Genomic DNA, 116,743 nt, shown 5'->3' with positions numbered 1-116,743 from the left:
GTACAGTAAAATGCCTTTCTTGCAAGCTCTAAACCACAAAATGCAGTAATCAATGTCAATTTAGTGTTAAAAATAACACAAGGTATACCAAAAACACGTGAAATAAGAACACAATAAGTAAGTAAGCTATTCAGTATACAGGGTCAGTTCCAATACCATATTTACAATGTGCAGGGATACTGGAATGATAGATGTAGATATGTATAGGGGTAAGGTGACTAGGCATCAGGAAATATGCTAAACAGAGTAGCAGCAAAGTATATGATGATTGTATGTCAGTGTGTGTGTGTGCAGAGTCAGTATAAATGTGTGTGTATGTTTTGGGCTCCTGAGTGGTGCAGCGGTCTAAGGCACTGCATCTCAGTCCTAGAGGTGTCACTAGAGAACCTGGTTCGATTGCATGCTGCATCACAACTGGCTGTGATTGGGAGTCCCGCAAATGGCCCAGTGTCATTTGGGTTAGGTTTTGGCTGGGGTAGGCCGTCATTGTAAAGTTAAATCTTGCCTAGTTAAATCTATATATTTTTAATGTTGTGTGTGTGAGCGAATTAATAGGGATTGGTGCTGGGGATTGATTTTGGGACTGGGTTGCAGAAGAACCTGACACCTCTGAAGACTGGCCACTGTATTTGCTGTAGGTATAGTTTACAAAGTCACGCTGTGTGAGGGAGGGCAAGGGTTAAAGTTCACGGCTGTCACACGTGTACACACACACTCACTCACTCACTCACTCACTCACTCACTCACTCACACACATGCACACACATGCCAATGAGTATTAGGAAAGCCAGTGGGTGCACAGAAGTGCTGGTGAAAGGTCAGGGTTCATGACCCCTGGGGACTGGGGTTAAAGTGGTTGAATGGGACATGGGTGCAAGATGCTGCATTAAGATGCATTTATTTTTACCTCTGTGTGTGAGGGGGACCACATGAATAGTAAACAAACATGGGGACATTTTGTTGGTCCCCACAAGGTCAAATGCTATTTCTATGGGGTTTATGGTTAAGGTTACAATTAGTGGGTAAGAGTGCGGGTTAGGTTAGGGTTGGAGAACTGGGACTGAATTTTTGGTTAGCTGTACAAGACTCTCTGTGTGTGTGTGTGTGTGTGTATGTGTGCATGCGTGTGTAACTAAGCATTTCAATGTTAGTCTACACCCGTTGTTTACGAAGAATGTGATGAATAACATTTGATTTGGGTGTTTGTGGGTCTAAGTATGTGCAACAAGTGTGTGTGTTGGGGACAGGTGCACGGCTGGCAGGTGCCCAAAGCCAAATGGTGGATGTATCGGCTCACGGTCACATCACACACACACAGTCACCCAGACCTCTATTTATACTGGGCCACACAACAGAGTGACTGACCACACACACACACACCACACACGGCTCTTGTCTTCCGACCCTTTTTCTCCTTACCTATCTTTAACATTGAATGCATGTGAATAACGTCTCTGTCTGAAGGCTGAAGCCTTAGTACCTCAGTGTGAATAACTGAAAGTGACTGACTGTACAATATTAACAACCCAGACAGCAAACTGAAGGTCAAACCACAGCCTTTTCACTTTGTTTTAGGCAGTAGGTTGATCTTAGATCTGTGCATAAGGGCACAATGATTTAACCCAGGGACGGGAAGTGATTTGTTTAGGGGTCAGAGTTCAGACTGTCGAACATGGCTCTGAGTGATAAACCTGAGTTTACTGTAGCCTCAGTGTGTATCAGGGATACAGCTATTTTCAACCTAGCTTCCTTTTCCGCTGAAAATCTGGATGTGGGAACTCCGTTCAGGCGTTTCTCTTACGCCTGCTACGTTCGGTTAACTTTATTGTGACTCCTGCCGGTCTGTCATCAAACTGGTTCCCAAACGTTTACTCGCTGTCAGTGACCCAGCCAAAGTCTTTCAGGAACATATTCAGATTTCTGTCAACTAACTCGTTTAAATGTAATTCAAAGGAAAACGTTAATGGCCCACAAGTATGTCCCTGGCCCACCCACTTCCACTATTACTGTTGAATAGTCATGCGAGCAGATTAAATGAACATGGAAGCAAAGCGCCATCTAGGGTTTATATAGTGAACAGGCGTGTGATGGAGAGGTTTTTTCAAGTAACATTTTATTGGTCACATACACATGCTTGCAGATGTTAATGCGAGAGTAGCGAAATGCTTGTAAAAAAAAATGGGTGCAAAAACCTGTGTTAAGTCATGTGCAGTTCAGCAAACACAAATGCGCGCACACACACACACAGCATCATATCCCTCCCACACACACAGGAAAAGGAGGTAAGATGTGTGGAAGCGAGGGCTTCAGATAAGTGTTGCTTTCAGCATCTTTGCTCCCTGCATGCTATTCGTTGGTGCCGTGCCAAAACCACCACCAAGAGGCCTCAGCGATGTAACAGGAAAACAATTGATTACATGAGAGCTTTACTCAGAGATGTGAATACAGAGAATGACTCAAATGCACAATAATGTGAATGGAAACATTTTCAGAACTATTATTATGCAATTGTTAGCTATCAGACCTAGGTTCGAATACATATGCGTTTTAATTATTTGTATTTTAAATACTTATTTCCTGTGTATTTGAGTATTTTCAAATAATGTTGCCCATCAATGACTATGTGCCTGTAGTTATTTAGTTTTTATTGACAACCACACAGACATCAAGTTAAGGTCACTACTTCAAGAGGAGGTGGATAGATAGGTAGGCTACAACTCAACATAAAAACAATGAAACAGAATTTTGAAAAGGCATTGGAAGAAAAGAACACTGTGTGGGTATTTTTCCCTTCCTTTTCTATTCTATTCTTTAGATAACAACATTTTCAACATCTACAACATGTAGACTGCTGGAACTCCTTTCCTTGGATCAGAGAGTATATAGGCGAAACCTGTTTCCAGACTCATTGCCTGGCGGGGTGAGAGCCTTTCTTCCTAGGCTGGGGTAGTGGTGGGGGCTGCTCCTCATCATCATCCATTGGTGTCTGTGGAGGCTTCCCTCGAGCCTGGGTTCTGGGTTGGGGCGCAGCCTGGCTGGAGGCTCTGGCCGTGGGCCTGGGGCCCGTGGAACCAGGTGGGGCCCCACCGGGGGGTCTCTGCCTTTGCTTCTGGCCTTCTGGGTGAGAAGGATGCTTTGTCTGGACCTCTGAGTGGTAAGGATGCTGGGTCTTGGTCAGGGGGGCTAGTCTCAACTCTCTTTCCTCTGTGAAGGAGAATGAACAGTTGAAATGAGGGAGGGAACAAAATAAAGATACTGTAGATACCATAAATGTTTCTGTGCACAGAACACCAACACAATAGCCATAGACATTTGAGCTTTGGTCTGAAGCAATTACCTTCAAAGCGCATCTGGCTCTTGCGTCGGCTGAGGCAACAGCACACCAAGGTGATGATGATGAGGAGTACCAAGCCCCCTCCCCCGGCTAGGATGCCCACCATGGTCCAGAAATCCAAACCAAACAGTGAACGCAGATCACCCGATTTTGAGACATCTGAGAAGAGGGTGGGAGATGAGGGGTGGAGCAGAGAGACAAATGAGATGTTTTACTTTCTTTGTCTTTTTTATTTGTTGCGCCACCAATCTTAAACATTAGTCACTTTTTTCCTGAAAACAGAAGAAAACAGAGAGAAAAAGAAAGACAGAGATTCGCAGAGAATTGCAATTGAGCCCTTCAAAACATACTGTACCCTTGCATGTTGGTTTGATGATGTCACTTGTCTCCGTGCTGACCTCATTGACTGCAGAGCAGGTGAATGTGTCCGGCTCTTTCAGTTGTTTCAGACCGATGATCAAGGTTGTTTTTTCCCCCTCATTTAAAGGCTCTCCGTTCTTTCTCCACTTGAAAGTCACTCCCTCAGTGTTGGTCAAGAAACAGGTAAAGGTGACGTCCTTATCAGAACAGGTGAATTTCACTGAGGGCTTGGAGACTTTTTCTGGAGAGAAACAAAATGGCCGCCATCAGTGTCTCTAAAGGAGAGGATACGGTACTTGTATGGTTGGAAAGAAAGAGAGAAAGAGACTTACCCTTCATACACAGTCTGAAGGACTGATCTTTGATGCTTTTCCCTTCGCTGTTGAACACTTCTGCTTTATAAGTACCTTCGTTTGCCGACACCAGGCCTTTCAGTTGGAGAGACCCATCCTCTAAGATGTCCTCAGTCTTGCCTGGTTTGAACCTTCCATTCTTTCTTCTAAATATAACGTTGCCATTGTGTTTCCAGGTTATTTCTTTCGAACTCAAGTCAGTGTATTTCAGAGGGATGGAGAAGAAAGATCCATGTTGGAAATAATAATTGCATGAATCTGTGATAGAAGAGAAGAGAAGAAAAGAGATCAGAATAATGATCTGTTGTTGCTGACGGTAACATACTTTTATTACGTTTTGGGGTCAATAAAGAGTTAGAAAATGTGATCTAATTCAAATCTTATTATTGACATTTTTGGTCAAGCATGTATTTACAGTATAAATGACCAATTATGCATGCTACATTTCAAAGTAAAATAAGTTCATTTCAAGTACAATTGTCCATTGTTAGTTTCTCATCATTTGTCAGTTAGGACAACTACTAGGCAAATATGCTCTAAAACAGCTTCTACCAAGTGTTTTTAACTTGGATCAAATTCAAATAATGCTACTGTATGAAAATATGTGTTCAACTGGCTGGGTTAGCCACAGTAACCCAGATCATTCTATTAAATCTTCCTGTTTTTGTGTACTGGGTGTTTGAAACAGAACATGTCTAAAACCACAACTGTCTGAAAGGCCACAGATACTACAACAGGACCTCTTTAAAACAAATGGCCAATCTGGGGACAATCTCATAGACACAGATGGTCAGATTAAGCCTTCCCCTTGAGTAAATAGGATGTTAATCTTGGTCAAATGACCGATATCTTATACATTTATATATCAATGGTAATTGACATCAAATAAATTACATTGACATGGAAAAAACACTTAAGTAAAGAAATAAGTATTGTCCCACATAATGATCTTAAAATATCTAAATAGCATTTACAATATCCATACAAATCATTCTAATAATGAGATAAAATTGCAATATCAAATCATGCAAAGGAAGTTGTTAAAAAAATAGATGACATTGTTACATTTACAAGATAGCACCACAGAAGAGACATTTTCAGTCATTTTTCATGCCCATGTCATTGTTCATTTTCTCCCTAACATTGCTCAAATCAATTGTGATCAAATGTACAGATTCAATAGCAATCCATGAATGTGACCATCAATGGGTAAGAAATGTTTATTTACCAGATTGACCCTATTTGATGATAATTTAAATGAAAAGTATGCTTTTTAAAATCAATAGACATCCTCTTCTCAAATAACTGATCCAACAATTACTCATCTTTTTTTACTGTAAAAACAAACAAACAGACTAAACAAAACATCCTCAACCAATCCACAGGCTTGTGGGGGATAGATGGAGAGAGTCTTACCTGCTGAAAGAGAGAGAAATCCATGAAGGACAAGGAATGCCAGTGGTAATGTACAGGCCATTGTGTTGTTACTACATGTACTGTGAGAAAAATGTATAGGTTTCAGTTTAGTTGTCAGACTCTTTCTTGTGTCTCACTGTGTGTGTCTCAGAAGACGAAATGATCCAACCAGCAGGCCCTGTATGGATCTACTCCCTCAGCAGTGCAGAGATGCCATATCTTAAAATAGGCTTCAAACAAACTCTTCATCTTCTCATCAGTATCAACACAGGCATTTTCTCAGGCACGTCCTAAACGTAACAAAACGTTCTTATAAAATTCCTGCCAAAATATACATCTAGGCTACATTCATTGTGTGGCATTAAATGCCACAAAACTCAATTTTAGGACATTCTCATAAATTATGATGATGTAAGAAAAATAAGTACATTAGTCATATAAATTGACTTATGATACTGGTTTCAGATCAGCTTTTCCTAGCTCAACCTATACGCTAGGTCACCGTACAAAACGGACCCTGGGTCTGTGCTTAAGGGTGGCGAGCTCATACACTGTAGTCACTTACCAATTCAAAACTGAGCCCTATATACCTGCTCAGAGTAGATCTGAAAGGATTGGACAAATGAAAGCAATATGGCAGAACGTGTTGATATCTTTCCTTTCCTCTGTCTACCAGAAGTACCCAGGTGTAGGTGACTGGGCTTGAATTGGAATAGGCCAAGCCAGTGAACAGTTTTCATGGATTGTAGAACTATGCTGACATCTAGTGTAACTTGCATCACGTGCACTTTGGGAATTCCAATTGCCTTTTGTCAACTTGAAACAGTCAGTTTACCGGTAGTTTTAGTCAGCCTATGCTACGAGAGAATTTACACCTTGCGGGTGTGATGAGATAACTCGATCCGGTGGAATACGACCATACGAACGCTTATTTCAGCGAGCGCTTCGTAAACCACGCCATAGTGGGCAGAGCCAGGCATGTTGGACCGGGACGACTTTTAATACAAAAAGCCTATAATGTTACAGTCGGTCCGCCATGGTTCTGTGTAGCTAATATATTTTAGACCAGTGTATTTTAGTTCATTTCGTTTGACTTAATACTTTAAAATATATTTGAGTAGTAAACAGGGAAACAACAACGAGTCCCAGACAGTTCGCAATAGAGCATGCCATCGTTTACTACCTTAACTATTGGAGTAATCTAGTTACCTGGTTATACGATGAGCTCGTTGACAAAACAGACCATGGTGGGCCTTTTTACACGAAGATGTATTTGTCAAAGGCCCGCGGTGGGTCTGTAAACTACGCGATTGTATTGGAGAAAGGTTTATAGCGTTGAATGTCACCTATTCATTTACTGTTATAGTATTTCAAAGTGACAGCCATGGAAACTTAATTGTATTCACGTTGATAGAACATGCTGTTTTTTCTGCCTCACTGTGGCGTTGTTTGCCTGAATTATTTGAATTTCCTGGTGACCACAACAAAACTACTTATTGTTTTCAAATAGATATAGAATAGAACATTGAGTTTTCTGCCTGAGCGTGGCACTGTTTACTGCAATTTTCTGTATTGTCTTTTAATCAGAACAAAACGTTTATTTTTTTACTCAACTAGAGATTGAAATAAGTGGTGTTTATTTAAAAAGATGCGCTAGGCTGACATGGACTGTTTTCTCACCTGACATGGACGGTTTCCTCATGATGGTTGTTGGTTATTTACCAGGTAACAAGTCTAAAACGAAACAAGGAATGAAGCCATAGACTCCTTATTTTACTCAACTAGATATTGTTACTTTGAAAAGATTGGCCTGGCTGACATGACAAATACATTAAGGGAAAATGATCTACAGACACAGAGGATGATTATATTTCTACACATCTCTTTATGTTATTTGTTATTGTTATTACTATTATGTTATTATGTTATCTATATATTTTTTTTCTTTTTCTTGGGCCTCTATAACTATATCTATAGTTTTTTTTGCGAATTGGATTGATCCCCTCTACCACACGGAACCCCACTAATCCTACCGACGGAAACGCACGAGGTGGCTAATAACAGACCTCCATCCTATGCTAGCTTGCTACCGATGGCCCGACTAGCTGTCTGAATCACCGTGACCCCCAACCAACCTCACTACTCACTGGACCCTTTTGATCACTCGAATAAGCATGCCTCTCCTTAATGTCAATATGCATTGTCCATTGCTGTTCTGGTTAGTGTTTATTGGCTTATTTCACTGTAGAGCCTCTAGTCCTGCTGATTATACCTTATCCAACCTATTAGTTCCACCACCCACACATGCAATGACATCACCTGGTTTCAATTATGTATCTAGAGACAATATCTCTCTCATCATCACTCAATGCCTAGGTTTACCTCCACTGTATTCACATCCTACCATACCTTTGTCTGTACATTATACCTTGAAGCTATTTTATCGCCCCCAGAATCCTCCTTTTGCTCTCTGTTCCAGACGTTCTAGACGACCAATTCTTATTGCTTTTAGCCGTACCCTTATCCTACTCCTCCTCTGTTCCTCTGGCGATGTAGAGGTGAATCCAGGCCCTGCAGTGCCTAGCTCCACTCCTATTCCCCAGGCACTCTCTTTTGATGACTTCTGTAACCGTAATAGCCTTGGTTTCATGCATGTCAAAATTAGAAGCCTCCTCCCTAAGTTTGTTTTATGAATTGCTTTAGCACACTCTGCCAACCCGGATGTTCTAGCTGTGTCTGAATCCTGGTTTAGGAAGACCACCAAAAATTCTGAAATGTTCATCCCAAACTACAACAAGATAGAACTGCCAAAGGGGGCGGTGTTGCAATCTACTGCAAAGATAGCCTGCAGAGTTCTGTCCTACTATCCAGGTCTGTAAAAACAAGTCTCTCACCGTTGTCGCCTGCTATAGACCACCCTCTGCCCCCAGCTGTGCTCTGGACACCATATGTGAACTGATTGCCCCCCATCTATCTTCAGAGCTTGCTGCTAGGCGACCTAAACTGGAACATGCTTAACACCCCAGCCATTCTACAATCTAAGCTTGATGCCCTCAATCTCACACAAATTATCAATGAACCTACCAGGTACCTCCCCAAAGCCTTAAACACGGGCACCCTCATAGATATCATCCTAACCAACTTGCCCTCTAAATACACCTCTGCTGTCTTCAACCAAGATCTCAGCGATCAATTGCCTCATTGCCTTCATCCGTAATGGGTCAGCGGTCAAACGACCTCCACTCATCACTGTCAAACGCTCCCTGAAACACTTCAGCGAGCAGGCCTTTCTAATCGTCTGGCCGGGGTATCCTGGAAGGATATTGATCTCATCCCGTCAGATGCCTTCCTAACCATCTTAAATAAGCATGCCCCATTTAAGAAATTTAGAACCAGGAACAGATATAGCCCTTGGTTCTCCCCAGACCTGACTGCCCTTAACCAACACAAAAACATCCTATGACGTTCTGCATTAGCATCGAACAGCCCCCGTGATATGCAGCTGTTCAGGGAAGCTAGAAACCATTATACACAGGCAGATAAGAAACAATACTGTGCAGCCGTATTCATTGACCTGGCCAAGGCTTTCGACTCTGTCAATCACCACATCCTCATCGGCAGACTCGATAGCCTTGGTTTCTCAAATGATTGCCTCGCCTGGCTCACCAACTACTTCTCTGATAGAGTTCGTTCAGTGTGTCAAATCGGAGGCCCATTTTATGCAAATAAGAGTCTTACAAATTCTTAGGAAATGACAGAGTGTTTAATTTTAATTGGGTATTAAAACATAGAGGAATTTGATTCCTGTAACAGTTTTACAGGAGATCCTCTGGAAACATGGTGTAAATAAGGCGGTGGAATGGGACAGTGCTGAGATATGGGAATTTCGGGATTTTAAAGGGAGGACATCCTTGAACACCACACCTGGAGAAATCACTATCAGACAGCTGACCAAGCAGCTCAGTGGGGTGTATGATTGGTGGAAAAATACAGACCTTTCAGCAGAGAGTGAAATTCGTTGTAAAGTCATTGTTTCCTAAATGGAAGGTCGGGACTTGTGATCCAATGATGGATCGCGACCTCTTTTTAGGTACTAGCTAAAGGCGGGGATGTAACACATTTTTAAAATGTAATCTTTATTTAACTAGGCAAGTCAATTAAGAACAAATTCTTATTTACAATGACCGCCTACCCCTAGCCAAACCAGGACGACGCTGGGCCAATTGTGCGCCGCCCTATGGGACTTCCAATCATGGCCGGATGTGATACAGCCTGGATTTCAACCAGGGACTGTAGTGACGGCTCTTGCACTGAGATGCAGTGCTTTACACCGCTGCGCCACTCGGGAGCAAAACATGTCAAAGGTTCAAACACAAAAAGGTTGCCAACGACTGTGTCATGTGTTAAGGTGCTGAACAAGAACCTTGGTTAGTCCACACATTTCAAAGGCATTTCTGTTTCTGGTTATCTTTTTACTTCTCTTATAAGCAAACCCTATATGCGGCTCTCTCCAAACGTCAATAAGATAAGAACGCAAGGGACTTTTTTTGTATATCAGATGGGAGAACTATGCAGGTTTGTGAGTAGAGAGAAACAAAGAGACAGTCACAGATAAATCTGACATGTGTTTTATTCCATGGATCCTCATACTAGCTGCTTTTGGTGTCCTGGCCTTAGTTTTGTTTGTTGGAGTATTTCTTATCTACAAGAAGTGTTAAAGGTAAGCCCACATCTTTAAGTAATACTATGGGGGTTTTATTTAGCTTTTGCTCCTTTTAAATTGGATTTAATCTGTCAGGATCAAATTATGATTTCAGGTCAAACACTATTCATTATGTTAAGTTTAGACTAAAGCTTCCCACTAGGCAGAAACTGGTTGAATCTGTTGTTTTTATGTCATTTCAACCAAAAATGAAATGTGATGATGTTCAATCTATGCCAAAACCGGATTGGATTTACAAGGAATTTCATGTTTTTTCACCCAACTTTGAACCTAAATCCAATGACATTGTGAAATGTTTTATTGATATCACGTTGAATTCAAGTTAGTTGACAACTCAACCAAATTAAAATCAAAACTAGATGTTGAAATGATGTCTGTGCCCTGTGGGAAATCTGTCACTTGAAGTTGCTTTTCGGTTACATAGATACAGATTGTTACACCAGATAATGGGATTTAGTCAAAGATGTTTGGTAACCATTTCTGGGAGTGACAGGCAGTAGGCAGTAGGAACCAGCCACTCCGAAGAGGACCCAGAGAAGGCAGTGGGACCAGCCACTCTGAAGAGGATCCACAGTAGGCAGTGGCAACCAGCCATTCTGAAGAGGATTCAGAGAAGGCAGTAGGAACCAGCCACTCTGAAGAGGACCCAGAGAAGGCAGTAGGAACCAGCCACTCTGAAGAGGACCCAGAGAAGGCAGTAGGACCAGCCACTCTGAAGAGGACCCACAGAAGGCAGTGGGAACCAGCCACTCTGAAGAGGATTCAGAGAAGGCAGTGGGAACCAGTCACTCTGAAGAGGACCCACAGAAGGCAATAGGAACCAGCCACTCTGAAGAGGATCCAGAGAAGGCAGTAGGACCAGCCACTTTGAAGAGGACTCACAGAAGGCAGTAGGGACCAGCCACTCTGAAGAGGACCCACAGAAGGCAGTGGGACCAGCCACTCTGAAGAGGACCCACAGAAGGCAGTGGGACCAGCCATGCAGAGAGTGGGGAGAAGGAGAAGCAGCCATTACTGGTACAATAACCTGGGGTTAAAGTAGGGGACATGGTCAACCAGATCAAGCAGACCAGGGAGGGTGTGAGAATCAGAGATAGTTAGGGAGATAAGAACACATTACTGGACTATGACAAGGCAGTATCTACTGATAACATAGGTGGGACTGTGAGTAATAACCAGTTGAAACTAAACAACCAGAATCAGGGCCAGGATTCCAACCGGCCTAAATATTAGATGAGGACACCAACTAAGGAATGTAGGAATGTGAAGACGGAGAGGGGGAGGGAGAGAGAGGAAAGTGAAGAAAGAAAGTGAACGAAGAAGAGGGACTCCTCTCACCCCTTCCAAAGACCCCACAGATGTCACGTGCCAGCGATGGATACAGCCTGAACCACAATCTAACACTCCCAACAGGTTCAGGATAAACAGTGGGGGAACCGTGCTGACCAGGAGTTACATGAGGAAAGTGACAAAGGAAATGACTGAGACAGAGGGAGAGAGAGATGGAGAGGAAAGGAGAGATATCGATGGAGTGAGGGAGGGAGAGACAGAGGGAAGATGAGATGCAGCGAGGGGGGGAAAGGAAGACGAGGAGACACAGAAGGAAGCAAAGGAAGAATAGGGATATAGAAAATAAGAAGGTGACGACCAACAACAGGAGGACATCCACTCTGAGGTGGAGCCAGGGTCAGAGGAGCAAGAGGAGGAATCCAGCAGAGCCACACACACACACAACAGCCAGACTGACGGTCAGAGGTCTCCACCAACCCCTCGGAGAATGGACTAAGATGGAGCGTCCAGAGAGAGAGTAGGTGAAAGAACCTAACTTATCCCAAACAAACACCTCCATTCTAAATTCTCATACATCAAGACCCAACTTCTCCTAAAACAACGCCCCACCACCTCTTGCCCCAAAATCATCAAGTATAAGACACTCTCATGGCTATCAGATGGGTGTAGAACAAGGAAGTGTGTTGGAAACAATGGAACCCAGAGGAGCAGTAGTCAGGTAGACAGAGAGGGAGGAACACCTGGCCTATCAGGTCTGAGGAGACCCACTAGCTCAGTGTCAGACAGTACAGACACTCATGATAGAAGCAGTCCAGAATTGTCAGCTGGTCTCAGAGCCACAGCATGTAGGTACATTATCTACTCCAGTAAACTACAGTTCAGGTGCACCTTCCGGACCAGTAGACGCCAGCTCAGATACAGCATGTACACCAATTGAGAGTAGCTCAGATACTCTGTCTACTACATAGGGAAGTATAGGTAAATCCTCTGTATCAACAGAGACCAGTACAGCTACAGTCCCTGTACCAGAAGAAACCAGTTGAAAAGCACTTGTTGAATTTATAGTTTGTTTGACAAATAGTTAGATTCTGTTCAGGGAAGGTTTGTCTTCAGTAAACTCATATATCTTCTTGGTTATCATGTATGGCCTGTCATGTTAAGCCTAGGCTACTATAATGTTCACCTATGTATACTGAACCAAAATATAAAAGCAACATGTAAAATGTTGGTCCCATGTTTCATGAGCTGAAATAGAAGATCCCAGAAAAAAAGCTTTATTTCTCACAAAATCTTTGCACCAATTAGTTTACATCTCTGTTAGTGAGCATGTCTCCTTTGCCAAAATAATCCATCCACCTGACAGGTGTAGCATATCAAGAAGCTGATTAAACAGCCTGCTCATTACACAGGTGCACCTTGTGCTGGGGATAATAAAAGTCCACTTGAAGAAGTGCAGTTTTGTCACACAACACAATCCCACAGATGTCTCAAGTTTTGAGGGAGCGTGCAGTTGGCATACTGACTGCAGGAATGTCCACCCAAGCTGTTTCCAAAGAATTTAGTGTTTAATTTTAGAGAATTTGGCAGTACATCCAACCGGCCTCACAACTGCAGACCACCCGGCTCCCACTTGGGCATGGCTCCCTTCCAGGCCCACACATGGCTGCGCCCCTGCCCAGTCATGTGAAATCCATAGATTAGGGTCTAATTTATTTATTTAAATTGACTGATTTCCTTATATGAACTGTAACTCAGTAAAATCGTTTAAATTGTAGCATGTTGCGTTTATATTTTGGTTCAATATATATTGTGAATTTTAATGAAATGTTGATCGATACAGTAAGATGGCAAACGTGTTATAAACTCAGCAAAAAAATAAACATCCGGGCCTCCCGGGTGGTGCAGTGCTAGCTGTGCTAGCTGTGCCACCCACCAGAGACTCTGGGTTCGCGCCCAGGCTCTGGTGCAGCCGACCGCGAGCGGGAGGTCCGTGGGGCGACGCACAATTGGCCTAGCGTCGTCCGGGTTAGGGAGGGTTTGGCCGGTAGGGATACCCTTGTCTCATCGCGCACTAGCGACTCCTGTGGCGGGCTGGGCGCAGTGCACGCTATCCAGGTCGCCAGGTGCACAGTGTTTCCTCCGACACATTGATGCGGCTGGCTTCCGGGTTGGATGCACACTGTGTTAAGAAGCAGTGCGGCTTGGTTGGGTTGTGTTTCGGAGGACGCATGAACTTCGACCTTCGTCTCTCCCGAGCCCGTACGGGAGATGTAGCGATGAGAGAAGATAGTAAATACTAACAATTGGATACCACGAAAAGGGTAAAATAAAGAAGAAAAAAAAGTCCCTTTTTCAGGATCCTTTCTTTCAACGATAATTTGTAAAAATCCAATTAACTTCACAGATCTTCATTGTAAAGGGTTTGAACATGCGTTTCCCATGCTTGTTCAATTAACCATAAAAAATTAATGAACATGCACATGTGGAACGGTTGTTAAGACACTAACAGCTTACAGACGGTAGGCAATTAAGGTCAAAGTTATGAAAACTTAGGACACTAAAGAGGCCTTTCTACTGACTCTGAAAAACACCAAAAGAAAGATGTCCAGGCTCCCTGCTCATCTGCATGAACGTGCCTTAGGCATGCTGCAAGGAGGCATGAGGACTGCAGATGTGGCCAGGGCAATAAATTACCATGTCTGTTCTGTGAGACGACCAAGACAGTGCTACAGGGAGACAGGTTGGACAGCTGATCGTCCTCGCAGTGGCAGACCACGTGTAACAACACCAGCACAGGATCGGTACATCCGAACATCACACCTGCGGGACAGGTACAGGATGGCAACAACAACTGCCCGAGTTACACCAGGAAAGGACAATCCCTCCATAAGTGCTCAGACTGCCCGCAATAGGCTGAGAGAGGCTGGACTGAGGGCTTGTAGGCCTGTTGTAAGGCAGGTCCTCACCAGACATCACCGGCAACAACGTCGCCTATGGGCACAAACCCACCGTTGCTGGACCAGACAGGACTGGCAACAAGTGCTCTTCACTGACGAGTCACGGTTTCGTCTCAAAAAATGATTGTCGAAGGAATGAGCATTACACCGAGGCCTGTACTCTGGAGCGGGATCGATTTGGAGGTGGAGGGTCCATCATGGTCTGGGGCGGTGTGTCACAGCATCATGGACTGAGCTTGTTGTCATTGCAGGCAATCTCAACGCTGTGCGTTACAGGGAAGACATCCTCCTCCCTCATGTGGTACCCTTCCTGCAGGCTCATCCTGAAATGACCCTCCAGCATGACAATGCCACCAGCCATACTGCTCGTTCTGTGCGTGATTTCCTGCACAACAGGAATGTCAGTGTTCTGCCATGGCCAGCGAAGAGCCGGGATCTCACTCCCATTGAGCACGTCTGAGACCTGTTGGATCGGAGGGTGAGGGCTAGGGCCATTTCCCCCATAAATGTCCAGGAACTTGGTGTAGTCCATGAGGAGGAGATACACTGCAATAGTTAATGCAGCTGGTGGCCACACCAGATACTGACTGTTACTTTTGATTTTGACCCCCCCCCCCCCCCCCCCCCTCCCTTTGTTCAGGGACACATTATTCAATTTCTGTTAGTCACATGTCTGTGGAACTTGTTCAGTTTATGTCTCAGTTGTTGATTCTTGTTATGTTCATACAAATATTTACACATGTTAAGTTTGCTGAAAATAAAATCAGTTGACAGTGAGAGGACGTTTCTTTTTTTTGCTGAGTTTATGTTTTGAGGAAAATATTTAATATTGTCAATGTTTTAGTGTGCATGCCATATAGGCCTGTGAATGAATGGCTATAGGCTGGTGAGTTAAAATCTCTCTTACACTCAGTGGACAGGAAAGCAATTAAATTAACTATAGTTATTAATTTACATTTGAATATGACAGTATTGCCAAGTTTTGTTACATTATAGCAGAGATTCTATCAATTCTAAACTAGATATATGGAATTCTGTGCGTTGCAGCCAATTATACACACTGGGAGGCGCCAAAGACCAAGACTTGAAGAAGGAATATTCCAGAACTGGTTAGAAAAAAATGCTTATTAAAGTTATTATAACATATAAACAATAATGCAATGTGTTTGTTATAAAATATTATTTAGTTGCCGCCGTCATTTACAAGTCAAATGGACCTTTATTTTATTTTCCACCAAGAGGTCATGAATAAGGAGGAACTAAACCACAGTTTACTTTCACTATCACAGCCTTAGGAAATAAAATATCAGAAGTAGGGTAGACTATGAACCACACAATGTTTTGGCATATATAATTTGAATTTACTTTTATTATCTGAACAAACAAACGAATGAGCAAATATGCCCAAACTAACGTTCATCGGATTATACTTTTGGATTTGTCTGGCGCAAAAGTTGGTTTCCGGAGGTAAGTTGATTGGCAAGGCCGAACGTAGTTTTTGCCCTACTTAATATTTGTAATGTTATTTGTGTGCTATAGTGTGCTTCCTGTATAGCCTACAATATTATCACATAATGTTTGACTATCATGAACAATAGGTATATGATATGTTACAATGTGCCTTATTAACACAATGTGCGTTGCAACTTAAAGAATACAGGAAGCCGCCCAAGTGTTATTCACATCATTGAAAAACATAGCAATCTGAAACAAGAAGCTTTATATCGACATTATGGATAATAGCCTAAACCCGCTCTTCTTAGTGATTTTCAACATGGAAAGTCAGAATGGTTTTAAACGATGAGAAATAAGGACCGCACCCTTATTATTTTTACACACACACACACTTTGGGAAGTGATTGAATATTAAGTCTTGGGCTTCCTTCCAAACACTTGCACATTTTCAAACCTTTTTACATGAGTTTTTACTTACACTTCTATGTTGATTTATCCATATTGACATTGAGGTTTTAAGTTTCGGCTGACTTTTTTTAGTGGATGTACAATCATTGCGAATTTAATTATGGGGCGTTTCAGGCCCCGACGTGAACATAATTGTACACTCACAAACTCAATCAAAAACAAGGGCTGAGGGGCTTACATTGCAAACGTCCCTTGTTTGGCTAATCATTTGGACCGATGTCCAAGATGGTGACAGGGATTCCCCCAAGGACATACGGCGAGGGTAAGTGGACGAGAGTGTGTCTTTTCTGAGTTTGAAACGCAGCCCTGGCCTAACCAAGGCGTAAACCTACAGAAGGGCCTGTGTGATCATGGCAGGGCCGGTGATATGGACAAACGTCCTCACGACAAAGTGAAGAATCTTGTAGTGTGTGACCTCCGTCTGTGCCACATCGTTTAGTGTGAGCACCACTACACTGGCAACACCAAAAAATGACAGGAAACACAGTTGTTTAATGTGAGAGGTTCGGTGTTGTTAGGATTTTGAAAGTTGTGTAGTGTCCACACAGCTTTAGTTGAATTTTAACTTTGAGATTTGTATAATTAACCATTTGCCAACGATTTTGAGAAACGAAAACGTTATTATTGAAATGAAACTGCTCCACGAAAATGCGCATATAAAAATAATCAGAACCTTCATGCAGATCGGTAGAAAAGGTAAGATACATTGTAAGCTTCCTCAAACTTCAATCTCACGAGCTGCCTATGGTCTTTACTATAACACCCATAAAAAAATGTGTGAACGCGCAAGCCGTGCTCACTGATGGATATCAAAGGCCCATTCAACTGATTAGTTCTGCACACACGCTCCCTCAACGTTATCAGGAGAGAGAAACCACACTTACTCATTGCTCACATGGAGCACTTCAAACAAAAGACAATACAAAATTCACACAATGTAACAATGAATGTGTAATAATTGGCGGGAGACTGCGGAGCACATTCTGGAGAGCTGAGTGCATGCATTCTGGAGAAAGACACCCATCACTTCCCCACACACCCCTCACTGTAACGGTCGCCGTTGCATGAAGAAGAATCGTACCAAAGCGCAGTGTGGTAAGTGTTCATGACTTTTATTGAAACTGAACACTAGAACAAAATAACAAAGAGCAAAACGAAACCGAAACAGTCCTGTCAGGTGCAGAAAGCACTAAACAGAAAGTAACTACCAGCAAAACATAGGTGGGAAAATGCTACCTAAGTATGGTTCCCAATCAGAGACAGCTGTCTATCGTTGTCTCTGATTGGGAACCATACTTAGGTAGCTTTTTCCCACATGGTTTTTGTGGGTAGTTGTTTTCTGTTTAGTGTTCTGCACCCTACAGGTTAGTTTCGGTTTCGGTTATTCACTTTGTTATTTTTGTTTAGTGTTCAGTTTAAATAAAAAGTAATGAACACTTACCACACTGTGCTTTGGTCTGATTCCTCTTCATCCGATGATGACACCCGTTACAGAACTACCCACCACAACGGATCAAGCAGTGTGGTATTGAGGAGCAGAGGGTTCAGGACTCATGGACATGGGAGGAGATCCTGGACGGAAAGGGACCCTGGAGACAGGCTGGGGAATATCGCCACCCGAAAGAGGAACTGGAGGCAGCTAAAGCTGAGAGGCGGTGGTATGAGGCAAGTCAGCGCTGCAGGCACGAGAGGCAGGGGGGGCACACGGGGAGATTGGCGGAGTCAGGCTATTGACCTGAGCCAACTCCCCGTGCTTACCGGAAGCAGCATGGTACTGGTCAGGCACCGTGTTATGCGGTAAAGCGCACAGTGTCTCCAGTGCACGCTCATAGCCCGGTGCGCTTATATGCCAGCTCTCCACAAGTGCCATGCGAGAGTGGGCATCCAGCCAGGGCAGATTGTGGCAGCTCAGCGCGCTTGGTCTCCGGTACGCCGTTTCAGCCCATGGTATCCTGCGCTGGCTCTGCGCACTGTGTCTCCGGTGCGCTGGGACTGTTCAGTTCGTCCTATGCCTGCGCTCTGCCCGTGCCGGGCTAAAGTGGGCATTCAGCCAAGTGGAGAGGTGCAAGTGGTAAGTACCAGCTCTCCAGTGCTCCCCAACAGCCCGGTTCGACCTGTGCCTGCACTCTGGAGGGGCCGGGCTAAAGTGGGCATACAGCCTGGAGGAGTGGTGCCAAGGCTGCGCACCAGAGCTCCGCAACGAGGGTGCCCAGTCCGGGGACCGCAACGATGATGCCCAGTCCGGGGCCTGCTGCGAGGGTCCCCGCACTAGAGCCGCCACCTCGTGGGCCAAGCCAGAGGTGGAGCGGGGTCTACGTCCCGCACCAGAGCCGCCACCGCGGAGAAATGCCCACCCAGACCCTCCCCTATAGGTTCAGGTTTTGCGGCTGGAGTCCGCACCTTTGGGGGGGGGACGAACTATCACGCCCTGACCTTAGAGCTTTTTATGTCTCTATTTTGGTTTGGTCAGGGTGTGATTTGGGTGGGCATTCTATGTTATTTTTTCTACGTGTTTGTATTTCTTTGTTTTCGCCGGGTATGGTTCTCAATCAGGGACAGCTGTCTATCATTGTTTCTGATTGGGAACCATACTTAAGTAGCTTTTTCCCACATGGTTTTTGTGGGTAGTTGTTTTCTGTTTAGTGTTTTGCACCTGATAGCACTGTTTTGGTTTTGGTTATTCACTTTGTTATTTTTGTTTAGTGTTCTGCACCCTACAGGTTAGTTTCGGTTTCGGTTATTCACTTTGTTATTTTTGTTTAGTGTTCTGCACCCTACAGGTTAGTTTCGGTTTCGGTTATTCACTTTGTTATTTTTGTTTAGTGTTCAGTTTAAATAAAAAGTCATGAACACTTACCACGCTGCACATTGGTCCGATTCCTTTTCATCCGACGACGACACCCGTTTCACTCACCTTATTATTTTCTCAATATTTTAAATGATTCTCAAGACACATTATCTTCACACATTTTAGATGCTTTCCACTGACCGCCACACCTCAATAATCAGCTAGACATATTGCCACACGCTGAGCAAATTGCTGGCTTCCCAAATAGGCATAGGCATGTGCATTTTGATTTGAAACAATCCACAGCTCTGTGGCTAAGTCAAGCTCTCTGGTAAAATATTTCGCATTATTTTATTTAGACAGGAGTAATTATATAATTTTGGCAAAACATCCATTTACTTAATTTTTTTATTTCACCTTTATTTAACCAGGTAGACAAGTTGAGAACAAGTTATAATTTACAACTATCTTGGCGACCTGGCCAAGATAAAGCAAAGCAGTTCAACACATAAAACAACACAGAGTTACACATGGAGTAAAACAAACATACAGTCAATAATACAGTAGAAAAATAAGTCTATATACAATGTGAGCAAATGAGGTGAGAAGGGAGGTAAAGGCAATAAATAGGCCATGGTGGTGAAGTAAATACAAATAGCATTAACACTGGAATGGTAGATTTGACAGTAGTACTTTAGGGGAAGGCTGCATCCGAACAGCGAGCTGTGTGCCCGCCAATTTTCCTTTCTAATTCGCAAGTGGCTGAAACCAGAGATTGGTATATAATGACGAGGTGTGAGTAGTTGCCCCAAAGGCGGGAATGCAGGCGACAAGTTTATGTCCCATGGAAACGTGTTGGGTTTATTCAGGACAGATTTTGGCGAGAGTGAGCCCTCTCGCTTAGCCTCTTCCTCTTTGCTCTTTTATTTAAGTTAACTGCCACCTGGTTCTCCACTCGTATAGGCAGCCTACTCTTATCTCAATGAGTCCACACACACTAGACACACTGGAACTCTCAGGCCCAACTAGAAGAGGTAGGCTACTGAAGTTGAAGCAGTGAATTCTGAGTGTCTGAATAATGCAAAAACGATGTGATTTTAATACAATAGGTAGGCTAACACATACAAAGCAGAAAAAGGACAGTTTCCAAATAATCTATGGGACAACCTAAATACAGTGTTTTCATCCCAAAGTCGTCTATCTGACCACCCGCTCCCACCTGCAGACAGAGCCGCAATGATCTCTGTCGGAACCCGCAGAGGACCCGCGTGAAAGCAGCCCTCTGGTACAGTCAGTACACAACACTATGCTCATCATGTCTTAGCAGGATCAGATGGTGACAGGGGTCCCAGCAGGTCAGACAGCCGGGGAAGACCAGACTACAGTGAATTTAGCAGTATATTAACAATATCAGTGAATGATACAAACTTCCATATTGAATTGATGGGTACACCTACAGTAGCTACAGGACAGCAGTTTAAGCTTAAAGCTACATTCTGGGATCTGGGAATAATGACAATTTCAATTAATGAACCATTGATTCTATTCTTGGATGTTATCATGTATAAATGTACACCAAGGTAATTCTTTGTCATGCCTCATCTTAGGAGATTCAGATGGTGACAGGGGTCTCAGCAGGATCAGGCAGTCAGGGAAGACCAGTCTGTGATGGATCTCAGGGGAATTTTTTACAGATACAACACTCTCTGTGCAGCAAACCCTGGACAAGCCAGATGCTATTTTAAGGCAGTCTGACAAACCTCCGAAGTTGATTTACAAACTGTATCAAGGGTTAATAGAAGCTTTTCCCGATGACACAAAACATGTAAAACAATGAGTCAGGTTCATATCATCTCAGACATAAATTACTGCAGTTTAAGACCATCTATAGAACGTTCTGTTTGCCAGGGTAACTGAATAACATGCACTCGGAAATGTCATTCCTCAATTGGAGGTGTAAAACACAAAAGGGGACATATTTGCATATATTATGGTCTTGTGAAGGCTGGCTGTATTCTGACAAAGAGTATCTTCTTTTATCTCAGCAGTCCTACAGATTCTCCCTTCTCCCTGTTTCTGTTTACTTTAAATGTTGATATTGGAGACTTATCTGAAGAAACTGCATTTAGAGAGGATAAGAAATGTATTGCCATTAATTGGAAAGTTGGTTATGTATCACTAGCTTTGATCTATTACCAGATTAAGGGTATACTGGGCAACTTTCATAAGGCCTAGATGCCTGGAATTCAGTATGACTAAAGGAGTCTGTGTTGAAAACATGCCCACGCCAGGGGAGATACCTATCCCTAGCTGCTGGGAGTCTGCAGTCCTGTGGGTGGTCACTCTGGCCTTAGCCTAACACACCCACAACTAATAATATATGTTTCACGAAGATCCTAAAGCTGAGTCAGGTGTGTTGGGTGGGGCGCTGCAGGGTGGTGGACCCCTAGGGACAGGACGGGGGGACCCAGCTATATTGTGTGCAAGGTAAAAGAGATCTGCAGTACTTTTAGTCCTATGATATTAATTATATGGAGGATTGGCTATTTCTTTGTGTTAATGTATTTTTATTTATCTGTTATTTTACCAGGTAAGTTGACTGAGAACACGTTCTCATTTGTAGCAACGACCTGGGGAATAGTTACAGGGGAGAGGAGGGGGATGAATGAGCCAATTGTAAACTGGGGATTATTAGGTGACCGTGATGGTTTGATGGCCAGATTGGGATTTTAGCCAGGACACCGGGGTTAACACCCCGACTCTTACGATAAGTGCCATGGGATCTTTAATGACCTCAGAGAGCCAGGACACCCGTTTAACGTCCCATCTGAAAGACGGCACCCTACACAGGGCAGTGTCCCCAATCACTGGCCTGGGGCATTGGGATATTTTTTTAGACCAGAGGAAAGAGTGCCTCCTACTGGCCCTCCAACACCACTTCCAGCAGCATCTGGTCTCCCATCCAGGGACTGACCAGGACCAACCCTGCATAGCTTCAGAAGCAAGCCAGCAGTGGTATGCAGGGTGGTATGCTGCTGGATATTTGAGGTGTACACTGAATTCGGAAAGTATTCAGACCTCTTGACTTTTTACACATTTGGTTACATTACATCCTTATTCTAAAATGGATTAAATAACAAAAAATCCTCATCAATCTACACACAATACCCCATAATGACAAAGCAAAAACAGGTTTTTAGAAATGTTTGTAAAGAAATTATATACTTATTTATATAAGTATTCAGACCCTTCGCTATGAGACTCTAAATTAAGCTCAGGTGCATCCTGTTTCCATTCATCATCCTTGAGATGTTTCTACAACTTGTTTGGAGTCCACCTGTGGTAATTTCAATTGATTGGACATGATTTGGAAAGGCACACACCTGTCTATATACGGTCCCACAGTTGACAGTGAATGTCAGAGCAAAAACTAAGCCACGGGGTTGAAGGAATTGTCTGTATAACTCTGAGGCAAGATTGTGTCGAGGCACAGATATGGGACAGGGTACCAAAACATTTCTGCAGCATTGAAGGTCCCCAAGAACACAGTGGCCTTCATCATTCTTAAATCTTCCTAGAGCTGTCTGCCTGGCAATCGGGGGAGAAGGGCCTTGGTCAGGGAGGTGAACAAGAACCTGATGGTCACTCTGACAGAGTTCCTCTGTGGAGATGGGAGAACCTTCCAGAATGACAACCATCTCTGCAGCACTCCACCAATCAGGCCTTTATGGTAGAGTGGCCAGACGGAAGCCACTCTTCAGTAAAAGGCACATGACAGCCCACTTGGAGTTTCCCAAAAGGCACCTAAAGGACTCTCCGATCATGAAAAACAAGATTCTCTGGTCTGATGAAACCAAGATTGAACTCTTTGACCTGAATGCCAAGCGTCACGTCTGGAGGAAACCTGACACCATCTCTACGGTGAAGCATTGTGGTGGTAGCATCATGCTGTGGGGATGTTTTTCAGCGGCAGGGACAGGGAGACTCATCAGGATCGAGGGAAAGATGAAGGGAGCAAAGTAAAGAGAGATCCTTGATGAAAACCTGCTCCAGAGTGCTCAGGACCTCAGACTGGGGTGAAGGTTCACCTTCCAACAGGACAACGACCTTAAGCACACAGCCAAGACAATGTAGGAGTCTCTGAATGTCCTTGAGTGGCCCAGCCAGAACCTGGACTTGAACCTGATTGAACATCTCAAGACCTGAAAATAGCTGTGCAGCGATGCTCCCATACCACCTGACAGAGCTTGAGAGGATATGCATAGGGGAATGGGAGAAACTCCCCAAATACAGGTGTGCCAAGCTTGTAGCGCCATACCCAAGAAGACTCGAGGCTGTAATCGCTGCCAAAGGTGCTTCAACAAAGTACTTAGTAAAGGGTCTGAATACTTATGTAAATGTTATATTTCAGTTTTTTACTTTTAATAAATTCGCAAAATATTCTAAAAACCTGTTTTTACTTTGTCATTATGGGGTTATTGTGTGTGGATTGATGAAAAAAATGTAATCCCTTTTAGAATAAGGCTGTAACACAACAAAATGGGGAAAAAGTCAAGGGGTCTGAATACTTTCCGAATGCTCCGTTATGTGAAGAATACGTAGGATAGAATAGTTTATGTACAGCAATAGTTGAATAGGATGGCCTTAACTAGAATACAGTATATAGATATGAAGTGGGTTAAACAGTATGTAAACATTAATAAAGTGACCAATGTTCCATCCATGTCTATGTTGTACCTTGGCTGCAAAGGGAACGAGAGGGCCGAACTTGACCAGGCCATGAAACTGTACAGGAAAGCACATTAAGCTATTGATGGATGGATGGATGGATAGACCGTATGTGTTATTTTGTGTGTGTTTTTTTGTTTCCAAAATGTTCCTTTGTGAACAAAGAAAATGAAAGGTAGGAACTGGGAAGGAACTTGTGTTTGGAGAGAGTTGAGTTATTTACTAGACTGGGGTGGGGGTCGGACTGGTGGCGGTCGGGCTGGTGGGGGTCAAGAGTTGTTCATTTGTTAGGCTATTGGTTAAAGGTGCAACACAATATTTATTATTGAATTACTTTTGATCAAGTTTAGTCTCACTTAAACATATTTAATATTGATTTCTTACGTAGCTTGATGATTGTGGGCATTTGTGCTTACTTTTTGTTCTAAATAGAGACGGCATAGTGGATTGTGTAAAAATGCAGGAAATTGGCTGTAGATGCCCCAACAAATGTTGAGACCCCCAGACGCCCTACTAAGTTATTTCCCACCCACTTCTAAAAACAAAGTGGTGCCCCTGGAAATAAGTTATGATGAACTTCCCAGGGTGGGGAAAGTGCACGCAATCTTAATGCTCCTTTCCAATGAATATCCAGGGTCTTATTCTGGTGACATGATTATTGATACTTGACTGCTGTAATAATGTCATCATTTAGACTAGCCTACCAGCACAGCCTATCAGCACAGCTTACCAGCAATATTTCTGAGTGTGGTTGCCTAGAACCCACGTGCCAAGACCAGAGTAGGCATTTTGTTATTTAACTCAACAGTTTTTGTTACAAAACTATCAATAGAGTTGAAAATACGCTGGAAACATGTTGAACTTTAGATTTTTATTCCCGTACATGAAAATATAAGCGAAAAAGTACATTTAGTGTGATTTTGATTAGATTTGATTAGGATCCCAATTAGCCGACGCCAATGGTGACATTACAGACAAAATACTTTACAATTTACATACATTTAAAAACATTAACATGTAGTGTGTGTGCATCTATCAGTTATACATACAGTGGGGCAAAAAAGTATTTAGTCAGCCACCAATTGTGCAAGTTATCCCACTTAAAAAGATGAGAAAGGCCTGCAATTTTCATCATAGGTACACTTCAACTATGCCAGACAAAATGAGACAAAAAAAATCCAGAAAATCATTTTGTCCTCCACTCGTTACCTGTATTAATGGCATCTGTTTGAACTTGTTATCAGTATAAAAGACACCTGTCCACAACCTCAAACAGTCACACTCCAAACTCCACTATGTCCAAGACCAAAGAGCTGTCAAAGGACACCAGAAACAAAATTGTAGACCTGCACCAGGCTCGGAAGACTGAATCTGCAACAGGTAAGCAGCTTGGTTTGAAGAAATCAACTGTGGGAGAAATTATTAGGAAATGGAAGACATACAAGACCACTGATAATCTCCCTCGATCTGGGGCTCCACGCAAGATCTCACGCCGTGGGGTCAAAATGATCACAAGATCGGTGAGCAAAAATCCCAGAACCACACGGGGGGACCTAGTGAATGACCTGCAGAGAGCTGGGACCAAAGTAACAAAGCCTACCATCAGTAACACACTACGCCGCCAGGGACTCAAATCCTGCAGTGCCAGACGTGTCCCAGTACATGTCCAGGCCCGTCTGAAGTGTGCTAGAGAGCATTTGGATGATCCAGAAGAAGATTGGGAGAATGTCATATGGTAAGATGAAACCAAAATACAACTTTTTGGTAAAAATTCAACTCGTCGTGTTTGGAGAACAAAGAATGCTGAGTTGCATCCAAAGAACACCATACCTACTGTGAAGCATGGGGGTGGAAACATCATGCTTTGGGGCTGTTTTTCTGCAAAGGGACCAGGATGACTGATTCGTGTAAAGGAAAGAATGAATGGGGCCATGTATCGTGAAATTTTAATTGAAAACCTCCTTCCATCAGCAAGGGCATTGAAGATGAAACGTGGCTGGGTCTTTCAGCATGACAATGATCCCAAACACACTGCCCGGGCAACGAAGGAGTGGCTTCGTAAGAAGCATTTCAAGGTCCTGGAGTTGCCTACCCAGTCTCCAGATCTCAACCCCATAGAAAATCTTTGGAGGGAGTTGAAAGCCGGTGTTGCCCAGCAACAGCCCCAAAACATCAATGCTCTAGAGGAGATCTGCATGGAGGAATGGGCCAAAATACCAGCAACAGTTTGTGAAAACCTTGTGAAGACTTACAGAAAACGTTTGACCTCTGTCATTGCCAACAAAGGGTATATAACAAAGTATTGAGAAACTTTTGTTATTGACCAAATACTTATTTTCCACCATAATTTGCAAATAAATAAATTAAAAATCCTACAATGTGATTTTCTGGATTTTTTTCCTCATTTTGTCTGTCATAGTTGAAGTGTACCTATGATGAAAATTACAGGCCTCTCTCATCTTTTTAAGTGGGAGAACTTGCACAATTGGTGGCTGACTAAATACTTTTTTGCCCCACTGTATGTATAACTGATAGATGCACACACACTACATGTTAATGTTTTTAAATGTATGTAAATTGTAAAGTATTTTTTTTTTGTCAGTACATACACAACAAGTAGGTCACATGGGGGAGAGGCGCTGTGCCGTGAGGTGTAGCTTTATTTGTTGTTTTTAAACCAGGTTTGCTGTTCACTTGCCCTATATAAGATGGAAGGGAGTTCCATACACTCATGTGCAGTACGTCATCACACACAGCCTTTTATTCTCAAAAAGTCAGTTTGATGGGAGCATCTCTGTGGTGGGAGAATTTTCCTATTGTTTTATGCAGATTTAGAGTAATAGCATGAAACTCTGTCGCAGATTGGATGGAAACCTTGCTAGTGATATAATAGGGGACAGGGTGTAGACAAAGACTTTAATCTGTGGTGTAGTCTAGATACATTTCTGCTCCAGTGGTGGTGAGGGGGGACATACTAGTCAAAGTGGTCAGACTACTGTCGTATCTTTGGCTATGTCGGATTAAGTGATATGACATGCTATTCTATAAAATAATTTCTCCGTAATTAATATTACCTGATTGAGCTAATCATGTAAATGTAATTAACTAGAGAGTCAGGCACCACAAAATAATATTTATAGAGCTGTTATCTTCCGAATAAACTCTTAAAGACCTAGTAATATTTTACATCCATAGCAGTCAATATTAATCGTCATCTTAATTCAGTCTCATCTGAAAGTTGTCAATTCTTGGTTATCTGCATGAACCCTGGCTAACAATTTGAATCAGCAATACAAAAATTGGGTTTAATCATTTATTTACTAAATACCTAACTAATCACACAGAATTACACATACACAAAATTAAATCATAACTTGATTATAAATGACGTCATAAAGGAAAACGTCCCTAGCGGGCGGAACAGATATGACAGCTTGTTACACAAAAGAAAAGGGGCTTGTTTGAAAAAGTTCTATAGCCCATGTCCCTTCACAGGGGCGGGCCACTGATTGAGCAGAGCCCTATCTTATGAAAACCCAAATCTCACATTTTAGAAGCTAAAATCACAATTCATCCCATCACGAATAATTTCATATTCAAACATTTAAATTGAGCAACAATTCCATGTGAATCCGATAACTCTGATGTGTAGACTTTCCATTGTAGAGTTTGTCATCTGATCATTGATGAGAATATCTCAGATGACAACCGAACAGACATCATATTCATTAAGTACCACCGCATATGTTCAATTGGTCAGATTACCAGAATATAGTTAATTTCCCCCCACCTTCTGATGTTCCCAGAATCTCTATGTTAACCAAGGGTTTTGCAAATGTAACATCAGTAGTGTAGAGAGAGAAAAAAGGGGGAAAGAGGTATTTATGACTGTCATAAACCTACCCCCAGGCCAAAGTCATGACACTACATAGACCAGTTATACCCAGCAAGACGAATTCTAGACATAAACAGTAAAGGTTGATAATAATGACAGTTCAATGCCAATTGGGTTAGGACTACATATTTATACCCTAACCCTAATGTGTTCCCCTGGATACATTGATACTCTGATACATGTATGAAATGTCTGCTTTTCCAGATCTTTATCATGAAGTGGGAGGGAAGCTCGTGTTGACGCCGGACAAGTCCACAGTGACTGACCCCATCACAAGCATCCTATGGAAGCATGGGAAGAACAAGGTGGCAGAATGGGACAAGGATTTTGGTGGTCTGGACATCTATGCTGCCTTCAAAGAGCGTACAACCCTGGACAATACTACTGGAGAGCTGAAAATCAGTGGATTGATGAAAACAGACAGTGGAGTTTATTCTGTGGAGTTCAACAGCAAACTGCTTGACAAGACATATACACTATCTGTTATCAGTAAGTGTTTCTATGTGTGTGCGCATACATGTGTGTGTGTACGTACATGTGTGTATGTATGTGTGTGTGTGTGTGTGTGTGTATGTGTGTGCATGGTTGTGTAGAAACAGCAGGTTATTGTAGTGCCTCAAGTATTTTCCCAAATGATTCCTGTTTCTTTCCTCTATTTACAGAGGCAGTCCCCAAACCCAAAATCACTTCTTCCTGTAACGCCAACCAAACCTCCTGCACTCTGACCTGTGAAGGTGACACCACTGATGCTGAACCCGTCACCTACAGATGGAAAGTGGCAGAGGGGGCGTGGGAAGTCGGAGTAAAACAGTTTAATGTCTTTAAGAGCGACACTGGCCAATCAAACAACGGTTACAAGTACATCTGCAAGCTGAATAATGCTGTTAGTGGGGAAGGGAAAGTCAGTGAGCCAGTTGGAGAGGTGTTTGGTCCAGGTGAGTGGACACTCATAAGTGTGTTACAGTCTTATGTATTGATATGTCAGTAACACTGCTAGTGTTGTAGGACATTTTGAATGCTGCACTATGTAGAATTCCTGATCAACTCCTGTCAAAGTATCAATAAAACATGTTTTCATTTCAGAGCCTTCCAATACCAGTACTATTGTTGTTGTTGTCATATTAGTGCTTGCTGCCGTCGTAACAGGTAAGAACAGCACATCTACAGTAACAGTAACAGAGCACTGCACATGTACATCTGAAGCACAGATTGACATAACAGCACCAACAACAGTGAGCTATACCCCCTGAAGGGGATACCTGTTCTACCTGTTATAGCTGTATTTACAGTAGTGTTCAGGCTACTGCTACAGTCAAGACAAGGGGTTAGATGCACCACCTGCCGTAGGGCACAGTCTTCATAATGTGTCACAGGGAGGCACCAGTTTGGACCGGCACAATATGGATTAGTCCAGTCTGAATTAATCAGCAAAAAGGATGGTAAATACTTTGTGTCAACCTAAAAATATGTTTAGTTTACTATGGCTATTCGATGTGAAATCGCTGGCTAGGATATTTTAACCTTTGTCATAGGCTACATCCATCCTATTTGTTTTTTATTGAATGGCTCAACTTTTACAGAAAACTCATGTCTGCTACGTAGGCTGAACACATAGCCACAGGCATTCCATTTGGATTAGCAGGGTAGCTCAAGAACAATCATTTAAGAAAGTAGACTAAAATCATTCCAATCCCGATTTAAAATGCAACGTCTGTTTAGAGTATTGGATGGCATGGCTTAGAGAGCAGCAGCATGTTACCTTTTCTTTCACTTTTAGAAAGCGGAGAACACAGAGTACCAGTTTGTTTTGCCGGTCAGCAATTTAGGCCGGTCGCCGATTGCTTTGAATCTTATGTCAGGATTTGAACTCGCCCTTGTAATCCTTGTTGTAATCTGATAGCCAGGGAATTGGTGGAGTCCTCCTTTTTGGTGACCATTGGAAACCAAAAGCTATTTTATTGCTATTAAAATATAGGTTGTGATAGCTGTAGCTTAATTGGCCCAGGAGGCTAGTGCCATTTTGGTTTCATGTATTGTTATAAAAATAAACACAACTGAACAACTTCCCCAAAATACATGTCCTGACACTCATTGACACGCGCAATCATTTTGGATGAAATCATTGAATGACTTGTACAGTGCATTCAGGAAGTATTAAGACCCCTTGACCTTTTCCACATTTTGTTGCGTTACAGCCTTATTCTAAAATGTATTAAATCGATTTTTTTGCCTCATCAATCCACATACAATACCCCATAATGACAAAGCAAAAACAGTTTTTTTGTATTTTTGCTAATTTATAAAATTTTTAAAACAGAAATATTAAATTTATATAAGTATTCAGACCCATTACTCAGTACTTTGTTGAAGCATCTTTGGCAGTGTTTACAGTCTTGAGTCTTCTTGGATATGACGCTACAAGCTTGACACACCTGTATTTGGGGAGTTTCTCCCATTTTTCTCTGAAGATCCTAAAGCTCTGACAGCTTGGATGGGGAGTGTCGCTGCACAGCTATTTTCAGGTCTCTCCAGAGGTGAACCTTCGCCCTAGTCTGAGGTCCTGAACGCTCTGGAAAAGGTTTTCATCAAGGGTCACACTGTACTTTACTTTTCATCTTTCCCCCGATCCTGACTAGTCTCCCTTCTGCTGAAAAACATACCCACAGCATGATGCTGCCATAACCATGCTTCACCTTAGGGATGGTGCCAGGTTTCCTCCAGACGCAACGCTTGGCATTCAGGCCAAATAGTTCAATCTTGGTTTCAACAGACCAGAGAATCTTTTTTTCTCATGGTCTGAGAGTCTCCAAGCGGGCTTCATGTGCCTTTTACTGAGGAGTGGCTTCTGTCTGTCCACTCTACCATTAAGGCCTGATTGATGGAGAGCTGATGAGATGGTTGTCCTTCTGGAAGGTTCTCCCTTCTCCACAGAGGTACTCTGTGAGTGACCATTGGGTTCTTGGTCACCTCCCTGAACAAGGCCCTTCTCCCCCGATTGCTCAGATTGGCCGGGCGGCCAGACCTAGGAAGAGTCTTGGTGGTTCCAAACTTCTTCCATTTAAGAATGATGGAGGCCACTGTGTTCTTGGGGACCGTCAATGCTGCAGAAATGTTTGGTACCCTCTGCAGATCTGTGCCTCGACACAATCCTGTCTCTGAGCTCTGGGCAATTCCTTCAACCTCATGGCTTGGTCTTTGCTCTGACGTGCACTGTCAACTGTGGGAACTTATATAGACAGGTGTGTGCCTTTCCAAATCATGTCCAATCAATTGAATTTACCACAGGTGGACACCAATCAAGTTGTAGAAACATCTCAAGGATGATCAATGGAAACAGGATGCACATGGGCTCAATTTCGAGTCTCATAGAAAAGAGTCTGAATAATTATGTAAATAAGGTATTTCTGTTTTTTATTTTATTATATATTTGCAAACATTTCTAAAAACCTGTTTTCGCTGTTTTACTACGGGGTATTGTGTGTATTCTAAAATTGATCAAATATTTTTTTTAAAGGTGTAATGTAAGAAAATATGGAACAAGGGAAAGGGTCTGAATACTTTCTGAGTGCATAGTATGTGTACGTTTATTTTGCAACAGCAGTGGGGTGTTCAGCATGTTAGCTCCCTTCAAAAAAGCATGTGTATATTTTGTGCGTCCTTGTTGATTGTAGGACTTAGTTGTATGCCTTTTATTTCAACGCACGTGTAGGATTTATCGAGCATAGTTTGCATTTGTCGTCAGCTGTTTTATGCACTGGTTACTTTCACATTGATCTTGTCATTTGAAGTCGGCCTTGTTCAGGTACTGTATGCATGTTGTTTATTGGTGCTTTCAGAAATGATGTATTTTTATTGCAGCTTAAGCATGTAAATGTGGGTGAAGTCATACTCAACAGCTGACAAAATGGTTAATGCAGACTTGTACTTTAAGAGGTATTTCTCACTCTGATTAAAACATAGATTTTTTTACTCCTCAGGACTTTTGGTGTGGAAGAAAAAGACAAGTAAGATAATTCTCTGTCTCTTCCTGTCTCAATTCTTCATACTCACTGCTTCACAAAAATGGTAGAACATTTGGATTCCAGTGAAAACAAAGAACCATTTGAATGAAAATGTTAATAATGTCTTACATTTTTGTATTTTTTCCTCTCAGGATATCCCCATAACACCTGGATTGACTTTTTGAGAAAGTTTTTTTGTGCAAGGTTTGGTAAGTGTTACCTTAACTGGTCCATATTCAACCTGCTAACGGGGTCCCCAAAGTACAGACACAGCATTATTCATGTATACAGTATATTCACAACCTTCCATGCACTGTGATAGAGAGTGTGAATTCACAGATGTAATTCAACAACCCAGAATTTTTCCAAGTTTTCTCATCATAACCTTATGGAAACTTTAAAGGGCAAATACCTCCTACATTCAAGGAACCTTTTCTACTCTATTTGCTGTAAACAATGTCGATGGATGGTGAAACTTTACAGGGGATGCAGGTAACAATCAGAATTATTTTCCCCGGATACTGTTTATCACACTATAGGGGATGATCAGGTCACCAACCGTGGAGCCTCTGGGATTCTATCTGGGGTTGCCATGGATACAGTTTATAGCACTGTAGGGGAGAAGTCTTCTAGTGATTACTCCAGGAATCAGAATAATAACAATCATCCCACTAACACAGGTAGTAACACTAACACACCTTTTACTTAGTACTTCTATGGGGATATTTTGACCATGCTGATATCTAGAGATGTTGTCAGTAATGTGTTTCTCATATTATTTGTGGTGGAATTTATTTGAAGAACATGTTTTAGTGACGTCTACATACAGTATGAGAAGGTGATTACTGAGTTTAAAGTGAGCAATGTGTGGACTAACATATATAAAATGTGTATGATGCAGTTGGAATCTGCAAGGAAAATGTGCTTTAAATGATGTACTTGTGATGAGTATTTGAAATAACCTTCTGGGTTTTGGTTTATCTTTACATCTATGCATTTTTGCACTGTCAAAATGTCACCCATAGAGGTAACACTGTGGATAAAGATTGTCACTGTCGCCCCTTGCTAGGTTGTACTGTTGAAAAGCCAATTACTTCACAATCTTCATTCAGGACATTTTCAGTTCTGAGAACTGTTTCCATGTTGTTTTGTTTTATATGATAGTTGCTGGTTCAGAGATGTGGTTTGTTTCAGAATGTCTCAAGTCCATTGCAGGTTTTGTGTCTTTAAGAGCTCATGGTTAAACCATTAATCTACTGCAGGGGTAGACAACCCTGGTCCTGGAGGGCCGTGGGAACTTCATGTTTTTGATTTAACCAACCTGGAAGACCAAGTGCGTTGAATTTAGGCAATCACTGAAGTGATCAATTAGCTCAGTTGGTCTGGTGTGGCGCCTAGTTGGAACGAAATCCTGCTGCACACTCCAGGAACAGGGTTACCTACCCCTGATCTATGTTACAAATCCAATAGTTGCATCATCATCATTCAATATTGTCACAACAAAGATGTTTGAGAATGCTAAACTGATCTATTCTCTCTTCAGTTAGATCCAGTGATGGAAACAACCAAACCACAGGCAAGTCCTCCAGCTAATTTAAGACGTCATGAAGCAGAAGTAGCATTAGAAGTTAGATGCTCATCTGCATATCTCAGAATATCACAAGAACATAGCAATCAATCTATTTTATTTGAATTCTGTAAATTACTTTAAGTAGGCAGTTGCTGTGTAAATCAATGACACTTGATGGTAAGACACAGTGGCAGTCACCATGAATTCTGTCACTTATCATCCTTTTCATTGTCATCCAGAAGTGAACACAACAAATACTAATATGGTTTGTGTATGAGAATGCGAAGCTCAACTTTTCTCTCTTCTCAGTTAAACTCAGTGATGGAGTCCAGACAGAACAAGGCAAGTAGACTTAAGACTGTATAAAGCAGAAGTAACTTCTTAAGTAGCATTTGAGGTCGTAGGAGAGAGGCTGTAGTTAATGTTTTCCTTCTGTGATTCTGCAGAGACGGTTAGGCTACTGTCCATCAAAACAGGGGATGATGACACAGACAAATTGCAGGGGAATGGAGGTGTGTATGAGACTTAAGCGGATGGTTTAACCTGTAACAGATCTGGAATCAGTGCTTTGGCAGTTACAGTACACCCAATGCATATCTGTTCCGGATGATTCACATAACTGACTGATTCTTAAAAGCTAAATACATTATACTGTGCATTACAAATATAAAGGGTTCATCTAGAACAGGGGTGGGGCTGCATTCCGAATACGTAAAAGGCACACCCCCAGCCCTCAAATTAAGTGGACACTTCTGATGACGTTTGACGAGTTGACACTTGAAGGGCAAGGGAGGAATGTATGAATGAATGAATGAATGTTAAATGGACCGCCCTTGCCAGGACATTTGTCTCTCATTTGTCCCACGGTTGTGTTTTCAGTCGTCATGGAACCACCGGTAGCTGTTGTGTGGGTGCTTTATATGCTCTACAGTCATTTATGATAGCATTTCCTATCTTGACTAGAAGACAACGCATCCGCAGACATCGAATACTTGCCATCCAACGATATTGGGTAAATCCAAACGTATTATGTGTGATGTCAGGGAAAGTTGAAAGCTAACCAAACAAAAACATCATTACTTTTATGAGATGTTTGTGCCGTCAGGTGAATTATTAACTTATTTACATTATTTTTTACTTATGTATGTTGACTTCTCCATATTGATGTTGGTTTTACGTTTAGGTTGACTTCTCTTAGCAGATGTACAATCATCACGAATTGTATTATGAGGCGTTTCAGGCCCGGGAGTGAACAGAATTATACACTCGCACACTATCACAAACGAGGTCTGAGGGGTTATGTTGCCAACTTCCTTGCTTGGCTAATTGTTTGGACCGACGGCAAAGATGGCTGCGGGGATTCCCCCAAGGGCGTAAGGCGGAGGATGGTGTGTCTTTTACGTGTTTGGAACGCAGCCTGGAAATCGTCAGACATTCGGCCCTCCGTTGAATGAGTTCGACACATGACCTAGAGGGTTACTAGAAATTATCTGATTAGAAAGTTTGTCCTTCTGTTCGCTTTTGCAGATAAACCTAGTAGATCCAACAGTCCTAACGATGAGTCAAAGTTTGATTGTAAGAAGACACAGTGGCATTCACCCAGAATTCTGTCACTTATCATCCTTTTCATTGTCATCCAGAAGTGAACATAACAAATGCTAATGTGGTCTGTGTATGAGAATGTTAAGCTTAACTTCTCTTTCTTCTCCTCATCTAAAGGCAGTGATGGAGTCCAGCCAGGACCAGGCATGTAATCAAGTTCATTTTAGGCTGTATAAAGCAGAAAAAACGTCTTTAAAGATGAACTATGCAGAAATCACTCCGCCATTTCCTGATTTCTAAAATTCTAGTAGTTAAACTAAAATTAGGCCATGTGAAGAACAAGCAGTCATTGTGTAGATAATCATTGTACCAAAAATGAAATATATTTTGCAAACCAGAAATGTAATATATTTTCCATAACCAAAAATATTGGATATTCAGCTGTTTTGAAGCTGGTGTAAAAAAGAAGAAGAAAAGAACAGGAAGCATAGAAGAGATCTATCTACTGCTTCTTAGATTAGCTTTCAATGAGAATGAAAGATCTAGAACTCACATTTCTATGAATTTGTTTGGGTCTCCCAAAAAGTTACATATTGTAGCTTTAAGCAGTGTTTTATGCAGTAGGAGAGAGGCTGTAGTTGATTTCCTTCTGTGTGTGAGAGGTTACAGTGGCCATCACCAGAAATCTGTTTACATTTAATTAGGAACTTTTACTCGTGTGTGTGTGTGTGTGTGTGTGTGTGTGTGTGTGTGTGTGTGTGTGTGTGTGTGTGTGTGTGTGTGTGTGTGTGTGTGTGTGTGTGTGTGTGTGTGTGTGTGTGTGTGTGTGTGTGTGTGTGTGTGTGTGTGTGTGTGTGAGAATGCACAGCTGTAATCCCGACACCCAGAATATTTCCAAGTTTTATCATCATAACCTTATGCAAACTTAAAAGGGCAAATACCTCCTAAATTCAAGGAACCTCTTCTACTGTTTGTTGTAAACAATCTTGATGGATGGTGTAGCTTTACACGGTACACAGGCAACAATCAAAATGATGTTGCCCCAAATATCGTTTATTGCGCTGTAGGGGATGATCAGGTCACCAAACGTGGAGCTTCAGGGATTCTATCTGGGGTTGCCATGGATACAGTTTATAGCACTGTAGGGGAGAAGTCTTCTAGTGATTACTCCAGGAATCAGAATAATAACAATCATCCCACTAACACAGGTAGTAACCCTAACACACCTTTTACATGGTACTTCTATGGGGACATTTTGACCATGCAGATATGTAGAGATGTTGCCAGAAATGAGTTTCTCATATTATTTGTGGTGGAATTTATTTGAAGAACATGTTTTAGTGACGTCTACATACAGCATGAGAAGGTGATTACTAATGTGAGTTTAAAGTGAGCAATGTGTGGACTAACATATATAAAATGTGTATGATGCAGTTGGAATCTGCAAGGAAAATGTGCTTTAAATGAAGTGCCTTGATGAGTATTTGAAATAATTTGTTTGGTTTTGGTTTATCTTTACATCTATGCATTTTTGCACTGTCAAAATGTCACCCATAGAGGTAACACTGTGGATAAAGATTGTCACTGTTACCCCTTGCTAGTTTGTATGTTCCAAAAGCCAATTATTTAATGCGCCTCAGTGTGAGTCTTATTCTTTACTTGATCTGTCAATCAGAACATTTTGAGTTATCAGAACTTCCATGTTTTGTTTGAACATCTGAAATCATCAGCAAATTTTAGACTGTATTAGATGTGTATCTGAATAACTCAGAATATCATAGGAACTTAATTCTCTGTGTGGCTAGGTATTTCTTCTGAGAGCTCCACTACCTGTAAGCTCCACTACCTGTAAGCTCCACTACCCACTACAGACAGGCTAGGAGTCATACAGCACTTAACTGGGGGAGATGATTTATAGACAAACTTTGTTATTCCGTCCTCAGGGACGGCTGGCAACAATGCCAACAGTGTTAAGCCGATTACAGAACCTGAAGAAGGTTCAAATCAAATCAAATCAAATTTTATTTGTCACATACACATGGTTAGCAGATGTTAATGCGAGTGTAGCGAAATGCTTGTGCTTCTAGTTCCGACAATGCAGTAATAACAAGTAATCTAACTAACAATTCCAAAACTACTGTCTTGTACACAGTGTAAGGGGAAAAGACACTAGCTAGGTTTCCATCCAATTGGCGACAGATTTTCATGAGAATATTCTAAAATTTGCATAAAAAACCAGAAATATGTTTCCATTAAACTGACTTGTTGCGGATAAAAGCCTGTGCGTGATGACCTGGTGCACATAAAAATAACATTTGCAGTTAATTTCCCATCTACTGAATAAAAAATACAACTTAAGTGGGTTTCCCATCCCATTTTCAACTCTACTGATGGTTTTTCACCCAAAAATGTGCCCTCTAGCCAACAGCTCTCAGATACAGTGTGGGCATAGCGTACATGATGAGATTATTATGGACAAAAGTCAGATTCTTTTTTTATTTGTCAAACAGCAGCCAACTATCTATCATCATGTCACCAGAATATGACCCTGAATATTTATTTGAAAGGAGCATCAAACTCATCACCTTGGACTTTCACCACCCTGTGAAGTTCATCATTTATTTAGTCTGTAACCTAATAAACTGCGTACTTTCCAGAGTCGTAGTGGCAGGACCACACGTCATTGCGTGACTCCAAGTTTACTTTAATATGATCATTATTAAATCAATATTTGTGCATAAAAACGTTTCCACTGTTATTTCTCACATAATTAATTTGACAGACACAAAGATCCCACCTTGTCTTGTGTGTTTTGTCGACATTTGGAAAGTTTACTGACATTAGTTGTTTCCAACAGGCTGGTCATTCAATTTGTTTTTTATTGGGCATGTACTTACATAAAAAGGTTGGATAGACACCTGGTTACAGATGGAGGTGAAAGTGGCGTTACACTGGAATTCTACCATCAAATATGTTGAGGATTGTTAGAACAAGTCGGGTTTGAAAAACATTGTGGTGGGAGGGCTAGTCCTGTCTAAACAAACACTGTCTGGGAAACACTGGTGGTTCAGTAGAGAGGCTGTAGAACATGGTTTACCCTCTCTGTTTGTTTCCTCAGTGGCCGAGTCTAAAACAGATGGCAGCGCTGCACCAGTGGGCGAGGATGAGTCTAAAACGAATGGCTGCACTGCACCAGTGGACGAGGATGAGTCTAAAACGGATGGCTGCACTGCACCAGTGGGCGAGGATGAGTCTAAACCGGATGGCTGCGCAGCACCAGTGGGCGAGGATAAGTCTAAAACGGATGGCAGCGCTGCACCAGTGGGCGAGGATGAGTCTAAAACGGATGGCAGCGCTGCACCAGTGGGCGAGGATGAGTCTAAAACGGATGGCTGCGCTGCACCAGTGGGCGAGGATGAGTCTAAAACGGGTGGCTGCGCTGCACCAGTGGGCGAGGATGAGTCTAAAACGGATGGCTGCGCTGCACCAGTGGGCGAGGATGAGTCTAAAACGGATGGCTGCGCTGCACCAGTGGGCGAGGATGAGTCTAAAACGGGTGGCTGCGCTGCACCAGTGGGCGAGGATGAGTCTAAAACGGATGGCTGCGCTGCACCAGTGGGCGAGGATGAGTCTAAAACGGATGACTGCGCTGCACCAGTGGGCGAGGATGAGTCTAAAATGGATGGCAGCACTGCACCAGGGGCTGACCTAAACGCAGCTGAAGGAGAGGCAAAAGGAGGTGTGTATGAGAAAGGGATAGTAAACCTCAAGTCCCTCTAAATGCATCAGGATAAAATAGATGGGGAAAGACTGGCATCTTAAACTGTCATAACAGAGCAGGAATTAGTGCCATTGTAATTACAGCATTCTTTAATCACATTAATTCTGAATGGTTTCATTTCTCAAGTTCAGTTCTCCTATTGTGTTTTCTTGCAGGGAAAGATGATTCGTATTGTAGGACGGTAAGTTGGAGTGTGATAACAATGTAGACTGTTTTCACTTCATTTCCCTTTATTATGCAATACTTCTTGCCACACTCTGGTCAACTCACTATAAGTAGACTATTAGTCTGTTACCAACTCTTGTTCCTACTAACTGACGTCTCTCTAGACAGGGAACTGTGGACCAGAGGTACGCAGAGGATCATGAAGACAAGAGAACCCATCGTCTCACCTGAGTTACCAGCACTGGACGACAAGGCATTCTAACGTTCAGAGAACATTTCCATAGCAATAGACTGGCTTGTGTTCGGTGAAACTGAGGTCCATTTATAACAGTCACTTGTCCTTTCTAAACAAGTGTGCTTTATAAAAACAAGGAGTGGGAAATGTGTAGCAATAGTTTGACCCCTAGAAGACCTTTTTGAAATTGAAAGTATAGAAATGCACAAGCCCAACAAAGCAAAGCACCTTTAAGGCATCATATTAAAGCTTTGATTAGAAATGAAGCAGCAACAAATCATAAACCAACTCAACATTGGATGCAATAAGGCTTTCTTGTCTCAGATATAACCAGCAATCAAATGAATAGTCAATACTGTCAGTAGTCCAAAGGTCAAAGTCAAAAAGAGATTCAGTTCAACCAAAAATGTCCTTTAAATCCAGGATTCCCAAGATTCAGTTCAGTTCTTTCCCAAAAAAGGTAAATCCACAAAAAATATAAATTATATTCCAATAGTAAGAGCAGGAGAGTCGATCAACAATTCACATTCAATCAGATACACTCATCATTCCGTGGTGTTGAATGGAAGTCCTTAAATCCAGTCATTTCCCTTTTTATGGCAAATAATCCAGTGGAACAGGTTTAAACTACACCATTACGGAGCTATTTTACTTGCAAAGTTTTCAAAAAAGCATTTCCTCTTTGTTCCTCACACCATAGCCTTTAAAAAAAAAGTTAGCTCTTCCCTTTCCTACACACACACATGACCACATACTTAAATTGACAGGTATCATTTCTGGCCAATGAACAGATTATCCACTTTGTGGTAAGGAATACATGCATGACCATTAATTCTGTTTTGTATCACATTTAATGTGGCAACGTTACAAGCGTTAGTTTATTTTAATCTTGTTTAGTAATGTCCAAAGCTGCCCTCTTCTACTCTGCATATTTCTGATCTTCTACCTGTCCTCTCCTCTATTTAAGAACACAATTATTGCTAGCAAGTGTTATGCCCATGTCAAGATATTAGGTAAACAAGCAGAGGAATTCCCATGCCCTAGGCCTACTGTATTTTAACTGAATTTGCTTGTTTGTATACTTATATTTACATGATCATTTTCCATTGTTGTACATTAATCCTAGTGTATGTGGTTTGTGTGTTGTTTGTGTGTTGTATGTAAGAAGGTTGGATAAAAGCCTTTGTATATTTTGCAAAAAACACCAAATATATTTAAATATGGAAATAACAAGGGGTGCTGCTGAGAATCTTTGTCATAGTATTTTTCGCCGCTCATATAGAAGTATTTTGTTTATATTATTAACACACACACACACACACACACACACACACATATATATATATATATATATATATATATATATATATATATATCAAAAGTTTGGAAACCTATTCATTCAAGGGGTTTTTCTTTATTTTTATAATTTTCTACATTGTAGAATCCTAGTGAAGACATTAATGAGGCTGGTAACTCTAATGAACTTCTCCTGTGCAGCAGAGGTAACTCTGGGTCTTCCTTTCCTGTGGTAGTCCTCATGAGAGCCCGTTTCATCATAGCTCTTGATGGTTTTTGCAACTGCACTTGAAGAAACTTTCAAAGTTCTTGAAATTTTCCAGAGGCAAAATAACCAGGGATGTTGTCTTGATAAGTGTGTGAATTAGACCATTTTCTTGTCCTGCTAAGCCTTCAAAATGTTACACATACTTTTGGGTGTCAGGGAAAATGTATGGAGTAAAAATTACATTATTTTCTTTAGGAATGAAGTGAAGAAGTTGTCCAAAATATAAATAGTAAAGTACAGATACCCCCCCAAAAAACAACTTAAGTAAAAATATGTTAAAGTACCACTTAAGTACTTCACACCATTGCAGCTTTGCACATTCTTAGCATTCTCTCAACCAGCTTCATGATGTAGTCACCTGGAATGCATTTCAATTAATAGGTGTGCCTTGTTAAAAGTTAATATGTGGACTTTCTTGCCTTCTTAATGTCTTTGACCCAATCAGTTGTGTTGGGACACGGTAGGGGTGGTATACAGAAGATGTCCTATTTGGTAAAAGACCAAGTCCATATTATGGCAAGAACAGCTCAAATAATCAAAGACAAATGACAGCCCATCATTACTTTAAGACATGAAGGTCAGTCAATACAGAAAAATTCAAGAACTTTGAAATTTTCTTCCAGTGCAGCCGCTAAAACCAGCAAGCTCTATGATAAAACTGGCTCTCATGAGGACCGCCACAGGAAAGGAAGACCCAGAGTTCTCTCTGCTGCAGAGGATAAGTTCATTAAAGTTACCAGCCTCAGAAATCATCAATTAACTGCACCTCAGATTGTTCAAGTAACACACATCTCAACATCAGCTGTTCAGAGGAGACTACGTGAATCAGTCCTTCATGGTCGAATTGCTGCAAAGAAACCACTGCTAAAGGACACCAATAGGAAGAAGACTTGCTTGGGCCAAGAAAGACGATCAATGGACATTAGACTGGTGGAAATGTATTTTTATCTGATGTTTCCAAATTTGAGATTTTTGGTTGCAACTGCCGTGTCTTTGTGAGAGGCAGAGTAGGTGAACGGATATCTCTGCTTGTGTGGTTCCCACCGTGAAGCATGGAGGAAGAGGTGTGATGGTGTGAGGGCGCTTTTGCTGGTGACATTGTAAGTGATTTATTTTGAATTCAAGGCACACTTAACCAGCATGGCTACCACAACATTCTGCAGCGACACGCCATCCCATCTGGTTTGCGCTTAGTGGGACTATCATTTGTTTTTCAACAGGACAATGACCCAATACACCTCCAGGCTGTGTAAGGGGTCTTTGACCAAGAAGGAGAGTGATGGAGTGCTGCATCAGATGACCTGGCCTCCACAATCACTCGACCTCAACCCAATTGAGGGTTGAAAAAGCAAGTAATCAGCATATGTGGGAACTCCTTCAAGGCTGTTGGAAAAGCTTTCCTATGTGACTACCTCATGAAGCTGTTTGTGAGATTGCAAAGCTGTCATTAAGGCAAAGGATGGCTACTTTGAGGAATCTAAAATAAAACCAAAAAATTACAGTAAAGTTTAACCTTCACTTTTACGTCATGTCTGCTAGGTAGGCAGGCGTAAGACCGCCACAGTGAGTCAACATACTACAAACAGTCGGTAGCTACAAACAAACTAGCAAAATGACTTCTAAGAAAAGGCTCACACTTCATAGCGTCACTTTGACAGAAGCGATACTCTGCGCAGTATCATCAGGTAGGTTATTCTGTTGCACAGGTTGTTGTCTGGGTGGTGCAAAACTCTTCTTTTAAAGATGCACTCGTGTTTATTACAAGTTACTGGTCTGTTGTGTGTGCTGATTACAAACAAGGATATCACAAGTCAATACAGCATAATCTTACGACACTGCTAATAAAAACACAGATACCTTAAAAAAATGGAGAGGCGTGGATCAGAATACCAGTGTGACCTGGTGTGACCTCCATTTGCCTCATGCAGCGCAACACATCTCCTTTGCATAGAGTTGATCAGACTGTGGAATGTTGTCCCACTCCTTTTCAATGGCTGTGCAAAGTTGCTGCATATTGGCGTGAACTGGAACTGGTGAACTGGAACACATCGATCCAGAACATCCCAAACATGCTCAATGGGTGACATGCCTGGTGAATATGCAGGCCATGGAAGAACTGGAACATTTTCTGCTTACTGCAATTGTGTACAGATCCTTGCGACATGGGGCTGTGTATTGTCATACTGAAACATTAGGTGATGGCGGTGGATTAATGGTACGACAATGGGCCTCAGGATCTTGTCACGGTAACTGTGCATTCAAATGGCCATAGATAAAATGCAATTGTGTTCATTGTCTTTACCTTTCGTCTGCCCATACCATAACTCCACCACCACCATGGGGCACACTATTCACAAGGTTGATGTCAGCAAACAGCTTGCCAAAATGACGCCACGTCTGTCATCTGCCTGGTACAGTTGAAACACCTGTGGCATTGTGTTGGGTGACAAAACTGCACATTCTAGAGTGGCCTTTTATTGTCCCTAGCACAAGATTCATCTGTGTAATGATCATGCTGTTTAATCAGCTTGTTGATATACAGTGGGGAGAACAAGTATTTGATACACTGCCGATTTTGCAGGTTTTCCTACTCAAAGCATGTAGAGGTCTGTAATTTTTATCATAGGTACACTTCAACTGTGAGAGACGGAATCCAAAACAAAAATCCAGAAAATTACATTGTATGATTTTTAAGTAATTAATTAGCATTTTATTGCATGACATAAGTATTTGATACATCAGAAAAGCAGAACTTAATTTTTGGTACAGAAACCTTTGTTTGCAATTACAGAGATCATACGTTTCCTGTAGTTCTTGACCAGGTTTGCATACACTGCAGCAGGGATTTTGGCCCACTCCTCCATACAGACCTTCTCCAGATCCTTCAGGTTTCGGGGCTGTTGCTGGGCAATACAGACTTTCAGCTCCCTCCAAAGATTTTCTATTGGGTTCAGGTCTGGAGACTGTCTAGGCCACTCCAGGACCTTGAATTGCTTCTTACGGAGCCACTCCTTAGTTGCCCTGGCTGTGTATTTCGGGTCATTGTCATGCTGGAAGACCCAGCCACGACCCATCTTCAATGCTCTTACTGAGGGAAGGAGGTTGTTGGCCAAGATCTCGCGATATATGGGCCCATCCATCCTCCCCTCAATACGGTGCAGTCGTCCTGTCCCCTTTGCAGAAAAGCATAGTAGAAAAGCAGAACAAATAGTTATTGTGACTACGCCCATTTTAGCTCGCTCATTAATGTCATAATCAAAATTACGGATTGCCTTCTATACACTCATCGTTCCCTTATGCCATAGTTTGTACACCTAAATTGTCAGTAGAAACCACATTTGTTTAAGCAAGTCAGCCAGATCAGCTATGTTATTTAAAAGTCAGTAAATGAGTCTGAATGAATTGTTTTGATGCCAGATAAAGCTCTGCTGATAGCCAGTAGTAGCGGTGGTAAGGATTCCCTCCATGATGCTGAAAAGAAGGGTCTGCTGTTGGACGCCGTTTGCCACTGTTATAGTGCAATTAATGTCATTGTTAGTGTTGAGTTGTGGCTTTGCTGGCATGCAGCTACCATTTTATTTACTTTTTGCCCCACCAAGATCGCCACTGTTTACAAGACATAAACTATCTGTCATCAGTACCTTGTTATATGTGTGTGTTTGTGTATATAGTGCTGTGAACAAGTATTTGCCCCCTTTCTGATTTTTTCTATTTTAGCAACATGTTTTGACACAGAATATTTTTTGATCATCAACCAAAACATAATATTAGATAAAGGAAACCTGAGTGAACAAATAAAACAACATGTGGATACTTGGGTTTTGGCGCATGAGCTGCTGGTTTCAGGTCCTTCCACAACATTTAGTGGTGGTAGCTATTCAAGTGTGTTAACTTCTGTGCAGCGTGGGGAGCCAACATGATGCAGAACAGACCCCCAATATGCAGGCTAAGTGGAGCAGGCACTGTGCGCAGTTAAGAGGGACATCTGCAGCACCGAAAGTAACACAGATTCTAGTGCCAAATCATTCTTCATGTTCTAGTATTGAAAAAGTACCTTAAGATTCCGTATACCGTGCAACACTATATCAAGCATTTTCCCAAATTATTCCTGTTTCTTTCCTCTATTTACAGAGACAGTCCCCAAACCCACCATCACTTCTTCTTGTAACCCAGACAAATCCTCCTGCACTCTGACCTGTGAAGGTGACACCACTGATGCTGAACCAGTCACCTACAGCTGGAAAGTGGGAGAGGAGCCGTGGCAGGTTGTAGGAAAACAGCTGATTATCTCTAAGAGCAACACTGGCAAATCAACCAATGGTTACAAGTACATCTGCAAGCTGAAGAACTCTGATGGAGAAGGGGAAGTCAGTGAGCCAGTTGAGAGAGGTGTTTGGTCCGGGTCAGTGGACACTCACAAGTGTGTTACAGTCTAATGTATTGATATGTTAGTAACACTGCTAGTGTTGTAGGACATTTTGAATGCTGCACTATGTAGAATTCCTGATCAACTCCTGTCAAAGTATCAATAAAACATGTTTTCATTTCAGAGCCTTCCAATATCGGTGCTGTTGTTCCTTTCATTGTCACTGCAATATTAACACTTGTCTGCCTAATTAATAGGTAAGAACAGCACATCTACAGTAACAGAGCACTGTACATGTACATAATTGTGAAGCACAGATTGACTTAACAGCAGCAACAACTGGGAGCTATACCCCCTGAAGGGGGTATCTGTTCTACCTGTATTTACAGTACTGTTCAGATGTGCAGGTGCTGTATGTAGGATGTTTATTGGTGCTCTCAGAAAATATGTATTTTAATTGCAGCTTAAACATGTAATTGTGGGTGAAGTCATACTCAATAGCTGACGGAAAATGAATGCAGACTTGTACTTTAAGAAGTGATAAAATATGAACATTTTTACTCCCTGGTTTGGTTGGTATGGAAGAAAATAAAAGGTATGATGATTGTCTGGCTCTTCCTGGTTCAACTCTTCATACTCACTGCTTCCCCAAAGTGTTGCACAATGTGAAGTCCATTTAAATGCTTTAAGTGTCTTAATAATGTCTTACATTTGTGTGTCTTTTTCATTTCAGGATATCCCCAAGACACCCGGATCAACTTTTTTTTGAATGTTTTGTGGTGGAATTTATTGTACGTTTTGCCCTAAATTGACTCAACCTGCTAACAGGGTCCCCAAAGTAATACAAACACAACATTATTCATGTATATATTCACAACCTTTCATGCACTGCACACACGCTTCCTCTCAGCACAGGACAGCAGTGTTGTTTTTGTCCCATCCCAGAAATCAAGAAACCTGTTTTAATGTAAGTGTATGTGTGCGAGAGAGAGAGAGTGCATAGCTGTAGTCCTACCACCCAGAATATTTCCATATTTTCTCATCATAACCTTACGCATGGAACGTCTTTTACTCTGTTTGCTGTAAACAATGTTGATGGATGGTGTAACTTTAGGGATCCAGTCAACAATCAGACTTCTGTTTCCCTGGATACTGTTTATCACACTGTAGGGGATGTTCAGGTTGCCAACCGTGGAGCTTCAGGGGTTCTTTCTGGTCTGCTTGTGGTAAATCATGGGGTGTTGGGTTGAGCGTGCAGAGATTAACACAGAGACAGGGAGGTTCTAGTCAGCAAACACGACTTTACTAGGCTATAAAATACAATCACGTAGGGTTGGCTCGGTCCTTCTTCTCAGCTCCTGCTCTATGTCTCGGTCTCTCTGTTCTCTCCCGCGGTGTGCCATAGTGCTCCTATTATGTGGCCTCCACAGCTGGTTTCCGCTAATTACCTCTACTTGGGGCCATGCATGTCGGGGTGCCCAGTCCGTGTACTCCCAGCAGAGGGAGCCAACGTCGCAGCACATACCTCTCCTCTATCACCAACCCCCGTGGTAGACCTCCCGGGATACCACACACTGTAGGGGAGAAGTCAAATCAAATGTATTTATATAGCCCTTCGTACATCAGCTGATATCTCAAAGTGCTGTACAGAAACCCAGCCTAAAACCCCAAACAACAAGCAATGCAGGTGTAGAAGCATAGTGGCTAGGAAAAACTCCCTATAAAGGCCAAAACCTAGGAAGAAACTTAGAGAGGAACCAGGCTATGTGGGGTGGCCAGTCCTCTTCTGGCTGTGCCGGGTGGAGATTATAACAGAACATGGCCAAGATGTTCAAATGTTCATAAATGACCAGCATAATAATCACAGGCAGAACAGTTGAAACTGGAGCAGCAGCACGGCCAGGTGGACTGGGGACAGCAAGGAGTCATCATGCCCGGTAGTCCTGAGGCATGGTCCTAGGGCTCAGGTCCTCAGAGAGAGAGAAAGAAAGAGAGAATTAGAGAGAGCATATGTGGGATGGCCAGTCCTCTTCTGGCTGTGCCGGGTGGAGATTAGAACAGAACATGGCCAAGATGTTCAAATGTTCATAAAACCCAGACAGGATGACCACATCAGTAAATCAACCCACTCAGGTGACGCACCCCCTCCAGGGACGGCATAAGAGAGCCTCAGTAAGCCAGTGACTCAGCCCCTGTAATAGGGTTAGAGGCAGAGAATCCCAGTGGAAAGAGGGGAACCGGCCAGGCAGAGACAGCAAGGGCGGTTCGTTGCTCCAGAGCCTTTCCGTTCACCTTCCCACTCCTGGGCCAGACTACACTCAATCATATGACCCACTGAAGAGATGAGTCTTCAGTAGAGACTTAAAGTTTGAGACCGAGTTTGCGTCTCTGACATGGGTAGGCAGACCGTTCCATAAAAATGGAGCTCTATAGGAGAAAGCCCTGCCTCCAGCTGTTTGCTTAGAAATTCTAGGGACAATTAGGAGGCCTGCGTCTTGTGACCGTAGCGTACGTACGGCAGGACCAAATCAGAGAGATAGGTAGGAGCAAGCCCATGTAATGCTTTGTAGGTTAGCAGTAAAACCTTGAAATCAGCCCTTGCTTTGACAGGAAGCCAGTGTAGAGAGGCTAGCACTGGAGTAATATGATAATTTTTTTTGGTTCTAGTCAGGATTCTAGCAGCCGTATTTAGCACTAACTGAAGTTTATTTAGTGCTTTATCCGGGTAGCCGGAAAGTAGAGCATTGCAGTAGTCTAACCTAGAAGTGACAAAAGCATGGATTAATTTTTCTGCATCATTTTTGGACAGAAAGTTTCTGATTTTTGCAATGTTACGTAGATGGAAAAAAGCTGTCCTTGAAATGGTCTTGATATGTTCTTCAAAAGAGAGATCAGGGTCAAGAGTAACGCCGAGGTCCTTCACAGTTTTATTTGAGACGACTGTACAACCATTAAGATTAATTGTCAGATTCAACAGAAGATCTCTTTGTTTCTTGGGACCTAGAACAAGCATCTCTGTTTTGTCTGAGTTTAAAAGTAGAAGGTTTGCAGCCATCCACTTCCTTATGTCTGAAACACATGCTTCTAGCAAGGGCAATTTTGGGGCTTCACCATGTTTCATTGAAATGTACAGCTGTGTGTCATCCGCATAGCAGTGAAAGTTAACATTATGTTTTCGAATGACATCCCCAAGAGGTAAAATATATAGTGAAAACAATAGTGGTCCTAAAACGGAACCTTGAGGAACACCGAAATTTACTGTTGATTTGTCAGAGGACAAACCATTCACAGAGACAAACTGATATCTTTCCAACAGATAAGATCTAAACCAGGCCAGAACTTGTCCGTGTAGACCAATTTGGGTTTCCAATCTCTCCAAAAGAATGTGGTGATCGATGGTATCAAAAGCAGCACTAAGGTCTAGGAGCACGAGGACAGATACAGAGCCTCGGTCTGATGCCATTAAAATGTAATTTACCACCTTCACAAGTGCCGTCTCAGTGCTATGATGGGGTCTAAAACCAGACTGAAGCATTTCGTATACATTGTTTGTCTTCAGGAAGGCAGTGAGTTGTTGCGCAACAGCCTTTTCTAAAATCTTTGAGAGGAATGGAAGATTCGATATAGGCCGATATTTTCTGGGTCAAGGTTTGGCTTTTTCAAGAGAGGCTTTATTACTGCCACTTTTAGTGAGTTTGGTACACATCCGGTGGATAGAGAGCCGTTTATTATGTTCAACATAGGAGGGCCAAGCACAGGAAGCAGCTCTTTCAGTAGTTTAGTTGGAATAGGGTCCAGTATGCAGCTTGAAGGTTTAGAGGCCATGATTATTTTCATCATTGTGTCAAGAGATATAGTACTAAAACACTTGAGCGTCTCTCTTGATCCTAGGTCCTGGCAGAGTTGTGCAGACTCAGGACAACTGAGCTTTGAAGGAATACGCAGATTTAAGGAGGAGTCCGAAATTTGCTTTCTAATAATCATAATCTTTTCCTCAAAGAAGTTAATGAATTTATCACTGCTAAAGTGAAAGTCATCCTCTCTTGGGGAATGCTGCTTTTTAGTTAGCTTTGCGACAGTATCAAAAAGGAATTTCGGATTGTTCTTATTTTCCTCAATTAAGTTAGAAAAATAGGATGATCGAGCAGCAGTAAGGGCTCTTCGGTACTGCACAGTACTGTCTTTCCAAGCTAGTCGGAAGACTTCCAGTTTGGTGTGGCGCCATTTCCGTTCCAATTTTCTGGAAGCTTGCTTCAGAGCTCGGGTATTTTCTGTGTACCAGGGAGCTAGTTTCTTATGAGAAATGTTTTTAGTTTTTAGGGGTGCAACTGCATCTAGGGTATTGCGCAAGGTTAAATTGAGTTCCTCAGTTAGGTGGTTAACTGATTTTTGTCCTCTGGCGTCCTTGGGTAGACAGAGGGAATCTGGAAGGACATCAAGGAATCTTTGTGTTGTCTGTGAATTTATAGCACGACTTTTGATGATCCTTGGTTGGGGTCTGAGCAGATTATTTGTTGCAATTGCAAATGTAATAAAATGGTGGTCCGATAGTCCAGGATTATGAGGAAAAACATTAAGATCCACAACATTTATTCCATGGGACAAAACTAGGTCCAGCGTATGACTGTGACAGTGAGTGGGTCCAGACACATGTTGGACAAAACCCACTGAGTCGATGATGGCTCCGAAAGCCTTTTGGAGTGGGTCTGTGGACTTTTCCATGTGAATATTAAAGTCACCAAAGATTAGAATATTATCTGCTATGACTACAAGGTCCGATAGGAATTCAGGGAACTCAGTGAGGAACACTGTATATGGCCCAGGAGGCCTGTAAACAGTAGCTATAAAAAGTGATTGAGTAGGCTGCATAGATTTCATGACTAGAAGCTCAAAAGATGAAAACGTCATTTTTTTTTGTAAATTGAAATTTGCTATCGTAAATGTTAGCAACACCTCCGCCTTTGGGGGATGCACGGGGGATATGGTCACTAGTGTAGCCACGAGGTGAGGCCTCATTTAACACAGTAAATTCATCAGGCTTAAGCCATGTTTCAGTCAGGCCAATCACATCAAGATTATGATCAGTGATTAGTTCATTGACTATAATTGCCTTTGAAGTAAGGGATCTAACATTAAGTAGCCCTATTTTGAGATGTGAGGTATCATGATCTCTTTCAATAATGACAGGAATGGAGGTGGTCTTTATCCTAGTGAGATTGCTAAGGTGAACACCGCCATGTTTAGTTTTGCCCAACCTAGGTCGAGGCACAGACACGGTCTCAATGGTGATAGCTGAGCTGACTACACTGACTGTGCTAGTGACAGACTCCACTATGCTGGCAGGCTGGCTAACAGCCTGCTGCCTGGCCTGCACCCTATTTCATTGTGGAGCTAGAGGAGTTAGAGCCCTGTCTATGTTGGTAGATAAAATGAGAGCACCCCTCCAGCTAGGATGGAGTCCGTCACTCCTCAGCAGGTCAGGCTTGGTCCTGTTTGTGGGTGAGTCCCAGAAAGAGGGCCAATTATCTATAAATTCTATCTTTTGGGAGGGGCAGAAAACAGTTTTCAACCAGTGATTGAGTTGTGAGACTCTGCTGTAGAGCTCATCACTCCCCCTAACTGGGAGAGGGCCAGAGACAATTACTCGATGCCGACACATCTTTCTAGCTGATTTACACGCAGAAGCTATGTTGCGCTTGATGATCTCTGACTGTTTCATCCTAACATCGTTGGTGCCGACGTGGATAACAATATCTCTATACTCTCTACACTCGCCAGTTTTAGCTTTAGCCAGCACCATCTTCAGATTAGCCTTAACGTCGGTAGCCCTGCCCCCCGGTAAACAGTGTATGATCGCTGGATGATTCGTTTTAAGTCTAATACTGCGGGTAATGGAGTCGCCAATGACTAGAGTTTTCAATTTGTCAGAGCTAATGGTGGGAAGCTTCGGCGTCTCAGACCCCGTAACGGGGGGAGTAGAGACCAGAGAAGACTCGGCCTCTGACTCCGACCCGCTGCTTAATGGGGAAAACCGGTTGAAAGTTTCTGTCGGCTGAATGAGCAACACCGGTTGAGCGTTCCTACAGCATTTCCTTCCAGAAACTGTGAGAAAGTTGTCCGGCTGCGGGGACTGTGCCAGGGGATTTATACTACTATCTGTACTTACTGGTGGCACAGACGCTGTTTCATCCTTTCCTACACTGAAATTACCCTTGCCTAGGAATTGCGTCTGAAGCTGGGCTTGTAGAAACATGATGGGCTAAATAACACAGACACTGGACAGAGGAAAATTGTAAAAAAAGTGTCATGGACTGACAAATCTAAGTTTGAGGTGTTCGGATCACAAAGAAGAACATTTGTGAGACGCAGAAAAATATGAAAATATGCTGGAGGAGGTCTTGACGCCATCTGTCAAGCATGGTGGAATCAATGTGATGATCTGGGGGTGCTTTGGTGGTGGTAAAGTGGGAGATTTGTACAGGGTAACATTTCTTTGACAACAGGACAATGACCCAAAGCACAGCTCCAAACTATGCAATAACTATTTAAGGCAGAAGCAGTCAGCTGGTTTTCTGTCTATAATGGAGTGGCCAGCACAGTCACCGGATCTCAACCCTATTGGGCTGTTGTGGGAGTAGCTTGACCGTATGGTACATAAGAAGTGCCCATCAAGCCAATCCAACTTGTGGGAGGTGCTTCAGGAAGCATGGGGTGAAATCTCTTCAGATTACCTCAACAAATTGACAACTAGAATGTCTAAGGTCTGCAAGGCTGTAATTGATGCAAATGGAGGATTCTTTGACGAAAGTTTGAAGGACAATTATCATTTCAAAATCATTATTTATAACCTTGTCAACATCTTGACTATATTTCCTATTCATTTTACAACTAATTTCATGTATGTTTTCGTGGAAAACAAGGACATTTCTAAGTGACCCCAAACTTTTGAACGGTAGTGTATGTGCTGTGTATACTCTAGTGTGTGTGTGTGTGTGTGTGTGTGTGTGTGTGTGTGTGTGTGTGTGTGTGTGTGTGATGTATTTATTTATGTAAGAAATGTTTGACCTTGAAAAATAAAAACTGTTACTGTATTTACATGTTTCTATTGTCCCCCTAATAGCTGGTGCTGTGATTGGTGTCTTGGCTTCTGTTCTATTGGCTGTTCATCCATGTGTAGAGTCTCATCTTCTGGAAGTGTTTCAAAGGTAAGTCCATGTCTTTACTGTAAATATTACCATAAATGTTTTATTATTTGAGTCTCCTCCTTGAAGTTTGATGGAAATATTTTTTTTCATATCAACAATTGTATCTCTAGCTATCTCAGGATCAAAGAATGACTCCAGGTCAACAAAATATTCAGATTTTGAAAGTAAGAAAGGGAAAGTGTGCTCCATATGCTCCAACATCCCTGGTTCTCTAGGTATGATATGTTGAATGATATCCAGAGCAGGACAAAGAACTGCACGCTGATTGGCTGAAAGCCGTGCTATATCAGACCGTATACCATGGGTATGACAAAACTTGTATTTTTACTGCTCTAATTACATTGGTAACCAGTTTATAACAGAAATAAGTCACCTTGGGGGTTTGTGGTATATTGTGAATATACCACACCCCCCCCAGGTCTTATTGTTAAGTATAACCAGATTACCCACACCAGCAAGGCTGTGATAACTAGAGAGTGTGAGGAAGAGAAGCAGCCGTTACTATATGAGGCAGGATCTATTGATAACACAGGTGATGTTGAGAGTAATAGCCTGCTCTCAGGTGAGGACACTGACTAAGGTATCTAGAAACAGAGAGGGAGAAAGAGAAAAGGAAGTGAAGGAAGAGAGCAAGAGACAGGAGAAGGACATGTCACAGACTCATCTCACCCCTTCCAAAGCCCTCTCGGATGTCACATACCAGCGATGGATACAGCCTGAACCACAATCAGGATACACTGTGGGGGACAGAGGATTATGGGAATGGATCTGACCAGGAGTCACATGAGGCAAGGGTCAGAGGTTATGATGCAGAGACAGGGGGAGATGGAGAGACAGAGTGAGAGAACAAGGGAAGATGATATGGCGAGGGTGAGGAAGAAGGTAGAAGAGATGGAGAGGAAGAGGGAAAGCAGAGGGAGAGGAGGAAGAATAGAAAACACAGGAAGAAGGGAAGGAAGAAGAGGGATATAGAAAAGAAGAAAGTTATTCCCATCAACAGGAGGACATCCACTCTGAGGAGGAGCCAGGGTCAGAGGACCAAGAGAGCCACACACGACAGCCAGACTGACGGTCAGAGGTCTCCACCAACCCCTCAGAGAAGGGATGACGATCGAGCGTCAGAGAGAAAGTAGGTGAAAGAACCTAACTTCTCAGAAACAAACACGTCCAACCCAAATTCCCATACGTCAAGCCCCAACTTTTCCTAAAACAACAACATTCTCCCACAATCCCCCAACACGTGTTTCACTAAGACCACCATCTACAAGACACTCACATTGCTATCAGATGGGCGTAGAACAAGGAAATGTAGTAAAGACAATGGAAACCCAGAGGAGCAGTGGTCAGGTAGACAGAGAGAGAGGAACACTTGACCTAAGAGTTCTGAGGAGACCCACTAGCTCTGTGTCAGACAGTACAGACACTCATGATAGAAGCAGTCCAGGATTGTCAGCTGGTCTTAGAGCCACAGCATGTAGGTTCATTATCTACTCCAGTAAACTATAGTTCAGGTGCACCCTCTGGACCAGTAGACACCAGCTCAGATACAGCATGTACACCAATAGAGAGTAGCTCAGATACTTTGTCTACTACATAGAGAAGTATAGGTAAATCCTCTGTACCAACAGAGACCAGTACAGCTACAGCCTCTGTACCAGAAGAAAGCAGTTGAAAAGCACTTGTTGAATTTATAGTTTGTTTGACAAATATTTAGATTCCATACAGGGAAGAATTGTTTCTCTTCAGTAAACGCATCTCTCTTTTGGGTTATTATGCATCATACTGTTATCCTGTATGCAATGTGCTGTCATGTTTAGCCCAGGCTACTATAATTGTTATAAACTTTGAATAATGTGAATTATAATGAAATGTTAATCCATGCAACAGAAATGTATGATGTTTTGACGAAAATATTTCATTGTGTGAATGCTTTTGTGTGCATGCCACAAACAGTAGGTCTACAGGTCAATGGTTACAGGCTGGTGAATCAAAAGCCCTCAGGCTCAGTGGACAGGAGGACAATTAAATGAACTATAGTTATTAAGTTACCTTTGAATATTACAGTATTGGCAACCTTTGTTGCAATACACAGTGATCCTATCAATTCTAAATTGTATATGTAATTCTGTGCATTGTAGCCAATTATACACACAGGGAGGCGCCAATGACCATGTATGGGCATGACTACACCAAGGAATGTGGAATAACATGTTGTTAAAGCCTCTCCTGCCGATGATAAATGAGACAACATGCACATGGCCACATTCATGTAAAGTGGCATTGTTTACATCGTTACCTAGCAACCCACTACCACTACTACTTTTAGAACTACTAGTCTTAGCACCTTAGCACCTTAATCACTATGAAGAATGATGCCAACAAGAAGAGGAGGAGGATATGAAATAAATTAAACAAGAAGAAGAGCAAGTGGACCAGCAACCTGAGCATGGCGTTAACGTTAGACATGCAGAAATCACTAGTGCTGCTATAGACGACATAGAAAAGGAGATCAATTAAAAAGCTACATCAAGACAAACCAATTGGGCAGCGAAATGCTTTCTGGAATGGCTGTCAGAAAAGTGGATAAACATCGGTCTGGCAAATGTTTTAAAACAGAAGATGGGTAATATTCTCCAGAGTTTCTACGCCACCGCATGGACTGCTGAAAGAGACCGATATGGAATCACCTGCTTCGCTGGACGGCGGCTGTCCTACACCGCTACTTAAATGAGCCTTCACTGAGCCAGTCTTGGTGCCTGATGAGAGATATTGAGTTCCTAAACGCAAACAATGTCTTTGCTGGTATCATAAAACAGCTGAGAAGGGAGGACAGGGACAGAACCAACCACCACCCAGGTATAACACAGTCACAGGAGGACCTAATAATCCTCTGTGAGTCCGAAGCCTTGAGCCCCGCCACCCCTAGACAATTACTGAATAAGGTGTGGTTTGATTTGCATTTGCACTTTGGCCGAAGAGGCAACAAAGGAAATCGCAAACTGAAGCCATTCTCATTCGTAATAAAAGAGGACAAAAATGGATTGAGATACGCAACACTGAGTTTCACTGAAGAAACGAAGAACCACAAAAATCCAATGGAAAGAGACGGAGACAATAATCGGGGCTGCACGTATAAAAAGATAGGGAAAGTGCTCTGCCCAGTGGCATTGCTAGATAAATATCTCTCTAAATGACCAGAACATGCCCAAGCCTTTTATCTACGCCCCAGACGAAAGCTCTCCGATCATGAAAACTTGTGGTATACCATGGAGCCAATGGGACTCAACACCCTTTCATTAATGCTGCCTCGTCTGTGCAAGGTATTGTAACACCCTGATCTGTTTCACCTGTACTTGTGACTGTCTCCACCCCCCTCCAGGTGTCACCCACCTTCCCCATTATCCCCTGTGTATTTATACCCGTGTTCTCTGTTTGCCTGTTGCCAGTTCATTTTGTTTCTTCAAGCCTACCAGCATGTCTTCCCTCTGTTCCTGTCTAGCAATTGTTCCTGTTTTCTAGTTTTCCTGGTGTTGACCATTTCTGCCTGTGCTGACTCTTAGCCTGCCTGCCGTCCTTTACTTTTGTCCCCCCTATCTGGATAACTGAGCCCTGCCTGCCCTTGATCTGTCTTATGCCTGCTCCTGTTGGAGTAGTAAACTGTTATTACTTTGACGTTGTCTGCATCTGGGTCTTACCTTAAAATGAACCTCTAGTGACTCCCCATCCCGCATGCGGGAGCGTAATCATCGACTGACACTAATTAGCATAATGCAACGGACATAAATATTCCTAGAAAATATTCCTATTCATGAAAATCACAAGTGAAATATATTGAGACACAGTTTAGCTTTTTGTTAATCACCCTGTCATCTCAGATTTTCAAAATATGCTTTACAGCCAAAGCTAGACAAGCATTTGTGTAAGTTTATCGATAGCCTAGCATAGCATTTTGTTCAGCTACTAGCAGGTAACTTGGTCACGGAAATCGGAAAAGCAATCAAATTAAATCGTTTACCTTTGATGAACTTCAGATGTTTTCACTCACGATGTTACGGTGCGTGAATGAGGACCCAAAAGCGAATTAACGTAAACAGAGCTTCTTTAATAACAAAACAAAACGTAGGCTCAGATGGACCGGCAGGTTCCGACAGGACAGGACAAGGTTGCAGCAAACATGACGATAGTCTGGTTCAGGCATGAACAACACAAACAAGAATCCGACAAAGACAGGAGCAGAAACAGAGAGAGATATAGAGGACTAATCAGAGGGAAAAAGGGAACAGGTGGGAAAAGGGGTGACGAGGTAGTTAGGAGGAGACAAGGCACAGCTGGGGGAAAGAGGGGGAGAAAAGGTAACCTAACAACGACCAGCAGAGGGAGACAGGGTGAAGGGAAAGGACAGAAACAAGACACAACATGACAGTACATGACAGTACCCCCCCACTCACCGAGCGCCTCCTGGCGCACTCGAGGAGGAAACCTGGCGGCAACGGAGGAAATCATCGATCAGCGCACGGTCCAGCACGTCCCGAGAGGGAACCCAACTCCTCTCCTCAGGACCGTACCCCTCCCAATCTACTAGGTACTGATGACCACGGCCCCGAGGACGCATGTCCAAAATCCTACGGACCCTGTAGATGGGTGCGCCCTCGACAAGGATGGGGGGGGGGGGGGGAAGACGAGCGGGGGCGCGAAGAACGGGCTTGACACAGGAGACATGGAAGACCGGGTGGACGCGACGAAGATATCGCGGAAGAAGAAGTCGAACTGCGACAGGATTAATGATCCGAGAAATACGGAACGGACCAATGAACCGCGGGGTCAACTTGCGAGAAGTGGTCTTAAGGGGAAGGTTCTGAGTGGAGAGCCAAACTCTCTGACCGCGACAATATCTAGGACTCTTAGTTCTACGCTTATTAGCAGCCCTCACAGTCTGCGCCCTATAACGGCAAAGTGCAGACCTGACCCTCTTCCAGGTGCGCTCGCAACGTTGGACAAAAGCCTGAGCGGAGGGGACGCTGGACTCGGCGAACTGAGATGAGAACAGCGGAGGCTGGTACCCGAGGCTACTCTGAAAAGGAGATAGCCCGGTCGCAGACGAAGGAAGCGAGTTGTGGGCGTATTCTGCCCAGGGGAGCTGTTCTGACCAAGACGCAGGGTTGCGAAAAGAAAGACTGCGTAAGATGCGACCAATAGTCTGATTGGCCCGTTCTGCTTGACCGTTAGACTGGGGGTGAAAGCCGGAAGAGAGACTGACGGAAGCCCCAATCAAACGGCAAAACTCCCTCCAAAATTGAGACGTGAATTGCGGACCTCTGTCCGAAACGACGTCTGACGGAAGGCCATGAATTCTGAAAACATTCTCGATGATGATTTGTGCCGTCTCTTTAGCAGAAGGAAGCTTAGCAAGGGGAATAAAATGAGCCGCCTTAGAGAACCTGTCGACAACCGTAAGAATAACAGTCTTCCCCGCTGACGAAGGCAGTCCGGTGACAAAATCTAAGGCAATGTGAGACCACGGTCGAGAGGGAATGGGAAGCGGCCTGAGACGGCCGGCAGGAGGAGAGTTACCGGACTTAGTCTGCGCGCAGACCGAACAAGCAGCCACGAAGCGACGCGTGTCATGCTCCCGGGTGGGCCACCAAAAGCGCTGGCGAATGGAAGCAAGCGTACCCCGAATGCCAGGGTGGCCGGCTAACTTGGCAGAGTGAGCCCACTGAAGAACGGCCAGACGAGTAGGAACGGGAACGAAAAGAAGGTTCCTGGGACAAGCGCGCGGCGACGGAGTTTGAGTGAGTGCTTGCTTTACCTGCCTCTCAATTCCCCAGACAGTCAACCCGACAACACGCTCCTCAGGGAGAATCCCCTCGGGGTCAGTGGAGGCTACTGAAGAACTGAAGAGACGAGATAAAGCATCAGGCTTGGTGTTCTTAGAGCCCGGACGATAAGAAATCACAAACTCGAAACGAGCGAAAAACAGCGCCCAGCGCGCCTGACGCGCATTAAGTCGTTTGGCAGAACGGATGTACTCAAGGTTCCTATGGTCAGTCCAAACGACAAAAGGAACGGTCGCCCCCTCCAACCACTGTCGCCATTCGCCTAGGGCTAAGCGGATGGCGAGCAGTTCGCGGTTTCCCACATCATAGTTACGTTCCGACGGCGACAGGCGATGAGAAAAATACGCGCAAGGGTGGACCTTGTCGTCAGAGAAGGAGCGCTGAGAAAGAATGGCTCCCACGCCCACCTCTGACGCGTCAACCTCGACAATGAACTGTCTAGAGACGTCAGGTGTAACAAGGATAGGTGCGGATGTAAAACGATTCTTGAGGAGATCAAAAGCTCCCTGGGCGGAAACGGACCACTTAAAGCACGTCTTGACAGAAGTAAGGGCTGTGAGAGGGGCTGCCACCTGACCGAAATTACGGATGAAACGACGATAGAAGTTCGCGAAGCCGAGAAAGCGCTGCAACTCGACGCGTGACTTAGGGACGGGCCAATCAATGACAGCTTGGACCTTAGCGGGATCCATTTTAATGCCTTCAGCGGAAATAACAGAACCGAGAAATGTGACGGAGGAGGCATGAAAAGAGCACTTCTCAGCCTTCACAAAAAGACAATTCTCTAAAAGGCGCTGGAGGACACGTCGAACGTGCTGAACATGAATCTGGAGTGACGGTGAAAAAATCAGGATATCGTCAAGGTAAACGAAAACAAAGATGTTCAGCATGTCTCTCAGGACATCATTGACTAATGCCTGAAAGACAGCTGGAGCGTTAGCGAGGCCGAAAGGAAGAACCCGGTATTCAAAGTGCCCTAACGGAGTGTTAAACGCCGTCTTCCACTCGTCCCCCTCCCTGATGCGCACGAGATGGTAAGCGTTACGAAGGTCCAACTTAGTGAAAAACCTGGCTCCCTGCAGGATCTTGAAGGCTGAAGACATAAGAGGAAGCGGATAACGATTCTTCACTGTTATGTCATTCAGCCCTCGATAATCTATGCAGGGGCGCAGGGACCCGTCCTTCTTCTTAACAAAAAAAAACCCCGCTCCGGCGGGAGAGGAGGAGGGGACTATGGTACCGGCGGCAAGAGCTACAGACAAATAATCTTCGAGAGCCTTACGTTCGGGAGCCGACAGAGAGTATAGTCTACCCCGGGGGGGAGTGGTTCCCGGAAGGAGATCAATACTACAATCATACGACCGGTGTGGAGGAAGAGAGGTGGCCCTGGACCGACTGAACACCGTGCGCAGATCGTGATATTCCTCCGGCACCCCTGTCAAATCACCAGGCTCCTCCTGTGAAGAAGAGACAGAGGAAACAGGAGGGATAGCAGACATTAAACATTTCACATGACAAGAGACGTTCCAGGAGAGGATAGAATTACTAGACCAATTAATGGAAGGATTATGACAAACTAGCCAGGGATGGCCCAAAACAACAGGTGTAAAAGGTGAACGAAAAATTACAAAAGAAATGGTTTCGCTATGATTACCAGAAACAGTGAGGGTTAAAGGTAGCGTCTCACGCTGAATCCTGGGGAGAGGACTACCATCCAGGGCGAACAAGGCCGTGGACTCCCTTAACTGTCTGAGAGGAATGTCATGTTCCCGAGCCCAGGTCTCGTCCATAAAACAGCCCTCCGCCCCAGAGTCTATTAAGGCACTGCAGGAAGCTGACGAACCGGTCCAGCGTAGATGGACCGACAAGGTAGTGCAGGATCTTGAAGGAGAGACAGGAGTAGTAGCGCTCACCAGTAGCCCTCCGCTTACTGATGAGCTCTGGCTTTTACTGGACATGAAGTGACAAAATGACCAGCAGAACCGCAATAGAGACAGAGGCGGTTGGTGATTCTCCGTTCCCTCTCCTTAGTCGAGATGCGGATACCTCCCAGCTGCATAGGCTCAGCACCCGAGCCGGCAGAGGAAGATGGTAGTGATGCGGAGAGGGGGGCAACGGAGAACGCGAGCTCCTTTCCACGAGCTCGGTGACGAAGATCAACCCGTCGCTCAATGCGAATAGCGAGTTCAATCAAGGAATCCACGCTGGAAGGAACCTCCCGGGAGAGAATCTCATCCTTTACCTCTGCGCGGAGACCCTCCAGAAAACGAGCGAGCAAAGCCGGCTCGTTCCAGCCACTGGAGGCAGCAAGAGTGCGAAACTCAATAGAGTAGTCTGTTATGGATCGATTACCCTGACATAGGGAAGACAGGGCCCTGGAAGCCTCCTCCCCAAAAACAGATCGATCAAAAACCTGTATCATCTCCTCCTTAAAGTCCTGATACTGGTTAGTACACTCAGCCCTTGCCTCCCAGATTGCCGTGCCCCACTCACGAGCCCGTCCAGTAAGGAGAGATATGACGTAGGCGACACGAGCAGTGCTCCTGGAGTAAGTGTTGGGCTGGAGAGAAAACACAATATCACACTGGGTGAGGAACGAGCGGCATTCAGTGGGCTCCCCAGAGTAACACGGCGGGTTATTGATTCTGGGCTCCGGAGATTCGAAAGCCCTGGAAGTGGCCGGTGGATCGAGGCGGAGATGGTGAACCTGTTCTGTGAGGTTGGAGACTTGGGTGGCCAGGGTCTCAACGGCATGTCGAGCAGCAGACAATTCCTGCTTGTGTCTGCCTAGCATCGCTCCCTGGATCTCGACGGCTGAGTGGAGAGGATCCGAAGTCGCTGGGTCCATTCTTGGTCGGATTCTTCTGTTACGGTGCGTGAATGAGGACCCAAAAGCGAATTAACGTAAACAGAGCTTCTTTAATAACAAAACAAAACGTAGGCTCAGATGGACCGGCAGGTTCCGACAGGACAGGACAAGGTTGCAGCAAACATGACGATAGTCTGGTTCAGGCATGAACAACACAAACAAGAATCCGACAAAGACAGGAGCAGAAACAGAGAGAGATATAGAGGACTAATCAGAGGGAAAAAGGGAACAGGTGGGAAAAGGGGTGACGAGGTAGTTAGGAGGAGACAAGGCACAGCTGGGGGAAAGAGGGGGAGAAAAGGTAACCTAACAACGACCAGCAGAGGGAGACAGGGTGAAGGGAAAGGACAGAAACAAGACACAACATGACAGTACATGACACACGAGACTCCCAGTTAGATAGCCAATGTTGAAGGCGAAATAGCTCCATTTATTCTTCACGTTTGGCTGAGAAATCGACCTGGAAATTACGGTCACGAAAACGCCGAAAAATATTCCAAATTAGCTCCATAATATCAACAGAAACATGGCAAACGTTGTTTATAATCAATCTTCAAGGTGTTTTTCAAATATCTATTCGATAATATATCCACCGGGACAATTGGTTTTTCAGTAGGACCGATTGGAATAATGGCTACCTCTGTATTTTACGGGAGAGTCACTCTGAGAGTCATCAGGAGACCACTTACACAATGTAGCCGCTTACGGGTATTCTTCAACATAAATAGGTAAAACTACGTCACAATGCTGTAGACACCTTAGGGAATACGTAGAAAAAGTAATCTGGTTGATAGCCCATTCACTGCTCAATAGGGACACATTGGAACGCAGAGCTTTCAAAACACGAGGCACTTCCGGATTGGATTTTTCTCAGGCTTTCGCCTGCAATATCAGTTCTGTTATACTCACAGACAATATTTTTTTTCTATCCTAAGCTGTCAATTATATGCATATTCTAGCATCTTGTCCTAACAAAATATCCCGTTTACTTTGGGTACGTTATTTTTCCAAAAATGAAAATACTGCCCCCTAGTCACAAAAGGATATTATTAATTAAAATGTGATAGTACAAACTGGCCATGACTGACCCAGCAGACCCGGCCAGCTGCACAATGCCATCTCCTCCCAAGGAGCCACCATCGGTAGGCACGAGGAATTGCTTGGTGGCATCATGGAGGGGTCCAAATGTTGGCTGAACGCCATGACCAGGCATTGGACATTTTGCTGGAGCAATTCCGCGAGTTGTCTGTGAGGCAGCCTACCACTGTGGTAACCCCACAGCCCCTCAGTAACTCAGCTGTTAGTAGCGCCGTCTCATTGGTCACTCCACCTCCTTGGGAGCCCAGCTTACCTACCCCGGAATGCTTTAATGGAGAGCCGAGCACCTGTTGGGGGTTTCTAGCTCAGTATGCCCTCATCTTTGAACTTCAGCCCTCTTCCTCCCCCTCGGATCGCTCCAAGATAGCCTACCTCATCACGCTTATGTCCGGGAGGTTTCTCACCTGGGCTACTGCTGTATGGGAACAACAGCCGGCCATATGCGTTAGTCTGGAGGGGTTCGTGGGAGAGGTGAAGAAGGTTTTTGATGCCCCGTTCTCCAGGAGAGAAGCGGCCCAGAAGCTAATCCAGCTTCGGCAGGACTCCCGAAATGTGGCAGACTATGCGGTGGATTTCTGCACGTTGGCAGCGGAGAATGCTTGGAACCAAGAAGCACTGTTTGATATGTTCCTGCACTGCATCTCAGAGGAGGTCAAAGATGAGCTTGCTGCTCAGGAGTTACCAACGGATCTCAATTCCCTCATTGCATTGACCATCTGTATCGATGGGCGATTACGGGAACGACGGAGGGAGAGGAAATTCGATTTCGCTCGCAAGACCAGGGATTCCACATTGCCTCCGAGTCATCCCGGAAGTCCCCGACGGTCCCTTTGCTGAGAGAACCCACGGCTTCCCGACCTCCACCGAGAGTTGCCGCTTCCCGAGCCTATGTGACTAGGCAGAGCTGGGCTGTCACTAGCAGAATGGCAATACAGGACCAACACGAAGGGTTGTCTGTATTGTGGGACTCTTGGTCATTTTGAGTCCTCTTGTCCTTTAAAAGACCAGGCTCACCAGTAGGAGCGAGAACTCTGGTGGGCCATGTGGAGAACTTTTCTGCTTCCCTTGCTCACACCCATTTTCATGCCATTCTGCTGTGGAGAAACCAGTCTAAATCTCTTTGTGTCCTCATTGACTCTGGGGCTGATGAGAGCTTTTTAGATGCGACCCTGGCTTCCGAGCTGAACATCCCCACTCAGCCCCTCTCCATTCCCATGGATGTTAGAGCACTGGACGAGCGCTCTATAGGCCGGGTCACTCATAATACCACTCCCATCAACCTACTGGTGTCAGGGAATCACAGAGAGACTATTACATTTCTGCTCATCAAGTCTCCTCAGATTCCCATGATTTTTGGATTCTCCTGGCTCCAGCAATACAATCCCTTCATCAACTAGTCTACTGGTGCCATCATGGGCTGGAGTCCATTCTGCCACGCCCATTGTCTGAAGTCAGTGCAACCTGCCCTGGAACATCATCTTGAAGGCTCGGAAGGTGCCTCGGACCCCTCTGCTATCCTCGCGGACCTCCGGGAGGTGCTCAGCAAGGCCCAGGCCACTTTGCTTCCGCCTCACCGCCCCTATGACTGCGGGATTGACCTTCTCCCTAGCATCAAGCCTCCCCGGGGATGCCTGTACTCTCTGTCGGGACCAGAGACCAAGGCGATGGAGACCTACATTGGGGACTCCCTAGCTACAGGATTTATCCGTCCCTCTTCCTCTCCCGCCAGCACAGGGTTATTCTTCATGGAGAAAAAGGACAAGACCCTGCGCCCGTGCATTGACTACCGGGAACTCAATGACATACTGTTAAGAACCACCCCTTTCTGGGTTACATCATCTCTGCTGGGAGTGTCCAGATGTATCCTGGGAAGGTGAGAGCGGTGGTGGATTGGCCTCAGCCTACGTCCAGAGTGCAGCTACAATGTTTCCTGGGGCAAACCAACTTTATTGCCGTTTAATCCGGGTTTACAGCACCCTGGCTTCCCCCCATCTGCACTCACCTCTACCAAGGTTCCGTTCACATGGTCCTCTGCCGCTGACCGGGTGTTCCGGGACCTCAAACACCACTTCACCACAGCCCCTATCTTGGTTCATTCTGACCCTTCTCGTCAGTTTGTGGTGGAGGCCGATGCTTCGGATGTTGGAGTGGGGGCTGTCCTGTCCCAATGTTCTGCCATGGACCTTAAGCTGCATCCCTGCGCCTTCTTCTCCCACCGCTTCAACGCACAGAGCGGAACTACGATGTGGGGAATTGGGAGTTTCTCACGGTGAAGAATGTATTGGAGGAATGGAGGCACTGGCTGGAAGGGGCGGAACATCCGTTCATTCTGTGGACCGACCACAAAAACATGGTGTATCTCCGCACGACCAAGTGCCTCAACTCCAGGCAAGCGAGGTGGGCCCTGCTGTATACCCGGTTCAACTTTTCCCTCTTTTACCAGCCGGGGTCCAAAAATGTCAAGCCGGATGCCCTGTCTCGCCGCTATAGCCCCATGGTTACCACCCTGGAGCCCGAGACCATCCCTCCCCCCTCGTGCATGGCACTCAGCTGGGGTATAGGGAAACATGCCTTTTTGCCACAACTTTGAAAGTATGCTTGGTGTCATTGTCCATTTGGAAGATCCATTTCCAACCAAGATTTAACTTCCTTACTGATGTCTTGAGATGTTGCTTCAATGTATCCACATAATTTTAATTCCTCATGAAGCCATCTACTTTGTGAAGTGCACCAGTCCCTCCTGCAGCAAAGCACCCCCACAACATAATGCTGCCACCCCCATGCTTCACAGAAATGTCAAGCCGGATGCCCTGTCTCGCCGCTATAGCCCCATGGTTACCACCCTGGAGCCCGAGACCATCCCTCCCCCCTCGTGCATGGCACTCAGCTGGGGTATAGGGAAACATGCCTTTTTGCCACAACTTTGAAAGTATGCTTGGTGTCATTGTCCATTTGGAAGATCCATTTCCAACCAAGATTTAACTTCCTTACTGATGTCTTGAGATGTTGCTTCAATGTATCCACATAATTTTAATTCCTCATGAAGCCATCTACTTTGTGAAGTGCACCAGTCCCTCCTGCAGCAAAGCACCCCCACAACATAATGCTGCCACCCCCATGCTTCACAGTTGGGATGGTGCTTTTCGACTTGCAAGCCTCCCCCTTTTTCCTCCAAACATAACGATGGTCATTATGGCCAAACCATTCTATTTTTGTTTCATCAGACCAGAGGACATTTCTCCAAAAAGTACTATCTTTGTCCACAGTGTTCCTATCATCTGGTTTAAACAGTTCTGCAAAAAAATCACTTACAGAATGAATTAAACATGATTTTGGCCTTGTTTTTGGAAAAGTGTTTATTTCTGTATTTCTTGGTTGTAATTTGCTGAATATTGTCCAGTGTTCCTATCATCTAGTTTAAACAGTTCTGCAAAACATTTCACTTACAGAGTGCATCAATCATGATTTAGACCTTGTTTATGGAAAAGTGTTTATTTCTGTATTTCTTGTTTGCAACTTGCTGAAAATTGTCTACAGTGTTCCTATCATCGAGTTTAAACAAACTAACAAAACAACAAAACGAACGTGACGCTATGATACACCGAGTGCTGACATGCAACTACACATAGACAATAACCCACAAAACCAAAATGGAAAATGTCAACCTGGTTATTAGCATCCCCAATCAGAGACAACGATAAACAGCTGCCTCTGATTGGGAACCAATTCAGGCCACCATAGACCTACATATACCCAGACATAGTAAAACGCCATAGATTTACAAAAGCCCTAGACAGGGAAAAACACCTTAGACAATACAAAACTTAACAACGCACCCTTGTCACACCCTGACCTAACCAAAATAATAAAGAAAACAAAGATAACTAAGGTCAGGGCGTGACAGTCATACACAACGTAGATGTCCTAACCGACTTGCCAAAACTATAGTTTGTTTACAATACATTTGTGAAGCGGTTGAAAAACGAGTTTTAATGACTCCAACCTAAGTGTATGTAAACTTCCGACCTCAACTGTAGCTGTGTGCGACAACAAGGCAGTTGTTCCTGAGAAATGGCGCCCAATCTACTTCACTAATTGCACAATGAATGGAAATGTGAAATTCAATGTGTATCACAAATAAATAGCTGTAGATGCTGTGACCATCCGAAGAAAATGTCATTGTGGTTTCTATTCTGATCTGCAGTACCAATGTCTTTGCTGCAATGTTTCAGCACTGTTTTCAGTACCATGGACAGCGCCCCTAGAAACCAAGGTTCGGGAACTATCTACCAGCACTTGGGTAGTTTTTCTTTACATGGCAGTCAATACGAAAATAACTAACGACCAGAGAACGCCTGAAATGTCACCTGACAACCAGTGTTAGTGAATGTAGCATCATGTTTTGTCAGAAAATTGATTGTTTGTGAAATAATCTTGATTTTTAATGCTGGTAACCCGTTGTATAAAGGTAAAAATACACTCGAGGCCATGTGTTATGACATTTTTATCATCATAGCCACGAAGCGAAACCTCTCAAGTATTATTGCTTAAATAGCATATATAAATAGCATATACACATAATGCAATGTGTTGGTATACAGTGTGATTGTATTGCAGCTATGAAACATTATTTACAAGTCAAATGGAACGTTGTTTTATTTCCACGAAGAGGTCTTGAATAGTGAGGAACTAAACCACATTTTACTTTCACTTTCACAGCCTCGGGAAAAGAAGATCAGAAGCAGCCTAGATTAAGCACACAGTGTTTTAGCACATCTCTTTTGAATGTACTGTTATTTATTATCCTTACAAATAACAGTCTAGCAGATATGCCCGAACTACGGCTCATCAGATTGTGTTTATGGCTTTGTCTGGCGCGAATGGTGGTCTCCGGAGGTAAGTTGAACCGACTGGCAGGGGCGAATGTAGCATTTTGGCCTACCTAATATGTGTTACACTACTTGTTTGCTATTGTGTGCTAATTGTATAGTCTAGCCTACAACATCATATCCTAATCTTTGATTATCATGAACAATAGGTATATGTAAGATAATGTCGTTTATGAACACTACGTGGGCTGCAACTTCAAGTTAGAAGCGCAGCCACCGAGAGGGATTCATATCACTGAAAAAATTATATTTGTAACGAAATTATGGATGGACAATAGTCTAAACACGGTCTTCATATTGATTTTCAACATGGAAAGTCAGAATGGTTTTAAACAACGTCTATACGGGTTTCGATTAGAAATAAGGACCGCACCCTTCTTGTTCAGTGATGACTTTTTTTTTGGGGGGGGGGGGTATGGCTGACTTGCTTAAAAAATGTGGTTTCTAATGACAATTGAGATGTACAAACTATGGCATAAGGGGACAACAAGCAGATAAGAGGCAATCCGTAATTTTGATTAAGACATTCATGAAGGAGCTAGGATGGAAGTTGTCAATATAACTATTTGTTTAGCACTTTTGAAATGTACAGTGACAGAATTCAGAACATGGGCTGTTCTTACAGTGTTTTCCCTGTACACCAAGTCAGAACCGTAGGATAAATTAAGGGGGCATATAAGCAGACAATGAAAGCTCTTACATTATTCAATGATTACTTTTCTTTAAACAGGTTATAGGCTACATGTGCACCACCAAGTCAGAACAGTCAGAACAAATAGCGACCGTGAAGCTATAAATGAGACCTGTGCTGACACAAGCCACTAACATAGACAATCACCCACAAACAAACAGTGAAACCCAGGCTACCTAAGTATGATTCTCAATCAGAGAGAACTAATGACACATGCCTCTGATTGAGAACCATACTAGGCCAAAACATAGAAATCCCAAAATCATAGAAAAACAAACATAGACTGCCCACCCCAACTCACGCCCTGACCATACTAAATAATGACAAAAACAACAGAAATAAATGTCAGAACGTGACACACAGTCTCCCACGAATTCCTGCACATTCCTTTGTACATTGTGTGAATTGTTTGCCCTTCGAATGTTTATTTGTATCAATTCCCCATTACAGATGTAACCAGTAGCCATAGTAAATGTACCGTTAATCCCCATCATTTGGTTACATTAATACCTCTTAATGGATGCATTACAGTAATTTACCGTTCTTATTCTCTGAGTGGAAACCTATGCAGAGTTCACAACTTGCTACACTTGTGAGAAATAAGCTTTAGTCTGTTTCATAACCATCAATTTAGAGTTTTGTAATTTTTTTCATTGTCTTTTGAATTGAGTGCCCCATGTGGCTCCGGAGTGGCGCAGCTGTCTAAGGCACTGCATCTCAGTGCCAGAGGTGTCACTGTAGTCCCTGATCCGAATCCAGGCTGCATCACAACCGGCGTTGCTTGGGTGTCCCATAGGTCGGCGCACAATTGGTCCAGCGTCGTCCAGGTTTGGCTGGGATAGGCCATCAACATAAATAAGAATTTGTTCTTAACTGACTTGCCTAGTTACATAAAGATTGCATTGAGCATGTGTGAGGTTTCTCTGTACCGATAATGTTGAGGGAGCATGCGCGCCTGAGCATACCAACCTCCTGAGTTGATACAATGTTGCACTTTACTAAGGATAGCTCAAGTCATGATATAAAGGGAGGCGGAGTTGAGAGATGAATGCAATTGAAAGAACCTGCATTTTCATCAGGATATTTTCCACTGTTTTAGGTCTATGTATTTTACTAAGTTGATGATGGATTGGTCTATAGGCTATTTCTGAGTTCCATGCGCGGATTTCTTTAGCCACTAGTGGATCAATGTGTCCATATGGCAAAGGCTGGTGCTCTTGCATTTATTTGAATTTTTACTTTTTGATTTTATAATTTCAATTCAGATTTTTATGATTAGCTAAGAAGGTAATAACGTTACTAAGTGTATGTTGTGTAGTAAGCTATTAGTAGCCCATGTGCATCACGCTAATAATTTGGTCCCTTTTCCCCTCTTAATTTCCTCTACTGTTCGGACTTGGTGGTGCACATGTAGCCTATAGCCTGTTTTAGAGAAATGTAATCATCAAATTTTGTAAGAGCTTTCATTGTCTGCTCATTTGCCCCCATTATTTATCCTACGTTCTGACTTGGTGTACAGGGACAATACTGTAAGAACGGCCCATGTTCTGAATTCTGTCGTTGTACATTTCAAAAGTGCTGAACAAATAGTTATATTGACAACGTTAGTCCTAACTCGCTCATTAATGTCTAAATCAAAATTACGGATTGCCTCTTATCCGCTCGTTGTTCCCTTATGCCATAGTTTGTATATCTCAATTATCATTAGAAACCATATTTGTTTAAACAAGTCAGCCATATAAGCTATGTTTTTTTAAAGAGGCAGTAAATGAGGTTGAATGAACTGTTTTGCTGCCGGACAAGGCTCCGCTGATAGCCAGGTGGTAAGATGTTGGGACTGCTTCATGTTTTTAGCCTTTTTTTAACTTGGCAAGTCAGTGTCATGTCTTTGGCTATGCCGGATTAATTGATATGACATGCTATTCTATAAAATAATTTCTCCATAATTAATGTCACCTGATTGAGCTAATCATGTAAATGTAATTAACTAGAGAGTCGGGCTCCACTAAATAATATTTATGGAGCTGTTATCTTCCGAATAAACTCTTAAAGACCTAGTAATATTTTACATCAATAGCAGTCAATATCAATCGCCATCTTACTTCATCTGAAAGTTGTAAATTCTTAGTTATCTGCACGAACCCTGGCTAACAATTTGAATCAGCAATACAAAATTGGGTTTCCACAGAATTACACAATTAATCATAACTTGATTACAAATTACGTCATAAAGGACAACGTCCTTAGCGGGCGGAACAGATATGACGGCTTGTTACACAAAGGAAAAGAGCTGGGTTTGTGTGAAAGAGCGGGAAGACTGAGGGACACAGGGAGAAGCTGTGCTATCGTAAATACAGTATCTTATGCATTCTAAATTACCGCACATTTGGAAAAGGAAAATGCAATAAATATTTACTCTGAGCTGCGCTTCAGTGGTAGATGGAAGGCCGTGTTGCCCAACCGAGTCCTTTGAAGAATGTCTCATGTTGTCAATTGGATACGTTGTAGTAACATCGTTGTGTGGTGGATGGGATACTCTGTCTGTTCCTTCCTAACCTACTTTTGCAGCTGCGGTCGCTAACTCAACGGCTAGGAGGTATCACTTCTGTCGTGAATAAGAGTTCAAAGTTCATACCATTCGCAACCAAAGCTCACGCTTCGTTCTGTAGTTATTTATTGAACCATTCTGACATAGGACCGTCGTCCTACCTCCCCGGACCAGGAAGTTATGTTGTCATCAAGGGCTCAAGGGAGAAAAGGGGTGTGTTTCATAGTTTACAACCTCTGTCTCTTGACGTGGGCGGGCCACTGAGTGAGCAGCCCTATCTTATGAAAACCCACATCTCACATTTTAGAAGCTAAAATCACATTTCATCCCCTCACAAATAATTTCATATTCAAACATTTAAATTGAACAACAATTCCATGTGAATCCGATAACTCTGTAGAGTTTATGTCATCTTATCATTGATGAGAATGTCTCAGATGACAACCGAACTGACATCATATTCATTAAGTACCACCACATTGGTTGGATTACCAGAATATAGTAATTTATATATATATAATTTCCCCCCACCTACTGATGTTCCCAGAATTTTTTATTTTATTTAACCAGGCAATTCTTATTTTCAATGACGGCCTAGGAACAGTGGGTTCAGGGGCAGAACGACAGATTTGTCAGCTCGGGGGTTTGAACTCCAGTTACTAGTCCAACGCTCTAACCACTAGGCTACCCTGCCGCCCCAAATCTCTATGTTAACCAAGGGTTTTGCAAATGTACCCTCAGTAGGGTAGAGAGAGGAAAAAGGGGGGAAGAGGTATTTATAACTGTCATAAACCTACCCCCCAGGCCAACGTCATGACATCAGTATAGAAGACATTCTTATTTACAATGACCCCAGACAACACCGGTCCAATTGTGCATCACCCTATGGGACTCTCAATCCCAGCTGAATGTGATAAACCTGGATTTGAACCAGGGACTGTAGTGACACCTCTTGTGCCTTAGACCACTGCACCACTCAGGGGACCTAACAGTTGGTGGCCCCTGTTTGTCACCGTTATTGTGCAATTAATGCAATTAATGTATTGTTTAGTCACAGTGCACCTGCCAAGATGCCTAACGTAGGCATTTTGCTATTCAACGCAGTAGAGTTGAAAATATGCTGGAAACACACAGAACTTTAGATTTTTATTCAGTAAATGAAAACTGAAACAAAAAAGTAGAATTTGTGTGCACTATGTCCTCACACACTGATTTGTATCTGCAACAAGTACATTAAGTGGAAACACCACTGGTTGGAAAATGCGCACATTTTCTTGATGTGGATTTTAGAATATTCTCATAAAAATCTGCCGCCAATTGGCTGGAAACGTAGCTACTAACTAGGTTTCCATCCAACCTTTTTTATGAGAGTAAAGTACATGTCAGATAAAAAAAATGTCATGACCGGCCTGATGGAAACAGAACATTTTTCGGGAAACTTTCCAAATGTCGACAAAACAAAATACTCTAGACAAGGTGGGATCTTTTTGTGTAAAATGAATTATGTGAGAAATGGGGTGTGAATATGCTTTTATGCGCAAATATTGATATAATAACCATCATATTGAAGTAAACATGGAGTCACGCGATAACGTGTTGTGTGGTCCTCCCACTACGACTGCAGTTTATTAGGCTACAGATTTGAAAAATTATGATTAACTTCACAGGGTGGTGAAAGTGCAAAGTGATGAATTTGATGCTCCTTTCAAATAAATATCGAGGGTCTTATTCTGGTGACATGATCATCAATGTTTTGCAGCCTTTTGACAAATACAAATAATATCGCTCTTATCCATAATAATCTCATAATGTAGATAGCCTAACCCCACTTAGTTTGATGGAAACATCTCTCTGGAGGGAAAATGTGCATATTGTTTTATGCAGATTTTACAATGTTCACATGAAACTCTGTCGCGGATTAGATGGAAACCTAGCTAGTGATATAATAGGGGACAGGGTGTAGACAAAGACTTTAATATGTGGTGTAGTCTAGATACATTTCTGCTCCAGTAGTGGTGATGGGGAAAATACTAGTCAAAGTGGTCAGACTACATAGACCAGATACACCCAGCAAGCAGAATTCTAGACATAAAAAGTAAAGGTTAATAATAATGTCTCTTTCAATGCCAATAGGGTTAGGACTACATATTTATACCCTCACCATAATGTGTTACCCTGGATACATTGATACTCTGATACATGTATGAAATGCTTTTCTAGAAGCCCTTAATCTTAAAGTGGGAGGTGAGCTCCTGTTGACGCCGGACAAGTCCACAGTGCCTGACTTCATCACAAGCATCCTATGGAAGCATGGGAAGAACAAGGTGGCAGAGTGGGACAAGGATTTTGGTGGTCTGGACGTCTATGCTGCCTTCAAAGGCCGCACAACCCTGGACCAGACTACTGGAGAGCTGAGAATCAGTGGATTGATGAAAACAGACAGTGGAGTTTATTCTGTGGAGTTCAACAGCAAACTGCTTGACAAGACATATATACTGTCTGTTATCAGTAAGTGTTTCAGTGTGTGTGTGTGTGTGTGTGTGTGTGTGTGTGTGTGTGTGTGTGTGTGTGTGTGTGTGTGTGTGTGTGTGGTCATGTAGAAACAGCAGGTTGTGCAGTGCCTCACAAGCATTTCCCCAAATTATTCCTGTTTCTTTCCTCTATTTACAGATGCAGTACCCAAACCCACAATCACTTCTTCCTGTAACGCCAACCAAACCTCCTGCACTCTGACCTGTGAAGGTGACACCACTGATGCTGAACCCGTCACCTACAGATGGAAAGTGGCAGAGGGGGCGTGGGAAGTCGGAGTAAAACAGTTTAATGTCTTTAAGAGCGACACTGGCCAATCAACCAACAGTTACAAGTACATCTGCAAGCTGAATAATGCTGTTAGTGGGGAAGGGAAAGTCAGTGAGCCAGTAGGAGAGGTGTTTGGTCCAGGTGAGTGGACACTCATAAGTGTGTTACAGTCTTATGTATTGATATGCCAGTAACACTGCTAGTGTTGTAGGACATTTTGAGTGCTGCACTATGTGGAATACCTGATCAACTCCTGTCAAAGTATCAATAAAACATGTTTTCATTTCAGAGCCTTCCAATACCAGTACTATTGTTGTTGGTGTTGTCATATTAGCGCTTGCTGCTGTCATAACAGGTAAGAACAGCACATCTATAGTAACAGAGCACTGCACATGTACATAGTTCTGAAGCACAGATTGACATAACAGCAGAAACAACAGGGAGCTATACCCCCTGAAGGGGGTATCTGTTCTACCTGTATTTACAGTAGTGTTCAGGCTACTGTTACAGTCAAGACAAGGGGTTAGATGCACCACCTGCCGTAGGTCACAGTCTTCATAATGTGTCACAAGGAGGCATCAATTTGGACCGTGCCCAGTATGGAATAACCTAATCGGATTCCTTACACTCGTTCTTCCAATGACCGATAGCCACACATCTAAAACAGGGAGCTATCCCCGGGTGCCTTAGCACAGGTTCGCTACCCTTTCCTCTCTGTTTCTTTGTCCTACCTTGGCCATTGAGACCACTGTTAGTGACTTCCACTGTGGCAGCGTTAACCACTTGTACATCTACGGAGTAAACTGAATTAGCTTCCACTCTCAATGCTGCTTGTACTATTAAATCCCAATGAGAATGCTTGTCCACTACCCCCTCTTTATTTGATTGGATTTTTCCATTCGCAGGGAAATGCTGACTAATTTTAACAATTTTGCACAATTTTTCCGATATTCGAGAATTGGTAGAATGCCTGTGCTCCTCTTTCAACACCTCTATGGCTTTATTAAACTTCTCTTCCTCTAGCCCCACTTTACAGTTAGAATTGGGGCCGTCTGTCGCCATTTCAATAGTTATTATTCTGAAATCTTTCCTGATGGTGTCCAGGGTGTGTAGATCTTCTTCACTCCCGGCTCTAATACACGCCTTTTATTAACTATTTTCCAAGGTAGCGCTAACCACTTCCCCGGAGTATAGTTATGGTATTTGTGCCTATTAATTGGTAATGGTACTTAATACCTTGTATTTGAACCAATCCAATAGCGTCTGCAAATGTATTACTGGAGAATACGGGTGACCTTATGTCTTATTCCAGTGTTACGCCTCAAATATCACTGTTGTTGATAACACACATTACCAAAATCATTCACAGTTGTCTTCCTATTGCCACATACTCTGTCACGGTTCCCCCTCCCAATAGGGCATAAACCAACCTCTTTCCTTATTGCTACTGCTAATACACACAAATCAGACAGTATTCGAATATCTTATTGCTTTTCTTTTGACCATGAATGTGGCTTTCTTTCAGAAATTATTGGAAACCTTCTTATCACCATCCACATTCCCTCCTGTTGTCCTTCTCCATGGACTACTTCTCTACAATCTGCCGTACTAGTACACAAGCGTGACAATTTATCCATACACACACACTTCGGCCACCGCGGCTGGGCTTTCACCTTCCCTTTATGGGTCTAGTAGGGAACCAACCCCACTTGGGATTTACCCCCTAGGACTTACCCTCTGCAGGTACCAGCCTGCTTGGGCTTACCTTCTGACAATTACCCTATACTTTATGGGTCTAGTAGGGAACCAACCCCACTCGGGACTTACCCCCTAGGACTTACCCTCTGCAGGTACCAGCCTGCTCGGGCTTACCTTCTGACAATTACCCTATACTTTATGGTCCTGGCAGGAACCAACCCACTTGGGATTTACCCCCTAGGACTTACCCTATGCAGGTACCAGCCTGCTCGGGCTTACCTTCTGGGACTTACCATATACCATGAATCTACAACTGGTGGTAATACAATGGGACTACTGAATAAGCTCAGGCTTTCTAGGTCCGTATCCTATAATTGGTTCAGCCTACGACTCTCATCTTCCCAACATGTCAGAATGAGTGGTAACAGGTGTAGGAACTGTGCCTACCTTATTTTTGGTGCTGGCTCCTGTTTCACTGATTCGGAATCTCTAGTTCGACTGTAATTCGTGGTGAACCCTGCTTGTAGCGCCAACTGTTAGGTTCTAAATAAACAGAGTAATAAACTCACGGATGCTTAATAAAGCTCAAACCAAGTTTATTCACCCACTGGGTCATACAGCTGCATAAGACAAAGACATGGTTCCACCAGTGGTAGTATATACAGTGGGGCAAAAAAGTATTTAGTCAGCCAAATACTTGTGCAAGTTCTCCCACTTAAAAAGATGAGAGAGGCCTGTAATTTTCATCATAGGTACACTTCAACTATGACAGACAAAATGAGAAAAAAAATCCAGAAAATCACATTGTAGGATTTTTAATGAATTTATTTGCAAATTATGGTGGAAAATAAGTATTTGGTCAATAACAAAAGTTTATCTCAATACTTTGTTATATACCCTTTGTTGGCAATGACAGAGGTCAAAGGTTTTCTGTAAGTCTTCACAAGGTTTTCACACACTGTTGCTGGTATTTTGGCCCATTCCTCTTTGCAGATCTCCTCTAGAGCAGTGATGTTTTGGGGCTGTTGCTGGGCAACACAGACTTTCAACTCCCTCCAAAGATTTTCTATGGGGGTGAGATCTGGAGACTGGCTAGGCCACTCCAGGACCTTGACATGCTTCTTACGAAGCCACTACTTCGTTGCCCGGGCGGTGTGTTTGGGATCATTGTCATGCTGAAAGACCCAGCCACGTTTCATCTTCAATGCCCTTGCTGATGGAAGGAGGTTTTCACTCAAAATCCCACGATACATGGCCCCATTCATTCTTTCCTTTACACGGATCAGTCGTCCTGGTCCCTTTGCAGAAAAAAGAGCCCCAAAGCATGATGTTTCTACCCCCATGCTTCACAGTAGGTATGGTGTTCTTTGGATGCAACTCAGCATTCTTTGTCCTCCAAACACGACGAGTTGAGTTTTTACTAAAAAGTTATATTTTGGTTTCATCTGACCATATGACATTCTCCCAATCTTCTTCTGGATCACCCAAATGCTCTCGAGCAAACTTCAGACGGGCTTAAGTATTGTCTTAAGCAGGGGGACACGTCTGGCACTGCAGGATTTGAGTCCCTGGCGGCGTAGTGTGTTACTGATTGTAGGCTTTGTTACTTTGGTCCCAGCTCTCTGCAGGTCATTCACTAGGTCCCCCTTTGTGGTTCTGGGATTTTTGCTCACCGTTCTTGTGATCATTTTGACCCCACGGGGTGAGATCTTGCGTGGGGCCCCAGATCGAGGGGGATTATCAGGGGTCTTGTATGTCTTCCATTTCCTAATAATTGCTCCCACAGTTGATTTCTTCAAACCAAGCTGCTTACCTATTGCAGATTCAGTCTTTCGTAGTGGAGTTTAGAGTGTGACTGTTTGAGGTTGTGGACAGGTGTCTTTTATACTGATAACAAGTTCAAACAGGTGCCATTAATACAGGTAACGACTGGAGGACAGAGGAGCCTCTTAAAGAAGAAGTTACAGGTCTGTGAGAGCCAGAAATCTTGCTTGTTTGTAGGTGACCAAATACTTATTTTCCACCATAATTTGCAAATAACTTCATTAAAAATCCTACAAAGTTATTTTCTGGATTTTTTTTCTCATTTTGTATGTCATAGTTGAAGTGTACCTATGATGAAAATTACAGGCCTCTCTCATCTTTTTAAGTTGGAGAACTTGCACAATTGGTGGCTGACTAAATACTTTTTTGCCCCACTGTATACCCCATTTTGGGTGACGTCCTTCTTCCCTCTAAACATTACATCTTTATTGCTAGGCAGGATAGTAAGTGATGTGGCCATAAACTGTTCTTTCTCCCTTAATGTGACCTGACATATCATCGGCCCCCTTCCTCACTAAACCACATCTCTCCATCTTTATCAGTGCCTGCCACATGTGATTGCCCTTCCTTTACTCAATACATTCCAAGCTTAATTGCCTCCACCATATACATTCCTCCTACAGATAACCATTAACTTCCTGTGTAGACCCTAGACTATGGCACTCAATATTCCAATAGGATACCTGATAATTAACAATATCTCAAGTTTAGAACTCATCAGAATTCAAGGCACACTTAACCAGCATGGGTACCACAACATTCTGAAGCGATACGCCAACACATCTGGTTTGCTCTTAGTGGTACTATCATTTTGTAATTCAACAGGACAATAATCAGACACACCTCCAGGCTGTTTATGGGCTATTTTACCTAGAAGGAGAGTGATGGACTGCTGCATCACATGACCTGGCCTCCACAATCACCCGAACTCAACCCAATTTAGATTGTTTGGGATGAGTTGGACTGCAAGGTAAAGGAAAAGCAGCCAACAAGTGCTCAGCATATGTGGGAACTCCTTCAACACTGTTGGAAAATAAATTCATGTGAAGCTGGTTGAGAGAATGCCAAGATTGTGCAATGCTGTCATCAAGGCAAAGGGTGTCTGTCAACTTGAAGAATCTCAAATATAAAACATGTGTTATTTTGTTATTTCATAGTTTTGATGTCTTCACTATTATTCTACAATGTAGAAAATAGTAAAAAATAAAGAAAAACCCTTGAATGAGTAGGTGTTCTAAAACTTTTGAGCGGTAGTGTATATTTACAAAAATATATATATATAGGGGATATGTTAATTATGTAGACAATTACATTGATTGATGCTACAATCTATCGGCAATATTAAAGCTGATCTACCCCCTAAAAAATAAAAAAGGCAGTTGTTGGGAAGTCATTACAGGCCTACACTGTATGCGCCGTTCCACAAGGGTGGCTGTAGCCTAGGGGGTCGGAAACCTTTTATCTTGTGTGCCAATTTATCTTTATCCTTCAATTTATAAAGTTCTGCATGCCAGTTATGATTTTCATATACGCATTGTAGGCTACCTAACCATGCCCTAAAATCTGCCCAAAAACTGAAGAATTATGTAGCTGTCTACTAGACAGAGGCGCTGCCCATTTCAGCACCACACCACTGAGCTCCACTATGCCTACTTGTACAGAGGAGCTGTCCATTCAGCGGTGCTGAATCACGGACACAGCCTTCCCTTTAAAAAGGCATGTGTATATTTTGTGATTTGTCATTCTTTGAGCTTTTGTCTTCATGTGTCCTTCTCGATTGTAGGCCTAAGTAAGTCTTTTGATGTGTGCCTTTTATTTCAGTGCATGTGTTAATGCATGTTTATGTATTATTTCTTACATGGTTACACCAGGATTTTTTTTGTACAAGCATTTCACTACACTCTCATTAACATCTGCTATCCAAGTGTATGCGACCAATAACATTTGATTTGATGTGTAGGATTTATCGAGCATAGTTTGCATTCATCGTCAGCTGTTTAATGCACCGGTTACTTTCACATTGATTTGAAGTCGGCCTTGTTCAGGTACTGTATGCATGTTGTTTATTGGTGCTTTCATAAATGATGTATTTTTATTGCAGCTTAAGCATGTAAATGTGGGTGAAGTCATACTCAATAGCTGACAGAATGGTTAATGCAGACTTGTACTTTAAGAAGTATTTCTCACTCTGATTTAGCGAAGACAAGCTACAGAACCATGGATCAACTTGGAAAATAAAATATGTATTTTTTTACTCCTCAGGAGTTTTGGTGTGGAAGAAAAAGACTGGTAGGATGATTATCTGTCTCTTTCTGTCTCAATTCTTCATACTCACTGGTTCACAATAAAAGCATTTACATTTGGATTCGAGTGAAAACATAGAACCATTTGAATGAAAATGTTAATAATGTCTAACATTCTTGTGTTTCTTTTTCCATTCAGGATATCCCCAAGACACCTGGATCGACTTTTTGAGAGAGTTTTGTGGTGGAATTTGTAGTAAGTTTTACCCTAACTTGACTCTGATCCATATTTAACCTGCTAACAGGGTCCCCAAAGTAATACAAACACAACGTTATTAATGTACTACAGTTTATAGTATACAGTAGTATACTACAGTATTTAGACCCATTTACTATTTCTACATTTTGTTACGTTACAGTCTTATTCTTAAATGGATAAAAAAACAAAAACATTCTGCAGCATTGAAGGTTGCCAAGAACACAGTGGCCTCCATCATTCTTTAATGGAAGAAGTTTGGAACCACCAAAACTCTTCCTATAACTGTCCGCCCGGCCAAACTGAGCAATGGGGGAGAAAGGTCAAGAAGGTGACCAAGAACCCGATAGTCACTGATAGAGCTCCAGATTTCCAATGTGGAGATGGGAAAAACTTCTAGAAGGACAACCCTCTCTGAAACGCTCCACCAATCAGGCCTTTATGGTAGAGTGGCCAGGCGGATGCCACTCCTCAGTAAAAGGCACATGACAGCGCGCTTTAAAGTTTGATGAAAGGCACCTATAGACTCCAAGACCATAAGAAACAAGGTTCTCGGGTCTGATGAAACCAAGATTGAACTCTTTGGCCTGAATGCCAAGCATCACGCCTGGAGGAAACCTGGTACCATCCCTACGGTGAAGCATGGTGGTGGCAGCATCATGCTGTGGGGATGTTTTCCAGAGGCAGGGACTGGGAGACTGGTCAGGATCGAGGGAAAGATGAATGGAGCAAAGTACAGAGAGATCCTTGATGAAACCTGCTCCAGAGTGCTCAGGACCTCAGACTGAGGCGAAAGTTCACCTTCAACAGGACAATGACCTAAGCACACAGCCAAAACAATACAGGAGTGGCTTCGGGACAAGTCTCTGAATGTCCTTGAGTGGCCCATCCAGAGCCCGGACTTGAACCCGATCAAATATCTCTGGAGAGGCCTGAAAATAGCTGTGCAGCAACACTCCCCATCCAACCTGATAGAGCATGAGAGGATCTGCAGAGAAGAATGGGAGAGACTCCCCAAATACAGGTGTGCCAAGCTTGTAGCATATCCTAGAATAATTGAGGCTGTAATCGCTGCCAAAGGTGCTTCAACAAAGTACTGAGTAAATTGTCTGAATACTTATGTAAATGTCATATCGATTTTTATTATTAATACATTTGCAAAAATGTAAAAAAACCTGTGTGTAGATTAATGAGGAAAAAAAGCTATTTAATACATGTTAGAATAAGGCTGTAACATTACAAAATGTGGAAAAAGTCAAGGGGTCTGAATACTATCCAAATTAACTATACTTCCATGCACTGCACACATACTTCCTCACAGCACAGGACAGTAGTGTTGTTTTTGTTCCATCCCAGAAATCCAGAAACCTGTTTTAATCGAATTAAGGAACTTTACTCACTAATAGGTACTGTTGAAGTCGGAAGTTTACATACACTTAGGTTGGAGTCATGAAAACTTGTTTTTCAACCATTCCACAAATTTCTTGTTAACAAACTATAGTTTTGGCAAGTCGGTTAGGACATCTACTTTGTGCATGACACAAGTAATTTTTCCAACAAAGAGTCAGACGTTTACATACCCTAAGTTGACTGTGCCTATAAACAGCTTGTAAATTCCAGAAAATGATGTCATGGCTTTAGAAGCTTCTGGTAGGCTAATTGCCATCATTTGAGTCAATTAGAGGTATACCTATGGATGTATTTCAAGGTCTACCTTCGAACTGAGTGGCCTACCTTCAAACTCTTAACTGACTTGCCTAGTTAAATTAGCTGTGGTGCCTATTTGGAACAAAATCCAGCAGTAGGTTCTGGCCTTTCTAGGGAGTTTTTGTCCATCAAAACAGGGGATGACGGTACAGGGGAATGGAAGGTTGTATGAGACTTAAGTGGATAGTTTACCCCGTAACAGATCTGGAATCAGTGCTCTGGCAGTTACAGTACACCCAAATCGTAATTGTCTCGGATGATTCCTGTAACTGACTGATTCTTGTATGCTAAATACATAACTGTGTTTTATAAGTATAGAGGGTTCATCTAGAACAGGGGTGTCAAACTCATTCCATGAAGGGCTTAGTGTTTGCGGGTTTTAGTTTTTTCCTTTCAATGAAGACCTAGACAACCAGATGAGGGGAGTTTTTTAATAATTAGTACTCCCTTGTAATCAAATACAAGGGAGGAGTGAAAATCCTCAGACACTCGGCCCTCTGTGGAATGAGTTAGACACAGGAAGAAGAAGCACTGTGTCATTCTCTTGGCTCGACTACAGTTCGGGAGAATGAGTGGGCGATGGTGAAGTAGAAAGGGCTAAAGTTAGAAATTAACAGCAGTTGATGGTTGGAGTGTGATTCACAAGCAAGGATGTTTTTTGGGGGTGAAGAATCGGTCAGTGACCAGGAGCGGTATGATGTTGTTTTCCTGTGTCAAAAGCGCAAAAGGAGAAGGCTCTGTGGCTCCACAAGATGTTGACGTATGATGTGGAAAGCTATGATTTTCAGAGTAGGGCACTAGTTAAAGGTGTCATCTCTGGTGTCTCGTTGGCCATAGAGGCTGTGTGGTTTATGGGTAACATTCCAGGAGTGGTAGACGAACGTCGCTTGAATCGAATGATGGACAAAAGAAGGAGCAAAGCGTATCGGTTTTACTGTCATTTGATGAAGTGTGAGAAATGCAGTGAGACCACACGCACAGAAGCCGCTGCAGTGTTACATCTGTAAAAAAAATTGGACATGTGGCAAGAGTTTGTCGAAGGAGTAAGTATGTAGTAGCTGAAGAGGCAGATGAAAGATGTTGTCATTGTGATCGGAATCCCGTTCCCGGAGTGCCCTGTAAGGATGTCGCTGTAGCTAGGATCAGGCCTATCCAGCAGATCTCCTATGTGGAGGCAGTGAAAATAGCTGAAGGTAGTGGATGTCTCACAGTCTGCAGTGAATGCCATGCAGGAGAAGGATCCCGACAAACCAACAGTGAAGAAGGTGGAGTTTGTTATGTTTATAGCGCACATGATAAATTGCACTAATTCAAACTAATAAAACATCTAAGAAGCTAGACATGGTGAAGGCGGCAAATAGATTTCTGGATCTCCAGGACTTTACAGTCAAAATGTTACAGGGAGTACTGAATGAAGAGGTTTCAATTCTTATAGTTTAATTTCCGTTTATGTGAAAAAAACAAGCAGTCATTGTGTAGAGCAGTGATTCCCAAACCTTTTACAGTCCCATACCCCTTCAAATGTTCAATCTCCAGCTGAGTACTCCCTCTAGCACCAGGGTCAGCGCACTCTCAAATGTTGTTTTTTGCCATCATTGTAAGCCTGCCACACACACACACTATACGATACATTTATTAAACACAAGAATGAGTGTGAGTTTGTCACAACCCAGCTCGTGGGAAGTGACAAAGATCTCTTATAGGACCCGAGTACAAATAATAATCAGTATTTTTGCTCTTTATTTAACAGTGTTACATATAAAATATTTTGTTAATCAAAAATTGTGAATATCTCCCCACAGGTTAGTGAGAAGGGTATGCTTGAAAGGATGCACATAATTCTGCAATATTGGGTTGTATTGGAGAGAGTCTCAGTCTTAAATCCTTTTCCACACACAGTCTGTGCCTGTATTTAGTTTTCATGCTAGTGAGGGACGAGAATCCACTCTCACATAGGTACCTGGTTGCAAAGGGCATCAGTGTCTTAAGAGCGATTTGCAATGGCAGGACACTCTGAGCGCAACCCAATCCAATAAATCTGTCAATGATTTCTGATTAAATTCAATTTTCACAGAACCGCTTGTTGAAATTTTGATGGGGCTCTCTTGTTCAGATATCGGTAAGTGAACTGGAGGCAGGGCATGAAAGGGATAACGAATCCAGTTGTTTGTTTCATCCGTTTCGGGAAAGTACCTGCGTAACTGTGCACCCAACTCACTCAGGTGGTACGCTATATCACATTTGACATTGTCCGTAAGCTTGAATTAATTTGCACAGAAAAAATCATACAATGATGGAAAGACCTGTGTGTTGTCCTTGTTAATGCAGACAGAGAAGATCTTGCTCCAACTTCTTAATCATCGCCTCAATTTTGTCCCGCACATTGAATATAGTTGCGGAGAGTCCCTGTAATCCAAGATTCCGATCATTCAGGTGAGAAAAAACATCACCCAAGGTAGGCCAGTCGTGTGAGAAACTCGTCATCATGCAATCAGTGAGACGTGAAAATTATGGTCAGTAAAGAACTTTAAGCTCTTCTCTCAATTTTAAAAAACGTGTCAATACTTTGCCCCTTGATAACCAGCGCACTTCTGTATGTTGTAAAAGTGTTACATGGTCGCTGCCCATATCATTGCATTGTGCAGGAAATACATGTGAGTTCAAGGTCCTTGCTTTAACAAAGTTAACTATTTTCTCTGTAGTGTCCAAAACGTCTTTCAAGCTGTCAGGCATTCCCTTGGCAGCAAGAGCCTCTCGGTGGATGCTGCAGTGTACCCAGTGGCTTCGGGAGCAACTGCTTGCACGCACGTTACCACTCTAATAATTATCCCGGATGGCTTTTGCACAATCAGTACAGATACCAACACATGTTGACCAACACATGTTGACCACCAAAGTCCATTTGATGTCACAAAGCTGTCCAGTACTTTAAAAATATCCACTTTTGTTGTCCTGGTTTGCAGAAAAAGGATATCTTCCTTAATTGACCCCCCCATAAACGTCACAGACATATACCAGGAGTTGTGCCAGGCCCGCCATGTCTGATTCATTTATAAAAAAATATATATTTCACCTTTATTTAACCAGGTAGGCCAGTTGAGAAAAAGTTCTCATTTACAACTGTGACCTGACCAAGATAAAGCAAAGCAGTGCAATAAAACAACAACACAGAGTTGCACATAAACAAATGTACAGTCAATAACACAATAGAATAATCTATGTACAGTGTGTGCAAAAGGTAAGGCAGTAAATAGGCCATAGAGGTGAAATTATTAACATTTAGCATTTATTAACACTGGAGTGATAGATGTGCAAGTAGAGATACTGGGGTGCAAAAGAATAAGAAGATAAATAACAATATGGGGATGAGGTAGTTGGGTATGCTATTTACAGTTTGGTTGTATACAGGTACAGTGATTGGTAAGCTGCTCTGACAACTGATGCTTAAAGTTAGAGAGGGAGATATAAGTGTCCAGCTTCAGTGATTTTTGCAATTCGTTCCAGTCATTGGCAGCAGAGAACTGGAAGGAAAGGTGGCCAAAGGAAGTGTTGGCTTTGGGGATGAACAGTGAAACATAAATGCTGGAGTGCATGCTAAGGGTGGGTGTTGCTATGGTGATCAGTGAACTGAGATAAGGTGGGGCTTTACCTAGCAGAGACTTATAGATGACCTGGAACCAGTGGGTTTGGCGACAAATATGTAGCGAGGAAACTCCTGTGGCTTATTTTTCAAGTGGGCATGTTTCGTTACTAAATGTCTGCGCATCCAGTTGTGAGATAGTACTTTTGCACATATAACACACTGTGGATGAGGAAAGACACTACTCCCAAAATAAGTGAACCCAAAATCAATGTAGTTCTCATCATATTTGCACCTCTTCGATGGTCCAACATCCCTGTCTGTTCCGTGCTTTCCCGGGTAAGGGGGCAGTAGCTCTTTGGCTGCATCAGATTCACAACTGTCAGTGTCCATGCTAGCTGGGCTAACAACAAATGTAGAATTACTGATGCTAGCATTGGATGTGCTCGAGGAAAAAAAACAACTTGTCGTCGACTGGTGCAGGTGTATTACTGCTGGTAGTAGCAGTACTACCAGTAGAGCTGGTATGTGTATCAATGGACTCAGGCCTTTTTTTAAAAACATTTATACATTTTAGAGCAAACGGAATGAACAGCAGCTACGTTTGGCTACATGCAGACCGTTAGTGGAATTACCACGAGAGAAAAACCTCACCCAAATGTTTAGCCCAGTTGGAAAATATAAATGGACTGTTTGAAAATGTGAATCACATTTTTATTTGGCGTACCCCCGACGACATTGTGCGTACCCCTGGGGTTTTGGGAATACCTGTTGTAGAGGATCATTGTACCATCTAAACCGTTGTGAAATATATGATCCATAACCAAAAATATACCAAAAATAAATATATTGTATATACAGCTGGTGTTGGAAGCTAGTGTACAAAACTGAAATGGGAAGCATATAAATAGCACACATAGAACAGATCTACCGCTTCTTAGACTTGCTTTCAATGGGAATGAAAGATCTATAACTCCCGTTTCTATGTGAATTTGGTTGGGTTGCCCAAAAAGTTACATATTGTAGATTTAAGCAGTGGGTTTTTGATGCAGTAGGAGAGCGGCTGTAATTGATGTTGTTCTTCTGTGTGTTTCTGCAGAGATTACGGTTCCACTAATGGAATCACCAGACATTTGTTTAAATGGAACTAGGGACCTTCACCCACACGTGTGTGTGTGTGAGAGAGAGAGCACAGCGTTAATCCCACCACCAAGAACATTTCCAGCTGGCGAAGGAGGCGACAGAGCCGGCAGAGGAGGAGACGGAAGAGGAGCAGGCGGTGGTGAAGGAGGAGCCGGCGGTGGCAAAGGAGGAGCCGACGGTGGCAAAGGAGGAAAAAACATCACCCAAGGTAGGCCAGTCGTGTGAGAAACTCGTCATCATGCAATCGGTGAGACATGTGAAAATTATGGTCAGTAAAGAACTTTAAGCTCTTCTCTCAATTTTAAAAAACGTGTCAATACTTTGCCCCTTGATAACCAGCGCACTTCTGTATGTTGTAAAAGTGTTACATGGTCGCTGCCCATATCATTGCATTGTGCAGGAAATACATGTGAGTTCAAGGTCCTTGCTTTAACAAAGTTAACTATTTTCTCTGTAGTGTCCAAAACGTCTTTCAAGCTGTCAGGCATTCCCTTGGCAGCAAGAGCCTCTCGGTGGATGCTGCAGTGTACCCAGTGGCTTCGGGAGCAACTGCTTGCACGCACATTACCACTCTAATATTTATCCCGGATGGCTTTTGCACAATCAGTACAGATACCAACACATGTTGACCAACACATGTTGACCACCAAAGTCCATTTGATGTCACAAAGCTGTCCAGGACTTTAAAAATATCCACTTTTGTTGTCCTGGTTTGCAGAAAAAGGATATCTTCCTTAATTGACCCCCCCATAAATGTCACGGACATATACCAGGAGCTGTGCCAGGCCCGCCATGTCTGACTCATTTATAAAAAAAAATATATTTCACCTTTATTTAACCAGGTAGGCCAGTTGAGAAAAAGTTCTCATTTACAACTGTGACCTGGCCAAGATAAAGCAAAGCAGTGCAATAAAACAACACAGAGTTGCACATAAACAAATGTACAGTCAATAACACAATAGAATAATCTATGTACAGTGTGTGCAAAAGGTAAGGCAGTAAATAGGCCATAGAGGTGAAATTATTAACATTTAGCATTTATTAACACTGGAGTGATAGATGTGCAAGTAGAGATACTGGGGTGCAAAAGAATAAGAAGATAAATAACAATATGGGGATGAGGTAGTTGGGTATGCTATTTACAGTTTGGTTGTATACAGGTACAGTGATTGGTAAGCTGCTCTGACAACTGATGCTTAAAGTTAGAGAGGGAGATATAAGTGTCCAGCTTCAGTGATTTTTGCAATTCGTTCCAGTCATTGGCAGCAGAGAACTGGAAGGAAAGGTGGCCAAAGGAAGTGTTGGCTTTGGGGATGAACAGTGAAACATAAATGCTGGAGTGCATGCTAAGGGTGGGTGTTGCTATGGTGATCAGTGAACTGAGATAAGGTGGGGCTTTACCTAGCAGAGACTTATAGATGACCTGGAACCAGTGGGTTTGGCGACAAATATGTAGCGAGGAAACTCCTGTGGCTTATTTTTCAAGTGGGCATGTTTCGTTACTAAATGTCTGCGCATCCAGTTGTGAGATAGTACTTTTGCACATATAACACACTGTGGATGAGGAAAGACACTACTCCCAAAATAAGTGAACCCAAAATCAATGTAGTTCTCATCATATTTGCACCTCTTCGATGGTCCAACATCCCTGTCTGTTCCGTGCTTTCCCGGGTAAGGGGGCAGTAGCTCTTTGGCTGCATCAGATTCACAACTGTCAGTGTCCATGCTAGCTGGGCTAACAACAAATGTAGAATTACTGATGCTAGCATTGGATGTGCTCGAGGAAAAAAAACAACTTGTCGTCGACTGGTGCAGGTGTATTACTGCTGGTAGTAGCAGTACTACCAGTAGAGCTGGTATGTGTATCAATGGACTCAGGCCTTTTTTTAAAAACATTTATACATTTTAGAGCAAACGGAATGAACAGCAGCTACGTTTGGCTACATGCAGACCGTTAGTGGAATTACCACGAGAGAAAAACCTCACCCAAATGTTTAGCCCAGTTGGAAAATATAAATGGACTGTTTGAAAATGTGAATCACATTTTTATTTGGCGTACCCCCGACGACATTGTGCGTACCCCTGGGGTTTTGGGAATACCTGTTGTAGAGGATCATTGTACCATCTAAACCGTTGTGAAATATATGATCCATAACCAAAAATATACCAAAAATAAATATATTGTATATACAGCTGGTGTTGGAAGCTAGTGTACAAAACTGAAATGGGAAGCATATAAATAGCACACATAGAACAGATCTACCGCTTCTTAGACTTGCTTTCAATGGGAATGAAAGATCTATAACTCCCGTTTCTATGTGAATTTGGTTGGGTTGCCCAAAAAGTTACATATTGTAGATTTAAGCAGTGGGTATTTGATGCAGTAGGAGAGCGGCTGTAATTGATGTTGTTCTTCTGTGTGTTTCTGCAGAGATTACGGTTCCACTAATGGAATCACCAGACATTTGTTTAAATGGAACTAGGGACCTTCACCCACACGTGTGTGTGTGTGAGAGAGAGAGCACAGCGTTAATCCCACCACCCAGAACATTTCCAGCTGGCGAAGGAGGCGACAGAGCCGGCAGAGGAGGAGACGGAAGAGGAGCAGGCGATGGTAAAGGAGGAGCCGGCGGTGGCAAAGGAGGAGCCAGCGACGGCAAAGGAGCCGGAGGAGGAGCAGGCGATGGCAAAGGAGGAGCCGGTAAAGAAGGAGCCGGCGACGGAAAAGGAGGAACCGGAGGAAGAGCCGGCGACGGCAAAGGAGGAGCCGGCGGCAGCAACGGCAAAGGAGGCGACGGAGCCGGCGATGACAAAGGAGGTGACGGCGGAGGAGGAGCCGGCGACGGCAAAGGAGGAGCTGGCGGAGGAGGAGCCGGAAAAGAAGCCGGTGGTGACAACGACAAAGGAACAGCCGGCGGAGTCGACGTCAAAGGAGGCGACAGCAAAGGAGGAGCCAGTAAAGGAGGTGGCGACGACGGCAACGGACCAGCCGGCGGCAAAGGAGGAGCCAGCGGTGGCAAAGGAGGAGCCGGAAAAGGAACCGGCGGCGGCAAAGGAGGCGATGGAGCCGGCGACAGCAAAGGAGGAGCCGATGACAGCAAAGGAGGAGCCGGTGGCGACGAAGGCAAAGGAACAGCCGGCGGAGGCAACGGCAAAGGAGGCGACTGCAAAGGAGGAGCCGGAGGAGGAGCCGGAGGAGGAGCCGGCTCCGGCAATGGAGGAGCCGGAAAAGAAGCCGGTGGTGACAACGGCAAAGGAACAGCCGGCGGAGTCGACGGCAAAGGAGGCGACAGCAAAGGAGGAACCAGCAAAGGAGGAGCCGGCGGCGGCAAAGGAGGACCCGGAAAAGGAGCCGGCGACAGCAAAGGAGGAGATGGAGGAGGAGACGGCGACGGCAAAGGAGGAGCCGGTAAAGGAGGAGCCGGTGGCGGAAAAGGAGGAGCCGGCGATGGTAAAGGTGGAGCCGGTGACGGGAAAGGAGGAGCCGGAGATGGCAAAGGAGGAGCCGGCGACAAAAAAGGTGGCGATGGAAAAGGATGCGACGGGAAAGGAGGCAACGGTGGTGTTAAAGGAGGAGCCAGAGCAAGCGATGGAGCCAGCGACAGCAAAGAAGGAGCCGGTGGCGGCAACGGCAAAGGAGGAGCCGGAGGAGGAGCCGGCGACGGCAAAGGAGCCGGAGGAGGAGCCTGCGGCGGCAAAGGAGGAGCCGGTAAAGAAGGAGCCGGCAATGGAAAAGGAGGCGACGGCGGCGTTAAAGGAGGAGCCGGCAGCGGCAAAGGAGGAGCCAGACCCAGCGACGGAGCCAGCGACAGCAAAGGAGGAGCCGGCGACGGCAAAGGAGGAACCGGAGGAAGAGCCGGCGACAGCAAAGAAAGAGCCGGAGGAGGAGACGGCGACGGCAAAGGAGGAGCCGGTAAAGGAGGAGCCGGTGGCGGAAAAGGAGGAGCCGGCGATGGCAAAGGTGGAGCCGGTGATGGGAAAGGAGGAGCCGGAGATGGCAAAGGAGGAGGCGGCGACAAAAAAGGTGGCGATGGAAAAGGATGCGACGGGAAAGGAGGCAACAGCGATGTTAAAGGAGGAGCCGGGGGTGGCAAAGGAGGAGCCAGAGCAAGCGATGGAGCCAGCGACAGCAAAGAAGGAGCTGGCGGCAGCAACGGCAAAGGAGGAGCCGGAGGAGGAGCCGGCGACGGCAAAGGAGCCGGAGGAGGAGCCGGCGACGGCAAAGGAGGAGCCGGTAAAGGAGGAGCCGTCGACGGAAAAAGAGGCGACGGCGGCGTTACAATAGGAGCCGGCAGCGGCAAAGGAGGAGCCAGAGCCAGCGACAGCAAAGGAGGAGCCGGCGATGGCAAAGGAGGAACCGGAGGAAGAGCCGGCGATGGCAAAGGAGGAGCCGGCGGAGGAGGAGCCGGCGACGGCAAAGGAGGAGCTGGCAGAGGAGATGCCGGAAAAGAAGCCGGTGGTAACAACGGCAAAGGAACAGCCGGCGGAGTTGACGGCAAAGGAGGCAACAGCAAAGAAGGAGCCGGCGACAGCAAAGGAGGAGCCGGTAAAGGAGGAGCCGGCGACAGAAAAGGAGGCGACGGCGGTGTTAAAGGAGGAGCCGGCAGCAGCAAAGGAGGAGCCAGAGCCAGCGATGGAGCCAGCGACAGCAAAGGAGGAGCCGGCGACGGCAAAGGAGGAGCCGGCGGAGGAGGAGCCGGCGACGGCAAAGGAGGAGCTGGCGGAGGAGGAGCCGGAAAAGGAGCCGGCAGCGGCAAAGGAGGAGCCGGTGGCGGCAAAGGAGGAGCCAGAGCCAGCGATGGAGCCAGCGACAGCAAAGAAGGCGGAGGCAAAGGAGGATCCGACGGCGGCAAAGGAGGAGCCGGCGGCGGCATTGGAGGAGCCGGAGATGTAGCCGGCGACGGCAAAGGAGGAGCCGGTAAAAAAGGAGCCAGAAAAGGAGCTGGCAGTGGCAAAGGATGCGACGGACCTGGCGATGGCAAAGGAGGAGCCGGTGGAGGAGGAGCTGGAAAAGGAGCCGGTGGTGGCAAAGGAGGAGCCGGCTGTGGCAAAGGAGGGATACAGACCTCCTGACCTCAGGAAACATTTCAAAGGGAGAGATACAGAATCCTTGGTAAACTCAGACAACTGGGTGGTGGACATTTCATCAGTCCTGAAAAAAATGAACATGTACTTTGTTTTCACTATGCTGTATCCAATTTTTTTTTATCTTAGTCGAGTTTACAGCATTTTGGGCAGGAAGCCTTGATAAAACCATGCGTATCCAGAATTATACTTCAGACACATCAGATGATACTGTTTCCCAGTAAGCAGAATAGACACCTTCTAAAGTAAACAATCCCAGAGCCACTTTCTGGTAACCTTATCATTTTGACCTGTTGCATTGATTTAATGAACATATAAAACCTGTTGTTTAACAAATCTAGGACCCTCAAAAAGTTGTTGCCGTCTTATCAGCTTAATATTCGATACTAAAACATTTACTTCAATCTCAGACTCTGTTCCACGTTCCATTATCGTTTTAGATGACATTACCTTCTTGCTTAAATCACTGGTGTTACGCAAACTATGAAATTGAGTAATAATAATTAGAAATTGTCAAAAACATTTCCCATTCAACTATTCATACCTCTTCTCCAAATATCCCGCATGTATCCCTTACAGCCCGCTCGAGCCCAGCGCACCACTCTCTTTCACCTTTCAACTAAAACATAGAATTATTAATGTATTCAAACCACTAATAACATTACCATCCACATACTGAAAACAATCATTCAACTGGAAGTTATCAATTGTGATCATGTTCACAGTTCTGTCATAATTGCCGATCACCTGTTTTTAGAATGCAATTAGATTTAGGTAACAATCCGTCAGATTAGGCTACATGTAACAAAACAAACACTGGCTGTTGACAAGCATATATTCAGTTCATATCCAAATGATTCATATTTGATTCAGTTATTGAAATCACGACTGTCACGGCAGATTTCCTCCTCTTCGTCTGAAGAGGAGTAAGGATCGGACCAAGTGCGGCGTGGTAAGTGTTCATCATTTTAATGGAAAAAAGTGAACACTTCAAAACAAAGTGACAACCGTGACGCTAATGAAACATAGACAATCCACCACAACCCACAATGACAAAACAGGCTACCTAAGTATGGTTCCCAATCAGAGACAATGACTAACACCTGCCTCTGATTGAGAACCATATCAGGCCAAACACAGAAACAGACAAACTAGACAAACAACATAGAATGCCCACTCAGATCACACCCTGACCAAACAAAACATAGAAACATACAAAGCAAACTATGGTCAGGGCGTGACAACGACACCGTTCTCAGTAGCCTATTCTAGCAGGCAATTAGGCAACACAAAAACGTATTGCTTCAATCGCCTTGCTATTCATGTTGAATAAATAAGTCTTTCAATTTGAACTGAGAAAGGCACTAAATCGTTCAATTTACATCTTAAAACAAACACTAGCTACTATATCTAGCTAAGAAAACCATTTCAATATTTGAATTACAATCAGAAACTCAGATTTGAGTCATTATTATTGTTATTTGTTTGATTATTGAATGATAATTGAATTTGTTTAATTATTGAATGATAATTGAATTTGTTTGATTATTGAATGATAATTGAATTTGTTTGTATTATTCTGTTTTTGTTCCCGAAGGGGAAGGCACCTAGGGAGTGCTTAGGCAAGAGGCCTGCGGCCATACACGTAGTATTTACTGTCTATGCACACTAGGAAAGACCTGGACGGACCACCCCCTGTATTTTGGTTAGCGCACCAGGTGGTGCTAAATTAGGTAAGTAGTGGGTTGGCAGGTAATGTAGGAGAGGGGGCTTTGACTTTTACTTTCTTTGCTTTGGTTCCGTTCAGCCCCGTTTCCCCCAAATTACCGTGTGAAGGAAGCATTAAATTCCCAGTAAATGGTCAATTTACTTTGTCATCCTTACCCGCACCTACAATCCCATTCATCTTTCAATTCACGGGGAGTTGTTGCGTTCCCTCTTCCTAGAGGCATGTGTAACAATAAAATAGATCCAAAGCTATTGAAATGACGAGTAAATCCCGCAAATAAACCAATTATAATGGTTTGTAGTCTTAACATCTGGCACATAATGACGACATCATTACCAGAAAATAGCCTTAAAATAGCCTTAAAGTTTGTCCAAGTGTTTCTTTGCAAAGATTTCAGATGCGCAATTTGGATTTATTTACAATCATAGCAGTCACACGAGTAAATCGACATCCATTGATTTGGAAATAGATCTGGTGAGTTTAATAAAAGCGGATTGTCTTTTCTGTTGCGATTTATTGAAATTCCTTTATTACATCACATTTGCTCCACAATGATTATTATTTAGATTGATAACCTAATTTGGCTTTTTACGTCGTTCCAAGTTACGTCGATATTCCAGCTTAATTCGCTCTAACTTTATAGAAAAAGGGTTTATTCGATAAATATGGCAACTCCTCTCTTGCTGCGAAAAAGAGAGCAAAAAAAATAATAATACGAATTTTCAGGCCAGCACACTCCAGCACACAAGACAGTCGTGGAGAGGGCACGACAAAACCTATTCCCCCTCAGGAGACTGAAAATATTTGGCGTGGGTCCTCAGCTGCACCATTGTTTTTCAGCTGCACCATCGAGAGCATCCTAGCTGGTTGCTTCACTGCTTGGCATGGCAACTGCTCGGCCTCCGACTGCAAGGCACTACAGAGGGTAGTGCAAAATGTCCCAGTACATCACTGGGGCCAAGCTTCTTGCCATCCAGGATCTCTATACCAGGCGGTGGCAGAGGAAGGCCCTAAAAATTGTCAAAGACTCCAGCCACCCTAGTCATAGACTGTTCTCTCTGCTACGGCACAGAAAGCGGTACCGGAGAACCAAGTCTAGGTCCAAGAGGCTTCTAAACAGCTTCTAGCCCCAAGCCATAAGACTCCTGAACACCTAGTCAAATGGCTACCCAGACTATTTCCAGTGCCCCCCACCCACTCTTTACCACACTGCTACTCTCTGTTGTCATCTATGCATAGTCACTTTAATAACTCCACCTACATGTACATATTACCTCAACTAACCGGTGACCCTGCCCATTGACTCTGTATCGGTACCCCCCCCCCTATATAGTCTCGCTATTGTTATTTTACTGCTGCTCTTTAATCTCGTATTCATGTTTTTGAAACTGCGCTGTTGGTTAGGGGCTCGTAAGGAAGCATTTCACTGTACCTACCGGTTGTATTCGGTGCATGTGACTAATAAAATGTGATGTAATTGATTATGAGCAGTTTTTTTAATGTATTACCAGGATGGAGAAAATTCCATAAGCTTTTATAGTTGCATTGGTTAGAGGTAAGTCAATATTTTTCTGAGAATATTTCACAGACCATTTTAGACAGTCATACAATGCAAAACGTTATCTTCACAGAATCCATATATAACGTTATACATTTTAGCTACTCACATCAACCAATCCATGTGGGTTTTCAACGACTCTCAGTGTAACAGTATAATTTTAGACCATCCCCTCGCCCATACCCGGGCGCGAACCAGGGACCTTCTGCACACATCAACAACAGTCACCCACGAAGCGTCGTTACCCATCGCTCCACAAAAGCCGCGGCCCTTGCAGAGCAAGGGGAACTACTACTTCAAGGTCTCAGAGCAAGTGGCGTCACCGATTGAAACGCTATTTAGCGCACACTGCTAACTAAACCAGCCGTTTCACATCCGTTACATCAGCTACCCGTTTTCAACGAGTTTCAGCTTTGCAACCATACTTCCCCAGAACCCAAAGACTTTAGGTTTCCTGGACGCTGCCCGGCGGGTCATGGAAATACACGAATCCTCAGCGGCTCTCTAGCCTCCCAGAAACGATAGACTTGCCGCTAATTCCCATACATATAAAATATCATCCTGCGATATTACTAGCTGTCCCAGACTATGATGGGCTGTGGAGGACAGAACCCCAAGATAACGTTATATATCGAAACTTATTATCCAAATTTCAATCAGTTTATCATGCACATTTCAGATGAACACTTATGTCCACACTCACACACCTCTCATATCACAGTACTATCCCCAAACAACCTTATTAATCAATATTTTTATAATCTGCAGGAATATTTTCTTCTTTCAATAAGAGAGAAAGGAGGAAAAATAATACCTATATTTCATTTTTATTACACATGCATCTACTTCTCACTAGGTGATACCATGTCACTCCATATAACACCTATTCTCCATATTCCTAGGGTTCATAATAAGAGACCTTCTTCTACTTTCCAAACCTACTCCAAGTCCCTCACAGATTTTTTTGCCCACTTCCTTCATAGGTAAAATAAGAGACTAAATTGTCTTCTCACTCTACTCCACAACCTAGAAGTTTAAGGGTAACATTTTTTTCAAGAAAAAGTGGATCATTAGCTGCCTGACATTTTTTACTTGCCCACTCAACATTTTCGCCTAAACTGCCCACAATGTTCCATTAGTACTATCCAAGTATTAATCCTGTGCACTTTCAAGTTGTAATTGTTGAAACAAATCAGTCTCACCCTTAATTCTATCTGTTAAAAATGATGTATCCATTCCGCTGATGCTCCCAGCCGATCCGATCTGCTCTGTCTGGTGGAGTATGGTTTCCCCAGCTGCATCTAATGTAACTCCCGTGTACCGTTAACCTAGATTACCCCGGGAACAATCAGCAAAATGAAGATTATCATCCCATCATCGTGGCCAAATTGTCAGGGAATATTTCTAACCAAAGGAGAGAGACTTTGAGCTTTCTTCAAAACAATCACACTTTATTAATAATTATTGTAATAATAGCGCTGGCCAACAATCACCTAGAGATGATCGCATGAGACCCCGCGAGCAGATTTTCGCATCAGATCTTTATAGCAAAGTACATCCTCCTGAATGTTCATGACAAACAAGAGATGTGTAGAATTGTGCAAAGGTACATTGTGCAATCAAGCAACAGACAGCAAGATTTACATTGCGCCAGGTTTCTGTTTCTAGCTCATTTACTTATTGTTTATACAGGATTGTCTTCTCAGTTTGACACTCCTTAACACAGGTACCAATGCAATATGAGACATCAACATTTCTGAAGTGCATTCAATGGAATGCAGAATGTAGGTTTTATCACCAAGCCCATCATAAATCAATTGCCAGCGTTAAGCTTTAGAGGCCCAACTCAGTCACACAGATAAGAGAGTACTAATCAAAGCTATTCGATGCATAAACAGTATTAAAACATAATCTTCAAATTTTTTTACCATTTAGTATCTGCGGGTTTTGGTTTTTCAATGAAGACCTAGACAACCAGGTGAGGGGACTTTTATTTCTTTCTTTTAATTAGTGACCTTAATTCATCAATCAAGTACAAGGGAGGATGCATTCTAAAGTAACTTATTAATTAGCATTTTATGCCGTATGAGAAAGGTTGTAGTGGATGTTTTCCTTCCATGTGTGATTCTGCAGAAAATGATACGCTAACAGTCAACCCCAAAACAGGGGAAGACGACGCAGACAAAGCTGGAAAGGGGCAGGAGAATGGAGGTGTGTGTGAGACTTAAGCAGATAGTTTACCCCGGTAAGGAGAGGAGGACCAAAATGCAGCGTGGTTAATGTTCAACATGTTTAATATACATGATAAATCAAATCAAATGTATTTGTCACATACACATGGTTAGCAGATGTTAATGCGAGTGTAGCGAAATGCTTGTGCTTCTAGTTCCGACAATGCAGTAAAAACCAACGAGTAATCTAACCTAACAATTCCTAAACTACTACCGTATACACACACAAGTGTAAAGGGATAAAGAATATGTACATAAAGATATATGAATGAGTGATGGTACAGAACGGCATAGGCAAGATGCAGTAGATGGTATCGAGTACAGTATATACATATGAGATGAGTAATGTAGGGTATGTAAACAAAGTGGTATAGTTTAAAGTGGCTAGTGATACATGTATTACATAAAGATGCAGTAGATGATATAGAGTACAGTATATACATATGAGATGAGTAATGTAGGGTATGTAAACAAAGTGGCATAGTCTAAAGTGGCTAGTGATACATGTATTACATAAAGATGCAGTAGATGATATAGAGTACAGTATATACATATACATATGAGATGAATAATGTAGGGTATATAAACATATTAAGTAGCATTGTTTAAAGTGGCTAGTGATATATTTTACATACATTTCCATCAATTCCCATCATTAAAGTGGCTGGAGTTGAGTCAGTGTGTTGGCAGTAGCCACTCAATGTTAGTGGTGGCTGTTTAACAGTCTGATGGCCTTGAGATAGAAGCTGTTTTTCAGTCTCTCGGTCCCTGCTTTGATGCACCTGTACTGACCTCGCCTTCTGGATGATAACGGGGTGAACAGGCAGTGGCTCGGGTGGTTGTCCTTGATGATCTTTATGGCCTTCCTGTGACATCGGGTGGGGTAGGTGTCCTGGAGGGCAGGTAGTTTGCCCCCGGTGATGCGTTGTGCAGACCTCACTATCCTCTGGAGAGCCTTATGGTTGTGGGCAGAGCAGTTGCCGTACCAGGCGGTGATACAGTCTGACAGGACGCTCTCGATTGTGCATCTGTAGAAGTTTGTGAGTGTTTTTGGTGACAATCCAAATTTCTTCAGCCTCCTGAGGTTGAAGAGGCGCTGCTGCGCCTTTTTCATGATGCTGTCTGTGTGGGTGGACCAATTCAGTTTGTCTGTGATGTGTTCGCCGAGGAACTTAAAACTTACATATTGATGGGTGTCAGGAAAATAACCTCACACTCCCATCAATGTGGATAGGGGGGTGCTCCCTCTGCTGTTTCCTGTCCACAATCATCTCCTTAGTTTTGTTGACATTGAGTGTGAGGTTATTTTCCTGACACTACACTCCGAGGGCCCTCACCTCCTCCCTGTAGTCTCGTCGTTTTTGGTAATCAAGCCTACCACTGTAGTGTCATCCGCAAACTTTTATTTTTATTTTTTACCTTTATTTAACTAGGCAAGTCAGTTAAGAACAAATTCTTATTTTCAATGACGGCCTAGGAACAGTGGGTTAACTGCCTGTTCAGGGGCAGAACGACAGATTTGTACCTTGTCAGCTCGGGGATTTGAACTTGCAACCTTCCGGTTACTAATCCAATTCTCTAACCACTAGGCTACCCTGCCGCCCCACTTGATGATGGAGTTGGAGGCGTGCGTGGCCACGCAGTCGTGGGTGAACAGGGAGTACAGGAGAGGGCTCAGAACGCACCCTTGTGAGGCCCCAGTGTTGAGGATCAGCGGGCTGGAGATGTTATTACCTACCCTCACCACCTGGGGGCGGCCCGTCAGGAAGTCGAGTACCCAGTTGCACAGGGCGGGGTCGAGACCCAGGTTCTCGAGCTTGATGACGAGTTTGGAGGGTACTATGGTGTTAAATGCTGAGCTGTAGTCAATGAACAGCATTCTCAGCACTCAGATAAACAAGAACACTTACAAAATAGAAAACAACAAATGTGAAAAACAAAAACAGTCCTATCTGGTGCATAGACACAAAGACAGAAGACAACCACCCACAAAGTACTCACAGAATATGGCTGCCTAAATATGGTTCCCAATCAGAGACAACGTTAGACAGCTGCCTCTAATTGAGAAACAATCTAGGCAACCATAAACATACAAACTACCTAGAAAGGGCCCTGCCCCATAAACATACAAAACCCCTAGACCAGAGAAAACACATAATTCACCCATGTCCCACCCTGACCTAACCAAAATAATAAAGAAAACAAAGATAACTAATGCCAGGGCGTGACAGCTCTGGCTGGTTAGTGAACTCCAACCATATCTGTCATAATGATTTGATTCCTTGACTCACCGCTGCTGAATTTTTGCCACCACTGCAAAAACTTTATTTTTTTAATATATAAACTCAGCAAAAAAAGAAACGTCCTCTCACTGTCAACTGCATTTATATTCAGCAAACTTAACATGTGTAAATATTTGTATGAACATAACAAGATTCACCAACTGACACATAAACTGAACAAGACACGTGACTAACAGAAATTGAATAATGTGTTCCTGAACAAAGGGTGGGTCGAAAATCAAAAGTAACAGTCAGTATTTGGTGTGGCCACCAGCTGCACAAGTACTGCAGTGCATCTCCTCCTCATCGACTGCACCAGATTTGTCAGTTCTTGCTGTCAGATGTTACCCCACTCTTCCACCAAGGCACCTGCAAGTTCCCGGACATTTCTGGGGGGAATGGCCCTAGCCCTCACCCTCCGATCCAACAGATCCCAGACGTGCTCAATGGGATTGAGATTCGGGCTCTTCGCTGGCCATGGCAGAGCACGGACATTCCTGTCTTGCAGGAAATCATGCACAGAACGAGCAATGTGGCTGGTGGCATTGTCATGCTGGAGGGTCATGGCAGAATGAGCCTGCAGGAAGGGTACCACATGAGGGAGGAGGATGTCTTCCCTGTAACACACAATGACAACAAGCTCAGTCCGATGATGCTGTGACACACCTCCCCAAACCATGACGGACCCTCCACCTCCAAATCAATCCCTCTCCAGAGAACAGGCCTCGGTGTAACGCTCATTCCTTCGACGATAAACGCGAATCCGACCATCACCCCTGGTGAGACAAAACTGCGACTCGTCAGTGAAGAGCACTTGTCCTCATGCCTCCTTGCAGCATGCCTAAGGCACGTTCACACAGATGAGCAGGGACCCTGGGCATCTTTCTTTTGGTGTTTTTCAGAGTCAGAGAAAGGCCTCTTTAGAGTCATAAGTTTTCATAACTGTGACCTTAATTGCCTACCGTCTGTAAGCTGTTAGTGTCTTAACGACCATTCCACATGTGCATGTTCATTCATTGTTTATGGTTCATTGAACAAGCATGGGAAACAGTGTTTAAACCCTTCACAATGAAGATCTGTGAAGTAATTTGGATTTTTACGAATTATCTTTGAAAGACAGTGTCCTGAAATAGGGATGTTTCTTTTTTGATGAGTTTATATATATATATTTCTGCCGTGAAGTGCTTTTAAATGATCATTGGCTCAATGACCAGAATTCTATGGGAAACGCTACATGTCACGTGTGCTCCCTCTCCGGCCTCTAGGTCACCAGGCTGCTCGTTATGGCGCACACCTGTCACCACCTGTGCGTCATCAAATTCACCTGGACTCATCACCTCCTTGTTTACCTTCCCAATATACACAATTCCCTTTGGTGACTTCCCTAGGTGTCATTGTTCTGTTTCAGTTGCCTATCTGTGCGTTGTTCAGGTTTCTTGTTTGGTTTATTTGTTTGTTATATTATGCACTCCCTAAACTTGCTTCCTGACTCCCAGCGTACATGTTACACTATATATATATTAAAGTATGTGGACACCTCTTCAAATTAGTGGATTTGTCCATTTCAGCCACACCAGCTGCTGTCAGGTGTATAAAATCGAGCACACAACCATGCAATCTCCATAGACAAACATTGGCAGTGGAATGGCCTTACTGAAGAGCTCAGTGAGTTTCAACATGGCACAGCCATAGAATGCCACCTTTCTAACAAGTCACTTCGTTAAATTTCTGGCCGGCTAGAGCTGGCCGGCTAGAGCGAAGTGCTGTTATTGTGAAATGGAAACGTCTAGGAGCTCAGTTGCGAAGTGGTAGGCCATGTTAACTCAAAATGACACAACGACTAGCTTCCAGTTTCACAATGTTTGCTTCACAGTATTTCCACAGTACTTAGCTGCCATCACACTCAAGCTAGGTGCAACTCCCCTGAGACTACTGCGTAGGTGTACCAATAAAAAAGTGATAGCTCCATAATAACAGAAAGAAATTGATACTAAAGCCTCTTACGTATTGTTGTTCCTGTACAGGAACCAAAATCAGCGGAAATTTCAGAGCGCCACCTGTAGTACTCGATAAAACTCAAACTTTCATTAAAACACACATGCAAGGTACTCAATTAAAGCTACACTCGTTGTGAATCTACAGTGCCTTGCGAAAGTATTCGGCCCCCTTGAACTTTGCAACCTTTTGCCACATTTCAGGCTTCAAACATAAAGATATAAAACTGTATTTTTTTGTGAAGAATCAACAACAAGTGGGACACAATCATGAAGTGGAACGACATTTATTGGATATTTCAAACTTTTTTAACAAATCAAAAACTGAAAAATTGGGCGTGCAAAATTATTCAGCCCCCTTAAGTTAATACTTTGTAGCGCCACCTTTTGCTGTGATTACAGCTGTAAGTCGCTTGGGGTATGTCTCTATCAGTTTTGCACATCGAGAGACATGTTTTCCCATTCCTCCTTGCAAAACAGTTTGAGCTCTGTGAGGTTGGATGGAGAGCATTTGTGAACAGCAGTTTTCAGTTCTTTCCACAGATTCTCGATTGGATTCAGGTCTGGACTTTGACTTGGCCATTCTAACACCTGGATATGTTTATTTTTGAACCATTCCATTGTAGATTTTGCTTTATGTTTTGGATCATTGTCTTGTTGGAAGACAAATCTCCGTCCCAGTCTCAGGTCTTTTGCAGACTCCATCAGGTTTTCTTCCAGAATGGTCCTGTATTTGGCTCCATCCATCTTCTCATCAATTTTAACCATCTTCCCTGTCCCTGCTGAAGAAAAGCAGGCCCAAACCATGATGCTGCCACCACCATGTTTGACAGTGGGGATGGTGTGTTCAGCTGTGTTGCTTTTACGCCAAACATAACGTTTTGCATTGATGCCAAAAAGTTCAATTTTGGTTTCATCTGACCAGAGCACCTTCTTCCACATGTTTGGTGTGTCTCCCAGGTGGCTTGTGGCAAACTTTATACGACACTTTTTATGGATATCTTTAAGAAATGGCTTTCTTCTTGCCACTCTTCCATAAAGGCCAGATTTGTGCAATATACGACTGATTGTTGTCCTATGGACAGAGTCTCCCACCTCAGCTGTAGATCTCTGCAGTTCATCAAGAGTGATCATGGGCCTCTTGGCTGCATCTCTGATCAGTCTTCTCCTTGTATGAGCTGAAAGTTTAGAGGGACGGCCAGGTCTTGGTAGATTTGCAGTGGTCTGATACTCCTTCCATTTCAATATTATCGCTTGCACAGTGCTCCTTTGGATGTTTAAAGCTTGGGAAATCTTTTTGTATCCAAATCCGGCTTTAAACTTCTTCACAACAGTGTCTCGGACCTGCCTGGTGTGTTCCTTGTTCTTCATGATGCTCTCTGCGCTTTTAACGGACCTCTGAGACTATCACAGTGCAGGTGCATTTATACGGAGACTTGATTACACACAGGTGGATTGTATTTATCATCATTAGTCATTTAGGTCAACATTGGATCATTCAGAGATCCTCACTGAACTTCTGGAGAGAGTTTGCTGCACTGCATGTAAAGGGGCTGAATAATTTTGCACGCCCAATTTTTCAGTTTTTGATATGTTAAAAAAGTTTGAAATATCCAATAAATGTCGTTCCACTTCATGATTGTGTCCCACTTGTTGTTGATTCTTCACAAAAAACAAAAAAAAATCAGTTTTATATCTTTATGTTTGAAGCCTGAAATGTGGCAAAAGGTCGCAAAGTTCAAGGGGGCCGAATACTTTCGCAAGGCACTGTAGCCAACATGTCAGATTTGTAAAATGCTTTTCGGCGAAAGCATGAGAAGCTATTATCTGATAGCATGCACCCCCCGAAATACCTGAACGAGACCTAAACAAAAGATTTAGCGGTAGCCGGCGCTACACAAAACGCAGAAATAAAATATAAAACATTCATTACCTTTGACGAGCTTCTTTGTTGGCACTCCTATATGTCCCATAAACATCACAATTGGGTCTTTTTCCCGATTAAATCCGTCCATGTATACCCAAAATGTCCATTTATGAAGGCCTTCTGATCCAAGGAAAATTCACCTTTACAAGACGCAACGTCACTTTTTAAAATTAAAAAAGTTGCCTATAAACTTTTACAAATCACTTCAAACTACTTTTGTAAACCAACTTTAGGTATTAATAAACGTTAATAATCGATCAAATTGATCACGGGGCGATCTGTATTCGATAGCAGCAAGTCTTGAAATCATCGTCCATTTTTTTCCCTTTCATAATTTCCTCGGTGCACCCCAAGACAGGAAGTGCCTATACGTCATCCCACCAAGGATAAACCTGCAATGAAATGCCAGTACTGGCGACATCGAAGCTGTAGGCATTGTAAACGGGACCTCATCTATTTTCTATCGCCTTAGACAATTCAAAGACTGGCAGATGAATATTTTTTGTTTGTTTTTGGTGAACAGTTTTCCCTGGGATTTTTACTCCTGAACACGTTCTGTTATAGCCACAGACATGATTTAACCAGTTTTAGAAACTTCAGAGTGTTTTCTATACACACATACTTATCATATGCATATACTATATTCCTGGCATGAGTAGCAGGACGTTGAAATGTTGCGCGATTTTTAACAAAAAGTTGCGAAAAGTTTCGAAAATTCGCATCATCCCTAACAAAGTTAACAGGCCACTCAAGCTCACAGAACGGGACCGCCGAGTTTTGAAGCTTGTAAAAATCATCTGTGCTCGGTTGCAACACTCACTACAGAGTTCCAAACTGCCTCTTGAAGCAACATCAGCACAAGTAGTTCTTTGGGAGCTTCATGAAATGGCTTTCCTTGACTGAGCAGCCGCACATAAGCCTAACATCACCATGCACAATGCCAAGTGTCAGCTGGAGTGGTGTAAAGTTTGTTTCCATTGTACTTTGGAGCAGTGGAAACGTGTTCTCTGGAGTGACGAATCACACTTCACTATCTGGCAGTCTGACGAACAAATCTGGAGAACGCTACCTGCCCCAACTAAAGTTTGGAGGAGGAATAATGGTCTGCGGCTGTTTTTCATGGTTGGGTCTAGGCCCCTTAGTTCCAGTGAACAGCATACAATGACAATCTCAATGATTTTGTGCTTCCAACTTTGTGGCAACAGTTTGGGGAAGCCCTCTGACCTCAAATCCATCGAACACTTTTGGGATGAATTGGAACGCCGACTGCGAGCCAGGCCTAATCGCCCAACATCAGTGCCCACTAGAGAAAGTTTGTCCTTCTGTTCTCATTAGCAGCAGAAGTCAGCAGATCCAACAGTCCTAAAGATGAGTCAAAGCCTGATGATAAGAAGACACAGTGGCATTCACCTGGAATTCTGTCACTTATCATCCTTTTCATTGTCATCCAGAAGTGAACACAACAAATACTAATATGGTTTGTGTATGAGAATGATAAACTCAACTTCCCTTCTCAACTAAAGACAGTGATGGAGTCCAGCCAGAACAAGGCAAGTAATCCAGTTCATTTAAGACTGTATAATGCTGAAGTATCTTCTTAAGTAGCATTTGATGTCTTAGGAGAGATGCTGCAGTCAATGTTTTCCTTCTATGTGTGATTCTGCAGAGGCTGTTGAGCTAATGGCTTTCACCAAAAAAGTGGAAGATGATGCAGACAGAGCTGAAAAGGGGCAGGGGAATGGAGGTGTGTTTGAAGCTTAAGCAGATAGTTACCCACTTATAGTGCTCTGGCAGTTACAGTACACTCAAACCATATTTGTCCCGGATGATTCATATAAATGCTAAATACATTTGGCTGTGTTGTATTACAAGTATAGAGGGTTCATCTGTAGAACTGGGGTATCAAACTCATTCCATGGAGAGCTTAGTGTCTGCAGGTGTTTGTTTTTTCCTTTCAATGAAGACCTAGACAACCAAGTGAGGGGAGGTCTTAACTAATTAGTGACCTAAATTCATCAATCATGTACAAGGGAGGAGTGAAAACCTACAGACACTCGACACTCTGTGGAATTAGTTTGTCATGTGATCTAGAGGGTTACTAGAAATGATATAATTTAGAGCTAGTTTGTGGCCAGAATACGAAAAACTAGGAAATCACTCTGCTGTTTGATTGTTGTAGCTTATCAGGGCTGTTGTGTTTTCTTGCCAGAAGCCCCCCCGTTGATGAAGTAGAACAGCCACCAGTAAAGAATCCAGTGTTTCAGGATGGTACGTCTGAGGAAGACACCAACTACAACATTTATTACAAAGCATTTGGCCTGTGAACTTCCAGCGACGATGTGGCAAGGAGCAGCAGCTAACTAAAGAGGCTGTATAGCTCCAACTATAGTTTAACTAATTATTCAACACCTAGTTACACATTTCGTTAACTAATTGTCCAAGATATCGGTTACATGGTTACATGAAAAGCAGACACTTTTGACCTGCAGCTGCTAGCAAGGAAAATGTTGGAGAGGAACAGCCTGATGACCCAGTTCGAAAAGAGATTCGCAAAATCGACAAAAATCTCGAAGAGAAGATTGGGAATATGGGCGATGATGTAGCTGAAATAAAACATAGTGGGCGCACTGAAACAAAAGTGGGCACTCTCAACAACCAAGTTAAAAATGCTGAAGAGAGGATATAAACTTTGTAGGAGAAGAATACCCACCTAAACGACATTGTTGTAAAAATTGAGACAGTGATTGAAGAACGACTTCAAAACCAGGAAAATTACAGTCAGAGAAACATACTTTGGATCAGAGGTGTTCCGAAATCCACATAAATACGGTGGATTGTGTGAAATAAATTTTATACAATCTATTTGAGGACACACTGGTGGATGTTAACATGACCATCGAGAGAACACATTGGACACCGACGACAATGCTGCCTATAATTTATCTTTCTGGTTTACAGTTGATGTCATTATAGTACTAGAGTAAGCAGGATTAAAGTCCAAGCATACAGTGCCTTGCGAAAGTATTCGGCCCCCTTAAGTTAATACTTTGTAGCGCCACCTTTTGCTGCGATTACAGCTGTAAGTCGCTTGGGGTATGTCTCTATCAGTTTTGCACATCGAGAGACTGAAATTTTTTCCCATTCCTCCTTGCAAAACAGCTCGAGCTCAGTGAGGTTGGATGGAGAGCATTTGTGAACAGCAGTTTTCAGTTCTTTCCACAGATTCCCGATTGGATTCAGGTCTGGACTTTGACTTGGCCATTCTAACACCTGGATATGTTTATTTTTGAACCATTCCATTGTAGATTTTGCTTTATGTTTTGGATCATTGTCTTGTTGGAAGACAAATCTCCGTCCCAGTCTCAGGTCTTTTGCAGACTCCATCAGGTTTTCTTCCAGAATGGTCCTGTATTTGGCTCCATCCATCTTCCCATCAATTTTAACCATCTTCCCTGTCCCTGCTGAAGAAAAGCAGGCCCAAACCATGATGCTGCCACCACCATGTTTGACAGTGGGGATGGTGTGTTCAGCTGTGTTGCTTTTACGCCAAACATAACGTTTTGCATTGTTGCCAAAAAGTTCAATTTTGGTTTCATCTGACCAGAGCACCTTCTTCCACATGTTTGGTGTGTCTCCCAGGTGGCTTGTGGCAAACTTTAAACGACACTTTTTATGGATATCTTTAAGAAATGGCTTTCTTCTTGCCACTCTTCCATAAAGGCCAGATTTGTGCAATATACGACTGATTGTTGTCCTATGGACAGAGTCTCCCACCTCAGCTGTAGATCTCTGCAGTTCCTCCAGAGTGATCATGGGCCTCTTGGCTGCATCTCTGATCAGTCTTCTCCTTGTATGAGCTGAAAGTTTAAAGGGACGGCCAGGTCTTGGTAGATTTGCAGTGGTCTGATACTCCTTCAATTTCAATATTATCGCTTGCACAGTGCTCCTTGGGATGTTTAAAGCTTGGGAAATCTTTTTGTATCCAAATCCGGCTTTAAACTTCTTCACAACAGTATCTCGGACCTGCCTGGTGTGTTCCTTGTTCTTCATGATGCTCTCTGCGCTTTTGACGGACCTCTGAGACTATCACAGTGCAGGTGCATTTATACGGAGACTTGATTACACACAGGTGGATTGTATTTATCATCATTAGTCATTTAGGTCATCATTGGATCATTCAGAGATCCTCACTGAACTTCTGGAGAGAGTTTGCTGCACTGAAAGTAAAGGGGCTGAATAATTTTGCACGCCCAATTTTTCAGTTTTTGATTTGTTAAAAAAGTTTGAAATATCCAATAAATGTCGTTCCACTTCATGATTGTGTCCCACTTGTTGTTGATTCTTCACAAAAAAATACAGTTTTATATCTTTATGTTTGAAGCCTGAAATGTGGCAAAAGGTCGCAAAGTTCAAGGGGGCCAAATACTTTCGCAAGGCACTGTAAGTGATACCTCCTAGCTGTTGAGTTAGCGACCGCAGCTGCATACGCAGGTTAGGAAGGAACAGACAGAGTATCCCATCTACCACACAATGACGTTACTACAACATTCTTCAAAAGGACTCGGTTGGGCAACACGGCCTTCCATCTACCACCAACCTACTGAAGCGCAGCTCAGAGTAAATATTTATTTACAGCTTCACCCTTCGTTCCTCAGTCTTCCTGCTCTTTCACTCAACCCAGACCCTTTTCCTTTGTGTAACAAGCTGTCAAATCTGTTCTGCCCGCTAGGGACGTTATCCTTTATAACGTAATTTGTAATCAAGTTCTGATTAATTGTTTGTATGTGTAATTCTGTGTGATTAGTTAGGTATTTAGTAAATTAATAATTAAACCCAATTTTGTATTGCTGATTCAACTTGTTAGCCAGGGTTCGTGCAGATAAAATAATTTATAACTTTCAGATGAGACTGAATTGAGGTGACAATTGATATTGACTGCTATTGATGTAAAATATTACTAGGTCTTTAAGAATTTATTCGGAAGATAACAGCTCTATAAATATTATTTTGTGGTGCCCGACTAGTTAAATACATTTACATGATTAGCTCAACCAGGTAATAGTAATTACGGAGAAATTATTTTATAGAATAGCATGTCATATCACTTAATCCGGCATAGCCAAAGACGCGACACTGCTAATGTTTTTATTCTGTACATTTTTTCATGTTTGTATTGTTTAAAAATATATATTTTAAGTATATTTCTTTTAAAATGGTCTAGGGGGAGTATAAGAATATTTTGAAGATAAATACACAACGCAGAGGACGAGGATTAACGATCAATAGGAGTTGATTTTCAGTTCAACATCTGTTTAGGATCCGTGGGATGTCAGTCATGAACTCAGAGCTACGTGTGCTGCGTGGGCCACGTTTTCATTGTGCACTGCCCTATTGGACTCCCAATCACGGCCGGATGTGATGCAGCCTGGATTCGAACAAGGTACTGCAGTGGCACCTCTTGCACTGAGATACATTCATCACACACACTGGCAGTTTCCCCTTCACTGAGCTGCAAACACTGCATGCTACTGTCATGACTGGCAGGTTACCATGGACCACAATCCTACAGAGAGATCTCTCACACACACCAGAGGGGAAGACATCGAGAGGTATGGAGATAGTGGGGTTTTATGACACCTCACGCCCATTGTAAATCTAAGGCAGCAGACAAAATTCCTTTGTCCTCTAACTAAGGAGAACCGACCTCAGAATATTAACATGCAATAAATGAACTTTGGGACAATAGGTTTCGTCATCCACAATGGTGGTAATGACGATAGATGGAATATGAAAATGAATGTAGCTTTTGTTATGTTATTAAAGGGTAAAGGACAACGGTATAACGAAAACATTGTAACTTTAAGAATTTTCCTAGTACATGCTTGATGTTTGCATATTGTATGTTGTGTGGAAAATGTCCAGATCAAAGATGTTTTTGTAGAGATGAAATGTGAAGTTAGTTGTCTAAATTGGATCTGAGTAAAATTCAGACCTTGCCTCGTAACTTGATACACCCAGAGAATTTCCCTAAAAGTGGAAACGCCCATTTCTGACCCGGGGGTATAAAACATGTCAGTTAAGAATTAACATATCAGACTGAGCTGCAGCCAAGGTCCGAGTATTCAGCAACCCCAAAACGTAACACGAGGTTGAAGACAAAGGAACTTTTTATCTATGCTACGGATGAGTAGCTGCGTCTAAGAGGGCGAATTCAAGCATGACCACCCGGTCACCACTCTCCATCGAATTGTGTGTCTACACTGCTTTCATTCCTATGCTTTGAGCCCTGAGCTACAGGGCTGGCTGTTCTCAAAAGACCCCTTTCAGAACAAGGGCTAGGAAACAGACCACTAAGACAAAGGACACTGACATCGTAATGACAACCAGAGAGTTACACCAGAGAAGTGCGTCATCCGAGAAGCTGAAACGGTCCACGCAGAGACCCCCATCAGAGACCTTCAACACGTAATTACATCATTATATTCTGACCCATAAGAGCGGCAGTTCAGGGCAAGGTTAAGGTTAAAATAAGCGTAGCTGACAAATGCACCCAAGTGTATTTTTCTCTCGTGTACTCTCTCTATTTTAAATCCCCATTTTATGTAACGTGTCACATTGTGTTGGCCCGCTAGGGAGCTGTTTTGTTGTACTAAGTTCTAATCAATAGCCTAGACTGTGTGTTTGTGTATGTTTATCTTATATTATAATTTTAGCTTGTTAGTAAATAAATAATCAACGCAATTGGTGTGGTACGGACTCATTGGTGAGACTCGGGTTTGTGCAGATTCCCGGATTAAGCGACGTTCCAAATGAGACTGTAGAGGAAATTGATTAATTAGAAACTGTTGTAAAATCGATATTCTGATATTCTTTGAGTTACTTTGGGAAATAGAAACTCAATAAAACCGAACTTTTCCATGGTGCCCAGGTTAATGAGTTAATAATTACCTGATTCATTTAATCACGTAATTATAAACCGTTAATCAGTCGATGAGCAGCAGTCGTCACATTAATCAATACAACGTCACGACACTACCAACAGGTTACTTATATCAGTGACTATAATACATGGCTTACAAAGACCCGACAGTGTTGTCATTGTTTACTGTACCCTCAACTTTACCAGTTATAAACTTTTAACTTCTGAAGGGGATAATTGTGTCATTTGTACCACAATTTAACCCACTCCCCCTGCCCTTTCCCTGAAAATCAACGGAATCTTCTTCCCCAAAACACATATTTTCTTTCTCAAATCAAATACAGACCCGTATTTTACCAGTAAGTCTGCCTCCATCAGTGCACACTGGTCTGCATCGTTAGCGACTACAAAATCCCTGGTCAGATTCAAACCGTCAATGTTCATGACTGTGGACCAGCTCCCCAGGACGGAGAGAAACTGTCCATTTGCTACATTAACCCTACTGTGGTATGGTTGCAGTGTACCACTCTTACCTCCCAGAAGCATTTCTCCATACCTGTCACACCCTGGTCAAAGTATTTTGTGTTTATCTTTATTTATTTGGTCAGGCCAGGGTGTGGCATGGGTTTTTGTATGTGGTGTGTATTTATGGGGATTGTAGCTAGTGGGGTGTTCTAGCTAAGTCTATGGCTGTCTGAAGTGGTTCTCAATCAGAGGCAGGTGTTTATCGTTGTCTCTGATTGGGAACCATATTTAGGCAGCCATATTCTTTGAGTTTGTCGTGGGTGATTGTCCTTAGTGTCCTGATGTCATTGTTCTGTGTTAGGTTACACAAGTATAGGCTGTTTCGGTTTTCGTTAAGTTTATTGTTTTGATAGTGTTTGTGTTTAGTGTGTTACTTCATTAAACATGGATTGCAATAGACACGCCGCATTTTGGTCCGACTCTCCTTCTCATCAAGAAAACCGTTACAGAATCACCCACCACAAAGGGACCAAGCAGCGTGTCAACAGGCAGGAACAGCCCAAAGTGGAGTACAGTATGGACTATACTTCTTGGGAGGAGATAGACAGGTGGGCGGTCGACCCAGGGAGAGTGCCGGAGCCCGCCTGGGATTCGATGGAGCAGTGCGCGGAAGGATATAGGAGAATGGAGTTTGCGAAGCAAGCAAGGCGGCGCGGACGGAGGCCCCATAGTCAGCCCCAAAAATTTCTTGGGGGGGGGGCTCAGGGAGAGTGTGGCAGAGTCAGGAGCCAGACCTGAGCCAACTCTCCCTGTTTATCGTGAGGAGCCAAGGAGGAGATCAGAGCCGGTGTTGGAGGTGAGCGAAACAGAGACTGTGAAGGAGTTAATGGGGAAATTGGAGGAGAGAGAAATGAGGGAGTTGCTGTGTTGGTGTTTTAAACATGGAATTCGCCCGACGGAGCGTGTCGGGGATTTGATGGCACCTGGGTCAGCGCTCCATACTCGTCCTGAGGTGCGTGTTAGTCGGCTGGTGAAGATGGTGCCAGTCTCACGTACCAGGCCTCCTGTGCACCTCCCTAGCCTTGCACGTCCTGTGCCAGCACCGCTCTCAAGATCTCCAGTACGCCTTCACGGTCTAACCCATCCTGTGCCACCTCCACACCCCAGCCCTCCGGTAGCAGCTCCCCGCACAAGGCTTCCTGTGCGTGTCCTCGGCCCAGTACCACCAGTGCCAGCACCACGCATCAGGCCTATAGTGCGCCTCGCCTGTCCAGTGCTGTCGGAGCCCTCCTCCTCTCCAGCGCTGTCGGAGTCTCCCGCCTGTTTAGCGCTGTTAGAGCCTTCCTTCTCTACAGCGCTGCCGGAGTCTCCCGCCTGTTCAGAACTGCCAGTTAGCATAGAGCTGCCAGTTAGCAAGGAGCTGCCAGTCTGCAAGGAGCCGCCAGAGCTGCCTGTCTGCAGGATGCCGCCAAAGCTGCCAGTCTGCAAGGAGCCGCCAAAGCTGCCAGTCTGCAAGGAGCCGCCAGAGCTGCCAGTCTGCAAGGAGCCGCCAGAGCTGCCAGTCTGCAAGGAGCCGCCAGAGCTGCCAGTCAGTATGGAGCAGCCAGGGCCGCCAGTCAGTATGGAGCAGCCAGGGCCGCCAGTCAGTATGGAGCAGCCAGGGCCGCCAGTCAGCATGGAGCAGCCAGGGCCGCCAGTCAGCATGGAGCAGCCAGTCAGCATGGAGCAGCCAGTCAGCATGGAGCAGCCAGAGCAGCCAGTCAGCATGGAGCAGCCAGAGCAGCCAGTCAGCATGGAGCAGCCAGAGCTGCCAGTCAGCATGGAGCAGCCAGTCAGCATGGAGCAGCCAGAGCTGCCAGTCAGCATGGAGCAGCCAGTCAGCATGGAGCAGCCAGAGCTGCCAGTCATCATGGAGCAGCCAGTCAGCATGGAGCTTCCAGATCTGCCAGTCGACCAGACTCTTCCAGATCTGCCAGTCGACCAGACTCTTCCAGATCTGCCAGTCGACCAGACTCTTCCAGATCTGCCAGTCGACCAGACTCTTCCAGATCTGCCAGTCGACCAGACTCTTCCAGATCTGCCAGTCGACCAGACTCTTCCAGATCTGCCAGTCGACCAGACTCTTCCAGATCTGCCAGTCGACCAGACTCTTCCAGATCTGCCAGTCGGCCAGGATCTGCCAGTCAGCCAGGATCTGCCGACACCACCAACCAGCCTGGATCTGGTAGATTCATCAACCTGCCTGAGCTTCCTCTCACTCCTGAGCTTCCTCTCACTCCTGAGCTTCCTCTCACTCCTGAGCTTCCCCTCAGTCCTGAGCTGCCTCAGTCCCGAGCTGCCCCTCAGTCCCGATCTGCTCCTCAGTCCAGTGGGGTTCTGGGTGAGGACTACTAGGCCATGGTCGGCGGCGAGGGTGGACTATCCAGGGACGCGAGGAGAAGGGACTAAGACATTGATTGGGTGGGGTCCACGTCCCGCGCCGGAGCCGCCACCATGGACAGACGCCCACCCGGACCCTCCCTATTGTTTTGAGGTGCGTTCGGGAGTCCGCACCTTAGGGGGGGGGTTCTGTCACACCCTGGTCAAAGTATTTTGTGTTTATCTTTATTTATTTGGTCAGGCCAGGGTGTGGCATGGGTTTTTGTATGTGGTGTGTATTTATGGGGATTGTAGCTAGTGGGGTGTTCTAGCTAAGTCTATGGCTGTCTGAAGTGGTTCTCAATCAGAGGCAGGTGTTTATCGTTGTCTCTGATTGGGAACCATATTTAGGCAGCCATATTCTTTGAGTTTGTCGTGGGTGATTGTCCTTAGTGTCCTGATGTCATTGTTCTGTGTTAGGTTACACAAGTATAGGCTGTTTCGGTTTTCGTTAAGTTTATTGTTTTGATAGTGTTTGTGTTTAGTGTGTTACTTCATTAAACATGGATTGCAATAGACACGCCGCATTTTGGTCCGACTCTCCTTCTCATCAAGAAAACCGTTAGAATACCTGTTTGTGTACCATAGAAACCTGGGCCCCGAGTCCGCCATGACCTCACATTCAAAGTCAGCCATTTTGCCCTCCAGGTAAACCCCACTCCCCACAACACTTTAAGTAATCCTTGCTGTGGTCTAGTCAGCTGTGCATGTAGTTGAAGCTGATGCTGTGCTGTCCTTTTCCATGTAAGGACAGTTTTTTTCATCTGCAATCATCCTCTGTCACTTCTAGATCTCCCTCTGACCTGGTCTGGTCTGTATCCTCCCGTGGTGTCCACCGTTGCTACCGTAGAGGACCCTGGAAATGCTCTGCTACTTTGGTATGTCTCCCTCTGATGTGGCTGCCTTGCTGCCAGACACAGCACCTCTGTCCACAGCTGTGCAACGCTCTCACACAATGACTTGAACATCTCTTCTGGAACTCTGTCTCCAACTGAAGGCAAAGCAACCTCGCTTGTCCAACACATGTTTACTTTGTATTGTGCGGTGTCTTTGCTTTCAGCAATTCTAGCTGCCTTATCGGATCAAGCTCTGTAGTAATGCTAAATGCCTCTTCCAACATTTTTGGTACTGCCTTACACAGGTGTATACGAAGATCACTGCACCCAATGTCTCGTGCCAGCGAATCCCGTGTGCTCGCACTACAATCTGGATAAGACTTTGAAGATAGCCTGCTTAAATTATGCCTAAAATCACAAATGCACTAAACTACTTTTTCTGTCCTGATAAAATGGACGATTCCAGTCAGCATGTTCCAGTGGCTCCAAATGCTCCTGCAAAGCCACTTTCATGCTGTTGTAATCATTCTTTATATCCTGTACTACAAAATCTCAGATTATCAAAAATTTTTAATGGAATATCTACATAGGCGTACAGAGGCCCATTATCAGCAACCATCACTCCTGTGTTCCAATGGCACGTTGTGTTAGCTAATCCAAGTTTATAATTTTAAAAGTCTAATTGATCATTAGAAAACCCTTTTGCAATTATGTTAGCACAGCTGAAAAATGTTGGTCTAATTAAAGAAGCAATAAAACTGGCCTTCTTTAGACTAGTTGAGTATCTGGAGCATCAGTATTTGTGGGTTTGATTACAGGCTCAAAATGTCCAGAAACAAGATGGGCTAAATAACACAGACACTGGACAAGAGGAAAATTGTCAAAAAGTGTCATGGACTGACAAATCTAAGTTTGAGGTGTTCGGATCACAAAAAAGAACATTTGTGAGACGCAGAAAAATATGAAAATATGCTGGAGGAGGTCTTGACGCCATCTGTCAAGCATGGTGGAGTCAATGTGATGGTCTGGGGGTGCTTTGGTGGTGGTAAAGTGGGAGATTTGTACAGGGTAACATTTCTCCGACAACAGGACAATGACCCAAAGCACAGCTCCAAACTATGCAAGAACTATTTAAGGAAGAAGCAGTCAGCTGGTATTCTGTCTATAATGGAGTGGCCAGCACAGTCACCGGATCTCAACCCTATTGGGCTGTTGTGGGAGCAGCTTGACCGTATGGTACATAAGAAGTGCCCATCAAGCCAATCCAACTTGTGGGAGGTGCTTCAGGAAGCATGGGGTGAAATCTCTTCAGATTACCTCAACAAATTGACAACTAGAATGTCTAAGGTCTGCAAGGCTGTAATTGATGCAAATGGAAGATTCTTTGACGAAAGCAAAGTTTGAAGGACAATTATCATTTCAAAATCATTATTTATAACCTTGTCAACATCTTGACTATATTTCCTATTCATTTTACAACTCATTTCATGTTTGTTTTCGTGGAAAACAAGGACATTTCTAAGTGACCCCAAACTTTTGAACGGTAGTGTATGTGCTGTGTATACTCTAGTGTGTGTGTGTGTGTGTGTGTGTGTGTGTGATGTATTTATTTATGTAAGAAATATTTGACCTTGGAAAAATAAAAACTGTTACTGTATTTACATGTTTCTATTGTCCCCCTAATAGCTGGTGCTGTGATTGGTGTCTTGGCTTCTGTTCTATTGGCTGTTCATCCATGTGTAGAGTCTCATCTTCTGGAAGTGTTTCAAAGGTAAGTCCATGTCTTTACTGTAAATATTACCATAAATGTTTTATTATTTGAGTCTCCTCCTTGAAGTTTGATGGAAATATTTTTTTTCATATCAACAATTGTATCTCTAGCTATCTCAGGATCAAAGAATGACTCCAGGTCAACAAAATATTCAGATTTTGAAAGTAAGAAAGGGAAAGTGTGCTCCATATGCTCCAACATCCCTGGTTCTCTAGGTATGATATGTTGAATGATATCCAGAGCAGGACAAAGAACTGCACGCTGATTGGCTGAAAGCCATGCTATATCAGACTGTATACCATGGGTATGACAAAACTTGTATTTTTATTGTGAATATACCACACCCCCCCCCCCCCCCCCAGGTCTTATTGTTAAGTATAACCAGATTGCCCACACCAGCAAGGCTGTGATAACTAGAGAGAGTGAGGAAGAGAAGCAGCCGTTACTATATGAGGCAGGATCTATTGATAACACAGGTGATGTTGAGAGTAATAGCCTGCTCTCAAGTGAGGACACTGACTAAGGTATCTAGAAACAGAGAGGGAGAAAGAGAAAAGGAAGTGAAGGAAGAGAGCAAGAGACAGGAGAAGGACATGTCACAGACTCATCTCACCCCTTCCAAAGCCCTCTCGGATGTCACATACCAGCGATGGATACAGCCTGAACCACAATCAGGATACACTGTGGGGGACAGAGGATTATGGGAATGGATCTGACCAGGAGTCACATGAGGCAAGGGTCAGAGTTTATGATGCAGAGACGGGGGAGATGGAGAGACAGAGTGAGAGAACAAGGGAAGATGAGATGGCGAGGGTGAGGAAGAAGGTAGAGGAGATGGAGAGGAAGAGGGAAAGCAGAGGGAGAGGAGGAAGAGTAGAAAACACAGGAAGAAGGGAAGGAAGAAGAGGGATATAGAAAATAAGAAAGTTATTCCCATCAACAGGAGGACATCCACTCTGAGGAGGAGCCAGGGTCAGAGGACCAAGAGAGCCACACACGACAGCCAGACTGACGGTCAGAGGTCTCCACCAACCCCTCAGAGAAGGGATGACGATTGAGCGTCAGAGAGAAAGTTGGTGAAAGAACCTAACTTCTCAAAAACAAACACGTCCAACCCAAATTCCCATACGTCAAGCCCCAACTTTTCCTAAAACAACAACATTCTCCCACAATCCCCCAACACGTGTTTCACTAAGACCACCATCTACAAGACACTCACATTGCTATCAGATGGGTGTAGAACAAGAAAATGTAGTGAAGACAATGGAAACCCAGAGGAGCAGTGGTCAGGTAGACAGAGAGATAGGAACACTTGACCTAGCAGGTCTGAGGAGACCCACTAGCTCTGTGTCAGACAGTACAGACACTCATGATAGAAGCAGTCCAGGATTGTCAGCTGGTCTCAGATTATCTACTCCAGTAAGCTACAGTTCAGGTGCATCTCTCTTTTGGGTTATTATGCATCATACTGTTATCCTGTATGCAATGTGCTGTCATGTTTAGCCCAGGCTACTATAATTGTTATAAACTTTGAATAATGTGAATTATAATGAAATGTTAATCCATGCAACAAAAATGTATGTTTTGACGAAAATATTTAATTGTTTTTGTAATTATTTAATTTAATTAATACTTTTGTGTGCATGCCACAAACAGTAGGTCTACAGGTCAATGGTTACAGGCTGGTGAATCAAAAGCCCTCAGGCTCAGTGGACAGGAGGACAATTAAATGAACTATAGTTCAATATTACAGTATTGCCAACCTTTGTTGCATTATAGCACAGTGATCCTATCAATTCTAAATTGTATATGTAATTCTGTGCATTGTAGCCAATTATACACACAGGGAGGCGCCAATGACCATCTATGGGCTGGACTACATCAAGGAATGTAGAAAAACATGTTGTTAAAGCCTCTCCTGCCGATGATAAATGAGACATCATGCACATGGCCACGTTCATATAAAGTGGCATTGTTTACGTCGTTACCTAGCAACCCACTACCACTACTACTTTTAGAACTACTAGTCTTAGCACCTTAGCACCTTAATCACTATGAAGAATGATGCCAACAAGAAGAGGAGGAGGATATGAAATAAATTAAACAAGAAGAAGAGCAAGTGGACCAGCAACCTGAGCATGGCGTTA

The 116,743-nt window shown here is 43.5% G+C and overlaps 2 protein-coding genes and 1 long non-coding RNA gene across 3 annotated transcripts; 2 read left to right on the top strand and 1 right to left on the bottom strand.

The window, feature by feature from the left end:
* Positions 1-2,624: 2,624 nt before the first annotated feature.
* Positions 2,625-6,056, bottom strand: LOC110527332 (T-cell surface antigen CD2-like). Its single transcript, XM_021608542.3, has 5 exons — positions 5,464-6,056; positions 4,027-4,305; positions 3,690-3,935; positions 3,338-3,493; positions 2,625-3,204 (listed from the first exon to the last, which is right to left on the bottom strand). Exons 1-5 carry the CDS (start codon positions 5,522-5,524, stop codon positions 2,906-2,908), a joined length of 1,041 nt encoding a protein of 346 aa, XP_021464217.1. The 5' UTR covers positions 5,525-6,056; the 3' UTR covers positions 2,625-2,905.
* Positions 6,057-15,486: 9,430 nt separating this feature from the next.
* Positions 15,487-78,800, top strand: LOC110527331 (uncharacterized). Its single transcript, XM_090242188.1, has 22 exons — positions 15,487-15,900; positions 27,972-28,256; positions 28,430-28,702; positions 28,851-28,913; positions 31,745-31,771; positions 31,921-31,977; positions 32,308-32,448; positions 33,312-33,344; positions 33,648-33,680; positions 33,785-33,850; positions 35,058-35,084; positions 37,999-38,619; positions 38,817-38,842; positions 38,995-39,046; positions 44,757-44,992; positions 63,398-63,873; positions 64,792-64,892; positions 66,687-66,896; positions 72,349-72,636; positions 72,799-73,071; positions 73,220-73,285; positions 78,715-78,800. Exons 1-22 carry the CDS (start codon positions 15,834-15,836, stop codon positions 78,798-78,800), a joined length of 3,507 nt encoding a protein of 1,168 aa, XP_090098314.1. The 5' UTR covers positions 15,487-15,833.
* A 93-nt stretch (positions 78,801-78,893) lies between these two features.
* Positions 78,894-85,567, top strand: LOC118965252 (uncharacterized). Its single transcript, XR_016497056.1, has 2 exons — positions 78,894-78,951; positions 85,338-85,567. It is a non-coding gene; the product is annotated as an uncharacterized LOC118965252 (long non-coding RNA).
* The last annotated feature ends 31,176 nt before the right edge of the window (positions 85,568-116,743 follow it).

This window comes from Oncorhynchus mykiss, chromosome 7 (assembly GCF_057628025.1).
Source record: "Oncorhynchus mykiss isolate SJ-2025 chromosome 7, ASM5762802v1, whole genome shotgun sequence".
NCBI lineage: Eukaryota > Metazoa > Chordata > Actinopteri > Salmoniformes > Salmonidae > Oncorhynchus > Oncorhynchus mykiss.
Note: the sequence above shows the minus strand (reverse complement) of the source record. Positions and strands in the feature narration are given on the sequence as shown.

What these genes read in the sequence shown, in the direction of transcription:
- LOC110527331 (XM_090242188.1), top strand. Translation starts at nt 15,834, where the DNA reads ATGCCCAAACTAACGTTCATCGGATTATACTTTTGGATTTGTCTGGCG. An exon ending in ATATACACTATCTGTTATCA is followed by an intron (nt 28,257 to 28,429) that starts GTAAGTGTTTCT and finishes CTCTATTTACAG; the next exon opens with AGGCAGTCCCCAAACCCAAA. An exon ending in CAAATTGCAGGGGAATGGAG is followed by an intron (nt 33,851 to 35,057) that starts GTGTGTATGAGA and finishes CCTCATCTAAAG; the next exon opens with GCAGTGATGGAGTCCAGCCA.
- LOC110527332 (XM_021608542.3), bottom strand. Translation starts at nt 5,524, where the DNA reads ATGGCCTGTACATTACCACTGGCATTCCTTGTCCTTCATGGATTTCTC. An exon ending in CTTCAGACTGTGTATGAAGG is followed by an intron (nt 3,936 to 4,026) that starts GTAAGTCTCTTT and finishes GTTTCTCTCCAG; the next exon opens with AAAAAGTCTCCAAGCCCTCA. An exon ending in CATCAAACCAACATGCAAGG is followed by an intron (nt 3,494 to 3,689) that starts GTACAGTATGTT and finishes CCCTCTTCTCAG; the next exon opens with ATGTCTCAAAATCGGGTGAT.